The sequence below is a fragment of the Sitophilus oryzae genome, unplaced genomic scaffold (genome assembly GCF_002938485.1).
Source record: "Sitophilus oryzae breed Bouriz unplaced genomic scaffold, Soryzae_2.0 scaffold_1375_pilon_pilon, whole genome shotgun sequence".
Taxonomy (NCBI): Eukaryota; Metazoa; Arthropoda; class Insecta; order Coleoptera; family Curculionidae; genus Sitophilus; species Sitophilus oryzae.
The window spans coordinates 101,531-245,709 of record NW_022146032.1 but is presented as its reverse complement, the minus strand read 5'-3'; the positions used below and the strand labels follow the sequence as shown (position 1 = coordinate 245,709).

At 33.1% G+C, this 144,179-nt stretch overlaps 2 protein-coding genes and 1 non-coding gene across 7 annotated transcripts; 1 reads left to right on the top strand and 2 right to left on the bottom strand.

Moving 5' to 3' along the window:
* The first annotated feature begins 35,140 nt into the window (after positions 1 to 35,140).
* On the top strand, positions 35,141 to 38,678 carry LOC115875351 (cytochrome P450 18a1). The gene is made up of 5 exons (XM_030890778.1): positions 35,141 to 35,601; positions 36,232 to 36,620; positions 36,830 to 36,992; positions 37,110 to 37,374; positions 37,736 to 38,678. The coding sequence occupies exons 1-5, from the start codon at positions 35,238 to 35,240 to the stop codon at positions 38,139 to 38,141; spliced, it is 1,587 nt and encodes a 528-aa protein (XP_030746638.1). The 5' UTR covers positions 35,141 to 35,237; the 3' UTR covers positions 38,142 to 38,678.
* A 2,659-nt stretch (positions 38,679 to 41,337) lies between these two features.
* Positions 41,338 to 111,529, bottom strand: LOC115875350 (cytochrome P450 306a1). 5 transcript variants are annotated; one of them, XM_030890776.1, is made up of 8 exons: positions 111,395 to 111,529; positions 73,983 to 74,292; positions 52,450 to 52,592; positions 49,801 to 50,003; positions 47,515 to 47,805; positions 41,883 to 42,052; positions 41,636 to 41,833; positions 41,338 to 41,578 (listed from the first exon to the last, which is right to left on the bottom strand). In XM_030890776.1, exons 2-8 carry the CDS (start codon positions 74,290 to 74,292, stop codon positions 41,394 to 41,396), a joined length of 1,500 nt encoding a protein of 499 aa, XP_030746636.1. In that variant the 5' UTR covers positions 111,395 to 111,529; the 3' UTR covers positions 41,338 to 41,393. The 5 variants fall into 5 exon arrangements, with proteins under 5 accessions (XP_030746636.1, XP_030746633.1, XP_030746637.1 ...); XM_030890773.1 differs by lacking the exon at positions 111,395 to 111,529 and adding an exon at positions 89,325 to 89,440; XM_030890777.1 differs by lacking the exon at positions 111,395 to 111,529 and adding an exon at positions 83,315 to 83,330.
* Positions 111,530 to 122,218: 10,689 nt separating this feature from the next.
* On the bottom strand, positions 122,219 to 122,291 carry Trnav-cac. The gene has a single exon. It is a non-coding gene; the product is annotated as a tRNA-Val (tRNA).
* Between the last annotated feature and the right edge of the window lie 21,888 nt (positions 122,292 to 144,179).

Sequence of the window (144,179 nt, the reverse complement as noted above, 5' to 3'; positions counted from 1 at the left end):
CTGTCATTGAAATTTTTACTAAATCAACGGACGCCTTTATAAATTAATCTTAGTGACATCAACCATAGTGACCCTGTCGTTAATCGGAGAATTCATTCTATGGCTATTGTGTTGCCAACTTCTTTTCTATATTTCGTTGATTGATGTCTTAGATCAGCCTAGACAATAAGGCCTTAAGGTAGAGGTTGTAGTTCTTTTGGATTGCCCACTTTCTTCATCGTTCAGATCAGACCATCTCCTTCTTCTTCCGATCCTAGATGCATTCTTGCACGTTTGAGATCATGTGCACACTCTTTTCAATTAAATGTATTGTCCTCTGTCCGACAGAACATGAATACCGCGTCTGGTATCCCGCTCCAATCCCTCATTTTCCGTGGCCATAAGTGCTGTTTTCTTCCTAGTCCTCCTCGGCCCTCCACCAGTATCGGAATGGCGTAGCAAGTTCCTGTCAATATGCGTGCCCCAAATATGACATTTTCCGGGACCCTCTACGATAGTAAAATATTAACATATATTGCAGTTGTTCCAGTTGCACCAGCTTTCCGTAGCTTTTCTTCGTTTGAAATGTGATCGGTATATGGAACCTTAAATAGTCTCCGGAAAATCCACATCTGAAACGATTCCATGCGATTTAGTGACTTTACATTGATTGCGCATGTTTCCCTGCACCATACAACAGGATAGGCCACACATAGCAGATAATCACTCTTAGTCGGAGGTCTAATGGTAAGCGTTGTTGTAAGAAGATATTCTGAAGCTCGAGGGCTTGTTGAAACATTGTTTTATTAATGCCGATTTGAATTTTAATTGCAACGACGCGCGTCGCAGTCCCATTTGTTATTAACAATAGAGCTGAGATACTAAAATCTATCTACTTGTTCAATGATATTGCCGCTTCCAGTGAGGTTTACAACTGAGGTTGGACTTTCCTACTACTATAATCACAACATCACAGTAATATGTAGCCCGTACTGTTTTCCACCACTATATTTATCTTATTTAATAGTTCTTGAAGATCTTCCACAGTGGGGGCAAATAAAACAGTATTGTCCGCATATCTGATGTTATTAATAAGCTTTCCATTGACCTCCATACCCCTAGACTCATTTTCAAGAGCAAACTGGAATATTTTTTAGGGGTGATAAAAAGCGCATCAGTGACAGAATGCATCCTTGTCGTGCTCCTTTGGTTACTTCCAAGGTTTTGGTCAAGACTGTGTCATTTATCTTCACTTTGGCTGTGTGGTCCAATATAGCTGTTTTATGATTTGGATGCCTTTCTCATCTACTCCGATTTCTCATAGTCTTGCCGCAGAAATAAATCATCTTTGACATTATCGAATGCTCTTTGGTAATCAATAAAACAAATAAAGGCATCCTCATTGGCAAGGTCGTTGGCTATAAAACTTCTGCACCAACGCTTTTCTTGTTCCTAGTCCCCTAATAAATCTAAACTCCCTTATTTCTTCATAGTATTCATATTATTGAAGTGGTACTTCTTTACAAGCGATGGAAGTAAAAATTCAAGGCCGCGACACACGAGCTAACGTTACACCAAGGTCGACAAGCGTCACAAAAATGGTATCGATCTTAGAGCATCGTAACTCGTGCCCTATGTGAGTTAAGGGCCAAAACTCGGAATGTAGATGGGGCTCTTAGAGCCATTTTCGTGATATTTTGACAACGTTTCGTGCACTATGATACACCATCATCAATGAATTAAATCAAAAAATCGTCCGATTTAAATGAAATTTGGTATGTTGATAGACCAAGGCCAACTTGACCGTGTACGACACGTGTCACTGTGACAGTTAGTTTTGACGTAAGAAACGTCAAAAGTTGATGTCCGATCGCGATCAAATTTGGAGGGTAGGCAATGTGAAGGTGCAGGTGCACACGGTCCAACCCTGCGCAAAGTTGGATACGACGTTTCGTTTACAAGTCTGTTCTCAGAAGAATCCCTGACTAGTCATCACGTTTCTCATTGGTTAAAATGCGTAGAAACCTGATTGTTAGTCTGGTTTCTACACATTTCAACCAATAAGAAACGCGCTGACTAGTCAGTGATTCTTCTGAGAACATGGCCTACATCTTCATCAGGGTGGGACCGACGAAAATTTTTACAAAACTCGGCACGTGGATAGAGGTACACGAATGGGGTTCTCAGAAGTGTGCACAAACAATTTTTTTTATATTATAGATCCTTCGAAGAATTATTCTGATTGAACGCTTTACTAAGTCTTTATATTTATTCTTCTTAATGCCACAGCAGTCCATTGGGAGATCTACTCATAATTAAAACATAAAACTACAAATAATTAGGTTAATTCTTAACCAACCTAAGTCTTGTTGATTAATGTTAAGAAATGATAGGAATCAAAAACAGAAAAATATATATTCGTATAAATAAAACGAGATGTTCATTGCGCTGGTACTAAAGAACCTGACCTACACCATATCTCAGGCCAAACCCAAAATATTTATCAACAAATGGTCGGTCGGTTTACACTAAAAATTACTATAGATTACTTTTTTTACTGTTACGTAACCGAGTTGATTCGAACCGAAGGCCGCGTGCTGGCAGCTGGCCGCGGCGCAGGGGGAGGGCACCCGTGCCACGGAATTCGCAATCAGCAAATTTTGAATCGATCTTGCATAAATAAACTTGCCAAAAAATGTTTTGCAACTACGCAAAATCCTTCGTACGCGGACCGCGACACGGATTGCTTCACTTGGCGACAGTGTATCAAAGAAGACAATGATCTCAATATTTATTTATTTATTTGACCACCTATTAGATTGAAAGACATAAAGACAAAAATGATTAAATAAGGCAAAAATGAAAATCTACTAACACAACTATCTATTATTGGTAGGTTTGAAGGTCTAGATGATGTTTTTTTTTCAGAGAAAACTCCTAAGTCGAACTCTCACATCCTCCGAACTCTCAAACTACTAAGTCGAACTCTCACATCCGAATATCAAATCCTCATATTAAATCGGGTTCAACTTATACCCAATTTGTAGCTTTAATTCACTCAACCTTGAAACGTAAAAAGAAATAATATCTCCAAACTCCTTAGCTTGGAAAGATAATTTAATAATACACACAACCAAACTTATATGGAATCTCTCTTTATTTCTGAGCAAATTTTTTGCAAGTTAAAAAATTGGTATACAACTTTAAGATAAGGTTTTTTTGTTGTAAATAAACATGATGATAATGAAAAAACGACTGCTGCGATTTATTTTCTTGCGAATTTTGTGTTCAGTAGTAAAATCACCCGGTAATTTTCATTCGTTCCAAGAAAATAAAAAATGCCTTATGTTGTAGGAAGACTTATTGATCTCATTGAACAAGGGATGCTCCAAAGAGACGTAGCAGAAAGAGTAGTACCCAGGGTGTTATCAAAAACATATGCAAGGGATTTGGAACTAGGAACTCTCAAGAACAGGCCCAGACAAAGTCGTCAAACAGTCACAACTGAATAACCTAACAACAAGACGTCTTTGTGTGCCAAAATTGCTAGAAGAAATCCCAAATTTTCTAATCCAGAGCTACAAAGACAACTTCTGGCAGCTACAGGTATGAGCGTTTCACTTGAAACCATAAGATATAAGCTTCATACTCGAGAGTTGTACAGTAGGAGAGAGTCCGAGAGTTATCTCGGCAAAATAAAATTGACCGGCTAAATTGGTGCCTTCAACATCAAAACTGGACAACAATTGATAAAATGTTCTTTTTTCGAATAAGACCAGAATGGTATAAGAAAAAAAAGAGCCTAAGATCAGATGACCATCGAATTCGGGTTCTCAGAGCCACAGCTTACAGAATAATTTTTACTTAAGCTGTGTCAGAGCCCTAGGAAGACGAGCGGGGCTCTTGGAGCTCTGAGCTGCCAAATCTCAACCAAGTGGTATTTCTGCTGTAATGCTGGGAGCAAAAACTCCATTGTTGCCACTTCAACAAACTTTAACAGGTCGGAGGAATGTTGATTTAGTACTAGAACCAATACTTAGGATTTGGGGAGCTGCAATTGGGGATAATTTAACTTCATGCACGATACTGCATCTCCCCATACCAGCAGAGGGGCTAGAGAAAGTCTTGAAACCGAAGGTGTTGCATGTTCACGTTCATGTTTGTTGATAATTTAATAAGAAGCATGCCAGTGCGGATAGAAGATGGCCACACGGATTATTAGAATTATCAATTTTCTTCTTGTTTTTGCTTTTTGGCCATTAAAAATTTAAATCTCAATTCGTTTCAGAAACCAAAAAATACCATTGTTTATATTGGGAACTTCATTATTATGGGGATCGATTATTTTTTTTATTACTATATGGATTATTTTTCATTAAAAGTCTTTGGTAAGGACTGAGTTTTGTTCATAAACACAAAATGTTCCAAAGTCTCAAAAATTCTGAAAAATAAAATATGATTCCATCCTGACTTTGATTGTGTTTATTGTAAAAGTATACGAGTATTATAAAATTAAATATTTAGGGACAATTATTACGTATACATTTCAAATCGTTTGACTGGAAATAACTGTTCTAAATTGTCTTTATGTACATGCATGTATTTGACACATAAGGTACCATTAAGACGTGCATAGAAAATAAAATGTCATGTGAAAAACCTGCTTTTGCCTTCTTTCAATTAAAAAATTGCACGTAATTGAAGTAATACAAAATAAGAATACAAATTTAGTATAATAAAATGTAATGAAACAATTATTTTTGTGATATTTAGATAATACCAGTACCAATACCAATGAATTTTTATGTGTTCTACAGGAAAAATCAACTAAATGGATACATCCAATTGTTAAACATTACCTAGTTTTTCATTCAGATTTAAATTTTCTACAATTTTTAAACTTTCTAATTAATCAATAATCATATTTTGTTTTTTTCCTATATCATCTAGATTTAGACCACATATTGTAATATTTTAATATATTCTTCTTCTTGTAGTACCTACATCTTCTAATGAAAGTTGGCAACAATCGCGGCGAAACACTGTCTGTCCTGTGCAGCTCGAAACAGATCGTGTGAGTTCAGTGCAGTCTGGACTGAACTGGATCTCGTAAGTTTTTCAACCAAGAGTGCTTGCGTCTCCCAAGTCCTCTTCTGCCTTCTACCTTTCCTTCTATAATCAACTTCAGAAGCTTTGCTCTGCTACTGCGCATGACATGGCCCAGGTATGCTGTCTTTCGTTTTTTTTATATTTGCAATTAATTCCCTTTCCCTGTTAAGCCTCCCATGAACCTCTTCATTGCTACATGAGCTGTCCTGGGTATTTTCAAGGATCTTCTGTAGAATAATATATTTAATATATTAACCAACAAAATAACATTTTACGTTTCAAGAGGCATATTACCTTTCATTAGTAAAATGTAGAATATAGAATAAGTAAGAGGGGGTAGGGGTTAATCACTGACTTTAAAGGTCTATTGTGTCCCCCTTTCTTGAGTTTTAGCTCATCATACAATCTATGAGTCTATAACTCATCATACATGAGGATCTTCCTGTTGTAGGGGGAACATGTTTTTACCATCCTCCTCTAACAACAGATGTTCATCCTCCGAGGAGTAGGCATCTACCCCTTACGAGGGTATACACTCTTCCATGGTTGGAGTTTAGCGTGCCCTGCATAGTCGAGGAGCTTGTCTCTGGCTGAGGTACCCGTACCCGTGAAGTAGAGGTTGGAGAATCTCTCTCCATTTTCTCCACTTCTTTAACTTGGTCTCTCCCTAGACCTGATACCGGTGTTGTCCCGAATCTATATTAAAGGATATATTCCTCTTTCTCTATTGCCTACTTTGACCTGGTCCCGCCATCATAGGATTCAGGTTTTTGGTGACGTTGTCTCCTTATGGTCCGGGCGGTTAAGCTAAGACCCCTCCGCACCCTTTGCACCCCCAATTCCCTGGCCACGACAGTACAGCCAGCAGCCTGGGAAAAGACAATGAGATGCCCGTTAGATCAAGCCAAAGTGCTGTTATACAATCAACGACAAGGTCTCGCATCTCCTAGATTTCCTAGATTTAAGAAATGAGTAGGTACTAAGACTATATATATACTACTAACTAACCTAACAAATACTCATAACCTAACTTGCTAATGAGTAAAAATTAGTACTTACTAATGAGGGGTTTCCCTCATTAGTAGGTACCAGAAAGAGAAGTTCAAGAATGGTTAAATACATAGTATCTTCTTCGGATGGTTTAGTCCATTCTCAATGACTTCCACTTCCTCTGATGACCTTTTTCTAAACATTCCTTTATGTTTTATGATAACATTGACGATCTTTTCTAATTTTGTAATAGTTATTCCAAATAGTCAGCATTAGAAATGCTAAATTATGCACTAAATAACTTTAGACAAAAAAATAGATATATTAACTGCAATGATAGCTTGTATTCTTCCATTGCAATTATAATATTTGGTCATAACAAATATAGAAGAAAATAAACAACAAATTAGTACAATGTCACATTGACAATATGATTTCATTGCCTCTTCATGATAAATATTATGTGTCATAATTTTTAATAAATATTAAATAATGACTAATACGTAAAAAAAAAATAAAAAAAATGATTAAATATTCGAAAGAGGAGTAATAAAAAAGTCAGCATTAGTAGAATGAATTTTGTTAAATAATAAAGACTCACAAGATAATCGTGTTATCATGTAATAATTTTTTTTTAATATTTCTGTATATAATATGATTTTATCTTTGGTCCTGCAAAGACATATATTTCCTTTTTATAGTTAAAGTTAGAATTATGTTAGGATAATAAAATTGTCAACAGACAGCCTATTCATTAGAGAGCAAGATATGAAACATGTCGGATTGTGATTGTTTTTGATTCATTTTGTGTTTATATAAACTATTGAGACTCGTGTCCACTAGATAGCCAGACGACTTCCCTATTTTTTCTCGTAAATCACAGTGATATTATTAAATATTAGGTACTTAAATAGACTTACTTTGACAAAAAAAGAACATAGATAGAATACAGGTCATGCAACGGAAAATGGAAATGTTGGGAGTTACACTCAGAGATAAAATGCCCAATCATACAATACGAAATCAAACAGGAGTAAGACATGCGGTGATATCTGCCTTATATCTTAAATGGAATTGGGCAGGACATGTGGTTAGGATGACAGATGGACGGTGGACAAAGAGACTTGTGGAATGGACCCGAGACACGAGGCCTATAGAAGCAAAGGACGACCTCTAGTCGATGGACAGATGATATTAAGAGGGTTGCTAGAAACTGGGTTCAAGTATTATTATTCAAGTGGCACAAAATAGAAAGTAATGGCTAGAGTTAAGGGAGGTTTTTGTTCAGCAGTGGACGGTATAAGCTAAATGATGATGATGATGATGACTTAAATAGAAAGTATACTAAAATTAATAGGGACATCGAGACTACTGCACGGTCTCTACACTGAGTGTTAGTACCAACATATTCATACGATTTTCAATAAAATAATCTGCTGCTTCACCTTTGCTCTGATTTAGCCACCCAAAATAAACCGTTGTTGCTTGCACACAGAAGTTCAGCAGCTCCGTCATGTGAAATTTAAACTGCGCGCCATTATTTTTCAACCACTTATGGAATCTGGGACTACATTTTCGACATATCAATACTAAATAACTTTACATTCGTGGATTTTCATCTTAATATTATCATGTGGAAGAATTGTGTCAGATTTCGACATATTATATTTTACTTCTTCCATGTTAATGCGTTCTGAAATGGCTGTCTAATGAAGAGGTTATGCCAAACTGTTATTGCTAATAGCAAAGTTAAGAATTAAAAGTAATAATTCTGTAAACTTTGCTTCTAGTATTGATTATATACTGGTCGTTTGTAATTTTAAAATAGTTCGACAAATTAAACAATTATTATGTTTTTCAAACCCGATAGATACACAACAAATATAATATATCCAATTTAGACGTATTAAATTGTTACGTAACTTATTATATCCAATTAAAGGTTAAGAAAAAAACATATTTATATTTACGTATTGTATATTTTTAAAAGGACGCACGCAAACCCATAATACATGATTTCATTGCGATTTTTAATTAGATCACGACCTATTATTTTTTTCTTGTAGCCCGTCTCCAGATATGCTTGTAAATATTTGTGTTTTAATCGACACGCGTTCTTGGCCAATGTTAAAATGTCATAATGTTAAATTGTAATTAAAAAGAAATTATCCATCTATGTAATTATCGAAAATAATTATAGAGATATTTTTCTGGTACTAGACTATGATTCATTTGAAGTAAACTATTATGTCGAATTGCATTCTTCTTTATTTTCTAATTTATAAAAGGATTCCGTATAATTATATTCATATTGTTTGTACATAACTCTGTACAGGGTTTTCAGAGATATATAGTGACAACACCGGTGACTCACCTATTAGAGGAAGTAAACTTTAAACATAACAGATAGTTGTAAGGTTTTACCTTTAGCTCCGCTTTAAGTTGGTTTCCACTTGGGAAGATGGTTAGGTTAGGTTATGTTTGTTTCTAGTTAGCTATATAGAAAAAAGAACAAACTCCACCAACTGGACCAGAACCGTTCTGCTTCCTAAGTAGAAACCAACTTAAAGCGGAACTCAAAAACCAAATTTTGGATTGCCACGGGTTTTTAAAGACATTGTCTACTCAATAAACACCTCAGTAGATTGAAGCTAAGAAACAATTGTGAATTAAGATTCTGTGGGAATCAGATACTGGTTTATGTCAAAGCCCTGAGCTACATATATACGATAGATCTATAATGCCGCTATAATTAATTTTCTCCCTCCCAATATCTACAAGGTTTTAAATAAACCGCCAGAAACTAAAATAAAAACAAAAAAGACTGGAAAAGACACTGCCGAATATTATGCCGGGTCCAATCGGTTAAATCACTGCAAAGCTATTGAATAAACGTGTAAAAAGTGAGTGATAATCGTTTACGATTATATGTTATCGATACAGTAGCATTTAATTCGATAATACACACTTACTCAGATACTAAGTGTAAGTAGGTACTTTTTCCAATTACAGGTTATTGATCTTTGCAAAAAATCGGTACCACGACATTATGCAAATCAAATAATCTTAATTCGAGAAAATCAGTACATGTCATTGACCGACAAAATACTTTTATTAATATATTATATTTATAAACTCATTGAACGATAACTTTACAAAAAAATGTACTGTTAATAATATGTTTTTAGACTATAATATCTTGATTTAAAAATAATAAAAATTGTGGTTGCGTATAGAGCAACGTGTTATTGAAGTATTGGAAATGTTTGTTTAAAAGTGATATATTTTATGATGTACTAATTAATAGTTAAATTGATTTTATTACTGCTCTTTGGTACGTTTTTTGGCCAAAATTTATGCTGTGCTTGTTGGATTTTTTTATAATATTTACATAAATTTTTAAAATGGAACAAATGAAATAATAGATTATTACAAAATGGCTCTAAAGTTGCATTTTGTATAATTATTTATTTTTATTTCGCATTTTGATATTTATTTAATATCAGTATATTTTCTCTAATAGTGCAGTATACAGCATGGCATGCTGAAGTATCCCTTTACATCAGATCTTAGAGATCCATATTATTTTTATTGCAGAACAACATAACACCGAGAAAATAAATAGCATTATTAAAAAGCTTTACAAAATTAAGCTTGATTTGTATAATCACATATACATCTATTGAAGGAAATGGTATTAGAATTCCCTTAACTTCAGTAAATACAGAGCATGCATGCATGATCATCAATTTTTTTTATTATGGTATGATCTCTATACCGGTTGTTTCTCAAAAGTAAAAACCCCCATAATTTTTTTATTTTTTTAGTTAAAAAACGAGATTTAGTACATACGGTCACTTCCTGTTTCACCGGTATTTTTTTACAAATGACACTCTGAATAGAGATATCACTCATATGTCAATTTTTTACTTTTTTGTATATGGTTTATTTGAAATTGTAACATGCGGTTCATAACGACAATTTAACTCGAAATACCACGTGTGTGGTATCAAATTATTCGTTTTTTTTCCAAATATTCTAATGAGCCACCCTCGTTCCGTTTGAAAAAATTGAGATATGATTATTGATATTGATGATTCGATTTGGGTATCTTTTAAACGGCCAGGACAAGACAGGAAAAACATTAGACGATCAAATCTATTTTTCCAAAGCTCCTTAATTTTTATGTTTTTTACTCTAGATTGAAATTTAAAACATGATTTTTTAAGGGAAAAGGTCCTTATAATATGTCATTCTAATCAGACTGCCATTTTCTATCAAATAAAGTAAAAAATACCCAGGGTGTCATTTAAAAATTAAAAGTTGTAGTAATTTTCGGCGAAACTAAAGTCGGAAAACAGGCTGTAATTCTTTTTAAGTACTTATATATGAAATAAACACAATACTTAATACTGCAAACTAATTTTAGTGCGATTTATATAGAAAGTTTGGTAAATAATTAGTTAATTGCCCTTAGCCGTGAAATAAATAAAAATGACTACGTGCTTTTTAAAAAGATAGGTATAATTTCGAGAACTGACCCATAGAAGGTAAAAACAAGTAAAAGGCAATGATATTTGTGTGCATTTTAAAGCACCATGGCCACGTAAACAACAATATTTATTCCGTATGCACTTTGATTCTTTATCGTTATAGGATACAAATCGTTTCCGTTATTACGAAGATGCATAATAGTATTTTCTAAAGTTTACAGGAGTTTACACGAGGTAAATAAAACATGTTAGTAAGTTTGTTTAGCATATATCATGCAACTTCGTAAGACCAAACAGTTACATGAGAATATTTCAACCGTAAAATATAGGTAGTTAGGTGTCTTCGTTAATAAGTTCAACAAAAATTTCTAAATGTTGGGAGATAAATATCTACATGAATCTAATTTTGGAAGTCAAAAAACAAAAATTAAAAATAGAAAGAATAGAGGCTTTAAGTAATGTCAATTTTGTAGCAAATATGATGAATTATAAGTTGCTTGGTCAACGATTGAACAATATTAAGAACCAGCTCCCAGTTTTGTGTTATTTGTATTGCTCTAACTACTCAACTATTAACAATCAGGTCATTTCCAAGATTTGTATTTGAGACATTCTTTTTCCAAACACATTACCATAAACATGTTAGAAGATATACTTCTACCATGCATACAGATTAATAAAATGTACAGATTAATAAAATGTAAAGGAAACTGTATGGCTTATAATTATTATATTATTTATTAACTGTCATCTGTCATTTATTCTTCTGCTGGACAGAATATAATTTTAATTCCACTATGGTAAATATAACAGAATCTAAAATATGGGTTTCAGATTTGCAATGGATATAAAGATCGCTTTCGCTTTATATACTTCCAAGTAGTGATAAGCAAATGCAAGACCAAGACCAAGACTCACCTTGGTCTGGGTCTTGGTCTAGTCGGTGTTGGTCCAGCAGCAAGACTTCTTGCAGGTCTTGCACTTTTGTATATATTTCTACTGAAGGTAATTTCTAAGTAGAAAATATAGTCGCGAGGTTTATGTCTAATCAATGTCTACTCAATGAACATCACTGTCTACTCAATGAATGGCCACTAGATTGAAACTAAAAAACAACGGCGAATACAGATTCTGTGGAGAAAATGGAAAAATATCAGAACACCTTATCACTGAATGCGCCGAGACGACAACCATTCGTGACATAATCTTTGGAACGACTGATATCAGAGATAGAGAAGTAGACTCTGTGACGCCGTTTCAAATACTGGCTTTTGTCAAAGCCCTGAGACTGTATTATGAATTATAATTCATTATAGCTCAAGAAAGGGGGACACACAATAGATCTGTAAGGCCATGGTGATTATACTTTTCTAAATGTACCGTTTTAGAGAAAATAAAAAAAACATGAAAATATAGTTTTCATTCTTGGATAGAGTTTTAATTAACGTCATATTTTTTGCTGTTTTAAAATATTAAAGAAGACAGACAGGGGACATACTGTATAATTTTGTAGCAAATTCATTTCTTCAAAAAAGACTTCTCATTTAAACAAAAAATAACTATTTTATTTTGTAGATTTTCTTCTAGTGGCGAAATACCCAGAAGTATTTTTTGAAAAACAACAAGTTATTTAACACCATTAGTTAGTCAACTAACCCTATTAGAATGTAGAATGTTTAGGAGAGGAGTTAATCACCGCGACCTTACAGATCTATTTTGTGGTCCCCTTTCTTGAGTTATAACGTGTTTAACTCATCATAGAGTCCCAGGGTTTTAACAAAACCTAGTATCTGAGACGGCTCCACAGAGGCCAGCTCTCCATCCTCGACCTATAATATTTTTTGGCCGTACCAAAGTTCATGACACGAACGGTCGTCGTCTAGGCCCACTCAGTAATAAGGTGTTCTAGTGTTTCCCCATTTTTTCCACAGAATCTGCATTCACCGTTGTCCCGCAGCTTCAGCCTACTGAGGTGTTCATTGAGGAGACAGTGTCCTGTTAGAAACCCCGTGACAATTCGAAGATTGTTTTTACTTAAATCAACTAACTAACTAACCGTATTAGTTAAAATAAATAAGAATGACTACGTTTTTTTTAAAAGGTAAATTCGAGAACTGACCCATGGAAGGTAAAAGGCAATGATATTTGTGTGTATTATAAAGCGCCATGGTCACGTAAACAACGATGTTTATTCCGTATGCACTTTGATTCGTTAAGTTACACGCGACGAAGGCGATATTCGATGTTTTGATCCCGCCAGTTGTTTTCCCAGACGTTCTAAAGTGAATTTGATACGTAAACGCATGCTTTTCTCAGAAGGAAATAAACATGTTTGTTTGTTTGTTTGTTGATTTGTTTTTTACAAATATTTTTTAGTGTGTTCGGATAAACAGAATTGTCTTCGCATGAAAAAAATACCTTTATCGATGAGTAATAAAGAAGATTGAAAGATTGAATTCGAAAATATTTTCGAATGTAATCTGACAAGTTGTTTTTAAATTGTAAATATAATTGTAATTTATGTTGCATTTTCCTGCTCTTATTTGCAACTAAATACTTTGAATTAAATACAGCCAGCAATAAAGTAGGTATCAAAATTAATTTAACAAAAACTAAAGTAATGTACAACGAACTAGTAGACGGAAAAGTTATTTTAATAAATAACACAAAACTGCAAATATTAGAAGAATACATATATTTGGGACAACTAATACACAGCTCGGGATCTCTACTACAAGATATCAACCAAAAAATTAAATTAGCATGGAGTACTTATGGAAGAAACTCAATCATATTCAAATCTAGAATGCCACTTTATCTAAAGAAGAAAACTTTCGACCAAAGTGTACTATCTACCAGTCATGATCACTTCACGATCATGGTCACACAATGATCAATGGAACAGAATATGCTGGGAATAACCAAAAAAGACCGTAAAAGAATAGAGTGGATACGACAAAAACCCAGGTAATAGATGTCATCCACAAAATCAAATTCCATAACTTTTTTATATATACCTAAAATTAATAGTTTTTGTAATATGTATTTCAATTTGTTTAAACAAATGTTAGATTGCAGTGTGATAAAAAATTATCAGTGATGGCATTGTTTTTGAAGTTGGAGAACTAAAATTTGGTAAGAGAACTTTATAGAGATATAGAAAAAGACCTATGTAAAGATATTTTAGTTAGATGCTACAGGGACTTCAAAATATATTTATAAATTTCAACTACTTAAAATTAAGAAATTTCAAATTTTTAAATAGGACACCCTATATATTATCATTTTTTCTGATAGATTTTACAAAACTCTTCAACTTTTATAAAGTATGTCATATACCTATTTTTAATAGTTTGCAATTTATTCCAATTTTTTCTATTTTTATCCATATTTTTAATACAATTACGCTATAACATCATAGTTACCATGACAAAAAGTAATAATTATCAAAATTTCTTGTCTGTTAAGCAAGTTAAGAACAAAATTTGAATTTTAGTTTAATTTGTTGGAATAAGTATAAGTTATATACAGGGTGTTTCAAAACAAATGCGAAAAACTTCAGGGGGTGATTCCTTGTTCAAAATAAAGGGTAGTTTGCTTTATAAACGTTGGATCAAAAGTCAACTAAAGTATGTACCAGGATGTATTACCGGAAAATATTTTAACATCTATAGGGTGGCTTAAAAAAGTGTGAGTGTACCTGGATGATTTTTTTAAACGGATATGAATAAATATATTTCGATAGTTTCAGAGATATTAAAAAATAAATCAAAAATATATATTTTTCAGCCTTTCTTAAAAAAAATATTAAAAATACAGGAACTGTTCTGAAATCAAAACTCTATTAGGTATTTACTTTAGAAAGTATGTTCTTACTTTGCTATAAATATGGTAATCGAAAATCATACAGGATGTTCAATATTCTACGCCAAACTTTCTAAAATATAAAATATTTTTTCTTTGTTTTTTAAATGGAACACCCTATATATTATTTTTTTTTATTAGATGGAGAGTTAAAAAATGAACATTTTTTGTATTTAGAGTATTTCAAAATTTTTAACGGTTTCGCAGATACACGCAGTATTATTTCATATGGCGCTTTTAATGGTAAAATACCAGAGAAAAATCGTTGGGTGGCTTTGATAAAAATTTACTGTGGAAAATGCCATATGAAATATAAAACCGCAAATATCTGCGAAACCGTTAAAAATTTTGACATACTCTAAATACAAAAAACGTTCATTTTTTAATTCTCCGTCTATTGAAAAAATAATATATGGGGTGTTCCATTTAAAAAAAAACAACAAAAATTATTTTATATTTTAGAAAGTTTGGCGTAGAATTTTGAACATCCTGTATGATTTACGATTTTCATATTTATAGCAAAGTAAGGTACAGACTATCTAAAGTAAATACCTAATATAGTTTTGATTTCAGAACAGTTCTTGTATTTTTAATAATTTTTTTAAGAAGGGCTGAAAAATATATATTTTTTGATTTATTTTTTAATATCTCTGAAACTATTGAAATATATTTATTCATATTTTAGGGTTATGTAAAGTGATCTGAAAGGAAGCCAAAAATGCAATAATATACAGGGTGTTCCATTTGAAAAAAATCATCCAGGTCCACTCACACTTTTTTGAGCCACCCTATAGAAGTTAAAATATTTTCCTGAAATACATCCTGGTACATACTTTAGGTTTGCACTTAAACAAAATTCTCAAGTTTTTTATACTAGGAGCTACAGATGCCCGACGCACTATTGCCGGACCCTGTATATTATAGAGTACATTGCTAAGTAGTATAAGAATAGATGTAGATTATCTAGAAAACATCTTCAGTGTGTTTTGGGACGGTTTCGCAGCAGTAGTAACATAACATTGGCTTTACTTAATGAATTATAAACCAGAATTACGACTAGAAAAAAAAATACTGGCTGTACTTTACTGTTATAAGGTGCTGACTTTACTCTATCGTTGACTCACCCTGTACACATATAGCCTAGACAATTTTGCTATCGAGAGAAAAAAAGTTACATGTTTTTTTATAAAAGTATTCCAGTGATTAAAATATGTAACACGTATAGTATCTTAAACCCTCAAAATTTCATGAGAATCACTAAAAGCTTTTGGAAGAAAATTATAATAAATCGAAAAAAAATGAAGACTTTAACTTCTTATAGCTACGAAACAAAGCACTTTTCAGACCTGGATAGGTATGAAAAATAAATCTTATTTTTACGTGAGGAATTTCCCCACGACAGATGGCACATGTTTTTTGAAACACTCTGTATATCTACTCCTCAATGAATTGGATTTTATTATGGACCTATATTATTATTTCTAATTTAAATTAATTTATTAGAAACATAAAAGTTTATCATTATTAGGCCCAATTAAATTTATCAAAAATATTGTATCTCTAGAGTCCCATATTTGATGTATCTATGGATTCTTTAGCTGTTTTTCAAGACCTTTTTAAAATGGATTTGCTAATAAAATAAACAATTTTATTGGCGGATGTATTTTTTACAAATATTGTATTAAATTTTATTTGGAATAAACAGATTTTTATCCGCATGATACAGTTATCATAAGTACTTTTTGGGGTTCAAACAAGTTCATATTATGATTTATATTTTATATGTATATCATCATAATTTTCAGCTTATTCTTTGTATAGTTGTGCTTTCCTAATATCATGGTCCCATCTCAGGTTCGGCCTTCTTCTAGGTCTCCTAATTCCTCGTGGGCACCATGCTGTAATGTTATGGTCCATCTGTTATCCGTTCTTCTTGCCAGGTGACCTGCCTTTTGCCATTTGACCGATTTGACTCCGTGGATAACATGTATTACCTGGCTTTTTTGTCGTATCCACTCTATTCTTTTACTGTCCCTCCTGGTTATTTCCAGCATATTTCGTTCCATTGAACGTTGATGCCAAAAAAAGATAAAACATATCTAACAAAATAAAATTAACAGAACAACTTAATATTTTAACAAATAACTTACTATTATTATATGTAGGTTAAATGACTGACTAACACCTGTTTATTACGTAAGACAATATTAATTTATATAAAGAAGAAAATTAATTAACTAATAACTACACTTCAAAAAAATTTTCATCATAGGGAATTTCCACAAAATTATAAAAAAGGTGATACATTTTATCAGCATTAAAAATCGATGAAGTATATAATGAGACGTTAAGTTCTACGCTAATTGGAAACAACTAATTTATTCGACTTACTTCAGGTTCTGAATGAAACTTTAAAGATGAAAGGAAATTAATTGTAATACAAAATCTCTATTATAAAACGACCTCTAAATTACTTGCGAAGTAAGCCGAAGTAAGTTAAAGTAGAATAGTGAAGAGGGGTATTTCGTGTTTCCTTGTCTAGCTTTGTCTCGTCGCGGCTTATTTTCATTTTGTAAACGCCTCTACACTTCTCATGAAATTGCAGAGAAAGGCGTGGGGGGAGTGACTTTCGATTATCTCCTGTTGATTCGGACAATTGCATTTCATCTCGAACGACTTCTATGTCGTGGCGGTTTTAGAGCCCGAGCCAAAGGACTTTTTTTCCATAAGGCTCATTGAAATAAGTAAACCTACAAATTTCTGAAATATCTGTTGATACAATGCTATTTTTTTAATTACATCTTGTTATGTTGATATACAGGGCGAGTCTGAAATAAGTGCTAATATTTTTAGGGGTAGTATATTTCAACCTCAAAAACACGTCCACGAAATTTTTTAATTTTAAGTTAAAAATGATAATATCTTCATAACATGGCAACATAGGTGTGGTAGATTAAATTTACGAGGAAGAAAACCCAGAAAAGATACAGTGGTTTTCAATATTTAACCAAAAAATCAAAGTAAAATAACTTGGTTTTAATTATTACTTATTTTGGAGTTATTTGAAAAACGGTACAGGGAAAATATGTTTCTTTTATCGAGATCTACCAACCCTGAAACCTGCCCTGACTCACCCTATATATTCCACAGGGTGAGAATATGACGTGGTAAAAGACGCAATCTACCGTTTTGACAGAGAACGTCATGTTCATCACACTGTCGGCATTATGGTTTGGCGTGTTAGTGCATATGGTAGCAGGAAACTATAGCACCCCTTATGTATGAAGTGGAATCAGCCTATAATGGAACACAACAGGACATCGACCACCTTATTAGCCAACGTTGCCCAACAATGCCCAAACTTTTCAACAGGTAGGTCAGAAATTGGAGGTCAGCAACACACTAAAAATTGACTCAGAATTTATCGTTAAGTTTTCTGATAGAGCTCAAATCCTAATCGATTGCTCGTCAGAAGCTGCCATCATGTACACCAAGAATTAAAATCTTAAGAATACCTAGGTGTCCTATTTTTTTGTCCCTCAATATACAGGGTGAGTCTTAACCGAGATATTTTACTTTGAAAACTTGCAAAAAAATTGTCCTTTGCTTAAATTTTGAGAAATTGTTGTGTTATATTATGTAGATATGATGTTTTTTAACTAAAAATTAAAAAAAATACAAAAAATAGACGTGTTTCTGACATATATATTACCCCTAAAAATATTTGCACTTATTTAAGACTTACCCTAACTAATAATAAAACTTTTTTATTATTTGTATTTTATAAATTAATAGAATATTCTGACACATGTATTAAACATAGATATTTTTAAATTTTCAGACATGATAATCAGATATTCTGGCACTGGAATTTTTTCTTAAAACTGGACTTCTCATTAGTACTTACTCATATGAAGCATTATATGTATCTTAATATTCAAAATAAACAGAACAGAGAGATTGCTCAAATTTAAATGGACTCTCTGTTATATATGTTGAACTCTTAATTTTTCAACTGACTCTTTTTAAGCACACACGTGTATAGATGTCCCTATTTACTTGACATTAATGAAGCACCATGACGCTTAAAAAGATTTTAAAAGCTTTGCGTACTTTCTAAAAAGGATATTATATAATTATATTTAAAGGGTACATGGAAAAAACACCGTCATTGCATAAAAATTATTCTGAGAAAAATGCAAATTAAAGTTTATCAATTAAATTGGGAAGTAATTCTTAACTTAACTTTATATAACTTGAACTTTTGCTTGTATTTTATGTAAAGGTAAATTGATCAACGATCAAAGGGCATCAAATTGCCGACGCGACGTTCTGTGGTCTATTTACGCTACTTCAGGGCTCTGTTAGAAGAAAAAAAAGGTGGCTTGTTGGTCATAACAGAAATACTAAAACATATTGCGCATTCTTATTTATTGATACTGCCTTGAAAATGGAGTAAATAGACACTGAAATGTTATCAAAAAATTTATATTTCAGTTTCTTTGACTACAAATGCAACTCTCAAAAGTATAAAAAAAATTATTATTAAAATATTAATCAAAATATTTTAGGAAATTAAAATAAATCTATACTAATATATAAAATCCTTAAGTGACTGACTCACTGATTAATCACGATCCTGCTCAAACCACTCAACGTAAGAAGCTCAATTTAGCATACAGGTCGATTATAGGGTGTAGAGGTTCCATAAGAAGGGATTTTTCGAAATTCTAGTTCCAAGGGGTGAAACCACCCCTCAAATATTACAATATTTTTTATTTAAAAAACAGTTAAGTTTTCGAATAAACGCTTAAACACGTATATTTTATTTTGTTTTTTTACATATATTGAAATTTTTTAAAAAATCTTAAAGGGTGTTCCAAAAAGTTGGGTAACTGATTAACCACGATTCTGCTTAAACTGCTTGACGTAAAAAGCTTATTTTCGGCAAACGGATTTTTCGAAAGTCAAAATCCAAAGTGATGAAACTACCCCTCAAATATTATCATGTTATATAATAATATAGCCATATTGTTTTTTCTCATTCTGACATAATATGTAAATGTGAGAAAATTTTATCCAGTTTGTACGTTAATGGAAATTCTTGCTTTGCTTTATCATCACCATTACAAATGATTAATTCGACGCGAACGAAGTCGCGGGTACACGCTAGTTAATTATAAATATATAAATAGTTATTATTTACATCAACAAAACTCACCTTCTTAACAGCCCTTAAGGAACATAAAGGGCTATTACTAATAAAGTTGCGATGGGTTTTTTACGGCTATTAAGATATCTTGTACCACTTCGCACTAAAATTGGTTCTAAAAAGAGCAATGTTCGACTGCAAAGTCTACTAGTGAACATTTTTAAGCTTAAAGTATCACAACACTATTTATTTAAAACAAAAACTCGTAATACAAAACTAAAGTGTCAAAACGAATGACAATGTCAAGAAATAAATAAATAAATGTGGCAACTTGACATTTTTTACAGCAGAACTACCACTTGAATCCCTAGCGGAAAATTTAAATTCCAATTAGTCAGCCCGCGCTGAATATGTCCATGGTTGGCAACATCGAATTTAAAAATCGCGCCCTCGATTACGTAACTAAAAGTTTAATTGGTATCAAATATAAGTATGTAGTTATCACGTTATCACCTTTATTTTTAGAAAGGCCATTTGAGGTTAGATTTTGTTAAAACACCTTTGCCTCTGAATTTTTCTCAAAATTGGTGAAACGAAGTAAGTCCCTGTGTTTTGCAGCATTTAAAGGCATTTCTCTGGTTGCTTTGCAATTGGAGAAGAATTGTGGGTAATCCCCAAAGCGAGAGGCGTATCACTATTGGAATTACATGTACATTTTCTTGGCAGTCGCTGGCAGTCATTGGCAGTCTTATGGCAGTCGCCTATAATAATTACATGGCAGTCATAGGCAGTCTTCTCATAATCACTGGCAGTCGCTTAGAAGTGGAAGGATATTTTGGCAGTACGTGTACATTTTTTACCCAAGTGAGACACCCCTCGCCCCAAAGTAAGGTTCAACGGACAATGCAATGAAGTTTTGTCTTCGATTCTTCTCCGGCATTGTGGATTTCCGGATGCGTGGCTAGATAGAAGACAAGCCTATACTCGACCTTGAGGCACCACATTGTATTCTCGTCTCCCTTACTTCTACATGCGAGACTCTGTAGAAGTGGACCGACTAACCTTTGCGGTGTAATTGACCTCAAACACAAGGAAGCAATAGAGAAAGAGGGATATGTCCTCTATTATAGATTCGGGATAACACCGTTATCAGGTATAAGAAGAGACCAAGTTAAAGAGGCGGAGAAAATGGAGACAGATCCTCCAGCCTCCACCTCACGGGCCTTAGACAAACTTCTCGACTGTGACGGGCACGGAGGGCTCAACCCCAAACGCGGAAAGGTGTATACCCTCGTAGGAGGTAGATGCCCACTCTTCGAAGAAAGAATATCTGTTGTCAGATGAGGATGGGCTATGTATGATGATCTATAATTCAAGAAAGGGAGACAAAAGTCATCGGTGATGGTCATCATATAATAAGATCGCCATGATTAACCCCCCTCTTACTCATTCGTCATTCTACCATTTACGTTGTAGACCTCAGTATTTCAGACAAATAGATATACAGTACAATACCTAAGATATACCTCTCCATTATAGTGGATAGCAAACTGTAGGAGAGAGGACTGGGCATTAGATACAGATATGACGGCGGTCTGTTCAACATAAAAAGCCTCAGGGCAAAAACATGTACAAAATTCATCACAGAACTTCATGGCGCTCTATTTGCAAACACGTTACAACAATTACAAGAAATATTGAACACATATACCTGGGCATACGAGGCTTTGGGCCTTGAGCTAAACATTGACAAAACCAAAATCATGTGCACTCCCCCGGAAGATAATAACAATGCTATAAAAATCGGAGAAGAACTATTGGAATATGTAGCGGAATTTAATTACCTCGGCAGTTTGATTTCGGAAACAGGATTAGCAGCTCCTCAAGAGCATTCTGGAAATTAAAAGGCAGGGTTTTCTCCAATCATGACTTGAGTACAAAAACGAAACTTGCAGTATACCGAGCAATTATAATCCCCACCATGTTATATGGGAGCGAAACCTGGGTGCCATACCGCCGACACATTACATACAAGTTGCAACAGAGACACCTTAGACAACTCTTAAGAATCCGGTGGTTCCACCATGTCTCAAACATATCGGTCCTTGAAAAAGCTAATTGCGAGAGAATTGAAGTCATGGTTACAAAATCCCGCTTAAGATGGGCTGGTCACGTATGCAGAATGCAAGAAATCCGCATACCAAAATATCTGCTTTACTGTGAGCTTGTAGACGGTAAGAGGAGGCCGGGTGGACAACTCAAAAGGTACAAGGACATTTTCCACGAAAACTTAAAGGGGATTAACATGCAGAATCATTGGGATGAAGCAGTTCACAATCACAATAGAACTCAATGGAGAAGAATTGTAAACTCAGTTAACAACGACAACCAAAAAGTAAAGAGGCAACAAAGCAATGATATTTTTGAATGTCCGGAGTGCGATAGGCAAATAACATCACGTATCGGGCTTTTCGAGTCACAGAAAAGCTCATGAAAGAAAACACCTTGCTTGACCACCTATTGATGCGTGTCGAATACTCGTCAGCGAGTAATGGCAATATAGATATACCTACAATCTAGATGTAAATGCTAGGTTGCCACTTATTTATTAAAAAAAGTATATTAACGAAGAATCAAATTTATTACGTCACATACTTGTACAAGTTAATAACCTGTTAAACATAACATTAAAATATTAACTTTGCGGTTGTGCAAGCGTATCATTACACGGAGATTTTGTTCTTATGTCAACGAGCGACCGCATTAATCTAAATAAATAACATAAATGACCGCAAAAGATTGTTTTACACTTAAGGTATCCTCGTTTTGTGCAAAATGATCAATGTTATGGTTACAGGTCGTTCACCTCGTCTCGAATACGTAACAACAATAATTATTATTACACCTCTCCACGACTGAAAAGCTCTTACGGAATCAATACTCGTTTTTTTTCGTTCTCTCCTTGTAAATATAAAAAAGTACTTTAGATAAATAAAACCTTCAAACTGCAGCTTTTCATATAATAATTAAAAAATACACTTTGTTATACAGGGTGAGTCTTAAATAAGTGCAAATATTTAAAACTGGTAAAGGATTAGTAGATCTCCAAAATAACCGAGTTATTTTACTTTGAAAAGTTCCAAAAATATTATTTTTTTTGGTTAAACTCTGAGAATTACTAGATCTTTTCTCTGGTTTCTTTCTTGTAAATTTAATCTACTACCTATGTTGCCATATTATCAAGAAATTATGTTTTTTAACTAAAAACTAAAAAAAAAAAAATTTTCAAAAAATTCCAAATTTTCAATTTTTTTGCGCGAAAAAAACTCATAATCGTGTTTCTGGAGTCGAAATATACTAGGCTTAGAAATATTTGCACTTATTTAAGACTCACTCTGTATAGGTTCTGCCATAATAATAATGTAGAATATTTAGGAGGGCCTGATAATCCTGTGTACAGTCACAGGATTTTTCAGGCAATTTGTTCATTAAATATTTTTTTAGAACTAATCTACAAATTTGAATGTTTCTTGTTAATAAAACGATGTACTTAAACAGGCGTTAAACGGTAGCCTACTAAAATGCCGTTAGTAGATATTGTGACGTCGTTCATGTCGGCGGAAAGTAATGCCTAGCCATAAGCATTTTGCAAGAACACATGTGGCTCCGTGGCTAAGGCTATCGCTTCGTGGGCGAATGATCCGGGGTTCAAATCTCACGCCGACCAAGACTTTTTTATATTTTTTTGCTTATAGCGTGATCTTATTGCATTGGTTTCACTCTTTTTTGTTGGATTGGTTTAGTTATTTGGCGGGTTGGTTAGCGTGGTTATTTGGAGGGTGTTAATTCATTGGTTAGTTGGTTATTTGGTGGGGTTGGTTGGTTTTTACTAATTTATATTTGTTTTTTAATTTTTTTTTAATAGTGTCGAGGTTAGTTGCGTTGGTTAAGTTGGTTATTTGGTGGGGTGGATAGCGTTGGTTAGTCCTTATAAAATTCCTATATTTCATAAAGCCGTCAAGTGCGTCACATCAACGACGTCATACCTATTAACGGCATTTTAGTAAGCTACCGTTTAACGGCAGTTTAAGTACAGCCTTAATAAAACTCCCAAAAAAAATTATGATAAAGTTTTATATCATATTTTTCTTGGGGACACCCGGTATACAAAAAAATATTTTTAGGATATACCCTAGGATAATGCCGCTTTTTAAACCATGCAACAACTGTATAAAACTTTATTTATATCTTTGTCAACAACGACGATATTGGACTTCCTCGCACTAATGGGCCACCCTGCATAAATCTATAAGAAAGTGTATATTAAAAACTGGATTTTGTATTACACTCTGTATGTTTTAAACCAACTACCAAACCGTTAAGTTGAGATAACAATATTTTTAGATTGCCAAATATTTCGGTCTTTCGGCAGATTTGGGGACAATACTACTGTCAACGTCCTAACTGTTGAATTAGCTAATGACACTTTTTTTCTAGTTAGACATATCGTAAGTAAAAATATTAAATATTAATCGACCATGAAATATCTATTATAGGTGAAAAGCAAAAAAAATGAGATAAGTCAACATATAACCTGAAAACAAACTGGACTTAGCAATCGACGTTGCCACAGTGTTTATTTTTGTTACGCACTGCGACGACAGTTTTCTAGTAGAGTTACGAAAATACGTTTTGGTTTTTAACAAATAAATCAACAATTATAACTTATTTTTTGTTTAAAAAAAGTTATATTTTAGTTTGATATAGGAAAAATTCATGGAAAATTGGTAGATAATTTTTTATTACTTCCCCTAGATTTTATTGAACTTAAAATATTTTATTTGAATTAAGCTTTCACCAAACAATTACTTGTTTAAATCACTCGTTCCCAACTGTTATCATAGAATAATAAAAGGGGAGGGAGGGGGGGAGGTTGAAATTTTACCTTTTGGTATTCTATGTTCAGTTCGATGATGCGCACTGTATAAGCCTTGAACAGAGATGGACGAACACCCGGTATATTGAAATATGGGTAAATACCCAAGGTCTTGCACTCGGTATATACCAATTAGTAAAACCATATACATATAACTATATATACTCAGTGTTCCCTATTTAACCCCGTGTGCTGTTTCCGTGCCGTAAGAAAAAGACAACATAACTCAGCTCCATATTTAATGCTGCATAAGACTATTTCACCCGGATATCGATTGAACTGCGATTGCGCCAAACTCCGATTGATTGTTGTTTTAGTTCTGTTTGGATTACTTTTTATTTGTGCGCGTAAAAGAGTGATTTTGTTTAGTTTATTGTTTCCAACTATTTTTTGATATTTTTCCAACTCCATGATAATGTATTATAAATAATAAAAATATAAATAAATTGAAGGTTAGGTGAAATGTCAGTCTACCACTTCCCTTTAAAAACACGGACCAATGAAAACTTCTTCAGGTAAGGCATGTGCAATTAAGTGACTATCCGGGTGAAATAGACTTATGCAGAATTCCATATTTCTCTTTCACTGTTTGGGCTTCACTTTTTAGAGATTAGGCTGAGTATATAAAGTTATATGTATATGGTAAATACCTGGTATATTTAATTTGGGTAAATGACATTATACCCGGTATACAGGGTATGCCAGGCTAACTCTGCATCAGAAGTTTCTAGAGAACTACTATATTTAGATCAGAGATTTTGCACATCGATGTTTTACAACGAGATCTATCGATTAAAAATAGTTTCAATATGGCCGCACTTCCAAAAATACCGGAAGTTGACAGTTGACATCAACTTTTTTATTTTAAATGGGTATACTATTTTTTTATTACATAGTTAAATTATCTGTTAAATTTTATGAATTGTAATATCAAACATCTATATAGCTGACAGATGGACCACAAAAATTACAGCATGGTACCCACGAAGAATTAATATACCTAGAAGAAGACCAAACCTGAGAATATAAAGAATTTATTAAGGGCTCTCAAAATAAAACAAAAGACAGATATCAGTATACTTTTAAACATTATTTTTTTGTTTCTTTTATTATTAAAAAATCACGGCCTACTAATAAAAATGATGAAAACTTTTAAATAGTGCACTCAATGGTGAAAATAAATATACAGGGTGTCATTGAAATGGTGTAAAAAAATAGGGGGGTGATAGTACTCCAAAAAATAGTAAAAAAAACTTCCTATAAGTATAGGGCGGAAAATGCATATTATTGGAGGCACTGAAAGGGTGAATTTAAAAAACGGTTGTTTTGAAATTGTAGGCTTATTAAAAACGAGATAAAATTTCGAAAAAAAAATCCTCTGTCATAAATTTTGACCCTAAATCAAATGGTGATACTTAAAAATTATTTGGAAAAGCGGAAAGGGTAGTTTTTGCAAGGGTGGGGGTTGTTTCGTGAATAACTTTTTTGAGGTTATTTTTTTTGCAACGTGGGTTCATTTTTTGAAAACTACATACTTTTTTCTATAAAAAAAGGTACTCTTGTTGCACATCGTCCAGAGCGATGGTTTTCGAGAAAATTGAAGGCAAAGAGTTTGCTCTGATGGGTTGCTAACTGGTTAATCAACATAAACTTATGAAAGTTATGGCGGTTCAAAAGTAACCAAGTAGTTATCAAATAATTAATTGAAAAATCAAAATTTAATAATTTTTAAAACATCTTATTGCTTTAAAAAACGGAATAATCCAATTACCAAAATTCCTTATTAAAATAACGCATTCCTTAATTCATTCATAGTAAATGTTCAAAGTGACCACCATTCATTTGAATGCAGACATCTGATCTTCTTCTCCACGATCTGCGTACCCTGTGGAATATCCTTGGTGTTGTCCGAATTTGATTGGAACAGTCAATACTGCGTTGCCGTAGTTACTCTTCAGTGTTAATCGGCACTGAGTAAACCAAATTTTTTTAAAAACAAAAAAGTGTATTTTTTACACCATTTCAATGACACCCTGTAGAGAGATATATATTTTTGAGAAGCTCATGGGGCAAGCCGGATCATATGATTTATAAATTTACAGGGTGTTCTATTTAAGATAACTTAACTTTAGTTCATATTTACAAAAATTAATTTTTTGTAGAATAACAGACGTGACGGAGTCTTTATATTCTACGTAAAAATTTCTACAATAAACAGTTTCCACCTTCTCTATTTCTTTCACAATAATAGAGAGAAGGGGGTGTCTCTAATTGCTTAATTTTCAAAAAGGTCTGTAGCTCAGAAGCGAAGAGGGCTATGAAAATGTTGCCTACAGCATCATCCGTTTGACGAAAATATGGGGCATATTATTAATATCTGCACTATTAACGGAGAAACCGTATGATTCAACCAAAATGCGACAACCTGTACACTATACGTTTAACAGCAGGTATCTTTCTGATATAGGTATATCTTACTTGATATAAGATAGGGTATTTAATTGGTATACTTGCAAGGTTCGATGACCTGACGAAATTGTTTAAAAGCTATTTAATTGATTGTTTATAAGGCGCTTAAATGTTTCGGGTCTTGTTGCGATTTTAATGTGTGCAAGTAGCAGTGTAGGATGTGTAGAAGTACTCCTTATCATTCGAGGGAGAAACTGGAGTAGCATTATTCAGATAAAGAGAGGACACAGAAAAGTACTTACTGTTTTTTTAAGAAAATATGTTTATGATTATTTAGAGAAGCATGCAATGTAATTATATTTTTTGATTTAAAAATATAATATTAGTCGGCATTTAAAAATGTATTTTTTCATAGATATACAGGGCGATTTAAACAAATTTCCATACTAAAGTAGTAGGGTGAATATGCCAGTAGTCGGACAAAACATACTATTTATTGGGAAATAAGTTAAAAATATGGCTTAATATTGCTTCAGATAATTAAAAACCCAATTCTGCCATTTGGTTCTATAACATTTTCTTTCCCTAAATTGTCACCCTGAAACCGTTAAAAATTCGGGAATGACCTCATGCTTGTGCTTCCTAATTTTTGTTTGTCAGATAAATTAAAAATTTTGTATCTAATTTATGAAGTACTTATAACTTTACGTGTACGTAGAATGGTCTAAACTTTTATTTCAAATTTCTTGATAATTGATATGTAATATTTACTGTCTTTATCGTTTGAAATATAATGAAACATGAGTTTTTGGTAATGTTTAGTGGTCGGACAGCAAAAACTCAACACAAACGCAGCTCAAAGAAAATAAAAGTTGTCCGACCACTGGTCAAGCTAAATTTAATATATTTGAGAGGCCGGACAGTAGCCCCTTTTCGCCGTCATATTGCAGAGTTTAGACTGAGTTTTTGTGATATTTTGGTTATTTTCAAGCATGAAGCCTAAAGTAAAAAGTAGTTTTCATCAATATAATATTAGAAAAAACAGTCCAAACTGTCTGAGAAGAGGGAAAATCGCGTAAAACATGCAGTCAGTACATAACTGTATTAAAGACAAATAAGCAACGTTTGCAAACGAATGGAACCAGAACTCGTTTTAACCAGAGAAACTGAAAAAAATGGTTACCTGGATTGAAAACTTAGCTGTTTGCGGATTTCCAATAAAAAATTGTATCTAGAAGAAGAAAAATTGAAAACGCTGTTTACTAATGGAAGCATGGTTTTACGAACTGCGTTGGTATCGTTTAAAGATGATTTTTCATACAATAACATACAACAAAAAACGGTATATAATGTTCAAGATTAAATTTGCTTTAAAATTACACATATATTAAATACGGGACTGTGCAGAATCAGCCAATAACAAAGAGTCCGACTTCTGGTAACTACCCGGCCGGACACTAGCAAGCACTGTCCGACTACTGACAAAACTGACAATAATTAAAATCATTGGTAGGTTTATGAAAAAAACTGTTGTATTTAACGCGAAGTCCAATAACCACACTATCTATTTCATAAAATTTCAATTCCATGCCAGAGGCGGATACAGGAATTTATTTTAGGGGGGGGGGGCCAAAATAAAAAGCAATGTAGAATACTATTTTTAGGGCGCCGTTTTTATCACAAATGCCTAATATTTTACACAATTTACAGATTTTAGGGGGGGGCGGGCCCCATGGACCCCCCTCTGTATCCGCCACTGTTCCATGCCATGAATAAAGAAAATTTAATCAATAATTTAAAATCAACTTTTTGTAAACTGTTCGACCACTGGCTAATTCACCGTATGTTTTTATTTAAATGATATTTGGAATAAAATTTTTTAAGCACTTAGTAATACCAGAACGAAAGTGTGTAGTACATAATAAAATGTTCAAAGTTTTCTATTAAAAAAAGATAACCCAATTCTGATATCATTTATAACGATGCAGTACAAATCTTAGTACTGTTCACAAAATATAAAGAGGATACTTAACATTTTTTCAAGTGCCTTTAATTTCCCCTTAAAAGTAAAATATGTCCAACGTGTCAGAGAACCATCGTCGTCAGATGACATCCAAACAATGAAATTTTATACAGGATGTCCCAGAAATAAGTGCAAGTATTTTAACTGGTAGTATAGTTCAACCCCAGAAACACGCCTATATGGTTTTTAGGTAAAAAAACATAATTTCTTGATAATATGGCAACATAGGTATTAGATTAAATATACAAGAAAGAAAATCCAGAAAAGATCCAGTGGTTCACAACCCAATCAAAATTTTAGCAAAAAATCGTTTTTATTTTGGACTTTTATCTAGATCTACCACCCCTTAAAATACTTGCACTTATTTCTGGGACACCCGGTATTAGACGGAATTATTCAACCATGAAATTATTCGTCTTAACATTAAATTTTGACATTCTAGCACCCGAATGACAAAAAATGATGTCAGTGGAAATTAAAAAAAAACTGTTAAGATGCCTACAGACTATTCCACTATAGTTGTTAAGTGTAGTAGGTTTATATTCTACTAATGGAAAGAGCAATAACCTCTCGACTGGCAGCTTACATATTTCGCTTGGAAAAACTGACAATTAGCGAACGTTTAATTTTTTATCGAAACGGGAAATCTCAATAGAGGATAATGAGAAAAAAAATAGATACAATTGTTTTAAATTAAATGCGAATAAACAAGAAACGCATATTAAAAACAAGGCTGTTAAGGTGACTGAGTACTTGAGTACTTGATGAAGATTTATTTTTCCGCCTATTTAATTCTTTAAGCTGAATCGCGATTGTGAGAAAATAATTATTATACAGTGAAATAAAGAAATAAACCGTTGTGTTGATGCCAAATTTCGTAATATTTTTTTTTATTATTTCTAGGTGTTTTAGGCGTATTGAGCAGTGTGGAGCAGTCAAACATATTGGAGCCTATACTATTGGGGGTTCTTTTGAGGAAACAAAAATGTAATTAAAAGCAATAATGGAATCACACAAGTTCGAGATATCTATGGCATAATACTACCCAGCCTAAGGTTAGTTGTTATAGATAGATGAAAAGTGACTCATACCTATAACTTTTTTATTTTCACAGAAAAAAAAACGAGATTTGGTATGTTAGTAGCTAGATGGCATAAATTAGATTGATTACGTATATAGTATATAGTCACTTCCTGTTTCGTCGGAAATTACTAAAAAAAAATTTTTTAACCCTCGGTATTTTTTTACTTTATTCGATTGAAAATGACACTCTGAATAGAATGACATATTATATGTCACTCTTAATTTGTAATTAACTATATAAATGTATATCAAGACCAAGACCAGCGTTTGACATGGAAGGCCAAGACTGGGCCCTGCAAGACCAAGACCAAAACTAATTATTAATTGCATTAACAAGACCAAGACCAAGGAAGTCTTTGTCTTGGTCTCGCATTTGCTCATGACTTACGTTAAATGTCAAATTAATTACTCAAAATGTCAGTACTTATTTATAGCACATACCGGATGTGTTTAATAATTAATATAGTACATACAAAGAGTAGAGCTATGTTTTGGCACATATTTCATAGCTGTTATCAACAAGAATAACAAATATTTATTAGAGAATAAACATATATTTTACATAAATAAAATTAAATCAATAAATAATTATTATTACTGTAATGGCGTCATCTAAAAATTATACCAGATCGGTCATGGCCGACTTCAAAATTTCTATTAATTTATGTACAGTTACAGACTGTTCAAGTACTTTTATTTTGGCCAATAGCAATGAAAAAGGTTTTAGAAATAGGTCTAAATTACGAAAATCCTAGGGGTTTCTCTCTGTCATCGCTAAATAATGTTCGAAAAGGCAAAGAATCTCCAGCGCTGTCAAATATTGACAATAACTAGATAGCAAAAGAAGCAAAAAAAAAACATTAGTTCGCCACAATACACAACTGTTTTCAGTTTTAACCACCAATTGACGATGCTCTAACATTGGATAGTGAAACGTGCGTCCGGTTTTAAAAGTAGTGTTTTGGTGTTTACTAGTGTTTAGGTGTAAGTAGTGTTGATGTTGTAACACTAAAGGTTCTATCTCCAACTGCATTCAAAACTTGTTTGTTTTAAAATAATATGTATGTACATCTATAATGTACATACAACAAACAATATAACGTGCATATTCAAAAATATAAAGGTTTGAGACATTTTCTTTAGTAGTTGCCTATACAAGGTTAGTCTAAAGTAAGTACAAATATTTTCTTGACTAGATATGGATAACAGAAACATATTTTTCTTTGCCTTCAACAAAGTCCAAAATAACCGAGTAATTGAAGTTTGAATATTAAAAAAAATTGACATTTTTAAAAAACTCTGAGAGCCACCGGATTTTTGCTGCATTTGCATCGCTTTTAGTGCCGTAACCATAAACTAAATCCGTAATATCAGAGATTAAGGCTTTTTAGGATTAAAAAATTATACCATGGAAAAATTTGCGATGAACAGACAGTTCTAAAAAGTTTTCTAAAATATACAGAAAAATGTAAAAGAGAATGCATGATTTTGAACATCTTTTATTACAAAAAAACTTCACCGTCCCGGAGTTGAAATATACCACTCCTAAAAATATGTTTGCGCTTATTCAAAACTCACCCTATAGAGATAAATAAAATAAACGATATTTGATAACAAATTCTAAGGTGGCTATGGATGGATGAATACACGCAATGCTTTATAAGACTTTTTTGTCCAGATAATATTTAAGTCGACCAGCTAGCCAGCCGGATCTAAACGTATCTAAACTGAGAGTCAAGGATATTTATTGAAAATTGGTACAATATTTGCTCTTGATTTACTCGAAACGAATTTGTTAAATGGCGCATAATACGTGAAATTTTCTGGCCAAATTAATTATTGAACATGTACCTACCTACTATCTCAGGAAATTCTTGAATATACAAGATGAGTTTTAAATAAGTGCAAATATTTTCATGCCTGGTGGATCCCGATAAACGAAACATACATATTTGCTCTTTACCGTTTTTCAAATTAGTCCAAAATAACCAAGTTATTTTTGGAAATTAAAAAAATAAAAAAAAATTTCTTATGTTTTGAGACCTACTAATTTTTCCTCAGTTTTCTTTCTTATAAATTTAATCTATTAATTATTTTGCCATATTATCAAGATATGTTTTTTAAATTAAAATTAAAAAAAAATATTATTTTTTCAAAAAATTCCAAATTTTCAAAAATAAATTCCGAGTCGAAATATACATCAAAAAATATTTGCACTTATTTAAGAGTTACCCTGTATAGCCCTATATAAGAAAATAGGAGGAAAACGGAGAATAAGAAACTTGTCTCACTTCGTACAGAGTAGATCTAGATGTCATTCGAGATGTGTTCGATTTTTCAGAATTTTTTTTTATTTTTTCGAGAAGAGAAATTTGCGATTACTCGGTACATATCTTCAAATGGTTATGTTATGCTGTGCCAAAGATAAGTCTAACTATTCTGATTTTTTTTTAATTTCTTGGGATTTAGGTTCGGGAAAACTCTGATTAAGTTTTCATTATCTTTATTTGGTTTTTAAAGGAAAAACAAACGTTTCGGCTAACGTTATAGCCTTCATTAGTGTAGTGTTGAAGGCTATAATGTTAGTTTGAAGATTAGTTAGTTAGTTTGTTGGCTTAAAAACCAAATAAAGATAATGAAAAACCAAATGAAAACTTAATAAGAGTTTTCCCGAACCTAAATCACAAAAAAATCAAAAAAATTCAGAATATTTGGAAACAAAGTTCAAGACTATCAAATTTTCCAAGGATAAGTCTAACTATAACTTTCTTTGCCTGAACTTAGAAGAATTGTAAGATAAAAGTTGTTTCCTGTAGCAGCATAACTTATTTCATTAGTCAGTCGACTTACGATGAATTTTAAGAAACTCTTGAAAAAGGCCTAAAAAGCCGAATCTTATGTAAAGGTGATCACCGATTGGCGTTTCCCAGCCATCTTTGACACCGTTTTTTTTATATACGGTACTTTGTAATAACTATGACATATTTTGCTCGTGGCAGAAAATTTGATATCCTAATAAGTGGAGGATAATAATTTTACCTTTACCTTAACTGGTTTTGTAAAAAATATAAAAAATGAATTATTATAAAAGCGTTATAATAAAAGTAGATTAAATCTCATTACTGTAATATTGACATAAATGAAACAAAACTCAATGACATCAATATTTAATATATGTTTTTTTTATAATAAAGTTCTGATGTTCTTAAGTTTTTAATAATTTCTTTAAAAAGTTTCTAACTATATTTCTGCATCTACTATGTTACATCACCATTAAAAATAAAGTTACTTAATAATTTTGATAACAGTAAAATTAATTTAATCGACAAATTAATTAGATTAGTATTTTTTTGCGATAAAACCATAAATATATGTATATAGATCGTGCTCCAATGATAATTTTGTTATGATTTAAGTTTAATGATCTTTAGATATAGGAAATAATAATGTCATTTCCTAGTACGACCAGCTTACTTCGTAACAAGCAAATGAGTAGGTATTCAGATTTCACAAAACACACAAAATTTTATTTAAAGATATTGTGAATTAACGTGTTAACGTATTTAGTGTTTTGTAAATATTTGTCTCTTAATGGTAATCATAATCATATTATTTTAGAGATACAACTAATTTACAGAGCTAAGAGCTAATAAATAAAACAAATTTTCATTATATAAAAATATTTTATTTCTTAATTTGTATTAATATTTTATAGATAAAAATTAATTAAATTAAAAGTATTAGTAAATGAAAGAAGCGATTTCAAAATTTATCTCTATTCCATCATTAAATGCAATGAAAAAAGTTAAGACAATTTTATTGTTAGACTTTTAGATTGGGGACATCACAGGAAATAAATATTAAAAATTATGAGACTGTTATTGTAACTAAGAAATATTAAACTAGTGTATATACAGGGTGAATCTTAAATAAGTGCCAATATTTTTATGGGTAGTAGGTATATTTCGAGCCCCGAAACACGTCTATGAGGTTTTTTCGATGACAAAAAAAATTCAAAATTTAGAATTTTTTAAAATGTTTAGTTAAAAAATATAATATATTCATAATATGGTAACATAGATAGTACTTTAAATTTACAAGCAAGAAAGACCAGAAAAAATCCAGTGGTTCTCAAAATTTAAGCAAAAAATTAATTTTCCTTGAAATTTTCAAAGTAAAATATCCCGTTCGTTTGAAAAACGCTGAAGAGAAAATATGTTTCTTTTATCTAGATTTACCACCCCTGAAAATATTTGCACTTATTTAAGACTCGCCCTGTATAGTTATTTAAATCTAGTACCTATAGTTTAAAATCAATAAAATTGAAATATATACATTGCAAAAGAATATTTATTTAATTTTTATCTCGATATGGTACCTTAACTTTAAATACTAAAAATACAGATCTAATAAATAAAACAAATTATCATTATTTTTAAACGAAAATATTTTATTTCTTCATTTATTTAAATGTTGAATACAAAAAAATAAGTAATACAAAATATAAAGTGATTTCAAAAATTATCCCCATTCCATCATTAATTTGAGCGTTAAAATACATCAAATTTTGAATGTGTATTTTTCAGTTGGAAATATGAGGCAAAAATGTAGAAAATAAATATTAAAACATAAGAAACAGTTTAACTAAAAATAAAAAAAACGAATAAAAGAATTTGGAATAGAGATAAAAATGAAATACACACCTTATAAGTAGTAAATCAACACAAAACACTTTGAAGAAACAAACACAAAACGTCGGCTCGGCTAGCCCGAAGGTCACCGCGGGAAAACGAAATGAAAAGCAAAACACCAGGCACCGGAAAACTCGTCCAAGGCTCTCATAGTACGGCTTTGACCTTGATCTTGATACTGGCGAGTCCCCGTCGAAAGAGGCACACAAACACACGAAATGCGACGATACTCTCAGGTCCCCCTAACAGCGCGGATTGAATGAATGAATCGGGTACCACTACGAGCATTGGTAGAATTACCGGTACGACCGTTGATTGGTGCGGGGTTCGCTCCTCCTAACCGACACAACGCGGTCTCTCCCCCACCTGCGCATTCGCCTCAGTAGTAGATTGATGTATAAAAGCAGAATTACTACAAATATCACATCAATAGATATATCTCGTGCACACTCGAACACTGTTGAAAAAATCGCGCGCAGTGCACCCGCAAAAAATCACTTAACCAAACATGTTCGTGTACAGTGCCTCGATGCTGTGGAACGCGTTGAACGAAGGCGCCACCAGAAAAATTCTCATAGTGTTCATCGCGGTCCTGCTCCTGGTACGATCCCTGCAATCGTGGCTGGAGAGCAGGAGTCTGCCTCCGGGACCGTGGGGACTGCCGGTGCTCGGATCCCTGCTCAAAATTAAGGGGGACCTGCATCTGTTCTACAGAGACTTAACGCACAAATACGGCTCGCTGATCTCCACTAGGCTCGGGTCGCAGTTGATCGTGGTTCTGAGTGATTACAAGATGATCAGAGATGCTTTCCGCAAAGAGGAATTCACCGGCAGGCCGAACACAGAGTTCACCAACATCTTGGAAGGTTACGGTAAGTCCTTAGATTATATAAATAAATGCATACGATTGACACACTTTGACGGCCTTCGATGGACATCTCGTATTGTACGTTGAGTAAAAGTGATCAGCTATAAATTTGATAACGCTATCAGTACTAACCCAGTTTTCGTTTCTCAACTGCGAGATAAAAAATAATGCGTATACGACCACAGCTTTGCGGATTTCAGTTGGGCTTGATTTTTTCTTCCATTAAAAAATTAAATACAATAAAGTATCACTTGAGAATACTTTAAAAGTAGTACGTTATATTATTTACTCAGTTAAAACGCTTTGTTTATTTATGCTAAAAAGATTCATTACAGCCTCGTTAGCACCAAACTTTTTAAAGAATATACTCACAAAAAACACCTCTTTTTGTGTCATACTAATCTACTTGAAAAAAAATCTTTCCAAAGAATACTAAATACCAAAACATTCAATCACTGTTAGCCATTATGCTTTTGTATCTTCACTAGTACAGAACTTTTTTTCATACTAATCTACTTGAATTAAAACAAAATAACAGTAAAAAGTACTTACTTTTTAAAAGTGATCAATAATTGACCAACTAATCTATTTGAAGTAAAACATACATACTAAATAAAGTACTTATTATTTGTAGGTGTAATCAATACCCAAGGTAAACTCTGGAAAGACCAACGAAGATTTCTTCACGATGGTCTTCGTCATTTCGGCATGTCGTACCTGGGCTCGCGAAAAGCCCAAATGGAGCGCAGGATCGTGAGCGAAGTGGACGATTTTCTCACCATTCTGAAAGCAAAAAAAGGTCAAGCCATCGATTTGAACCCCGTGCTGGCCGTTTCGATCTCGAACGTGATTTGCGACGTCCTCATGTCGGTGAAATTCTCCCATAATGATGCGAGGTTCATCAGATTTATGGAACTCATCGAAGAAGGATTTAGACTGTTCGGCTCCTTGGAATATGTATTTTTTATTCCGATTTTGAGATATTGGCCTGGACACAGCTATACTCGTCAGAAAATCACGAAGGTGAGCTTGAAAAATAATTCACTTTCGCTTTTGGCGCTGTAATTTTATCGTTTGTTGGAAATTATGTTAATCATCAAATGCAGTTAGCCTTGACCTTAAATCGCTGAAATTGTTATATAAATTCCATCTTTTTTCGTTATTATTCAAATATATCAGAAACTGAAAATATATTTTTTTCTACTTTACTTATTCGAATATGTTGTTTTCAGAATCGAGAGGAAATGGCTCAATTTTTTCAAGAAACAATTGACGAACACAGAAGGACATTCGACCCAAGCCATCTTCGCGATCTTTTAGATACTTACCTGTATGAAATCCAAAAAGCCAACGAAGACGGTGTAGGGGATCACCTTTTTGAAGGAAAAAATCACGGTAAGGAACAAATCGACAGTCAAATTTTATAAAAAGTTACTCATTTTATTCAAAAAAATGTTACCTACTTGTCAAAAATTGCAAATAATATAAAATATTTTTCTTTTTAAAATACAGATCGTCAAATGCAACAAATAATGGGAGATCTATTTTCTGCTGGTATGGAAACGATCAAAAGTTCCTTGCAATGGGCTGTTCTCTTTATGCTACACAATCCCGAGCATATGAAAGCCGTCCAAGAAGAATTGGACCAAGTTGTTGGTCGCCACAGGTTACCAAAGTTAGAAGATCTAGCTTATTTACCGGTTACCGAATCCACTATCTTGGAGGTGCTCAGAATTTCAAGCATAGTACCAATGGGAACTACTCATGCACCTATTAGGTTAGTAGTTTTGATTTTAAAAATTCCGTATGTTTTTTTTGATGATTTAAATTCGGTTGGAATAGAGACCATTATTTTTTATAAGTGGTTATAGCTGTAATAAATAATTTAAATTCACACCTGCGAAAAAAGTGAAAGTCCTTGTAAGCCTAAAATTCATTTATATATATTTTTCGGTCGATGAACCTACACTGCGGCACTCTGTCAGACGATTTCTTAAACAAATTTCGTAACAATACGCAAAAAGACTCGTTAATATTGTATATACCAGTTTAATGTACGCAACAGCAAGGGTTTTGACCTGCCAAAAGAGCGTTTATGTAACCATCACCGTATTTAACTCCATATTTACTTGTTTCAGGGATATCAAATTAAACGGGTTCCTATTACCGCGCCACGCGCAGGTGGTGCCGCTATTGCACGCCGTCCACATGGATCCCACTCTCTGGAAAGAGCCAGAGAAATTTGATCCATCCAGATTCATCAACGGAGAAGGAAAAGTACACCGACCCGAATTCTTCTTGCCTTTCGGAGTAGGTAGAAGAATGTGCCTGGGAGAAGTACTGGCCAGGATGGAAATCTTTCTGTTCCTGTCATCGTTGCTCCACTCGTTCGACGTGTGTGTACCCGAAGGTGATACCTTGCCCAGCCTAAAGGGTATCGTGGGTGTCACCATCAGCCCTACTCCATACAAAGTATGTTTGAAGCCCAGAACGATAGGATGGGACAGTGATGACGCAAACTTACGGCCAGCTGGAAGTCACTAACTTCTTGAACGGCGTTCAAGAGCACGGTCATAGAGTGGTTCCTAAGCGAGGCACAGTACTTAAATCAGAATCAAACATAAACTTTTTATTTTCGAAACGATCTCCGATGCAGGTCGGCTGTGCGTTTAAAGTGTGTTCATTTTCACCGCCCTTAGTATTAGATATATCTTAGTACAATTGCTAGTCAGGCATGTTCATCATATTTTTACCTTGTTTACAATTCCATACAAGCCATAGGTTTTACCATTTTGACTTGATCGTTATTAGAATATTATGTATATTTTGTTTTTATTCATATATAAAAATTGAGTGGGGTTGTGAGTGCTACTTTGTTACCGAATTTAAACCATATTTTTAGTTGTAGACTTTATTTATTGTAAAGTAATAAGGATGGGTTGGTTTCTTATAGAAATCACTATTATTCTCCACACAAATCATTTCACCCGTATTCATCTTCATATATTTGTTAATGTTCGCAATTGTGCTTAAAACAATTCCATTTTTTAGAGAGCAAGACTTTATTTAAATTTTTGTTATTTTAATGAGTTTTAATAAAATATAAGTTAAAATAAATTAATTTATTATATTCGTATTTGTTTTATTTTTAATCCTAAAATTGATTAATTTTCATATATTTTTAATATCGATACCAAGGTGAACATCATAATATAATATTATTATTGTTAGCTTGAGCAATATAATATACATCAGAAAGAAAATACTTTTTTAGCAACTATACATGGTGATCTAGTGTTCCTACAAAGCTCTATATCGGGTTTCCTATTTGGGATTTTAACTTCAATCCTGTTTGTTAAATTGAGAGCAAAAGTTGCATTTCGAAGATGTTTTCATAGATATACAAGATGAATAAAATATACCTATTTTCACTATTATTACCATTGTCGTAAACATTATCGTTTGTTTTTTGAAATAAGGGCTCTTATAATTAAAAATCGCAAATAATTTGATGCTTTTCACCTGAAAATATTTTCTGATAGTGCCTACTTCAAAACTAATCATATTAAAATAGATTAAATGCATGATATATACAGAGTAAGACAAAAGTAGATATAATGTTATTCTCCGCTATTTCTAATGGACAAATACACTGTGTTTGATATCATAAAACAAAACTGCTTTTGTCCAACTTTACAGCAATAAAAAATAAAATTATTAATATAAATGGATAATGAACGTAATGATTAAAATTGTATTATTGTTAATTATTACATAAACAGATAAAACAACATGTATAGACTATCAAGCTAGAGGATCCATGACAGTGACAGTTGTGCCTGCTATTTTAATTCACAGGCAACAAATTATACACTCACCGGCACGAAAAATGGGCACCTTAAAATTTTGATGTTTTTAAAGTTTTATATATTTTATTCTAGTGGACCGATTTTAATGATTTTTTAGCAATATGTAGCCAAATTATTTGGCTTTTTAAAAAAGTTCCCGACATTATACGAGGGAAATTAAAATGTTGATATTTTGATGAAGGTTAGAAACACCCTGTGGAATATGTTAACAAAGCAAGGCATTTAAAAATTTTATTATGCCATGCGTTTGCTTTTAGTCCTAGTCAACAGTAAGTTGTGGTCTCAAAGGGGACCTTCTTGACATAACCTTCTTACATGTACAGCTGGTTCCAATAAAATTGAATACGATTTAAAACATATTTTTATTATTTCGAGCAGTATATTCTATGATACCAGTCCCCCATTTCTCTACTCATGTCATACTGACATTCTGAAAAATTTATTTGCCACTTTGTCAAAAGCAAAGTTGTTTTATTCAATGTCACAATAACCTTAACATGTCAAAATACTTGACACATATATAATACTTGATACACTGCTCAAATATTCGAAAAAAATGTGTAAAGAGTCGTATTCATTTTTTTTGGAACCAGCTGTACGTTCCTTAGGTTCAATTTATTATAAATTTGAAAGCTGACAAACGGCGGTATTTTAGCGATAAACTTAAATTAGTTGATGGTCTCGATTCGAAGTTATCATAGGAAGGTTCCTGGACGTCTACCATATGAACTTGTCTCGAGAAAGCGAGTGCACTATACGTCGTGCACACCTAAATCTATTAGCGACATAATTTTGATTTCCTCCATCTTTAATAATTGAAGATGGCTTTAATTATTTATTAAAGCAACTATAGCGAATAAAATTCGTGGACTTAAAACTATATCTGCTAGAGTAACTGCCCAACGGCCAACAGACCATAATAATATTATTTTTCAGTAACAGTGACATTACATAAATCATAAAAACTATTTCATAGATCTGTTGACTGGGACCAAAAACAAAGATACGGTTTTAATAAAAAAAACTACGAAAAAATGTTAGTGTCTTCTTCAAAAGCGAATATCTCCAAAAAAAAATAAAGCTAATTGAGATGAACCAAACAATAAACTATCGAGAAAAGATACACCTAGATGATTTTTTAACATATTTCAGGGGGTATTGCAAACTTTCACCAAAAAAAAAGCATTTTGTTTTCCCTCGTATAATTGACTGATAGGAACTTTTATTTTTAATTTAGAAAGAGATATTGAAAAGTCAAATAATTTTGCTACAAATTGAATCTATCTAAAGAATCATCAAAATCGGTCCACTAGAACACAATATACAGGGTGAGTCTTAAACAAGTGCAATTTTTTTAGGGGTAGTATATTTTGACCCCAGATATACGATTATGATGTTTTTCGCGAAAAAAAAATATCAAAATTTGGATTTTTTTGAAAATGTTTTTAGTTTTTAGTTAAAAAAACATAATTTGTTGATAATGTGGCAACATAGGCAGTAGATTAAATTTACAAGAAAGAAAATCCAGAAAAGATCCAGTGCTTCTCATAATTTTAAAAATCATTTTTTTTTCGAAATTTTCAAAGTAAAAGAACTCGGTTATTTTGGATTTATTCGAAAAACGGTAAAGAGAAAATATGTTTCTTTTATCGAGGTCTACCAGCCCTGAAAATATTTGTACTTATTTAAGACACACTGTATAAAACTCTAAAATACATCAAAATTAAAGGCGCCCGTTTTTCGTGCCAGTATTTTCTGTAATTTTTTGAATTTCGTTTATAGAAATATCCTGGCTCCTTGGAGAGAATTTTTTGTATATTACAGAAAAAATAGGGTAAGCTCAGTGTCAATTTATTGAAATAATAGAAACATATTATCAAAAATGCAAAAATTTATTTTAATAAAATAATTAAAAGGTACAATTATATTAGTTCATTTCCGAATCTAAAAAATAAAGCTTATACGATTTTGGTGTTAAGGTAATTCCCGCCTCACCCTCCATACTGACATTATCTTTATCACCTAATTTCAACTTGAACGACTGCAAGATTATTGCAGACGAAAAGAACAGGATCATTCTTGCTAATTCATCTCCAACGCACATTCTTTTACCTAAAATATATCTGCAATAAATAGAATGAATCTTTGAAACAAGTTTGAAATACTTTCCATTCTGAAAAGGAATAAAATGATCCGGTTTATAAAACTTTCCTTCATCGTTTATAAAATTATTGGGATTAAAAACTTCGGGATCGTGATACTGTTCTTCATTTTGATGAACTGCCCACTGTAGTGCTACAATCATTGAACCTTTTGGAATTATGTAGTTGTTAATTTCAATGTCCTCCAAAGCACCATGCGGCATACCTAAGACATTCATTTTAGACAGTAGAAAATATATATTAGTTGTATTTACCTAAAGGCACTACAGGCCGAATTCTTTGAGTTTCGGCAATACAAGCTTCAACAAATGGCATAGAAGATATATCATCAATAGAAGGAAAGCGACCATTTAAAACAGTATTGAGTTCTATTCGGAACTGAGTTTGTGTGTTTTCATTTTTTGCCATATATAGTAAAAACCATCTAAAACGTTAAAATCTGATAATGAAAAAGAAAAGAAATTCTTTTTAAATGATGCGATTCATCTTAAAGCGGATATCCACCAAACGGACAAAAACGCAACAAAACAGACATTCTGTTTGGTGAACAGCAACGACTGGTGTTTCCAAAATAATGAATATTTTGGATATTTCGCCGTCTACTGTTTCGGTCAAAATAAAAAAAATACACTAAGCTCCGTCCCAGGGTTTCTGTATTTTGTCTATGTTTTTGTAATCAGAAGAAGGATAGAAACAGTGGAAACAAAGAGTGGAAAGAGCACTGAGCTATCCAGTAAGTTTCTTTTATCTATATTCTGTGCGTCATCATCAGTTCCAAAATACATCGTAAATTCATCACGGTTTTACTAGTTTTTTAAACAGCCGCCAGTGACCCGAAATCTCAATAATGTTCTTCGTTTTGGAAACTCCATTTGCTATTTTGTTGAAAACGACAGAATATATATTTTCTCGCGTGACGATGGCTGTTAAACGTGAACAGTTTATTTTAAGGTTGGGTACAAAATTTATTATTTATACACAAACTATACAGGGTGTCCCAAAAATAAGTGCAAGTATTTTAACTGCTAGTATAGTTCAACCCCAGAAACACGCCTATGAGGTTTTTTTCGCGAAATTTTTTTTTTGAAAATTCGCAATTTTTGAAAATTTTTTTGGAAATTTTTTTAGCTTTTATTTAAAAAAAATAATTTCTTGATGAAATGGCAACATATGTAGCAGATTAAATTTACAAGAAAGAAAATCGAGAAAAGATCCAGTGGTTCTCAAAATTTTATCAAAAAATCATTTTTTGGGAAATTTTCAAAGTAAAATAACTCCGTTATTTTGGACTTATTTGAAAAACGATAAAGAGAAAATTTATTTTTATTTTTTATTTTTTGGAGGGACCAGTACCCTTGTATTCCTACGTATCGTATCTTCTCTATCGTATATTGTATCCCTGTGTATTATCTTAGTATGTTTACCCACAATGTTAACTTCATAATATGTTTCTTTTATCGAGCTCTACCACCCCTTAAAATACTTACACTTATTTCTGGGATACCCTGTATATTTGTGACAACTAATACACAGGATCTCTACTACCAGAAATCAACAGAAGAATTAAGTTAGCATGGAGTACTTAAGGAAGAAACTCAATCATATTTAAATCTAGAATGCCACTCTATCTAAAGAAGATAACGTTCGACCAATATGTACTACCAGTCATGACCTATGCATGCGAAACCTGGAATCTTAAAACGGGCATCATAAGGAAACTGTAGGTTGTACAATGCTCAATGGAACGAAATATGCTGGGAATAACCAAGAGAGACTAATTCTAAAAGAATAGAATGAATACGACAAAAGATACGGGTAGGTAATAGATGTCATCCATAGAATCAATTTGCACTGCGAACCGATTCTTACAAGCGTTTGTAGGTTTTGCTGATCCATGAGTGTAAGCTTAGATATTTTTATTCTAATGCTATATAGAATACTAGTGCATTTTTCTTCGCCGGGCACTGCTTAATGGTGATCACCAATAAAACATTGATGACGCTGACTCTTTTTGATTTTGTGTTGACTATCTACTAACGGTAAAATTTCGAACTTGAAAATAATCTACAGCATTTTATCTTGGCTTATTTACCTACAAATATTTTGTCTATACGTTCTATAATTAACGGTTCCAGATTCATAACCGACGTCCTTTCTTATTGGACTACCCTGTACATAATATTTCTAATTGCATGCTTTCGTTAAAATTTATTATTAGAGAATTAAATATTTAATTCCATTGAAAAATATATTTTATTCTTTCGTATCTCTGACTGTTTGACCTAAAATTTACAAAATTGATACATGTGTGATTTGGATAACATGTATAACATGTATATTACAGGTTTGGGATAAGAATAATAAAATTATTATTACAAAAATCATTAATACATTTATTATGAAATTAAATGGAAAACAAGAAATATCACGGATTACCAAAACGGAAACAATTACGTTTACAACAGGTCGTTAAAAGATAATATTTTGACAAAACAACGATTCATATAAAGAAATGATAAAATGTGTTAATATCATTAAGTAAACACTCTATCGAGAACACTCTATCGAGCAACGCTTTTAAATATTGATTACAAGAGAGTACCTCAATAATGTTTTTGGTTAAACACAGCTTATTAAATATTCAGCAGAATATATAATCTGTTTATTTTCTAGGATTAACATGTCACTCGTACTCGACGTGTATTAGAAACCATCTGATTCGGGTGCCTAGCATTCTCACATGTTATCAATCACAATGTGGATTCTAACTTCATTTTGGGTTAGCTCGAAACAACAAATTCTGAGTTTTTCTCAGATAATAATTCCAGATTCCTCAGCCATACATCTAGTTTTTCTTCTGCCAATTCCTCCTTTTATTCAGAGAGACCGATACTGTGTATACCTATTCCAGCTTCCTTTCATTAAAACTTCTAATGAAAGGAAGCTGCAGGTTGTCTTGTGTACTTTTCTTGCTACAAATGGAAAATAACGTAACCTTTATTAAATTGCGGTATTTTGAACAAGGCGTTTAGAATCCTACAGGAACGGATATTTTTCATATAAACTAATAGGTAAACTTTGAAATTTGTTGAAATTTGCGCATCCATCTGGCTATGATTTTTAGTGTTTCTTCCATAGTCTGCGTTAAGTCGAAATCGTTTATTTTTTTGATCCATTTAGTTTGTTCTTGTTCATCGCTTGTATCCCACCTGGTATAGGACGTTCTACAGAGTTAGCCCTGGGGACCACCACCAAATACCTTCCTTTCATCCTCTCTGTTCTCTGAAATATATATCTATGTAATGTAGAATGTAGAATGTTTAGAAGGGGAGTTAATCACCGCGACCTTACAGATCTATTGTGTGTTCCCCTTTCTTGAGTTATAACGAGTTATAACTCATCATACAGTCTCAGGGCTTTGAGAAAAGCCAGTATCTGAGACGGCTCCACAGAGGCCAGCTCTCCATCCTCGACATCAGACGTGCCAAAGTTCATGGCACGAATGGTTGTCGTCTCGCGCACTCAGTGATAAGGTGTTCTGGTGTTTCCCATTTTCCCCACAAAATCTGCATTCGCCGTTGTTTCTCAGTTTCAGCCTACTGAGGTGTTCGTTGAGGAGACAGTGTCCTGTTAGAAACCCCGTGACAATCCGAAGATTGTTTTTACTTAAATCAAGGAAAACCTTTGATTTTTCTCGGTCATAAGTTCTAAGGAACTTTTTCGAGTGTCTTAGACCGTTGGAGGACACCCATTCCAAGTTACGGATGGAGTCTTCCAGATTCTTCAGTTCCGCTTTCAGTTGGTTCCCGTTTGGAAAACAGAACGGTTCTGGTCCAGTTAGTGGAGTGTTCGCTCCTTTCCTAGCTAGATCATTTGCTTTTTCATTGCCTTCTATCCCTTGGTGAGCAGGCACCCAGAGTAGGAGGACTTTATTTTCTTTGCCTAATTTGTTGAGCTTCTCTAGGCATTCTTTGACCAACTTCGAATTGATGGTTACTGAGTTGATCGCGTTAAGTGCTGCTTGACTATCGGATAGGATGGCAATTTCCTGTTTTCGATAGTTCCTATCCAAGATAAATTGTACGCATCTTTCGATAGCGCAAATTTCTGCCTGAAGGATACTGGGGTAGGTGCCCATTGGTTCGGAGTATTCAGTTTTCGGCCCAAATACTCCTATCCCTGTCCCTGCTTTGGTTTTGGAAGCATCAGTATACCACGTGATGGTATGGTCTTTTATATGCTGAGTAAGCGTTTCTTTCTTCCAATCCTTTTTATTACTCAATACTACAGTGAGGTGTTTCTCAAAGTTGTAAATTCTTGGTATGTCATCCACTGGGAGTTGGAGAAGTGGAATTTTCTTTTTGAGGGTGTTCCAAGCCCCTGACCTGAAAATTCTCCCAGTACTGTTTCCGTCAATGACCATTCTAATCATTGTCGCATTGGCATAACTACCGACGACAATATGCAGTGGTGTTAGGTCTAGAATGACCTCCATTGCTGCTGTTGGACATGTTCTCATGGCACCTGTGATGCAGATACATGCCAGTCTCTGTACTTTGCACAGGGTTTGCCTTGCTGTACGTTGCTCTAGTTTTGTATACCAAGCAACTGCTCCATAAGTAATCATGGGTCTTACTATCATGGTATACATCCAGCGCAAAATGTTAGGGGCGCAGCCCCACCTATTTCCCGCCAGTCTTCTGCATATCATGAGAGCCTTTGTGGCTTTGCTGGTAATGTTCTTAATATGCCTGTTCCAGAGAAGTTTACTATCCAGGGTTATTCCCAGATATTTCACTTCCTGTGATGGCAGTATTTCCTTTCCATCTAGATGGATTCTTTTCAAGTTTTTCAAACTTCGCTTTCTGGTGAATGGCACTACTGCGGTTTTATCTGAGTTAATACTCAGCCCGACAGTCCTGCACCATCTCTCAGCGATGCGGAATCCTCTTTGGATAATATCACACAGGGTGCCTTCATGTTTCCCCTGTGCAATGATGACTATGTCATCTGCGTACCCTATGCAGTGTATTCCCGCTAGAGTTAATTCTTCCAGTAGTTCATCCACTACCAGCTCCACAGTAGGGGGGAGGTCACTCCACCTTGTGGAGTTCCTTGCGTTGTTTTAACAACTACAGTTTTGGTACCTATCTCAGCCTCTGCTGTTCGTGTTGAGAGCATTTCCCAAAACCAGCGAATTATGGTACTGTTCGCCCCTCTTGTTTCAAGAGATCGCTTGACCACCTTGTGAGGTATATTGTCAAACGCCCCTGCATATATATATATATCTATGTAAACTAAAATATCTATATACACTCTGGTCCGAACGTCATCCAGTGTCAACGTTGAAAGCTCAACAGCCCGAATTTGCCAATTTTTATACCAATGCCTTTTGTTTAAAACCCTGAAAATCAGTTCCGCGAGTAACCACAAGTTTTTGTAGTGCAAATTCCTTTTGAAATTCATAATATAATAAGATAAAAATTGGAAATTAGCGTTAGAAGAAAAATATTGAATGGATATAAATAAACACAGCCACATAAAATCTGTCTCAGAGATGACGTAATGCGCCCATTTCACGCAATTTGAATGTAGCGTACGAGTTAAGTGTATACTGGCTTCATTTAAAGTTAGTGCACTAAGTATATTATAATTACTAGAATTATCGATTTGCAGGTAACTAACAAGTCTTAGTATATTATAGACAATGGGGAATTATCTAAAATAAAATATCTTTTTGGTCTGAAGATTGTCTTAAATATTAAAGGCTTTAACTTGTCGAATTGTCACTAGTCTTTATTAAGTAAAAACCCAGATTCTTAGAGTATTCAGTTTAAGACAGTATCAGTCCAAGAAGATATCTCATTTCAAGCATTAGTAAATTACCTTAAAGTAGTCAGAGTAGTGTCTAGTCCAGCCCCGAACATATCGGCGAGTAAATAATGAAGTTGTTCGTCAGTGTAGTATCTCAGACCAGCATCGTTCGTGTCTCGTCTTTTTTCTCTCTCAATAAGAAAACCTTGCATTAAGTTGGTGTAGTTATTGGTGTCAAGGTCCTCGGATCTACTTTTGTTCAACAATGCGTATTCCTCGTCGATCAGTTTTTGGTAAATGCGGTGCGTTTTACCCACGCCTTCGGTTAAGAAAGACAGCGTTCGCTTAAACATCGGCAGAAACCTGCGAAAAGTGAAAGTCAAACTTATCGATTATAGCCAAAAATCGAACAAAATTTTGATGAAAATTGGTCCAAATCATCCAAAATTTTTTTGATTGAAAATAGGTATAGTAAAAAATCAGAATGAATCTTTTTAAATTAAAGCTATAGAAGAAAGGAAAAGAGTTTTGCTAGTTTTACTCTTTGACATCGTGTCTATAAACTAGAGATGAGCAAAACTGCGATTCTCCAATCGCAATTGAAACTGCAATTGCGATTTTTGACTCTAACCTGCGATTGGGATTTTAATATTTAAATATTGTAATAGGTAAATAATTGTCTGTGTATGTACCTAGAGCTTAACAGTTAAAAAAGTTAATAAAAATCAGGTGTTAGGTTAGGTTAGGTTAGGTTAGGTTAGTTAGTTAGTTTTTAAGATTTTTTAATATCTGCACCACATAGCATTAAAACTTTATATGTTGCAACTGCTGCAACTTCACATACCTACTCTTTCTACGGTTCTCAGTTATCTAATTTTTTATCCAATTCTTAAAAGATCTTAAAGAATTATTTTTTTAAGGTGGCTGGCTCACCTCTATATTTTTTTTTCGGATAAAGAAACGAGATTTGGTACGTTGGTATGACATAAATCAGGAATTTTTGATTTTTTAACAACACCCTCGGTATTTTTATTACTTTATTCGATAGAACTTAAGCTTCATTCAGAACCTCGAAATCAGTGGAATAAATTAGTAGTTTCAATTAGCGTAGAAGTTTGTTCACCTAATTTTAATGTAAGCATTCAGAACGTCATAATTAGTGGTAGTAATTTTCAATTAGTGGAAAAAGTTAACAAACTTTTGACTTTTCCACTAATTATACTTTTTGCGAGGAATGTCATTTTGGCCTTTGATTATCACCCGTCAAGAAAAATTTTGGTTAGAAATCAAAAGTTTATTGTTTTATAAGCTAAACATTATGTTTTCTCTATGGATACAACAGACTACTGCAAGCGGTTGATAGGATATTTTATTAATTTTAATTGTGTTTTTTCAAAGTGTTTTTTAGACATTGTGAATGATCGTAAACTAAAAACTATAAAGTGTAATTGAAACCACTAATTTATTCCACTAATTGGGAGGTTCTGAATGAAGCTTTACACTCTGAACAGAATGACATATCATATATCAACTTTTGACATTTTCGCATATGGTTTAAGTGGAAATTGTAACATGCGGTTCATAACGACAATTTGACTCGAAATACGAAATGTGTGGTACCAAATTATTCGTAAAAAAATGTTTTTTCTAAATATGCTAATGAGCCACCCTCGTTCCATTTGAAAACATTGAGATATGATTAAAAATACGATTTGGGCATATTTTAATCGACCAGGATAACACACGAAAAACAATAGACAATAAATTTTCCCAGGAATCCTTGATTAATAAATTACTGTTTTTAAGACAGCCATGGCACTCTATATTGAAATTTAAAATACGCTTTTTCAGCGTAAATGTCACTAGTTGACATACGATATGCCATTCTATTCAGAGTGTCATTTTCTATCAAATAGCTCTAGGATATAAATAAATTAAATCAGAGAAAAAATTCAAATCGCAAATCGCAACTCCTTAAAATTCAAACTCGCAGATAGAAAGATCCTAATATCACGGTCCTAGGGGTTCTAGAAAATCGCAATAGCAGCAAAATCGCAACTATAATAATATTGGTTGCCTAAATTGAAACTCGCAAATAGCAGAAATCGCAGTCGCAGAGCCAATCGCAGGTTGCGATTTGTTGCTCATTTCTACTATAAACAGTGATAAGATAGGTTCAACTTTCTGTTAAATCGGAAATTATATTCCTAATTAATACTTAATTAACACCTGATTTTTGTGTTTAAGTATTTTAGTTACAAGAATAAAATAAATTTTGTTCATCCATAAATAAACAATTGTGACTCGCCGACCGTGTTTTGTAGTGGAAGAACGATACATAAGAAAAAGTATAGGTACCTTAAAAATGGTAAGAAATTTAAAGGACCAGCTACGCCTATATGCTTAACACCCTCTTCTTGAAGATGCTGAAGCCATACCCATGTTTCGTCGTCTTTATCCCAATATCTGCCAAATACGATTTCGTTAATAAAGGACCCGATAGAATGACGTAAAGGTTCCAGAGGATCTATTGGTTGGTTTCTGTCTAAGCCTTTAATGTACTGTAAAATTATAATGTGATGTCAAAATAAAATTTTAAATAAATTATGAACATACAGGGTCATTCATTATCAATGGTAGGCTAGATGTTTATGGAGAACTCATGATAAAAAAAATCATGAGAAATATAGAAATATCTGCCTCAGTTAAAATGTAGTACATTTCATTTCTTATTAAAAATGGAACACTCGATATTTATTATATTACAAAAAGTACCTACAGTATGTCCTGAGCTACAGGTTCTTTTTGAAAATTTTGCATTTTGGGACACCCCTTGTATCTCTGTTATTGTTAAAGGTACCGAGACGGTGAAAACTGTTTATTGTAGAACTTTTTATGTAGAATACAGTGGCGTAGTATGTAATTCTACAAAAAGAATATTTTTGAAGATATGAACTAAAGTTAAGTTTTCTTAAATGGAACACCTTGTATATTTATAAATTATATAATCTGGCTTGCCATAAGCTTTTCAAAAATATATATCACTCTACATTTATTTTCACTATTTACTGCAATATTTTAAAAAAATATATTAAAGGATCATATTTAAGAAACTAAATAAATTATATAAAGAAACTAATAAATTATTAAAAGTATACTGCTATCTGTCTCTTCTTTTATTTTGAGAACCACTAATAAATTGAAAAAGACTTACCTAACTCTCTACCGCTATTTGTAAATCCTGGAAGCTATCGTATCGGAATTTCTAAATATTCCTTGAGCTAATTTACGTAAAATATACTTTCAGCAAAAGGGGGCTTCCCTTCACAACTTAACTTGCAACGAAAATATTAGAATTTTGTTAAATTATTATTTCTCAAATCAAAGAATTGGAACCAATGGACAAAGATGATGGCCTCCCTGATTCTCGGATTTGTCTAATACTAAACAATGATACTAATACAATATGAACTAATACTATGAATTAATACAATGTCGAACACCTGGAAAATGCTTTAATAATGCAAGCTTTTAAATATTTGCAAACCAATCCCGTTATAAAAAAAAAGAAAAATATATTCAGAGATTCAGTGGTAACAGTTGAAAAGTAAAATATATCAATTCCAAATAAAAATTTAATATGTGAATGACTATTTTAGTAAATACCATTTTGATTTTTTGTTATTTATCACGGCCTACTAATATGAAAATGAAATATTTTAAATATTGCAGTAAATAGTGAAAATAAATATAGAGTGGGTATATATTTTTGAGAAGCTCAAAGCAAAGCGGATTATATAATTTATAAATATACAGGTTGTTTCATTTGAAAAAACATAACTTCAGCTCATTTTATGTAGAATTAAGTGCCGCAATCTGTTTTCCGATATCTCTAACAGATTTCGAGTTATTTGAGAAAATCTACAAAAGAAATATTTTTTTCTATTTTCCGAAACATTTAACACCAAATATCTCTGGAACAAAATTTGTGAATCTCAAAAAGGATACCGTTTCTGTAAAGTACAGATTCAGCGCTACAACATATTACGAAATAAGCAAAATCGATTTTCCAAAAATTTTCGAGAAAATTCCTCGGCATCCTGGTCGATTTTGTCAAAATCCGAAATCGTTCAGATCGCAACTAAAATATGCTCTGATAGCTCATTTTATGTAGAATTGTGCAGAAAACCGTTTTCCGATATCTCTAACAGATTTCGAGTTATTTGAGAAAATCTACAAAAGAAATATTTTTTTCTGTTTTCCGAAACACTTAACACTAAATATCTCTGGAACAAAAGGTGTGAATCTCAAAACAATACCGTTTTTGTAAAGTACACATTCAGCGCTACAACATATTACGAAATAAGCAAAATCGATTTTCCAAAATTTTTTGAGAAAATTCCTCGACACCCTGGTCGATTTTGTCAAAAACAAAAATCTTTCAGATCGCAACTAAAATATGCTCACTGATAGCTCATTTTATGTAGATCTGAATGCCGAAAACCGTTTTCCGATATCTCTAACAGATTTCGAGTTATTTGAGAAAATTTACAAGAGAGATCTTTTTCTGTTTTCCGAAACATTTAACACCAAATATCTCTAGAACAAAAGGTGTGAATCTCAAAAAGTATACCGTTTTGGTAAAGTACACATTCAGTACACTATATTCTACGTAAAAAGTTCTAGAAGAATCAGTTTTCACCTTCTCGACATCATCCGTAATAACGGAGATACGAGGGCTGTTCCAAATTGCAAAATTTTTGAAAAGACTCTGTAGCTCAGGAACGAAGAGGGCTATGAAAAGTTTGTTGACAGCATATTCCGTTTGACAAAAAAATGGCACAGGTTTGTGCAAACCGCACCCTTCTATCTTCACGAATATATACGATACCGTATGATTGCAACCAAAAAGGGACACCCTGTACTTAATGTAGAAATTAACACACTTGTAGAGGTTAAGGCCTTTTTATGCTTCTGTATACTATGTATATTTTATAGATCACTTACTTTTACAAATTCATTTAGATGTTTAATGATAAGTTGTTCCATATTCTTTCTAGGTCCAGTCTTCGACCCACCCATATTCCTTAAACAATTGTGCACAAACCGTCTCTGATCCTTCCATAAGGCGCCTTCGGCACATATCAATCCTGTAACCAATTAAATTTTCAAAATATACCTTTTCTGACCTTCCCCGTATAATTTCGCAGTAAGCAATATCAATGGTGTGGTCGTTTAAAGATTTTTTTCTGCGAAAAACACACACAAAATTGGTACTGAGAAAAGATGGGTCGACTTCTCGGAAAGTTAAATTAATGTTCAGTAGGGCACTAAGTCGAAAAGCTTTTTAAAAGCTCTTCTGAGAACGACGTCGAGGTTTACGGATTGAATTAGTGCCAAATTTGTGGCTGGACCGGAATAGAGGAATTTTTAAATTTTGTCTCTAGACCAGATCGAATATTTTAAATATTCCAGCTATATAGGGGTTGTATATTTCGCTATGAGGGTAGTATATTTCGACCCTAGAAACACGATTATAAGGTTTTTTTCGCGAAAAAAAATTGATATGGAATTTTTTTTAAAAAAATTTGGATTTTTTTTTATTTTTTAGTTAAAAACAATAATTTTCTGATAATATGACAACATAAATTGAAGAAATTAAAAGAAAGAAAACCTCGAAATATCTCGATTATTTTGGACTATTTTGGAAAACGGTAAAGAGAAAATATGTTTCTTTTGTCGAGATCTACCAGCCTGAAAATATTTGCACTTATTTAAGACTCACCCTGTATTAAACGGACTGAAACATTAAATTTTATTATTTCTATGTCATAGCAAAAGAAAACACTAATTTATCAGAATACACCAACAACTTTACTTTTAAAGGACGCGCGTTTTGCTAACCGTGGTTAGCATCATCAGCAGATCATTAAAATTAAACTATTTTTTTTTATTTTAGATTTAATCATCTGCTGATCATGGTATATCTTTTGGTATATTAGGCCAGACAATCTGGAGGTTGAGGTGGAAAAAATTAGTAGCCAACCGATCTCACTGGGAATGAGTAGATAATGATCTCCTATTTAACCCCTCAAAAGTTCCATTCGGTTTCAGTGGGGGAAGTTTGAAAAAAAATCGCCGCCAGGATTTTTTCATTTTTTTCAAATATCTCCGTTTGCATAACTTTTTTCGAAAAAACTAAAGATATGTTTTTTTTGTGGAGAATTTAATTTAGAATATTTTACCTTCAATCATTTTTTTTTCTAAAATTAATAGTAATAGAGATAGAGCAATTTTTTACTATACGTTTTATAAATTTTCCAGTTTTTTAAACCAATCAGCTATATTTTTTGCGTTAACAGTATAGTGTTAATATAGATAAACCAAGTATAAATTTAAGCATTAAAGCAATTAAAAATAACGTTGAAATACTATTTATTAAATTAAATAATTGTTAATAAATTATTATTAAATTAAAGTTATTAAATAAAATCTGCTATGGCGTCATCCTGAGCGTCATTTTCCACTTCAACTAAAATACAAAAGTTTGTGCAACTGATTCCGTTGCACTGACAACACTTTGCAGAACGTTTAAGACCCAGTTTTCTACAAGAGCAATTTTTAGAGCACTGACTCTCTTTGCAATTGCAAAAAAATATTTTAGTAGGTCAGGAAGCGCCATGTTGATTGAATAGGTGTCAGATTGCCTTTTGATTTTTCTTCCATCCATATTGTAAAAGATCTTACTTGTTACCAATCCCTTCTTGAATCTCAAAAATATAACTTACAACATTTCCTATAATAGATATATCTGTACAGTTACCTGATGTCCCGAGTAAATGGAGTTTTGCAGAGTTCTCAGTTGGAGGCTAATTAGCTAAATTAAAGGTAGTCTTAAGGGCTTGTCCTGATGTAACCCTATTGTATAGAGTGTATCTCAGATGATTAAAATGTTTAATATAGCTTGGGCAGTGGTTTAGCTTTAAAAGATAATTTAATCCTGACTGAAACAAGTCATCTTTGTTAGCATTTTTTTCTAAAAATACGTCGAGGTATTGATAAAGATCGTCATCTTTTTTCATTATCGACAGGCACATTTTTGACTTGTTCCAGTCAGGATTAAATGATTTTTTAAAGCTATATCACTGCCCAAGCTATATCAAACGTATTAACCATCTGAGATACACTCTATACAATAGGATTACATCAAGACAAGCCCTTAAGACTACCTTTAATTTAGCTAATTTTCCTCCAACTGAGAACTCTGCAAAACTCCATTTACTCAGGACATACTATCAGGTAACTGTAAAGATATTACAGTTGAGGGTTGGAACCTTTGGTGTTACACAGCAAAATAAAAACACTAAATCACCACAATACACCAAAACACTTTTACTTTTACACTCGACGCGCGTTTCGCTAACCATGTTAGCATCATCAGCAGATGATTATAAACTTTTTGATAAACTAAATAAATTAAATAAAATAAAATGTGTTACATGTGTTGATTCCGTTGACGTCGACTTGCAATGAATTTTTAAAAATTAGTTGCGATGGATACAGTAGTTCTGATTCTTAAGAGAGAAAATGGTACACAATTTGTACATTACTGATGATATTTTCCAAGCTTTGGATAACGGAGACTGTGCTGCTCTAGTAATGCTTGCCGTTAGTAAAACTGTCGATGCTATTGATCATAAACAATGCTATTGATCTTGAGATCTTATGGTGTCTTTAAGGAGTCTGTTGATTTGGTTCAGTCATATTTATGCAACCGTACTCAAAAAGTGAAATTAAATGGGAAAACGTCTCATACAGGCGTACTTTCCAGGGGTGTTCCGCAGGGATCAGTCTTTGGACCATTATTGCTTGGTTTACATACAAGTCAGTTACATAGGTTTGTAAAGTTCTACTTAGAAAAAAGCTTGGGTATTTTTTCAAGAAGTGAACCCGCGGTTCAGTATGTGTCAGTTGGCTCTCACTGGCGAATGATGAAACATGCATGGAGAACTAATATCAGTTTCTCAAACCTGTATCATTGGCATCGCAGAATATGATTCAAAAGCATCGGCATTATTTTACTAAAAGAGTTTAAGATAGATGGTTATTCTGATATGCAATTTTTTTCTGTATAAATGGTAAATGTTTTATTTTTATTTTTATTATATACATATATATAATAGGTCTAAAAACCTAAAAGGCTCATGGCTTGATTGGTTATCTTTCTCCATTTGTTTCTGTTTTTCGCCTTTATTCTCCACCCATCCACTCTTAGCCTTATCAAGTCCTCTTCTACATCCTTTTTCCATCTGATTCTCGGTCTACCCCTCCTTCTCTTTTCCACCTATTTCACGTTTCATTATCATACTAGGAATCCTTGCTTCGGCCATTCTTTCAATGTGTCCCAGCCATCTCAGTCTTTGTGCTCTTGCTACTACCGTTATACTCGGTGCCCGATATAGTTGCTTTAATTATTCATTTGTTCTTCTGGTCCATATGTTGTCTATCTTCTTTCCTCCAAAAATCTTTCTCAGTATTTTTCTTTCCCAAATCTCTAGCCTCGAACTTTCCGTTGCATTGAACGTCCACGTTTCACATGCAAACAGCACTATATTATTAGCCTTATCATTGTTTGGCACATTCTGATTTTTAAACTTCTAGAAATGTTGACACATCTATTTCCTGCCATTATTCTTGCCATAATTTCTTGAGTTACATTTGGATTCCTTAGAACTAGAGCTCCTAGATATGTGAATATATATCTACTTCCTCAAACTTGTATCGTTTACCGCTCTCAGAATTCATTTGTAGACATCTTCCCTTCTCAAAATCCCTATCTGACCACTCCATAAATTTCGTTTTCTCCTCATTAAACACTAAGCCTACTTTTTAAGCTTGATTTTCTAGTCTTTTGGTCACCGATATCAGCTCTTTCCCATCTTTTGCTAAGATAACTAAATCATCGGCAAAGGCTAAGCATTGGTGTCTTTGTATACAGAACGCCCTCTCTGTTGATTCCCGCATCTTTTATAACTTTTTCTAATACTACACCAAACAGTACTGGAGATAGTGAATCCCCCTGTCTTAATACTTCTCTGATTATAAATTTTTTCGTTGTTTTCTTGTTTACTTTGACTTCATTTACTGTCTCTTGGATTGTCAATTTTATCATCTTGGTCCGTTTCTTGCTAACCCCAAATTCTGTTAATGCTCTAAACACCTCCGTCCTTTTAACTTTGCCATGTGCCTGCCGAAAGTCGATAAATAGAAGCTTTGTCTGTTTTCGGTATTCATAACCATATTTTTATATTTTACAAAATTCTCGAATAAACATGGACACTGGAATGAAATGACCCCGCGCTTAGATTTAATTTTGATCTAATGTTTCCGTGAGTAAAAGAGTGGTACATAATAATTATAAATCACTGCACGTGTTTTAATATACGTATACCGATTCGAGGTGAGTCACCGCCGAGAAAACCTCATCACGAACACGAACGCATGCCGAACGTCCAGAAATCAAAACAGAGCAAAGAACTCTTGGAGGACGACACGGCGGCACCGGCGAGCACGTGATCTTCAGGTGGTGCAAGCTCCATTTCACGTGGTCACCGCAAGCTCGTCTTCCTATTAAAGCGCCTCAATATTCTTAAACGATCATATACGTAGTTAAGTCTACGTAAAAAGCTTATACATTTTAATATTAAATATTAATGTGATGTTGAAAATATTATACGTTGTAAAATAAAAGAACTACGAGTAGACCATAAACTTATCTAATTTCTATATTTTTTTTTGGAAAACGTCAAGTAAAATTAAAGCTAACGATAGAGATATAAAAAGACGGTCTAATTTTGATTCTTATACAGGGTGTTCTAATGTTCTGTGGACATAGAACTACTATGTATTTTTGGATAAAATTATTACCTCTATACAAAAGTGCTTCATTTGTCCATTACCATCAAACTCTAAAAAAATAAACACATTTTTTAAGATATTTTTAGAATGTTTTGTGTCTTATAAAAACGTCATCGCGCATACTTTTGGAGAAAAACAAATGTTTTCCCGAAGCTGAGTTACAAAAAATGTTTCTGATCACATCAAGCTATGTAGGAGCATAAAATCTAATAAGCGCTAACAATCTAGATGGCTAAAATATGGAATTTTAAGTCAGCATCACAAATTATATTTGACAATAAGCTTCATGAATTTTAAATTAATTAACGTTCGGGTTTATTTTTGATTGATGCCCTCTAACGGACAAACAAAGCACTTTTGTATAGAGGCAACTTGTGTGCAATTAATTTATTTTGTACTATGCCCACGGAATATTGAAAGTCCATGTATATTTTGTAGGTCTGTTTTGGAAAAAACTTCTCCAATTTTTTTTTCTTTTAGACAAAAAATCTAATAAATACTAAGAGGACCATTTTTGTTGGTGGAGTTCGAAACTATATCTACTAAAATTTATGTATTGGTGGGGGTAATTTTCAATGGTTTTTGTGAAAGTCAAATGTTAATAATAATAATAATAGCGTTTATTTTCAACAGGCAATTAGAACCCACTTACAGGAAATAAAATCTTAAAAATAGGTTGTTACTAAACATTAAATATCAAATTAACAAAAATCAAAACCAAAAGAAAAAAACAAAACAAATTACAAAAAAAGAGAAAACTAAACCTAAATAAATTAATTATGATAATAACAAATTATTAATTATTAAATTATTATTATAAACCATTGTTATACACCAACGTTAACCATTCATGCCCCCCCATCGCCCACCCGTAAGATCAAACGACCCACAGAGCAGTCAAACACATCACAGTCAACGGAGACAGAGTTAAGGTTGCTACACATGGTGAAATGCACTTAGTGAAACATAGGCACCCCAAATCTCATTCAAATCGGAATATCGGTTCTTAAAATATCTTAAAAAATATGTTTATATTTTTAAAGTGTGATATCCTCTAACGGCAAAATAAAAACACTAAATCACCACAATACACCAAAACACTTTTACTTTTACACTGGACGCGCGTTTCGCTAACCATCAGCAGATGATTATAAACTAAAGTACAATCTACAAGTTGAGCGTTTATATACTCGCCCAGTGGGCACCGAGTGGGCGTGGCAAAAACTAGCCAACCGAGTCAGAGCGTAACAGTTAGATTTCCGCCACTAGAGTAGTAGGAACAAAGAACTTGAAGGAATTGGACCGTTGTCTCTGTTCATACTATCTTTACATTTATTAATTCTGATGCTTTCATATGCATCTAATTGCCTGTAATTTGAGACTTGTTTAATTAATTTTAAATTATTAAGATCTATACAATGTTCTTTATCAACAATATGTTCGGCAACGCAAGATTTATCCGCTCTACCATATCTTATCTGAGCTAAATGTTCTTTAAATCTAGTTAATATTGATCTTCTAGTTTGCCCAACATATTTCTGATTACAATCTTTACAAGAAATTTCATAAATACCCGACCTTTCCAGTGGAGATGTTTTATCCTTTGGATTACCTAATAATTGTTGTAATTTATTATTAGCACTATACACAAGTTTATAATTGACATTCTTAAAATTCCTTTTAGACCACGGGTTAACTCTCTATCAAACGGTATCGAAAAATATTTAGACGTATCTTTCTCCACTTGAAAAGTCGAATTTTCAGAAATCATTAACCTATACCTACGTTTTCTAATTAATTTATCAACTAGTGAAGGAGAATATCCATTACACTCAGCTACATTCCTAATGTAATCTCTTTCTATTTCATATCTTTCGTTGGAAAGTGGGAAACTAAGTAATCTATGAACTAAGAAATTTAAACTAGCCATTTTATGTTCAACACTATGATGTGATTCATTAGGAATATATCTGCGTGTGGTCGTATTTTTCCTATAGATATCAAATTCCAGGCAATTATTAGCATTTCTAATAACTAATACATCTAGAAATGGTAATCTGTCGTTGTTCTCAATTTCATGAGTAAATTTAATGGAAGGAAAACGATTATTTAACTTAGAAATAAAATTATCTATGGTGTCTGAATGTGTGTCAAAAACAGCAAAATATCATCCACATACCTAAACCAAACTCTTGGAAAATACTCAAACTGATTCTTAGCCTCCACTTCAAACCTGCTCATGAATAAATTAGCCAAAATGGAGACAATGGATTACCCATTGCTGTACCTTCCTGCTGTTCAAAAAGTTGTTATTAAATTGAAAACAATTTTGTTTCATACATAACGATGTAAGCTCAATATATTCAGTCACAGTTTTGTTGTCGAGACCATTTGCGTTCAGTAATTCCTTCAAGTAGCCTAAAGTATGTGGAATTGGAACACTTGGGAACAACGAAGATACATCAAAGGAGACCAAAATTTCACCTTCATGCAATGTTATATCTTTAATTTTGTTAATGAATTCAATATTATTTTTAACTGCGAAAGAAGGTTCCTGATCAGGTAAATTTTCGAACTCCCTTGATAACCATTTTGCCAAGTTATAAGTCGGAGAACCTACAGCCGATACAATTGGGCGCATAGACTTGTCCGGTTTATGAATTTTTGGCAAAGCATACAATTTTGGTAATGAGGGATTGGATACTTGCAATTTCCTCTTTAAAGAAAGATCAATAAGGGTGTTACATTCTTTTAGAGTTTTTTTAACGTCTGCTACCATTTTAGACAAAGGATTCTTTTTCAAATTTATGTAGGGGCCATTATCGATTAAGTTGTTAACCTTATCGTAATAGTCTTTTTTATCTAATATAACAACCTTATTTCCCTTATCAGCTTTTAGGTAGAAACAATCTTTGTTACGCAAACTCTTGACAATATTGTGCTCCTTGTTAGATTTTAATGATTTACTTGAAACGATATTTTTTGATAACTGATTTCTACAAGCCTCTCTTGCAAATACTTTAGAAGCCTCGGGCAAGTGCTGAATAGCAGTTTCAACAAAAACGACGATTTCCTCCAAAGCGCTACCAGAGTTGGGCAATGCAAACTTTAAACCTTTGTTTAATAAACTGAGCTCTTGTTTATCAAAAGTCTGCGAAGAAAGATTCTCTACTATGTTTATGTCTCTTTGGAAAACATGTTTGTTTTTAGAGCTTTTTAATTTTTTAAACTTACTATTCAAAATGGACATTTTTTTAACAAATTTTGAATTGATAACCACAAACATATTTCTCTGAAAGAGACACCAACATTCATACTCTACATTAGTTAGCTTATAATGACAGAGACAACGGTCCAATTCCTTCAAGTTCTTTGTTCCTACTACTCTAGTGGCGGAAATCTAACTGTTACGCTCAGTTGGCTCCGACTCGGTTGGCTAGTTTTTGCCACGCCCACTCGGTGCCCACTGGGCGAGTATATAAACGCTCAACTTGTAGATTGTACTTTAGTTTATAATCATCTGCTGATGATGCTAACATGGTTAGCGAAACGCGCGTCCAGTGTAAAAGTAAAAGTGTTTTGGTGTATTGTGGTGATTTAGTGTTTTTATTTTGCTGTTTAACACCAAAGGTTCCAACCCTCAACTGTAATCCTCTAACGGATAAACGAAGAACTTTTGTATAGAGGAAATTGTGTCCAATGAACTTATTTTGATTCCAAAAATACCTAGTAGTTCTATGTCCAAGGAACTGACACTGGCAGTTGTTACCATGTTGTTACATCAAAAAATTAGATACAAATCAAAACTCAGCTCGTCATAGTTGTCACCCAAGAACAGTTCGGTTGTCACCTCTTTGAGATATCACCCACACCAATAGATTCCGCACATTTAGCCTGAAGGGAACTTGAGGTCTGACTTTCCAATAAAGTGCCTCGGATTATTTGTTCTCCAAATGTGTTCATTATTTCTATTGAACTCATTAGTCTAAATATTTTGTAAAAAATCGGAAAATTCAGTAGTTTTGTGTGTAAACCAATCGCAATATTCAGGCCTTCTCTCAGGATCTCCGGGTGTAGTCTTTGTGAAATATATATTTTATAACATTTCTACAGTCTATTCATGAAAATTTCCTCCAAATACCCGTCTGCTGAACATTAACCTCTGGAGAAAATTGATATATTGATTTTGATGGGTATACTTGTATCCTTATATAAACAAGGCTTGTATCTAAAAAAAGATTTATTTATTTATATTTAATTGAATTATAAAATCTCTTTACTTTTTATGGCCTGTGTCTCATAAAGAATGACATTTTTATCTTTATTAGATATTAACAATAGAATAAACCCCCTTCAAAAATGTTATAGTAATGTCATAGTAGAAAGATTGATGAAATTGGTCATGACAATTAAAATTTTAAAAAATTATCAGTTTACATACCCATTTTAAAAATTATTTAGATAAGGCGTATGTATCAGATGAAGATCATGAATGCAAATCGAAAACAAATCGGTAAATCATAGCTACTGCATGGTACGTTCCAGTAACGGACAATGCCCTTGTGGAGACTTGAACATTAAAAGCCCTCTTCGTCGACAGGTTGTCGACCAGCCAGCCAAAGCCTCGCTGGGTATTTGCCCTTTTACTATGAGAACAAGGGCGGTCATTGAACAGTAGCGTTGCTCTTCTTCATTTAGAGCGCGTTGAACTTGTCTTGGCTGCAGACTAATAGAGTATTTTATAGAAATCAGTCAAAAGAAATATGTGTATATATATATATAACGGGCTCATAGTTATTAACGGCTTAGATATTACATAATATAATTAAATTTTATGTAAATAAACTTATAACCAAAGAGGCTCTAAAATATTATAATAAAGTAATTCGGACATATCATTATTTTTATTAAAAACTGTCTACTCACGAACGTCTATCTGGAGACTGCGGAAATATATGATTCTCGAATCTCAATCTAGCTATGAATTACAAAAATCAAAAATAGAGAATTTTACGTATGAGACTGATAATTTAGATTAATTTAGATTGTAGAAATAGAATTATGTTACCCACTTGATTATATTTACGTAGATTTTTTTATTTTAATTTCAAACTTCTAATTGCTGAACTTAAGGCTGTAAATGATAATGTGGCATTGAAAAGCGATGCATTTATCCCATTACCTAAAAAACCAAACGCAATATGATGACCACAGGATAAATAATTAGCCTGATGTCGCACGTCCTCAAAGTATCCCTCCGCATAATTCATATCCGTATATTTAACAGATGCGAGGGACAGGTTGGCGATATACAGTTTGGATTTAGGAATGGAATTAGCACGCGCGAGGCTCTTTTTACACTGAAAGTTATTACATAGCGATGCAGGACATTACTGACTGCTTTATTGATTATAAAACGGCTTTTGACTATGTGTCGCACCAAAATCTTGCCGAGATTTAGAGCCACCGGTGTAGATGAGAGGGACCTTCGCATTACCGCCCAATTATATTGGGGCCAGACTGCAAAGAACTGGGGGGATGGCGAAACATCTGATGAAGTTGAGATTCGGAAGGGCGTCAGGCAGGGGTATGTATTACCGCACTCCTTGTCGACATCTACTGCGAAGCGGTAAGACACTAGTGACCGTGAGGCACTAGAGAATTAGAGAGCGTTGAGGATGGCATTAAAATCAATGGTATCTTAATTAACAATATCCGTTTTGGAGGATGATACGGTCATGCTAGCTAGAAACATTCGACACTTTCAGAACATGATGGATTACATCGTGAGCATAGCATGAAGTGGGGATTGTACATCAATCTCAACAGAATAAATTTGTTATATTTTTCAAAACACCGGAAAAGGCAGTTTTCAAAATTAACAACAAGGTGGTAGAACAAGTATCGTCCATAAAATATCTAGGAGCTCTCGTTAACGACGCTTGCGACACCAAAAGAAATTTTGGCGAAGATCGGACAGGGCAGACGTGCTTTTGCTTCCATGAAAACCCTCTTCTCCAGCCGTAATCTAAGTCACGAACTGCGCATACGTATGCTGCGTTGCTACATCTTTCCTTTTTCAAGTTAAGGAAGCTACAGTATGTCGGCCACAACATAAGGGAAGTCTGAATACGAAGTATTCAGACTGGTCATTGAAGGTAAAGTTGACGGCAGGAGATCAGTGGGAAGAAGGCAAAATTCCCGGCTTAAGGATCTGCGTCGTTGGTTCGGAAGAACATCTACTGAAACTTTCAGAGGTGCAGTTTGACGCACCATTATAGCCAGATGGATCGCCAACCTCGGAAGGGGGACGGCGATCTAAGAAGAAGAAGAAAGTAGTGAGTTTTTATGTGTGCATATAGATATATGTAGGTAGAAGAAGTACAATAAAGTTTTAAGTATTTGGCATTTTGGTTTAAATAAAAATGTGTTTAAATTTTGAGTTTGGGTTAGAAACAATAAAAGAATGAAACGATAACATTATAAAATATAACTTCAGCAATCCGGATACATCATTAATACGGTTAGGTTAGCTGTTTATCGAAGTTCTACTGTACTGCAAAGTGTCGTTCCGGTGAGCAGAAACAAATATTAAATTACTAAAATTGGATAAAAGCTCTCTCAAAAAACCACGAAGAAGCTCGTGTAACCGCAGTCACGGCATTGATGGCGGGGGAGAAGAGGTTTTGGTAAGAGACTGTTTTGGGCACCCATGAGTGACGCCGGACGTCGGCAGCATCGTCTCCTCAACGCGCAGTAGGTTAGTATGCCAATCTTCAGCGACGGCAAAATACACAGTTGCCAGACCACAGAAGAAATCCTTACGTTTTATTATTACTTATAATAAGCTAATGTAAATAATAATTTAAATAATATTTTTTTGTTACATTTTTTTATTGCATTATTAAGGTCTATTGATGCTCTATATGACATCAAAATATTCAAACAGAATAATTATATTACAATATAATAACTACAACCAGAATAATTATATTATACTTTTTTATTTAGCGATATTGAAAACACTAACTACAGACATAATACATGCAATTAACAAAAATACATATTAAGCACAACTAACAATTTTATTTTCTTTCATTTTTTCCCTACTTTTATCATTTTTCAATAAAGAAAGCTCACGTCATGCACGCTACCTTTCTGCTTCCCAAGCGGAAACCAACTTACAGCAAGACTCGAAAACGTGGAAGATGCCATCCGTATATCCGGAATCATCTAACGATCTAAGACACTCGAAGAAATTTGGCAGAACGTACGACCGAGAAAAATCAAGGATCTTCCTTGATTTAAGTAAGAAAAATATTCGAAATTGTTACACGGTTTTTAACGAGACACTGTCTCCTCAATGAAAACCACTGTAGCAAGTATTGACGCTAAGAAGCAACAGCAAATAGAGATTCTGTGGAGAAAATGAGGAAACACCAGAACATCTCATCATTGAGTGCACCGAGACGACAACCATTCATGTTATAAACATTGGATACGACTGATATCGGAGATGGAGAACTAACCTTTGCAAATCCCTCTCAGATACTGGCCTTTGCAGATACTTTGTCTTGGACAGCATGGTCTTCTTCTTCTTCTTACAGTGCCATACTCTATATAGGCGTCGGCTACTTCTCGCATGTACTTGTGATGTGTATCATCAGTGTTTCACAAGCACACGGGACCTACCATAGACTTAAAATAAAATATAGACTGAGCATCTCATTCATAAATAGCTGGAACATGCGGTCAGACACTGTCTTGTTATTGTTGTGTTATTGTTTTAGGTTATAACGAGTGCGACACGAGCGATAGATAGGTTGTCTCTGTCGTAACGGTCGTTCCCTGACGACTCTGCCGAGAAACACAACACTGTCTTTCGTTTCTCAAGTACACCTGAACTCTCCGTATCATAGCCGGGTAATTTTTTTATTTTAATGAAGCTATAAGTAAATTAAAAATATATCGTATTTAAACGTTTTTATATTTTATTAAGATTTAGGACAGGTTTTTTACATAAAAGTTTAGAAAAAACGTCTTAGAGTCCGAAAAGGATAAACATAATAAAATACACGTTATAGAAGAAATTTTATAATCGAAATTACGTAATTTTTGAAATTAATAATAAATTATTAATTTTAGTCAAACATTTACAACCCCTAATATTAATCAAAACCGGATCTATTCCACAGATATAATAGAATCGGCGACAGGGAGAGAAAAAAAAATGATTGTTGTAATTTTTTTTCTAGTTAAGTGATGTCTTATTATGTAAATTAGAGAAAACATAAATCTGTTCCATTAAAGCAAGGAAGGTGATAGGAAGTGGATAAAATAAAAACTACATTTATTTAACTCGGTACTGTCTTTATTATACCGGGTGCGGCTCAAAAGTGGCTCATCCCCATAATTTTTTTATATTTTCAAATAAAAAAACAAGATTTAGTATGTTAGTATATGAAATAAATTAGGATTGATTGACGCATTCAATTGTTTTTGGTCACTTCCTGTGTCACCGGAAATGACTATAACTTTTAATTTTTAAACGGCACCCTCGGTATATTTCTACTTTATTCGATAGAAAATGACACTCTGAATAGAATGAAATATCATATGTCAACTTTTGACATTTTCGCATATGGTTTAATTGTAATTGTAACACGCGGTTCATAACGACAATTTGACTCGAAATACCAAGTGTGTGGTATCAATATATTCATAAAAAAATGCTTTTTCCAAATATGCTAATGAGTCACCCTTGTTCCATTTGAAAAATTGACATATGTATGATTAAAAATACGATTTGTACATCTTTTAACCGGCCTAGACAAGACACGAAACCTATTAGACGATCAAAACTATTTTTCCAAGGCTCCTTGATTAAAACTTAGTGGATTGAAAAAAAAAACTGGATTGAAATTTAAAATAGGATATGTTTTTAAGCGACAATGTCAAAAGTTGACATATGATATGTCATTCTATTCAGAGTGTCATTTTTTATCGAATAAAGTAGCAATATACCGAGGGTGCCTTTAAAAATCAACAGATGTAATCATTTCGGTGAAACAGGAAGAGACCAAAAACAATTGAATACGTCAATAAATCCTAATTTATATCTTATACCTACTAATATACAAATCTGTTTTTTTATCTGAAAAAATAAAAAAAGTTATAGGGGTGAGCCACTTTTGAGACGACCCGGTATATTAAAAAATATTGTTTCATAATGTAATATCATTTTAAAATTCTTGTATGTTATTTTAGATTCTGAAGATAATTTTAGAATAAACCGGAATATATTTTTAATAAAAACATTATTAATTATTAACAGGGTTATAATTATGATTTTGTTACAATGTAAGTAAGTAAATAATGTAATGTAAAAAGAAAAAATCAGATTTTACATTTTACTAAAATATTATCTAAATAAGCGCCTTTCTACAACAACGCCACTGACTCCCAATGGGTAAATTGAGAGTTGCCTACCGGTCAAAAGTCGTTTCAAGACTTAAATGGATTATTTAAGTCAAATTTCTTGCAAATTTGGCACTGGCGAACCATATTTTATAGTTTTTGAACAGAAAAAGTCAATAAAATAAACACTTAAGGACTACAAGCTAAGAAAATGCGTTAATACAGCCGGGGAGATAGCGGCAACAAAGCTTTACCGCACACGTGCGACGCGTACTACAAGGTAATAAATGAATGAATAGGCTCCCTCGCCTCTAATCGGTGTTGTCATATTGTAAAGAACTTATCCTTATTAAACAGTATCCGACTTATAATTTAGTAGTATAAGGACTATTTAATACATCTATGGAATATTAAAACCTACTTTATTAAACTGTAGTATTAATATCTCAATATATGTGTATAACAAGAAAAAAAATATTGATAATATTAAAGACGTGACAACATAGGCTGGATGAGGAAGGCTCGGTCGACTGTACCCAGAAGTAAACATGTGTACAAAAAAGGTTGTTTGTCCGCGTTGAGATGTAAATAGTGTAGTCTATATTTTATTTTAAGTCTATGGGACCTACAGTTTATCGCCGAATCCGAACGGCACTATTTGAGAGGCTGTACAAGGCAAATATACTCAAGGTGGTTTGCTATTGCCTTCTTTGAGGTGGCGGCTTGTTGGTCGCTCTATTTAGATAAATAAATATTTTTATTTAAATAAATAAAGCGACCGTACTGGCTGGGGATCGAACCCAGTACCTTCTGCTCCGCAGATCGACACACTAACGCTGGAGCTACGGCCTGCCAAGGCGTGGTAAGTTATAACTAATACATAATAGAACTATAATGTCGCGGTTATACTATTTAACTTCCCCCTCTCATACAATCTACATCTACAATAGCTTATTTGTAATAATAATTTATGTCCACTACAAATCAGTGACATACTAGATGTTATAAAAAAATATAATTCAAGGAAAAATAGGCATATTCAAATCAAGTCTATCAAATAAAATAAATATCAAAACTAAATCTAAAAATACTAAAATATATAGAAAATTTGCTTGAATCGATATGTACAGAGTGGGTCAAATTCGACGCTTTTAAATGGAAACAGCCTTTTCTATAGGAAATAGACGAAAACTAATATCAGTGTCTGGAGCTCAATTTTCATCAAAAACATGATGGTGAAAACCGCACATCAATATCTGTTACCGTTTCGGAGTTACGGGGTGTTTTTCAAAAATGTGCATTTTTAATAAATCCCCGTAACTTTTTTGCTATTGAACATTTTGTATTTCTATGAAAACATCTTCAAAGCACCTTTTTACATAGAATTTAATGGTTTAAGGATAATTTTCTTAAAATTAATAATTTAAGAGTTATCAACAGAAAAATTGATTTTTTATTTGGGACACCCTCTATATTTTTAATTAACAGAAAAGAATTTCCAACCAAACTTTTCCAAAAACATAGCACACTTGATATTTTCTTATAATCCCCTTCGAAATACAGAATTTTTAAAAGTTCGCCACTTTTAAAGTAGGCTTTGGACCCCTTATTGATGATATACCCTTAATAGAACTGGAAAACATATTTTTCCAGCAAGACGACGCTCTTGAACGCTGAAGTTATCAGCAAATTTTTGCAGCCAATTTCAAGAATAATTGAATAGCTAACCAAGATCCCAGCCGATGGCCGTCGAGGCCACCTGACTTAGTGCCCATACGTGATATATTTGCGGAAGAATAAAGGTTCCTTATTCTTCCGTATAATCTAGACAAGAACTACCTCGTCTGTCCATAACAGAAGACGGTCAATATGTCGAAAACCTGTAGCAAAATCTCATGTCTTGGTTTGCTGTTTATTTTTATTGTTATTAGATATAGTTTAAATGTGTTGATGTTGGTTAAATATATTTTTAATTGTTATAAAATTCTGCATATCTCATAGCAAATATCATTTTCGGTTTAATTGATGCTCACAGATAGAATTTTTTTGCATTACAGCCGGTGCGAATTTTTATATACTCTATATCTCGAAGAGCAATATCAAGTATTTTATATTTTTGGAAAGGCAATTTTAAATTCTTTTCAATAAATTAAAAATATACAGGGTGTCCCATATAAAAAATTAAATTTTCTGTTGATAATTCTTAAATTATTAATTTAAAAAAAATATACTTAAACCATTAAATTCTACGTAAAAAGATGCTTTGGAAATGTTTTCATAAAAATACAAAATTTTCCATAGCAAAAAAGTTACAGCTATTTGGTAAAAATGCATATTTTAAAAAAAAACCGTAACTCCGAAACGGTAACAGATATCGATATGAGGTTTTCACCGTCCTGTTTTTGACGCAAATTGAGCTCCAGACACCGATATTAGTTTTGTCTATCTCCTATAGAAAAGGGTGTTTTCATTTAAAAGCGTCGAATTTAACCCACCCTGTACACAAAAATGGAGATCATAAATGAGGACAACTGTCAAAACCATTGTTCTCTATCATTCCAGAACATTCAGTCATTCTGTCATCCGTACCACAGAATGTATTAAGAAGTCTCGGAACATTCCAGTGGCGCTACCTGACAGAATATGTATAAACTGTAAGTCGGGAAAGTGTATTTTTTCTGTTTCATCCTTGCTTGAAGGTATAAAGTTGTTCCTTCAAGGTTTTTTTGTCTGTTCATTCAAGCAACAGCTTCATATTGTCTGCAAACCATTCATCAAAATGTATAGTTTCAACAAAGCAAATGTCTAATATAAATTGCAAAACGAGTGAGTTAATATACTAGAGCAAATCATTCATCCGTGATGGACTGAGGTGCAGTGTATTAATTAATGATAATTTTTGTGAGTTAAAAATCAATTTATAACAATTTATAATATGTTAACAAGCTTTATGTAATTAATTTAATGTGTCATTAATTATTTATCGATTTGCAGTTATTCTATTACTCTTAATCCATCGTAATACATATTGATAAATAGAAAACAGTTTATACCACTGCAATATTTTAGCTTAAACTTCATTCAAAATTAATAGATTATCCTAGCAACAGCTTGCGGTAGGCAGTTTTATCCATAGAAAAAGCCTAATAATTAGCTTATAAAACAATAAACGTTTCATTTCAGGCCAAAATGACATTACTCGCAAATTTTGAGATATAATTAGTGGCAAAAGTTAGAAGTTTGTTAACTTTTTCTACTAATTAAAGCTTAATTCAGAACCTCGCAATTACTGGAACAAATTAGTGGTTTCAATTAGCGTAGAAGTTTGTTCCTTTAATTTCAATGTAAGGCATTCAGAACGGCCAAATTAGTGGTAGACATTTTCAGTTAGTAGAACAAGTTATCAAAATTTTAACTGTTCCACTAATTATATTTAAAAATTTGCGAGAAATGTCATTTTTGCCTTTGATTATCTTCCATCAAGAGAAATTGTGGTTAGAAATCAAAAGTTGGTTATTTTATAAGCTAAATATTAAGCTTTCTCTATGGATACAAATAACTAACACAAACTGTTCCTACGATATTCTATTAATTTTAATTGTGTTTTTTAAACATTGTGAATGATCGTAAACTAAAAAGTATAATTATAAGTGTAATTGAAACTACTAATTTATTTCACTAATTGCGAGGTTTTGAACGAAGCTTTAAAATAACTACCACTAATTTTATCATTCTGAATGCCTTTCATTGAAATTAGAGAAACAAACCATTAATGTCAAGTTGTGAATGACTAATTATATTACAAATATTACATTTTTTCTATTAATTTTTCCAGCCACTAAAAAATATAGCTTCTTATACGTAACAGAAAATACAAGAGAAAGAAATGTAGTTTAACGTTCATTTTGGTGGTTCCAAACGAATTCGGAAGTTTCACCGAAACAATGTCGAAATTCGTACGCAAAGGTCAATGCCCACCTCTGTCGCCCTGTCGGTGTCACCGTCACCAACAAAGCCAAAAAAAAAGAAGGGGTGAAAGGTCGAAAAACCCATAGCCGATATGCTAATGGGCAAATTTCTACTAGGACTTCTCTTTATCTGTGGTGACCCGAACTGTACGCACGCCGCGAAATACGAGACACACATTCAAGAGGAGAGCTTATATCGGTCACTAGTGCCACGCTTTTTTGCGTACGTACCTCGCGTGCGAGCCGTGGTTCTTTGATTCCTTGGTTCCTGTACAGGGCCGGGTCAGATCAGATATTCAACTTGGACCTGACGAACTGCTACTGTAATAACTTTCCATTCTAACTGTTCACCGGACTTCACTGTTTAAATTTCCAAATTAAAATCGTTAAAAATATTTTTAATTAATATGTTATTATAACATTATGAAATCAAAAAATAATTTTCATCAAATCTGTCTGGAAAGTTCATTAAAAGATTATTTAAGTTTTATAAGTTCGGGGTAATTTTTAGGTAGTAATTAATCTTGATATATCCTACCGATGTCTTCTTCATGGCTTGCAGTAAATGTATTATTATAATTATAGCGAATTGAAGGAACTATCAGTATTCTGCATATCCGAGAATCTCTCGTTCATTTAAGGCTCTATTCAGTGCAGGGAATTGTAAATCTAGGAATAATAAAGACGAGACCAGACGAGAAGAAAATATTAAATTTATTTTTTATTAATTTTTTATTTTTTTTAATTAAGAAAATATTATATGAAAAAAATACCAAATGAAAAGTATTGGATGTTTGTATTGAGTTTAAAACACGAGACGACATACGAGTTATTAATTATTAATAAAATTAAATATTTCAGTATTAATAATAATAATAATAATACTAGCTCCCGTATATAGCGTTTAACGCCTTGGGAGTAGCAAGGTACAGCTTGCTATACCAGAGCCGTTCGGTATACAAGGAAGGTAATGTGGCTAGCACTACGCTTCAACCGCCTATTATTACCTCAGGATTATTGTGAATCCCAAGAAACTCATTTAAGGCTGAGTCGATCTAGGTACCCAGATTATTTTTATTTTAATAAAAATAGACGGCTGATGAAATGCCGGGTGTGGGAATCGAACCCACACCTTGAGATTGGTAGACGAGAGCCTGTACCTCTACACCACCGGGTAGTACCTTATAGGTCACCTTTATAGTATTAATAATAACCAATTAAATCGATACAATTTATAAAGGAGATCGCACATTAGCAGATATGTAGCGAATCTGCACATTTCAAGGGCGCTAAATTTAAACTTGAATGTAGACTGGATTGAGATAACTACGCTTATCACTTCTGTTAACTAATACCCGTCTAAAACTCCAGAACCTATGTTTATAATGGTGTGCATACAGTCATTAAAGCAACATCCAGAAAGGAAAATGTAACTTCTCCAACTCCCAGTAGATGTCATACCAAGAATTTACAACTTTGAGAAACACCTCACTGTAGTATTCAGCAATAAAAAAGATTTGAAAAAGGAAATGTTTGCTCAGCAGGTGAAAGACCATGCCATAAACGTGATATACTGATGCTTCGAAAACCAAAGCAGGAACAGCGATAGGAGTATTTGTACAAACCCAACCAAACCAAACCAACAAAAATGGGTACCTACCCCAGCATCCTTCCAAAGATTGCCTAGAGAAGCTAAACAAATTAGGCAAAGAAAATAAAGTCCTCCTACTCTGGGTGCCCGCTCACCAAAGGATAGAAATCAATGAAAAAGCAATCAATCTAGCTAGAAAAGGAGCAAATGGACTAACTAACTCCACTAATTGGACTATAACCGTTCTGCTTTCCAAGCGGAAACCAGCTTAAAGCAGAACTGGAGAACCTGAAGGACTCCATCCGTAACCTGAAATGGGAATCCTCCAACGGTCTAAGACACTCAGGCTCCTTAGAACTTACGACCGAGAAAAATCAAAGATTTTCCTTGATTTGAGTAAGAACAATCTTCGGACTGTCACGGGGTTTCTAACAGAACACTGTCTCCTCAACGAACACCTCAGTAGAATGAAGCTGAGAAACAACGGCGAATTCAGATTCTGTGGAGAAAATGGGGAAACACCAGAACACATTATCAGTGAATGCGCCGAAACGACAACCGTTCGTGCCATAAACTGTGGTACGGCTGATGTCGAAGATGGAGAGTTGGCCTCTGTGGAGCCGTCTCAGATGCTGGCTTTTGTCAAAGCCCTGAGATTTTATGATGAGTTATAACCCTCTATAACTCAAGAAAGGGAAACACACAATAGATCTGTAAGCTTGCAGTGATTAAACACCCTCCTAAACATTCTACATTCTACCCTGCACTCGGGTGCTTTACCTCTAACCCAACAGAGCTGCCAATGATTTAATTATTCCGAAAAAACTGAATTCTATAGGTTTCCTCGTGCAGTCTTATCTGATACAAAACTGTTCCCGCAAGCCTTCCTTATTAACATACGTATTAGATAAATAAACGTTTAATTTAAAGTTTCATTTAAATACAATCCTGTCGTTTTCATATCAAAGCATCTAAATCAAATCAATAAACTAGGTGCTTACATTCTCTCTCGTATACTTAGATTAATAGCGCTCGTGATATCTGCCATCAGACTATCTTGACGCGCCAGATACAGCAGGAGATTTAAGTGAAATATGTTTAAGAGAAATTTGAATTGACTGCTTTGGTGAATATTCCCTATTACTTACATGTCAATATTCGGCTTATCTTAATGTTTATAAACTTTATATAAAAATTATATAAGGATTCTTGCCACTTAACTGCTGATATAGAAATTTAATTATATGCTGTGTTTGTTATAATGTGGATCAACCTGCTCTCACTACCGGTTTCGGAGCCCTACTCCATCATCAGGTGAGCCTGGGCAGATCCACAAAATGACAACCACAGAGCAGTGATAGTTAATTCCGACTTGTCAGAAAGTATCGGTTAGATATTATTCCGGACTTAATATCTAGTGAGAGCAGGTTGATCCACATTATGACAAACACAGCATATAATTAAATTTCTATATCAGCACTTAAGTGGCAAGAATCCTTATATAATTTTATTATATACCTATACTGCAAGAAATTTGTTTTCTATCTTTATATAAAGTGAGACTCTATCATTCTATTGCTATAAAAAGATCCATTATATATATATACCATTAATTGAATATATACCATTAATTGAATTAAACTTACCATATCCGTGCATAATACCATGAGTGACGTAAAGGGGGGCTCTCCCAATGGTGGCGTCTTTCGTGAATAGCGTTTTGATCTGTTTAGGATCAGTTAGTACAACTGTTGTAACGTTGCCCAGAGATAAACTGTAAATGGAGCCATATTTCTTGCTTAAATCCGTTAAAGTTAAATGTGGTGCTTTGGGATTTAACCATGGGAGATATCCGACTATGGGTAAACCCCATGGACCTGGAGGTAGATTTCTCACTTTCCATATAATGTGTGTAATGATCAATAAAAATATTGTTAGGAAGATGTATAAGCACATCTGAAAAAAAAAAGAAAAATTACACTTAATATTAGTGCAAAATGCAAAATACACAAAAGTTAATCAAAAATTTAAGGAAAAATTTTTATTATTTAACATTCATAAATTTTGAACTCAAAAATAACGATATCAATGATGAAAATGGGGAGCTTTTTACTAAATCTATAAATTTTATTGCTAGTAAACGTAAATATTCCGTAAATTTATTAATTGATGATGAAAAACACACACAAAAATATAGATGTAATATAAAATCAGCAAAAATATACCATACAATGAAAAAAAATAGCGCCAAAGGGAGCTGGGGAATGAAAATCGATAATAATTTTGGCGAGGTTAAGCCTTATACTCGGCCCTAGACGTCATTTATTTGGCTTGTACGCTTCTTTATTTCTTAATGGCGCTTACTGTCAGTTGGCCTTAAGAAGGTTGTAATTTGTTTTTATTTGAGTAAAAATGATATTTAAATGGTGTAGTTTAAAATTCGAGAAAAAATATTTTTTTAGAAATACATTTGTGTGTCTGATAACGTACTTCTTTTTCTATAGTTAGTGTTAAGTTCTAACAAGTTCTATGTCAATTTTTAGTAAATGACGTATAGGGAATGACCTAGCTAAAATTATCATCAGGTGTCATTCCCAGCCGTCTTTGACGCCGTTTTTTTCGATCATACGGTCTACTAACTACTAACAGTATTATATCGTTCTAATGTTCCGTTTATTTATCGTTTTTGTGCTGCAAGAATAATGAATCTATTTAATTTATTGGTTAACATTTTTATATTCGTGAGCATCTGTACTGATACTTGTAATTAAATTTGTATAGTGTTAGTACCTCATTATTAGTAATATTATTAGTACCTTCCCTATTAGTAACTAGTCTGAACAATAAAAAGCTCTAAACAACTATTCGCCAACAGCTTACTAGTTTACTTAAATAACTGTATGAAAATTTGGCTGTAAATATTTTATATTCTCTGGTTGATTACTTAAAAGGGCAAGTGATATATGTAATATATCAATAATCGACAACTTCGCACGAGTTGCACATACTATTTTTTATTACGTTGCTTTTTAGCATGTGTCTTTTGTTACATTTCATCATGTAAACAAAAGAGACTTATTAAAAAGCAAAAAATACTTTAAAAATCTCGTGACAAGAAAAACAACTATTGGAACACCCCATAGATAAATGCAAAAGATGACATTCAAAATTTCAAATTTTAAATCGAATTTTAGAGTAGAAAATGAAGGAATTTTAACGTTGCTTCTTCATAATGGTGTTTAATAATTTGTTTACATGATGAAATATAATAAAAGAAACATATTAAAAAGCAACGTAATAAAATAAACAAAAAATAAAAAAATATTTAAATGTCAACCTCACTTCTTTAATATTGACACTTCGAGACTGTCTTTTTTGCTTGTCAATTTACGTGTGCCAATGAAAATTTGGGTGCGAGAAGTTTACTTGTCGCACTCAAATCGACATTAAATTTGCTCAAAACTAGTGTGGTAATTGTGAAGTGGGCAATTAGCGTCTTTTCGACTCCAAAAGAATGCGAAAGGGTACTACTTTCCCCGCATGAGTAATAAAATAAAATGTAATAACATCAACTTGTAAAACAGATAAAGTAGCGATGGCTATGTTAACTTTGGATCATTATATCTTTTCAAATAAGGACAGAAAAAATTATGACGTCTATTTAATAGAATTTAGAATTTAGAATGAGTGGGAGGGGGGTTAATCACTGCGACCTTACAGATCTATTGTGTCCCCCTTTCTAGAGTTATAACTCATCATACAGTCCCAGGGCTTTGACAAAAGCCAGTATCTGAGACGGTTTTATAGAGGGTAGTTCCCCATCTCCAATATCAGTCGTACCAAAATTCATGGCACGAATGGTTGTCGTCTCGGCGCACTCAGTGATGAGGTGTACTGGTGTTTCCCCATCCTCCCCACAGAATCTGCATTCGCCGTTTCTTCTTAGTTTCAATCTACTGAGGTGTTCATTGAGGAGACAGTGTCCTGTTAAAAACCCCGTGACAATCCGAAGATTGTTCTTACTTAAACCCAGGAAGATCTGTGATTTTTCTTAATCATAAGCCCTCAGAAACTTCTTCGAATGTCTTAGACCGTTGCAAGATTTCCATTCCAGGTTGCGGATGGAATCTTCCAAGTTCTTGAGTTCCGCCTTGAGTTGGTCACCACTAGGAAAGCAGAACGGTTCTGGTCCAGTTAGTGGAGTGTTCGCTCCTTTTCTAGCTAGATTATTTGCTTTTTCATTGCCTTCTATCCCTTGGTGTGCAGGCACCTAGAGTAGGAGGATTTTGTTTTCTTTGCCTAATTTATTCAGCTTCTCTATGCATTCTTTGACCAATTTCGAATTGATTGATACTGAGTTGATCGCTTTTAACGCTGCTTGACTACCAGACAAGATGGCTATTTCTTGTTTCCGATAGTTCCTATCTAAGATAAGTTGTACGCATCTTTCGATAGCGTAGATTTCTGCCTGTAGGATACTAGGGTAAGTGCCCATTGGTTCGGAGTATTTAACTCTCGACCCAAATACTCCGATCCCTGTTCCCGTATTGGTTTTGGAAGCATCAGTATACCAAGTTATGGTATGGTCTTTTAACTGCTTGGCAAGCGTTTCGCTCTTCCAATCCTTTTTATTGCTCAAAACTACATTGAGATGTTTCTCAAATGTGTTCGCATAACAAACGTTCTTGGCATATCGTCCACTGGGAGTTGCAGCAGTGGTATTTCCTTTTTGAGAGTGTTCCAAGCCCCTGATCTGACAATTCTCCCAGTACTAATTCCGTTAGTAACCATTCTAATCATTGTCGTATTGGCATATCTACCAATGACAATGTGCAGTGGTGTTAGATCTAGAATGACCTCCATTGCTGCTGTTGGACAGGTTCTCATGGCTCCTGTGATGCAAACGCATGCTAGTCTCTGGACTTTGCACAGGTTTAGCCTTGCCGTCCGTTGCTCTAGTTTTGTGTACCAGGCAACTGCTCCATAAGTAATCATGGGTCTTACTATCATGGTATACATCCAGCGCAAAATGTTAGGGGAGCAGCCCCATCTATTTCCGGCCAGTCTTCTGCATATCATGAGAGCCTTTGTGGCTTTGCTGGTAGTGTTCTTAATATGCCTGTTCCACAGGAGTTTACTGTCCAGGGTTATTCCCAGATATTTAACTTCCTGTGTTGGCAGTATTTCCTTTCCATCTAGTTGGATTCTTTTCAAGTTTTTCAGACTTCGCTTTCTGGTGAATGGCACTATCGCGGTTTTGTCTGAGTTGATACTCAGCCCGACAGTCCTACACCATCTCTCAGTGTCTATTTAATATCTCTTCATTAATTTAATATATATTCTAAAGTCAATAATGTACGTGATTTCTTACATAGACATTACAGTTACAAGGTATAAAATGAGCAAGTGTTTATTATGCATCAGGCTGGTCAAATCGTGACCTTCGGTGCTGAAGAAAAAAATAGATCCACAGGCAAAAAAATACGAGCCATGCAAAATTACTAATTTTTTCATTTTCCAAAATCTTATGTCTAGTAAATAGAAAAAATAACATCAATAATTTATTACCACCGTAATACAGGACACCAACAATAACAATACAGGACAGTAGAACAAAAGAAGGGACAGTCCATGTCACCTTACCTAAAGAGATTATTTAGAAGTAGGGATTCTAAACCGGGATCCCGGTGTATTTTTATCTCCGAAATATCTGTATTAAATCCCGGCATCCCGAAAATCTCGAAAAATTTATATGCCGAATCTAAAATGATTCAACTTTATACACTTTAGTCTTTCAAAGATCATATTTTATTTATACTAAGTAGAACCTCAATATTTAACATTTATATTTCCGTGTTTACTATATTTAATTTTTTTTTGGAATAAGAGTTGATTTTTTTTTACTTACTAAATATGAATGTTTATTTTGTTTTTTCTCTTTTAATAAACCTCTATTCTCCTTTTTATTTTGATATATATAGCTGCATTTTTATTAAGTATTTCTTTAGATTAAATTTCTCATTCTGATAGTCAATCTCGGGATCCCATACCCGTGATTACAGATTCTAATCCCGGGATTTCAAAACGGGATCCCGATCCTGAAAATTGGAAACCCTATTTAGAAGCAATAATAAATATATCAGGATAAATATATCAGAACTTTATAGACGTTTTAATCACGAGTTATAATGAAAAAAACTGCATTAGTTCAAATCTTTTCTCTACTAATAAAGAACCATGAATAAAATCTTCAATTTCCGTTGATTGACTATTTATTTTTTAATATTTTTAGGAACACTAGACTATCGTGTGTAGGCAAATAATTGAAATTCACACCTAATTTAATGATCTTTCTTTGTTTTAAATAATATCATTCCAACGAACATTTCAATCTCAACTTTGACTTTTTTAAATCTCATTCAGATAAAAAGACATTGTATTTTGCAAAATGTAGGTGGCCTCATTTTGGACTGAGCCATATTTTTATCATTTAAATGTCGCCAAGGTCGATACACTGGTCCAAATAATCGGTGAAATAATTTGGTAGTAGACAAAAATATATTTACAACTTTATATTAAATTGCGATAAGTGGTAATGCACTTAGAGCCACTGACACTTTATCAGAAGAAGAATGTACGTGAAATATTGTTGAACTTTACAAAACAATTTCAGTCGATTTAGGAGATCCGTGTTATTTCTAATTTAATATTGATCAAATAAAAGAACAAATAACAACTTATAGATTATGATAAGCCTAAAGAAAAAAAAATCTAACTGTGATTTTGTTTTTCCAAAGGTAATATTAAACAATAAAAAGAAATATTAAATAAAAAAAACAATAAGTAAATACAAAATTTGTTTTGATATGGTCAAGTTTATGACTCCTTAAAGAGGTAATCCCCCAACTTTTTTTTTAAATTGTACATTTTATTTGTCTTAAAAGTCTCCAATAAACATAGGGAATACAAAAAGAAAATGTTGATATTTTCATGATAATATTTTGTGGAAATTATCCATTACTAATGGTCATCCCTGATAAAAATACCAAAAATTATGCAAAACATTAATAATAACAATTGATTCTTTGTTAGGTTTGTTTGCTTATTTGTGTTTGTGATTTTTAGTCATTGAATATCCAAAAAACATTTTGATATCCAGTATCTAAAATGTCATATCGCTTTTTGTAAATAATATAAATCAAAAACAACGATAATAACTACGTTTGAAATAATAATTTTATTCTACTCAAAATTCAGTGTAAAAAATAATAAAATTATTCTTACTAAAAAATCTAAAAATATCTCTCTACTGAACCTTAAATATTTCATTTTAATGATATTTTTATTTTTTAAATGTAGTAGAGTTTGTGTTTTCTTAGTAGACACAATAACAACTTTACAATTTAGCACTTTGTGCCTGCTTTTTCCAATAAATAAAAAATCATACAAGGTCGTAGTTTAAAATTTAGTTAGGGAAACATCTAATCTAATAAGTATTTTTGTCTTGGTCTTGCAGGGTCGAGTCTTCGTATTGGTCTTAGTCCAAGACTTGTATTTTTTGATAGTTTTTTTACTGGATTGCAGTGTCTGCCTAGAAGATCTTTAAAAAAAAATTAAGAAATAGTTTTTAATAAAGCAAATAAGATTTTAGAGAAAGAAAAAATATCTGTACAATAATTGTACAGCAAGTAATGTAAATAAGATTAATTTATACAGGATGTTTCAAAAGTATGTCTATACATATAATTTCAACATATAAGAAACATTAAATAGTTGAATTTAAAGTGTTTAATAATTCAGATTCATAAATTACAATAATTAATATTTATTAGAAATTATTATAAACAATACGTGTTGCCAGATAAAAAAAACTGTTTACAATCCTTTCAGATGCTACTTCATTTAATTTTGTCTCAAAAATTATGAGTTCATTTACTAAAATAGACAGAAACGCAGAAAAATAATTTACTAATTTCTGGTAACTGTTACCCTAATGACTGATTTTTATGTATCATTTATCACAATATATTTCAAATTAAAAGGGTTTTTATTAGCTTAATTATCGATAATCTAACATTTCGCGCATATAATAACCGATTTGTGGAAAAATTTTATCGTACCAATAACAAATCCTTGACATTGTAGCTCGCAGCTCTTCGGTTGTCGTTATTATTATCATGTCTGCACAAACTTGGCGAATTTAATTCTATTTTTAAAAATTTACTTACACTTTTACATCATTATTCTTATCCGAACCCAAACATAGTTGTTTTTAATTAATTCGTTGTTTCCTCTTCTAAAAATTAGATCTATAACTTGATGTTCTCTACCAAGTTCAATTAAAACAACAATAGCTGAACTTCTGGACTGAAAACCATCTCTGATAAAGTAAGCGCCAACAAACAGTAATAATATGACTTTTCTATGACAGATATTTGAAAAACAATAATAGTTCAGTCATTGGGGATTTTTGCTTGGAAAAATGTCCGGAAGTTTTGAAATTTTGCAGGTTTATAGGTTTTGGGGACCCAGAAAAAGTACGGGAAGGGTGAAAACCACCTCCACCCGTACATAAATTTTAGTAGAAACATTTTCAAACTCCACGGAGGACTAATTTTTGTTTCGTAAAATGGTTCTCCTATTCTCCTTTAATTAATATTTACTACTTTACAAACTATATTACTACATTTTTACTATATTGTACTACATCGCATAGTTTTAGAGAAAAACATTTCTGGAGAATTTTTTTTCCAAAACAGACATAAAAAATATACAGGGAGTTCCAATATTCCGTAAACATAGAACAACTGTGTATTTCTTGAATCAAAATAAGTTAATTGCACACAATTTACCTCTATACAAAAGTGCTTCGTTTGTCCGTTAGAGAGCATCAAATCAAAAATAAACCCGATTGTTAATTAATTTAAAAGTCATTTATTTTTTAAGCATTTTATGAAGCTTATTGTCAAATATCATTTGTGATACTAACATAAAATGTCATATTTTCACCAACTAGATTATTAACGCATAATAGATTTTATGCACCTACATAGCTTGACGTGACATTAAACATTTTCGGAAAAATATTTTTTTCCTCAAAAAGTATACGCAGTGGCATTTTTTTACAGGAGACAAAGAATTTAGTAAATACTAGAAGGACCATTTTACGACAAAAAAATCGGCCGTTGGTGGGGTTGGAAAATATTTATACTAAAATTTATGTTGGAGTGGGAACAGTTTACACTCTTTCCGTAATTTTTCCTGATTTTTGTGAATGGCAAATGATAAAGCACTTACCAAAACATAGGCACCCCAAATCTCATTCAAATCGAAATAACGGCTTTTAAAATATCTTAAAAAATGTGTTTATTTTTTGGAAGTTTGGTGCCCTCTAAACGGACAAACGAAGAACTTTTCTATAAAGGTAAATTATGTCCAATGAACTTATTTTGATTCCAAAAATAGGTAGTAGTTCTATGTCCATGGAATATTGGGACATCCTGTATATTAAAACTAAAACTACATAAAAATTTAAAAGTATCCATTTTTCGTGCCGGACAGTGTATATTCAATCATTTTTTTTTTAATCAAAATTAATAAAAAAAATATTTAAAAACGATAATATTGGAACAAAAACAGTATCTTAGCTGTTTCTTAAAATGATGTAGTTATGTTTGACCTATGTACAAACAAAATGTTTCGGGTGTCAACGATCGCTATTTACCAGTATTTGATTACTAAATGAAAGATAATGGTAATGGGGTGAGGTGCACTGACTCAATATCTCTTAACATTGAACCTCGTACCCTTGAAATTCCCGGAAGGTGTAGAAACTATGCAAACTATGAAAACAACATATAAGATTACTGGGAAAGGCATTAACTTCTTGTAAACAATTACGCTCAATTGTGCTCAAAATTGAAATGAGCTTAATATCTTTCTAATATAATAATTGACGTCAAACTCTTATATATTCAATTTTAGTTTATTATTTTTGTTATTCTCTATATCCATACCTTACAATAACTTTTTAAGATGATACGTTAACGTTCTAGGATCCGTTAATGTTCTAAGGTCTACCTATGCTGAATACACATGCCAAATTTGAACAATTTTGAACAAACCGATTTTAAGTAATTTAAGAAAAATTGCATATTTCTTTTAATTAAACCTGAACAGGTAACAATGGAAAACCAGTTAAATGTCAACATACCTTAAGTTGTCAACCTATGATTTTATCATTGTCAAATATAATTTTGTTATGCTCTCTACACTACTACGTTCTTTATAGTACCTACGGTTATTGTCCCTGAAATGTATATTTGTAATTTAAAACTGGTTCGAATAGTGGAGTGCTTTAAGCCCTTATGGGATACAAACCTCGGAATTCATTTACTGTGAACGAATTTTTATAAAACTTTTTGCATTGTATTTTTGATAAAATATATTACAAAGTTTACCCATTTAAATTCGTTGCTTTCACTTTAGTATTTAAATAAACACACATAATATACATATGCATACATACAAGATGGCTCCGTATTCCGCAAAAGCTCTGTATCAGGATTCTTATTTGATATTTTTACTCCAAACCTTTTACAATATATGTATTTAGTGGTAGTTCACATTTTAAAAATATTTTTATAGATATACAGGGTGAGTCAAATATATAAAATAGAAAAACTAATTTCTTGCAGTATAGGTATATAATAAAATTATATAAGGATTCTTGCCACTTAACTGTCAAATATATATTTATATTTGTTTAGTTCAGTGAATTTGCTATAAAATTCCGGTTCCAAAAATATCTTAATACCACTAAGTGGTTTATGAATTATGGCGACAAAAATGAGGACGTCAATCTAGACGTCCAGGAACCTTCGTATGAGAACTTCTAATCGAGACGATCGACTTATTGTATATATTGTATATTTGCCAGCTTTTCAAATTGATAATGAATTGCACTTAAGAAACGTACATATTAACTAACGGACTATAAAAAGAAGATTCATCATCATCATCATCATCATCACGCAGTCCCCTTTCACGTCCATAGTTGAACATAGGCCTCCTCCAAACGTCAATCCAGTTAGTTGTTATTCATTTCAGGTCGTCGGTCCATCGGGTGGGAGGTCTGCCTTGGCTACGCTTGTCGGCTCTTGGTCTCCACTCTATAAGTCTTTCGGTCCATGCCTTTGCTTTTGGGCCTAGTCCTACCTTTTGGGCCTGGTCTTTTGGTCTTTTGGCCAAAAAAAAAAAAGATTAAATGAAGCAAATCTTATGCTTCGGGACCAGAAATAACTAGATGTGTTGACTAGGCCCAAAAGCAAAGGCATGGTCGTAATGTAAAAATTATGAAAACGTGTTAGTGTCTTCCTCAAAAGCGAATATTTCCAACAAAAATAAAGCTAATGAGATGAACCAAAAAAACAAACATTCGAGAAAGGATGTATCTAGATGATATATAATAATTATTAAATTTCTTGCAGTTTTACTATATACCACAGAGTTTTTCAAACTTTCACCAAAATATCAACATTTTGTTTTCCCTAGTATAATTAACAGATGGGGAGTTTCATTTTTAATTTAGAAAAAGATACTAAAAAGCCAAATAATTTGGCTAGACACTGCTTAAAAATCATCAAAATCGGCCGATTAAAACAAAATATATTAACTTTTAAAATACATCAAAGTTTTAAGGTGCCCATTATTCGTTCCGGTGAATATATTTCAAAAACTATACATTTTTTTTAGTCATATACTTTTCTAATCAGACAAACCTTTATTTTTTTACTAGAATCCAAAAATCAATTAATATATAGGGTGTTCCATTACAAAAAACATAACTTTGATGTGTAACTTTTTTTGGGGACACCCTGTAGAACTCTACATAATTTTCGAAAATTCTATAAATTGACTTACATAAGCTCACAAAAATTCACTTTAATACAAACTTTTGTTCTCCTTGCATAAACCGCGTCGTATATGTCGCGCCACCCTGTATAATTCGATTTCAATCAAAATTTCAATGATTAGAATATAAGCAAAATAGGTATAGCTTATGCATTAGATTTATTTACTTCAATAAATTTACTTAGAAAAAGAATTAAAAAAATCAAAAAATTAAGAAGGAAATAATTAAGAATTTACTAAAATTACTAAAATAAAAAATTAAAAGCAACGAAAAAAAATGGGAACACATTTTAGTATTTTATCTATAAAACACAATACAGAAGGTTTTACATTAATACATTCACAGCAATTGAATTCCGAGGTAAAAGTCTCTGGGCACTCCAATAGAATGAGGCAAAAGCCTAACGTTTAGAAAATACAGTTTGACATTGACAAAATTATAGGATGACAACTTAAGGTACGTTGGCATTTGCCTGGTTTTGCATTGTTACCGGTTCAGTTTCAATTTAAAAATCGATGCAGTTTTCCTTAAATTACTTGAAATCGGTTTATTCAAAATTGTTAAAATTTGGCATGTGTATTCAGCAAATCAGCATACACACTACGCAGACCTTTAAAAAATCTACTTTCAAGTTCTATGTAAAATTGACAGGGGAGCCAATCTGGGCAGTTTAAATTTGCATTCGCTTTCCTATGTTTCCAACGACGATGCACCACCCGGTAGACTAAAATATAAAATTATCCACTGTAGAGAATGAATTAATCCACTGAAATTTACAATACATTTAATCATCTCTAAAGAAGTTATACATATTTTAACATAATAGATTTAAATATAGTAAATGCAGGTTATTGAGGAATATACGATATAACTGCTACAACGAGCAAAGATAATTAAAAAATTAGCAATATTTTCATTCAGCAAACCTCCGAAAAACTTGCAACTTTGCATGGAATTGCATCACTGCAATGAAATTAATTATATATTTCTCCGTATATCTTTCCATTATAATTCTTGAAATTGTTATTAATCACTAATCACTGCTATTGCTATTGATCACTGATCACTATTCAACTTCACTTAGTGAACACAATATTTATTTATTTTTTAATTTTCTATGTCTGATTGAATCAGTCATAGTAATAGTGGGCGAATAATGAACATGAGAATACATTTGCAGTAAAAATGATCAGTATATATTCATACTTTCAGTGAAAGTAAAAGCTAGTTCTTTTTGTTCATTGAATACAAAATGCGACAAAGTATATTTTTCGATGTTTTCCAAGTTTTCACGAAATTTAGCCAGAATTGCCTTTCATTCGTGAAGATCATCAAGTTCCTAACGGACTGCCAAACTTTAACGAGGGTTGCTTCATGCAAAACAAAATTTATAGTTAATTTAAAATTAAAGGTTATAATGATATAGATCCAGCATAACTGGAACCTGGATGTAGGTTCATGAAGCTTGATGTAACACCAAACTCGATTCTCTTAAAATCTACCCATCTCTAGTTGAATACATTCAGTTGGTCTAGACATCTATAGTTGATATCGCAAACATAAAATATCTACAAAATTACAACCAGTATGAAGAAGTATGATTATAATTAGCATATTATAAGAAATATTCTAATATTAGACAGTGAGTATTAGGTACGCAGAAATAAAAATGACATGCTAGTGAAAATATATCAAAAGAATTGATTGGTTTTGGAAGTATTGATTGTTGAGCCAAAATAAACATAAGTATAACTAGTTCACTCTCACTAAAATATGAATATAGGTACTGATAATTTTCACAGAAAATATGATCTCACCTTCAAATCGTTCAGTAACACTGAATCAGTCAGGCAAATTCAGCGAGACTGACATGTGAAAAGCCACCTTTGGGAACTTAAGAAACAATTAAATTTTGACAGGAAACAACAATAAAACAAGGAATACAGTTATGTATTTAAAAGAATTTTAAAGGTTATCATCAGTCACCAGTTACAATCTGAAAGGTTTTTTTTAATTGACAATTACTATACTTACGAAAATATAAATTAATAATGAATAACACTTCAAATATTTGTATTTGTTTAAATAAACATATACCTTTAAAATGCACTGGCTGGTGTCCGACAATAACAAGAATGATACATCATGCCACACATGAATCTGAAATTATTTTATCGATACAAGATGAGTGACCGCAGGGGCATTGATTCCGCCACAGCAGATTTTTTTGTGGAATAATGTACACGATGGACCTCCAGACATTTTCCAGTAGGGTAAACAACACTTTATCAAAGAAAAAAGATCCTTCGGTTGTCTCGGGAAAAATAATATGCTATTTATACAGGGTGGTCCGACTTTATACGACAAACAGAATATGAATTAATCAGATTTAAAATTATATTCAACGATGAAATAACTACTAATAATTTCAATGATGAAATTTCCATACTTGGATTGCCAAAGATTTTATTATTGCTAGAAATGAATTATATTATTATTAATATTAATATTAATACTATTTGCGCGTTTAATACTATTTGCGCGTTTGCTAATGGCGTTCTTTGTGGAAAACCCGGGCTTCCGACCATTTTATGTTGTGGTGCTTGGACCATACATGATCTGCAATGCCCGACTTCATTGTTTCACTTCTTTGTGCATGTTTTTTAAGTTCGTCAAGTCGTACATCTAGAGGACGTTTTGTCTCTCCAATATATCACCGACTCACCGCACCCGCACGGTACCTGGTAGATGCACTCTTTCTCTTGATTTGATGATTCAGGTATTGATTTTGTCAGAGACACCTTCTACCGCACTGCACACGTTAGGAACTACTCTAAGAACTCTTGTACATCTAGAGAACGTTTTGTCTCTCCAATATACGACTCACTGCACTCGCAAGGTGTCTGGTAGATGCACTCTTTCGCTTGGTTTGATGATTCAGGTTTTGTTTTTTGTTAGGACACTTCTTCCCGATAGTCCCTAACGTGTGCAGTGCGTTAAGAAGTGTCCTAACAAAAACAAAACCTGAATCATCCAACCAAGAGAAAGAGTGCATCAACCAGGTACCTTGCAAGTCCTCTAGATGTACAACTTGACGAAAATAAAAAACATATGGAAAAAGGTGAAACAATGAAGTCGGGCATTGCAGATCATGTAAGCACCACAACATAAAATGGTTGGAAGCCCGGGTTGAAGAACCCCATGGAAAAAGCGCAAATTTAAAGAGGCCGTATTCATTTCTAACAATAATAAAATCTTTAACAATGCAAGTATGGAAATTTCAACAATATGACAACCACTCAAAACGCTCCAATGCAGGTGTCCTTAGTGAAAAACCTCATGCTTGACTGCACCCAACAAATTCACGGGTGAATGCTCGGCTCTAGTATCTCAGTAGTTTTAGGATTTAGTTTTGTTCACACTTGATAATGATCAGTGATACTTCTGACCGAAACGTTGTGTAAGCAAAATAAATAAAGCAAATGGAAGTCCCAAACTCTTTTAATTTTTTAGAGTTTAATATTTCAGGTGCATGAGTTTTTTGAACACCCTATGACACCAAAATATCTGTTCTATAACTAAAACATGAATTGATTTTTGACATACCTACCTACACTGTGTTAACTTTTTAAGGTTCAAGCTCTGAAAAAATAATTGAAAACAGTCGATAATGCAGTTTTGTTTCTATATGTAGAAGAAAAGTTATTTTGGAGGACAAGCTAAATTAAAAAAATTATATAATATAACGCCTTTTTTAAATAATTACCTTCTGACTATTTTCGCATTTATTTATTGACACCCTGTATATTAAATATGTTTTGAAACACTGTTGAAACAACTCACTATTGTTGCTGCATTTATAATTATTACAATATATTAATATTAATTTCAAATATACCGGGTGCGTCTCAAAAGTGACTCACCCCCTATAACTTTTTTATTTTTTCAGATAAAAAAACGAGATTTGGTATGTTAGTATATGACATAAATTAGGAATGATTGGGGTATTCAATTATTTTTGGTCACTTCCTGTTTCATCGGAAATGACTACAACTTTTGATTTTTAAATGGCACCCTCGGTATTTTTTCCTTTATTCGATAGAAAATTACATTCTAAATAGAATGACATATCATATGTCAACTTTTGACATTCTCGCTTAATAAAAAATCGTTTTTTAAAACACAATCTAGAGTGCCATGGCTATGTTAAAAACACTAAATCTTAATCAAGGAGCCTTGGAAAAATAGATTTGATCGTCTAATGTTTTTAGTGTCTTGTCCTGACCAGTTAGAAAATGCTCAAATCGTATTTTTAATCATATCTCGATTTTTTCGAATGGATCGAGGGTGGCTCATTAGGATATTTGGAAAAAGCATTTTTTTACGAATAATTTGATACCACACAAATTTTCATTACGAGCCGCAAGTTATAATGTCAAATAAATCATATGTGAAAATGTCAAGAGTTGACATATGATATGACATTCTATTCAGAGTGTTATTTTCTATCGAATAAAGTAAAAAAATAGCGAAAGTGTCATTTAAAAATCAAAAGTTGCAGTCATTTCCGGTGAAATAGGAAGTAACCAAAAACAATTGAATACGTCGATCAATCCTAATTTATGTCATATACTAACATACCAAATCTCGTTTTTTTAACTGAAAAAATAAGAAAGTTATAGGGGTGAGCCAATTTTGAGACGCACCCGGTATATCTAATATCATACCCTATTATTATTGTTCTTTATTTATAATTTTTGTCGTTTGACGAAATTAAAAAAATATATATTATTATATTATTATTTACAGTTTTGCTATAAATATAGAACCTCATATTATGCTAACAAAAAGTGCTATAAATAATTTCTTACATTATCACAAATCTGCACATTCCGCTGGATTAAATAGAAAAATACTGTATATCAATAAAAATTGAAGTATGTTTCCATGATAATTTAACTCTTATATAGTATAGCATTTAAAATATTGGTTATTTGAGTTAAATACTATTATTCTAATCCTTATAGTATATTTTTCATTTTCCATACAATTATACATATGTACGTTTACTTACTGTTATAAAAGATGGTCCTTTCACAACGCACTTATCTTACAACACTAAAAAGAACCAATATACTCCTGCTCACGTAGAAACATTAGCATTTTTTGTTCTTCATAAATATTTAGCCTGAATACTGAGTGATGATTTGCTAGAGACACGAGGACGGGAATCAAGGTTAATAATAAAAATGTTTATAAATTTAGCAATTAAAACATAAACAATAATAGTAAAAGTTGTAGGTAACATCACAGTTGCATGTTATACATATTTTTACACCAATTTGAATGAGAGCAAAAAATATTTTTTTCATTAAAATGCACGTTCACCAATATGTCAAGAAACTGTTATATACAGAGCGATTAACCATAATTGATATAGTTTGCGATACTGTGTTAGAAAATATTAGTATTAATGATTGGTAGTGATGCTAAAACAAGTTATCCATCGAAAATTTTTAGCAAATTATGCCAATTCACTGACGTCGATTTTTTTGGTTTTTTTTTAACTTCTTGGAAATTTAGGTTTTGACTTTGTTATTTGTGAAATCGACATATTTTTTTCAATGTAAAAAATTATTCTTTTACAGTACATGTATAGTGTCCAACATGGAAAAGCCGTGCATACATAATCACAGTATATTTTCAACCCAGTGTTCCAAATGAATCAAAACAAGATTAGAAATTGAACGTAATCAGCGAAACAGACTCGCAATTTTGAGGTAGATTCGCTTTTATTCATTTAATATCGCTTTATTCGTTAAATTATTCTTTATTCATTATAATCGCTTTAGATTAACATACTCGCTATTATTCATTAAATATCAAAAACGTATAGATGGTCAATTTCAAAATCCTCTTAACCAGAAAGTAACAAAAAATTAAGATGGAGCAATATAATATAAGCCTTTTTAATTTAAAAAAATATGTAGCAATTTTTATTACTAATTTAAAATGTATTTTATTGTACAGGGTCCGGCAATAGTGCATCGGGCATCTGTAGTTTCTTCAATAAAAAACATAGGAATTTTGTTTAAGTAAAAACCTAAAGTATGTTATTAGGATGTATTTCAGGAAAATATTTTAATTTCTACAGGGTGGCTCAAAAAAGTGTGAGTGGCTCGGGATATTTTTTTAAATGGAACACCCTGTATATTATTGCATTTTTGGATTCCTTTCTGATCATTTTACATAATCCTAAGATGTTATTAAATATGTTTTGATAGTTTCAGAGATATTAATAAATTATTTTTAAAATCAAAATCAAAAATTGAAATTGAAAATCCAGACCACTCCAAGTTTATTTTTTTCCACAGTCATAATACCTTTAAAAAAAATTGATCTAAATCTTTAGTACTTCATACAAATAATTGCCACTAACCCTGCCAGACTCAATTTCTAGATGCGCCACTGAATATAATATAACATAAAAATATACAGGGTGAGTCTTAAATAAGTTCAAAATTAGGGGTGGTATAGTTCGACCACAGGAACACTACTTATTTATGAGTTTTTTTCGCAAAAAAATATGTTGAAAATCGTTGAAAATTTTCTTGTAAATTTTCCAGTATATTTTAGAAAACTTTTTAGAAGTCTGTACACCGCAATATAATTTACGCCAATTAATTTATTTTTTTTTAAATTTTATATTAATAAATTCCCACGTTATAATTTATTAATAGCCGATATTACCATGGTTACGGCTTTACTGTATACAGGGTGGCCCGAACTGTATTCCGGAAACTTCGGCAGCGTATTCTGCAGATAAAAATATGTAAAAAAGTTCGTATAAATATATCTCCTAAAATGCTTAGTTTCGGTGATACAGGGTGTAGAAGTTTCATTTCTGTTTCGATTTTTTCCAAATAACTTCTGAAGTAACGTCAATATTTGGATGAAAATTGGTGTCTGGGAGTTTTTTGACATGAGAAATTTGATTTTGATATGACTCCTTCTTGTAGAGGGCGCCACTTACATATTTTATAACTGGTTTGAAGAGTAATAACTTTTCGTCCATACCTGTATAAAACTACTGAGTGAAAAAATATACATTAACGACTTTTTTAACATATAAAAGGTCTCTTGGTAAAAATCGCTACGAGTAATGGTTCTCGAGATATTTGGAATCAAAATTATCAATACCTGTCATCATTGACATAAATTAAATATGTTGACTAATAGTTATTAGACTGAAATCATAAATTTGAAACTTTTTGTGCCAAAAGTTCAACAGAAACTGTATAATCATCATTTTTTCGCAGAAAAATTTAGGATCAACTTAAAAAATAAAAATTGATTATTTCAGTCAAATAACTATACTCAACGTGTGCTTATTTTTTGTCAATAATGACATGTATTGACTATTTCCATTTTAAATATCTTGAGAACGGTTGCTGGTAGCGATTTTTACCAAGAGACATTTTTTTGTAGAAAGTCATGGAAATGTATATTTTTCAGTCAGTAGTTTTATACAGGTACAGACGAAAAGTTATTACTCTTCAAAACAGTTAAAACGCATGTAGGTGGTGCCCTCTACAAATAGGAGTCATTTTGACATCAAAATCAAATTTCTCGTGTCACAAAACCCACTGACATCAATTTTCATCCAAATATTGACGTTACTTCAGAAATTATTTGGAAAAAATAGAAATTAAAATGAACTTTCTACACCCTATATCACCGAAACTAACCATTTTAGGACATACATTTATACGAACTTTTTTACTTATTTTTATCTGCAGAATATGCTACCGAAGTTTCCGGAATACAGTTCGGACCACCCTGTATATTGGTTACGACACTAAAAGGGAAGCAAATACAGAAATCACCCCATGACTTTCAACAATTTTTAAAAACAAATCAATTTTTTTAATTTCCAATACGAATAACTCAGTTATTTTGAACTAATTTGAAAAACAGTAAAGAGAAAATATATTATTTTTATCGAGATCTACCAGCCCTGAAAATATTTGCACTTATTTAAGACTCACTCTGTATATCTACGGATGTCTACTATCATACCTACCCATAAATCTTGCTTTGGTTCTATAGTGATAACATCAATGAGAACACTTAAATAATTTTGACTAAAACACAAACATAAAAATCCCATGGCCAAAAAATCAGGGCTAATTTTAAATATGAAATTATTCTTAGATTTAAATCTACAATAAATAACCTTTAACTGTAATGGTATAATACTTAATTTTTTCCACAGCTTCTGAAAACGTTGAACTTTAAAGTAGTTGTCCTTAGATTTTCATAAAAATTAAGGTAATTCACCTGTCGGTAACTGACCCTTGCCAGCTAAATACGTCTTGCTACTTTTCTTCAGCATCAATAAATCATGATAATCAATAACCACGTTGTTAAATAATTGTATTTATTCATAAATAATTCCGATATAAATGTTCGAGAATATGTAGAAGATTTTTTTTAATTGATTTTTTTTAAATTCTTAGAAACGTGATAAATTTACATATATTTTAACAAATAAATAAATAATTTATATATTTTATTAAACAACATTGTATGGTGTTGCATTAGAATTTATGCAAAATATTATATATTCTGTTTAACAGAACGTCAACGGTTTTTATAGAATTATCTAATGAAAAAAATTAAAGTATTCTAGAAATAGAGTTTTTCTCTATTCTTTGTTTCTTTTTGCTTCCGACGACGGGAAGAGATAATCCGGGACCCGGGATAATCCGGACAAGATAAGCCAACACTCGACGTGAATCCACGCGATGTCACGCTATCCCACGTGATGCGACGTGGGAATGGGTGTACACATTAGGTAACACGTGTTAACACGCCACTTCACAATCAACTTCATAATGCAACTTCACAATCTGCATTAACCTTCTTTCCATAATTTTTGATTATTAAAATTTTAAAATTAATAATAGAATTTGTATTCTTACTGATTGAAAAAACATTTTTGTTTTCTATTGCATTCGAAAATAACCGTTAGAAAAGTTATAACAATGTTTGATTCAAGCAGTTCTTCCAGTGACGAAGAATTTTTAGTAAAGTGTACAGGTGCTGCTATTGTATTAGAAAGTGCAAAAAAAAAGAAGATTTTGGGTACACAAAATAAACAAAAAACGCAATATATATGGTACCTTTTATACGCTAATTAAAGAACTCGAGGCAGATCCTAATCGGTACCATATGTACTTTTGTATGGACACCAGAACAATTTGAATATTTACATAATCTTGTGGAATGTAAAATTAAAAAAAAGGACATTAGATTTAGAAAAAGTATTGGAACAAGGGGACTAGAGAGGCAAGCGAGGAACAACACGCCGTAACACACATCGGTGAGATCTGGGACCGACGAATCGACCATCACACGTGTCATAGCGTGTTATAGCGTCGGATAGCGTGGCGTGTTGCCTAGTGTGTACGCAATACATGTAATTAAATGGAAAAACATACGCACTGATCTTCATGACATGTGTAGCATGACATCGCGTGGCATAGCGTGTTGGCTAATGGGGTCCGGGCAATATACCTCCCGAAACGTTAACTATTTTTTTCGCCGCTAGGCAAATTTGTTTATTAGTAAATCATTGCTGACAAGTTGGTCTCATTTGGATTAACGCAGCAGTGCTTACAAAAATAACTATCTTATTTTGTAGATTTTAATACAGAATACAGTGCAAGTAGCGAAATACTCATAGGGCTTTTTTGCAAGGATAATAATATTGCTACATTCTTTTCTAAATTAGGTTGATTCTTAAAAGAGGCGTCTTCCGGGAAGGATACAGGAGTCCCAAAGACCCAATGGAGCCTAAAGCCCATTTCAGACATAATATTTAACCTCACGTCATGACTGTTAAATCAACACGTAGGTATTAAGTAAAACATTGTGTATACAGAGTGTCAAAAAAATAATGTATCTAACTTTGGTGGATGATTCTACAGATCAAAATAAAACAAAGAATTCCTATGAACATATGCCCTAAAATACTTCCCGCAAAACTTACAGCCCTCAAAATAATATATTTTGTTTACTTTTAAGAATACTGGTAAAGCGTTTTTCACTAAAAAATGTGCTCTTCGTTTAGTTCGAAACGATGAACGGTTACAAGATATTTGTGTTTAAAGATTACGATTGGGTTACGATGCATCTATTTTAGTATTAGCGAAATCATCGAGATTAGTGCCAAATTATGATATTTTTGTTCATCAAAATCCTTTCATGAAATGTACTGAGTTAAGTTTTCTCGATTTATGTCAAAAGAAGTAGACAGAAATTCATAGCATTAGATAAAATAAGTCTTTCAATCGCTTAATCAAGATATGCAGTGAGACACACTGAAAAGTGTTAGAAAGAAGTTTAGTGAACGAATCTAAAAGGGTTACTACCCACCCAGTGGTCATCGACTTATTCATCGTACGACTTGTCCATTCAAATGGCAACGAACCTAGAAGACTGGCGACTGACCGCTGAAATGATTTTAATTCATTTACCTCGACAAGTAACCTTTAGAATATAAAAATTGAAACGACCACGCCGACCTTTCGTTTGAACTCAAATCGGATCCAATGGAACGGGTTCTGAGGTGACAAATAAGGATTTTTCATCGGTGATGATAGGCCGATATCGTCTGTGATATAGTAGCCAGACAAAACGGACACTAAACTTTCAATTTGTCTGCGGTCTGTCTCAAAATTAATCGTTTGCATATTTAACAAGTCAACTACACGAAATTCTGTCGAATCCCATAAATATATCGTATTATTGATGGTCGATGATAAGGGGAACTCATCGTTGAGACTCTAATCTAACGATTTGATTCTATCAGAATAAATAACTATATTAGTAGGAGAGCTTAAGGCAGAATAACATAAGGGAATAAATTGTATGTGAAATACTACTACCAGTTAACCAAATTTACCCAAGTACCTAGGTCCCTTCTCTTCCAAAGAAAACGTCAGTAAAGTAATCTAACTTCCTCTAGAAGATGCGAGACTTTGTCGTTGGTGGGGATATTCATAGTTAGATGCTAGGGGAAATCTTCTCTAACACTTTGGTTGGGTCTAAGGAGCATTGTCTTGTAGCGTAGTGGCTGTAGTGTGGTGGCCAAGGAATTGTACCAAGATATATAACGATACCGGATTTAATGCATGTCCGTCACTGTCTGTGGTAATGTATAATGTATATTGGACAGAGTGTGTGGGAGATCTTAGCTTAACCGTCAGAACCAAGAGGAGATAACCTCACCAACATGTCAATGAGATGAATGGCTAGATAGAAGACCAGCCTCTACTAGTCTCAATCTTGGGGCACCAGGAGGCAAACCCATTGTATTCTCGTCTCCCTTACTTCCATCTCTACTGCGATCCACTTCTACATGCGGGGCTCTGTAGAAGTGGATCGACTAACCCTTACGGTGTAACTGACCTCAAATCCAAATATGCAATAGAGAAAGAGGGATTATCCTCTATTATAGATTCGGGACAACACCGGACGGACAGATCCTCCAGCCTCCACCTCACGAGTCGAAGGCAAGCTCCTCGACTGTGAACGTAGGGCTAAATCCCAACCGTGGAAGGGTGTATACTCTCGTAGAAGGAGTAGATGCCCACTCCTCGGAGGATAAACATCTGTTGTCAGAGGAGGATGGGAAATACTGTTCCCCTACAACAAAACGGGAACTACCTACTCATTCTAGATTCTACGTAATTTACCGAAAGTGACGTAACCTAATGAGAGAAATAACGCAGTGAAGTAAGAGGCGAATTTTAGTTGCTGAGTTTTGATTTTTATAATGAATACGGTCTCTTAGACTCACGCAGTAGTGATGATAGCAGTAATTCTAAAAACACGAAACTAGTAATCACAAAATAAAATAATAACTCTAGTAGGAATCAATCCACTGAGAGTAGTGAGTGAAATCTAATCATTATAGCAATATCTGAGTCTGCATATACTCACAAGTTTTAAATAAATGCAAATATGTAATCTGTGATTTAGAACTCTCAAGTTGCATTATAATTCAAGGTTGATTAACTTTGACATTTTTGCTTTTTCAATGTTAAAATATACTAAAATCCAAACAAAATATAAAATGTATTTGTTAAGAATCTCCCGGTAAACGTTTTTTTTTTGTGGATGGTTCTTACAATTATATACATTTATTATCTATATCTGTTTCGTTTCTTGGTATTGCTGTAGTTTGGACGGAATGCACTAATTACACTTTAAATAAATCGGCACTTTATTTCCACATTAATGACAGTAAACTAATCATATTTGCATCATTCTTTCCCAATATATTTGAAGAAAAATCAACGATACTCTTTGGATGTTTACTTTGAATTCTAGATAACTGGCGATAATTTATTTCAATATAGATATTCTAGCGTGTGAGCAAATAAAAACCATTATAGTAGGCGTTGAACCCAAGCAATAAACTATGTAGTGTGATCGGCAATAACTTAGTATATCTACTACTGAATTATGGTAAAAATAATTATACAAATAAATTTAGCAATTTTTACAATTAATGGAGCATTGGAAAAATAGATCATCATGTTGTATGACAAATCCACCATTATAACAGGATTTCTGAGAGGTGTTATGACGGCACAATGTTGAAGAAAGGCCATTTACACATGTGAATAGGAATATTAGGTTAGATGACGATATGGGAACAGCAAAATAAAACACTAATTCACCACAATACACCAAAACACTTTACTTTCTCTGGACGCGCGTTTCGCTAACTATGTTAGCATCATCAGCAGATGATTAAAACTGACTGGCGATATGTCTAAAAATGTCAAACAGGAAAATTGTTCAGTATCTGGTTTTTAGGTGCGTCCATCGTAGGAGGTAGATAATTCCACTCCTGGGGGAACGAACAGCTGTTTTCAGAGGAGGATGGAAATACCCTCTCCCCCCTACAACAACAAGATCTCCATTTATGATGAGTTATAGAGTGTGTGGTGAGTCATGAGTTAGCTCTGCGCCGCTACGCACTGATCGTCTTCAGCGCAGCGGATAAAGAATACTGTATCGTAGTTCTTCTTTCATTCGATAGAGTGAGTGGTTGCCGGAGCCAGAACTACTGATTAATCCGTAGATTTACGGTTTTTGGGTACAGTCCGTTAATAATACGGATTTTCTATCACTAAACAATTTAACATAATATTATATGAATAAACAAAGAACGGTGTCAGAGTTGGCTTGGAAATGAAGATCGCTGTTATTTCATATGTAAAATATTATAGTAAATGTCAATAATTCGTCATTCCCAAGCCAACTAAACGACTTTTTTCGATCATACGACATATTCAGTATCTATAAAATAATTTTTATTTTTGCTGCTTATTCTATGTTTAACACGAACAAATTTTCAATATACAGGGTGGCGCACCTCATTCGCCTCGGTTGATTATACGAAAACGGAAAGATGTAGAAACAAAATATTTTATGGGTATATGTGGGTAGGAAATCTGCACAATTTAAAATTATTTTGAAATGTACAGGGTGTTTCAGAACTAAGATCCATACCAAAGTTATATTTTTTCTTATGCAACACCCAGTATTTTATTTCATTTTTGGATTCTTGTGCCCAAAAAAGGTATTTATTATATGGGTTAAATATGTTTAAAATCTTTGGTTTTTGAGATATTGAAAGATATTTAAATTTGCATGCTACAATGGAATAGATTATTAACACCCTGTCCATTACTTTTCAGAATTAGTTGTTGTGCTGAGTTTAAAGGTAGAGAAATAAACTTTACAGAAAAATGTTATTCCTTCCTTAAATTTATAGCGGGGGTATCAAAAATTGCTGGTTTTTATTTAAATATTTATTTTACCTAAAAACTTCGTTATTTCAAATGCAACACTATGTATTTTTTTAAATAAGTCGAAGCAGATTCAAATGCTCTTTCAAACTATATTAGGGTTTCCTATACCTATCTGGCTCAGATTTTGAATAAAACGCGATTTTTCAATAAAATCGTAATCAAGATGGCTAGTGTTTAGTGTTGTCATGGCAAGTTTCTAGTGACAGTTAGTAGCTATTTTCAAAATCGAAATTAGTTTATGGACTTATTTAAATTTATCCCAGTTTACTTTTATTTAATTTACCTACAATAGTTTAATAAATAATATTTATTAAATATGTGTTTATTATTCTATCAAGAAAAACGAAGAAGTAGTCTGAATTATTTTACGATGACTTGTAGATGCATGGATTTTCTATAAAAGAGCCAATTAGGGCAAATTTATCTTCTTCACTTCCAACGACAGGTTTCTGCCTAATAGGTTTTTTATAAACCACACTACCAGGCGAAATAGGACAAGAAGTTTTTCAAAGAAACTCTTATCAGGAAGATTCCTATTTGGATATCTTTGAGCATAAGCCCTTGAGGCCAAGAAGCAATTTTCCTCACAAAATAATATCACTAGTAACATATCTATTCGTTGCGCCAGCAGATACTGCTTTATTTTTCTTGATAAAATAATGAATACTTACTTATTAAACTATTGTAGGTAAATTTAAGTAAACTGTTATAAATTATAAATAATAATGTCCATAAACATGGCGACACCAGCCATCTTGATTACAATTTTATTTAAAAATCGCTTTTTATTCAAAATCTGAGCTAGATATATATATATATAGGAAACCCTAATATAGTTTGAAAGAGCATTTAAATGTGCTTCGATTTATTTAAAAAAATACAGGGTGTTATATTTGAAATAACAAAGTTTTTATATAAAATATATCCTTAAAATAGATCAGCAACTTTTGATAGCCCTGTATAAATTTAAGGAATTAATACCATTTTTCAGTAAAGTTTATTTCTCTACCTTTAAACTCAGCATAAGAATTAATTCTGAAAAGTAATGTAGAGGGTGTTAATAATACATTCTATTGTAGCATGCAAATTTAAATATCTTCAAATATTTCAAAAACCAAAGATTTTAAACATATTTAAGCATTATAATAAATACCTTTTTTGGGCCGAAGAATCCAAAAATGAAATAAAATACCGGGTGTTCCATAAGAAAAAATATAACTTTGGTATGGATCTTAGTTCTGAAACACCCTGTATATTTCAAAATAATATTAAATTGTGCACATTGTCTCCCCACATATACCCCTAAAATATTTTGTTTCTACATCTTTCCGTTTTTGTATAATCAACCGAGGCGAATGAGATGCGCCACCCTGTATAAACGCGGATTTTTCATCCGTGGATTCACGTTCATTCTAACGTTTGCAGATATTACATATTTTAACATGGCAACACTGTCGCTTTCAGATCCACATCACCTTCGATATGCCTTCGCTGGCCGAATTAGAGAAAATAAGTGTTTTATGCGATGGCCGCAGAATAATTGGTGTCTCCACCGTACAGCACGTGAGACGAAAGGAGAAATAAAAAATATCAGCCTTATCACGAATTCGCCCATTAGGTTGCGTATCTTCCCAATTCTTTCAATCAACGATAGTACACATTCTTTACATTCTCGTTTATAAAAAACAGATACAAATTTTATCTTTGAATTCACGATTCTTCATAATCGTCTATTATAGTATTTTTCACTTCTAGATACAAACATTTCATCTCTCATCTATAATAATAATAATAGCAAATAAAAAGTAGTAGCCGTGGGCCGAACTGATTTCTTCGTTATAAATAAATGTAACATATTTTTAACCTTGTCCTCAATATGAACATGGCACTATCTTGAAAATTGTAGGCTCGCGAAATGAAGTCATATTTCATGGAATTCAATTAAATTCATCGATGAAACGTACGTGCGGATTATCGGTCGAAAATGTTATCGAATTATTTTGTTTTGAATAAGAAAACGATAAAAAAAATAATGACAAATTTGTGATTCGGAACATACATTTATAACTTAAACAGTAAGACATTTTTATTTCAAAACTACTACTACATTGTGTTTTTCTTTTTAATTTATCCTAGATTTAGAACTACAAGCAACACCACAAGGTAAATTATGCGCAATTAACTTATTTTGATTCAAAAAATACGTAGTTGTTCTATGTCCGTGGAATATTGGAACTCTCTGTATATTTTGTAGATTTGCTTTGGAAAAATAAATTCTCCAAGAATTTGTTTCTCAAAAACTATGGGATGTGGCGTTTTTTACAAGAGGTGAAAAATGTAGTAGATAGATACTAGAGGGACCATTTTACAAAAAAGAAAATATGTCGTCGGGGGAATTAGAAAATATTTATACTAAAATTTATGTAGGGGTGGGGGTAGTTTTCACTCCCCCAGTACATTTTCTTGATTTTTGTAAAAGTTATGTTAAAGCATTTAGCAAAACATAGACATTCAAAATCTCATTCAAATCGGAATAATGGTTCTTAAAATATCTGAAACAAATGTGTTTATTTTTTTAAAGTTTGGTGCCCTCTAGCGGACAAACGAAGCACTTTTGTATAAGTAGAGGTAAATTGTGTCCAATGAACTTATTTCGATTCCACCCTGTATATTGCGTTTTGTTGAATAATCTATTTAGTACTGGATACTTTATTAACAATTCTAAATTTTTATAAGTATATGTTTAAATCAGATCAACTTATATACTATATTTGAATTACTTCGACAACACTAGAAATGAATGGGCATCGTAACAAAGAAGATTCTGCAATATTTTTCAGTGTTTATGAAATCAATCTCAATTATTCTACTTAACTTAAAAAGAACGGTAAAGTAAGAATCAGTTACAACAGTTTCAAAACTAAATTAATAAAAACTAAATTTAATAACTACGAAAAAGAGTTCAGAAAGAAATAATAGGGCCAGTCTGAAAATCGAAACTCGTTAAGAAAAATAGAGCACGCAGTATGTAACTTAAAAAACATATTTTTCTTTATATACTATTCTTAAGTGGTTTTGGCTTTTGGCCTTTCCAATTGATGGTAATTAGTTGTATATACAACTGCATTGCTTTGCTAAGGATCATCAAATAAAGAAAACCAAAGATGAATATAAACAAATAAACTACAAATAGTCGAGAGAAATGAAATCGGTGACGCAGCGAAGGCGAGATGATATCGCTAAGAAAGTGCAATGATATCTGCTAAGAACAGGGCGCCACTCTCTAAGAAAATGGGTCGTAACATACATTTCACTCTGCCGACTAAAAATATACACACGCCAGTGACGGCCGCTCAACCAAAGAACCTACAAGCTTACTACTCTAATAAATAAATTAAAAGTATAACCATTTCATTAAAAAGGATTCTATTAAAAAATGTCGTATAAAAAATAAAAAATGGAATTTTTATTGTCCATCAAAGAGAAGGTTGACTAAAAACTAATATTAGTTGACTAGTCTAAATTAAACCAAAAGGAAAATCAACAATGCGAAATACATGACGTAGTAAGATGACCAAGAAACAAGAGAAGAGAGTGGGGAGACCATGTGGACAGAATGCCAAATGACCCAGCAAAATGACCGAAAATTGCTAAAGAGAAAAGACCAAACATACCTCGACCGTCTGGACGACCCATAAGATGGTAGGAAGACTGGTGTCTTCATCATCCCAACTGTTCCTAGGAGACACGGTACCCAGTCCTAACGTACGAAGAAGAAGAAAGAAGAAATTTATAAGTTACTAGTTAATTGAAGTTCTTTTTCTGGCAGATCATAATACATCTTTACAATTAGTATGAGTGAATGTAATGAGAGAAAGTTCCAAGTGGAGGGTGACAAGAGATGACTTGGTCCCATCTAATTTAAATTGGATGATTTCTTAGCCAATCTGTTTTTGTTACCACTGCACATGCATGTGTTTTGACCTTGCCTAACTGGATCTTAGAATCATCAGAAATATCTCTTTGTGAATAATGCCATTCCAATAGAGTTTTTGGCCAAGTGGTTACTTTGGATCTTCATAGAGTTAAAAGTGAGTCCAAATTGGTCGCCAAGCCAGGATACTCTGTAACTAAATAGCGATCGGTAGCGATAAAGAATACTAACCTTGCCCGTACAAACTAAACGGCAAGCGACAGTATTCTTCATCGCTACCGATCGCTATTTCGTTACAGAGTTCCACCCCAGGATTTTGACTTCCCGTTATCTATTCCAGGATATTTCTTCAGATGACATAGCAAAGCAGTTACTTTTTACCATAATTCAAAATATTAAAACCTTAAAGTTGAATAAGAACAAGTCTAAGTTTAAGTCTACTATTAAGAAGCGTTTTAACAAAAACAAAATCGAAAACTTCGGAACAAGAGAAATAATACATCTGCGAGATACCCTGTGAATGCCGTGGCATACTGGAATAAAGTTTGGCTTTGTCCAATACAGTCTGGCATTGTCCAAGTCTAGCATTGCAGATCATATGAAATCCAAGCAACATAACATAAGCTGGTCGGAAATCAGTGTCTACACGGAAACTCATTAAAAACAGCGTTAAAGGAAAGAAGCCGTTTTGTAGCAAACAGTAATATAATACATCTTTAGCAATCCATCCATGGAAATATTCACAATATGGCAACTACTTATAAAACGTATCAAGCATATGAGCAGTCTCAGTGGCAGTGGATAAACTCACAATTACCTACACCCAATTTTTTTCACCGGTAAATGCCTTGCTTTGTACATGTATAAGCTCAGTAGTTTTAAGATTTAGTTAGTTAGTTTACACTTGATAACAGTCAGGATACATCTGACTGAAAAAAAATCGTAATTTAAAATAAAGACACTGGAATTCTGAAATTCGTTTAGTATCAATATTGGGTTACCTTCTTCTCAAGTTGCTATACTCTTATAGTGCCTTACAATAAAAGTATTATCATCATCATCATCATCACCAACATTTTAAGCTTATTCAACCATTTTCAATTATGGTGCAGCCTCCTTCACATACTCTCTTTGTAGTTGGGCCCATTGTTGTCTATTGTTGGCTATGCGGGCCCAAGTTATCCCTACTAATTTCCTAATATCATGGTTCCATCTTAGGTTTGATCTTCTTCTAATCCCCTTAATTCCTCGTGGGTACCATGCTCTAATTTTTGTGGTCCATCTGTTGTCCGTCCTTCTTGCCAGATTTCCTGCCCATTGCCACTTGAGGGATTTGATTCCGTGGATGTCATCTATTACCTGGGTCTTTTGTCGTATCCACTCTATTCTTTTACGATCTTTCTTGGTTATTCCTTGTATATTCCGTCTCCTTGAACATTGTGCGACCTGTTGTTCTAATCTTGTTGATAGCACAATATGTATATAATTGGGTGCAGGGATATGTATATGAATGTAATGGCTCTTGGAATCGAAGAAAATTAACAAATAAAACTAATTTTCTAATAGGATGTGAGTTCTCCCTATGATCCCGGCTTTTATATTATAACGAGCCGCCTCTGACCTACTCTTATGCACAAAGAAAAGAACTGAATGATGGACAACGACCGGCCTCAAGTTTCACCCGATTATAAATAGTAGATAAACGACGAATTAAAAGAACGGTATGGCGGAAAAGTGATCTACATTCGGTTTTTTCTTCTTTTTCCATCTCTATATTAGAAAACAATCGGTGCTGCTTCACTTTCCGCCAGAGAGCAATTAACGAACTTAATTAAAGATGAAATTTTTCGCTTTTGTTTCTTTATGTAACACCGGTCAGCAGATGTTATTAAGAAAAGAAATCAATTAAAAATTAACAAATTATACTAGTAATTAATAAAATCCATGTCTTCGTAAATAGTTCATTTTATGGTCATCATTGACTAGTTTTAAGTGAATAAGCAGTAATACAAATAATAAAGTATTATCTACAAATCATTACCAAGAAAAGCCGTATATAGCAAAATGAGTTTACTAGACTTTAACAACAAAAAAAATATTTCAAGTACAGTACGCCATGAGTATAAACTCTGCAACTGATCTAAATATGTATAAATAAGCATCAATATAGTTGTTGGAAAACCCGAATAATGCAAGTCTAATATGAGTGTCGTGGCACTATGGAATTAAGAAAAATAAGGTTTAATTTTTATTTATAAATTCAAAGTAATATATACCAAAAATTAAGATCCATAAATGTCTACATTGAATAGTAATAACAGCAAAATCTTAAAAATAATATCAATAATTAATCAACTATGTAACGTAATGGAGAAGAAAATGTCAAAACACTGTGGCAATCGATTATCATCTCAAATTTTCCAGTGGTATGTTTGCGACGTTTGCTATCAAAAAATTTTTGGTTTTGCTGTTTCTATATTACTTTTCATCACTACTTGATAATTTGAGCTCTCATCGAATATTGACGAAAACAATAAAGTAGCCAAAATTAGATTCTTTCTTTATTAAGAATAACAAAGATCAACAAGATCTTTTATTAAGAATAACAAACTGGCTGAATTATCGCCGGCAGTCGTTTTGTATCAATTGACGAAATAAAGACCGCCGCCAATATAAAATGGTTGGTAGCCCGGGTTGTCCAAAAGAACCCCAATGGAAAAAGCGCAAATTTAAAGGGGCCGGATCCATATCTAGCAATAATAAAATCTTTAACGATCCAAGTATGGAAATTTCAACAATATGGCAACCACTCATAAAATGCTCCAATGCAGGTATTCTCAGTGGACAACCTCATGCTTGACTGCACCCACTGTCTTTAAATTTTTAAATCGAATATTAGAGTGGTACATGATGGAACTTTAACGTTGTTTCTTCGTAATCGTGTTTAATAATCTCAAGAAATCAGTACCTACATGCATATTATTTCGTATATTTTTCATTTTATTGATTTTATGGAAAGCACTGTTCATTAAAATGTTGTATCCTTTGTTATAGGGCTTGTTTCTCTCTACAATTTCCTGTCTCACAATGTACCGTTTGTGTCGGGGAGGGATCATAGTTTCATAGTTGTCGATTTTCGAAAGAAATCAGTACATCCATATTATTTCGTATATTTTTCATTTTATTGATTTTAAGGAAAGCACTGTTCATTAAAATGTTGTATCCTATGTTATAGGGCTTGTTTCTCTCTACAATTTCCTGTCTCACAATGTACCGTTTGTGTCGGGGAAGGGATCATAGTTTCATAGTTGTCGATTTTCGAAAGAAATCAGTACATGCATATTATTTCGTATATTTTTCATTTTATTGATTTTATGGAAAGCACTGTTCATTAAAATGTTGTATCCTTTGTTATAGGACTTGTTTCTCTCTACAATTTCCTGTCTCACAATATACCGTTTGTGTCGGGGAAGGGATCATAGTTTCATAGTTGTCGATTTTCGAAACATGCGACATGCATATTATTTCGTATATTTTTCATTTTATTGATTTTATGGAAAGCACTGTTCATTAAAATGTTGTATCCTTTGTTATAGGGCTTGTTTCTCTCTACAATTTCCTGTCTCACAATGTACCGTTTGTGTCGGGGAGGGATCATAGTTTCATAGTTGTCGATTTTCGAAAGAAATCAGTACATCCATATTATTTCGTATATTTTTCATTTTATTGATTTTAAGGAAAGCACTGTTCATTAAAATGTTGTATCCTATGTTATACGGCTTGTTTCTCTCTACAATTTCCTGTCTCACAATATACCGTTTGTGTCGGGGAAGGGATCATAGTTTCATAGTTGTCGATTTTCGAAAGAAATCAGTACATGCATATTATTTCGTATATTTTTCATTTTATTGATTTTATGGAAAGCACTGTTCATTAAAATGTTGTATCCTTTGTTATAGGACTTGTTTCTCTCTACAATTTCCTGTCTCACAATATACCGTTTGTGTCGGGGAAGGGATCATAGTTTCATAGTTGTCGATTTTCGAAACATGCGACATGCATATTATTTCGTATATTTTTCATTTTATTGATTTTATGGAAAGCACTGTTCAATAAAATGTTGTATCCTTTGTTATAGGGCTTGTTTCTCTCTACAATTTCCTGTCTCACAATGTACCGTTTGTGTCGGGGAAGGGATCATAGTTTCATAGTTGTCGATTTTCGAAAGAAATCAGTACATGCATATTATTTCGTATATTTTTCATTTTATTGATTTTATGGAAAGCACTGTTCATTAAAATGTTGTATCCTTTGTTATAGGGCTTGTTTCTCTCTACAATTTCCTGTCTCACAATATAATGTTTGTGTCGGGGAAGGGATCATAGTTTCATAGTTGTCGATTTTCGAAACCTGCGACATGCATATTATGTCGTATATTTTTCATTTTATTGATTTTATGGAAAGCACTGTTCAATAAAATGTTGTATCCTTTGTTATAGGGCTTGTTATTCTCTACAATTTCCTGTCTCACAATGTACCGTTTGTGTCGGGGAAGGGATCATAGTTTCATAGTTGTCGATTTTCGAAAGAAATCAGTACATGCATATTATTTCGTATATTTTTCATTTTAGTGATTTTATGAAAAGCGCTGTTCAATAAAATGTTGTATCCTTTGTTATAGGGCTTGTTTCTCTCTACAATTTCCTGTCTCACAATGTACCGTTTGTCGCGGAAGGGATCATAGTTTCATAGTTGTCGATTTTCGAAAGAAATCAGTACATGCATATTACTTCGTATATTTTTAATTTTATTGATTTTATGGAAAGCACTGTTCATTAAAATGTTGTATCCTTTGTTATAGGGCTTGTTTCTCTCTACAATTTCCTGTCTCACAATGTACCGTTTGTGTCGGGGAGGGATCATAGTTTCATAGTTGTCGATTTTCGAAAGAAATCAGTACATGCATATTATTTCGTATATTTTTCATTTTATTGATTTTATGGAAAGCACTGTTCATTAAACTCGGCTCTAGGATATAAGCTCAGTAGTTTTAGGATTTAGATTAGTTCATACTTGATAACGGTCAGTGATCACCACATTCAAAGTAACATTATTAGTTGCCATTTAACTATATTTTAATTAGAAATACGTCGGATGAACCGGTGAAAACCGACAGCGGCATATTTTCGGCCCTGACCGGACTAGCGTTCACCCTTGACATCGGCGGCGTGACCGATAACTGCGGTGACCTCTGGCGGAGCGACCCAATTCGGGTGCGAAGTGGGTCGCGGCCGACCTAGATTCCGCACTCGGAAAAGAACTTTCTTAAGATCGCGACCGACGTCCGGTGCGCTGACCCCTTCGATTTCACTACCATCGCGACGCCACACACGACGCCGACCTTTCTCTCTAGGGAGCCGAGACACCAAGATTCCTCTTCGACGAGTTTAGATTTCAGTTTGACGCCATATTTCTATAGTGCCAGTTATTAGTCTAATCAAATTGTATTTGGTTGAAAAGTTTTGGAGTAATTCTGATTTATTTTGCTCTCTATGGTTTTTGGAACACTGAAGCCGAATCTGATGTTTGCTAACAAAATTTCGTTACTGAACATTTTGTTAGCGTTTTTTTTTGCTTATAACTCCAAAAATATAAATTTCATAAAATTGCAAAAAAACGCAGCAGAATTTTTCTTCAAGTTTAAAATGTTATATTTCTCTTACTTTTAGCCCTATTTTCATGATTTTTTTAGCAAATATTACATAAATCTATCAACTTTAAGTCATAAGCTCAATTTTTTATAAGCTTTAGTATTTGGTATTATACAGGTTTAATTGAAGGGTTGTTTTTTTTACCTTAACATTAAAACACACCCTGTGCTGTAATTTCGTGAGTAACTCTTCCTGAAACATTATTTTTCGATTAGACCCCCGTCTCCTGAGCATTTTCTTTTTTGACTCATGTCAACACATGTGATGATTAATTTTTAAGAGCGAAATGAACTTGCCACCAACAATTTGCAATTTTCCGAAAAAAAACTATATTCTATCTATCATACCATACTTTATGATGTTATTTTTTAATATCACGAGGTTGCTTTGGTGACTATTATTGTCGTAATGGCATATCGACACAGAATAACACTCTATATTAAAATTTAAAAAACGTTAAAAAGTAACGATACAGGCTTGGTGTGTTAATAAATATTAGTAACACGGACAGAACTAAGGATATTAAAAAATAAATAGCTGTAATAACTAAGTGTACAAACAAACAAAAACTTGTTAAAAATACTCTAATACTTTGTATTGCCTCCCCCGGCTGCTTTAACTGGCTGTAGATATCGGTTCATACTGTTACTGAGACTGCAAATATATTGTGTTATATTTTCCCATCCTTCTTCAGAGACCAAGCGAATATTCATAATTTCTGCCATCTTCAACAAGATCAATCACTTTCGCACAATCTTCGACACTAAGAACCATTATCATGATTATTGATGCAATCGTACACAATAATAATTTCCAAAGCCACTTCGTCATTATGAAGAATAACATAAAAAAGTAACGATAACTGAAAAAATTGCAAAATGTTAGTGGCAAATTAATTTTGCTCTTAAAAATTAACCAAGGCATGTGTTCACATGAGTCAAAAAACAACATATCCCGATATGGTTCTGGCCAAAAAATAGTGTTTTAGGAAAATTTGGTCACGAAATTATTGTACAGAGAGTTTTAAAGATAGGGTAAAAAACAACTCTTCGATTATATTATATATGTATTCAGTATACTTTTAAATTTTTTGGAATTGTATTGTTTTTATTGTGTATTTTTTGTTGTTTGTATTTTTTTGTGATTTTGTTGTTTGTGAGTGCTTTGTCGATGAAGCTGTTTTTTTCTGTTTTTTAAAGCGTTGTTTGTTTGTTTGTTTGTATTCACTCCCTTTTACCTAATATTTTTTGCTTTGTTTAATTTGTATATTAATATTTAAAAAAAGGTAAATAATCTATTTGAATAACCCTGTATGTACCTATAATAAGTAAAATACTAAAGTTTATAATAAACTGAGTTTACGAGTTAAAGTTGATATATTTATATACAATTTGCTAAAAAATCAAGGAAATAGGTCTAAAAATAAAACAAAAATAACATTTTAACAATAATTATTGTTAAATTAACATTTTGTTACATTAATTAATGGTAAAAATTAAATTAATTATTGACGGATTTCTAGTCATTATTTTTTTCTGTAAAATAAAAAAAAATTCCCCTGGATAAACGTCGCCGAAGTTATGTCATACCCATTTATTGCTTAAAAGATTAATACCGGGTGCGTCTCAAAAGTGGTTCATCCCTATAACTTCTTTTTTTTCAGATAAAAAAACGAAGTTTGGTATATTAGTATATGACATAAATTAGGATTGATTGACGTATTCAATTTTTTTTGGTCACTTCCTGTTTCACCGGAAATGACTACAACTTTTGATTTTTAAATGGCATTCTCGGTATTTTTTTACTTTATTCGATAGAAAATGACATTCTGAATAGAATGACATATCATATGCCAACTTTTGACGTTCTCGCTTAATAAAAAATCGTATTTTGAAATTCAATCTAGAGTGCCATGGCTAGGCTAAAAACACTAATTGTTAATCAAGGAGCTTTGGAAAAATAAATTTAATCTATCAAGTTAATATATCAATGCATCTAATGTTTTTAGTGTCTTGTCCTGGCCAGTTAGAAAATGCTCAAATCGTATTTTTAATTATATCTCAATTTTTCTAAATGGAAAGAGCTCATTAGCATATTTGGAAAAAGCATTTTTTACGAATAATTTGATACCACACACTTGGTATTTCGAGTCAAATTTTCGATACGAACCGCAAGTTATAATTTCAAATAAACCATATGCGAAAATGTCAAAAGTTGAGTGTCATTATCAATCAAATAAAATATAAATATATCGGGAATGCTATTTAAAAATCAAAAGTTGTAGTCACTTCCGGTGAAACAGGAAGTGACCGAAAACAATTGAATACGTCTATCAATCCTAATTTATGTCGTATACTAACATACCAAATCTCGTTTTTTTTAACTGGGAAAATAAAAAAGTTATAGGGGTAAGCCACTTTTGAGACGCACCCGGTATAGTATCAGGATACAGTTTTGTAGGATGTTTAAGATACATACCCTTTGTCTGATTTTAGAAAGAAGACATTCTTTATATATAGGCTTTGGATGAGATAATACCGTATGATCGAAAAAAAATGGCGTCCAGTTGGCTGGGAAATGACAATCGCTGACATTTCCTATATAATTTTACATATAAAATGACAGCGATCTTCATTTCATAGCCATCGCTGACGCCGTTTTTATTCGATCATACGGTATAATTTTATTATATTATCGAAAGCCTAAACAAATATCTAAGATAACCGTAATGTAAATCTATATAAAACTAATAGCACGTATTTCCACACCACTTTTTTATTCTCTTTACCATTCGACGTAGCATTTTTCCAGAATTATCCTAATCTTCAAGTTTTAAGTTCCATTCAACATTGTACGGCCAGCATGTTTTAACCAGGATAGATAACACGGCTTATACATAAGTGGCTTATGGAAGTGAAATAGTCTGAAGGACAAATAGCACGATTGTTAGAGGAATTACAACAATTTAATTGTACCATCCAACACAGTGCTGGAAAAGTTAATTGTAACGCACACGACTTATCTAGAAATAGAACGGCCAGAAGTAGTAGTTACAACAGCAAAATAAAACACCAAATCACCACAATACACCAAAATACTTTACTTTTAAACAATGGAACCGCATTGCGCTAACCAACTAAAAAACTATATTGAGTTTTAATCATCTCCTGATGATGCTAACATGGTTAGCGAAACACGCCTACAATGTTTAAAAGTAAAGTGTTTTGGTGTATGGTGGTGAAATAAGTGCTTTATTTTCCTTCTCAGTTCCTCTTGTTAATAAAACGAAAACCATCTTTAGAATAGATTTTGACATAAAATATAAATTATTTGGAAAAAATGGAATACCTACATTTGACTAGACAGTTATCTATTTCTACCTGTACAATGATCAGATAATCGATATTAACTTAAAAAGAAGTAAAATGCATGATAAGAAATGTGCGAAGTGAGAAATGTGTCTACATTCCCCAAAAAGGTTCACCGAAACCGGACAATAATCTAAAAGTTGTAGAGCTGACGCTAATCTCACTAAATTTATCCGGTATATATTGTCTGGGAGTGTAATAAAAATAAACTAAAAAGAAAATAAAAATAAGTTACCTACCGCCAAGTTCTATAATCACAGACGTATCGGACTTTTTGGGCAAATTTCGAAAACTTTCCGTCTGACCTTCCCTCGACGTGAAGAATGGTCAAGATACGAATCGGAAGGGGCGCATTGATCCCGGCGTACGTGCACAACTTTAGGTCGCCGCTGCAGGTCGTCTGCAAGGTTATTTCCCAGGACTATTTTTACCTCGACATCTTCGCGATGGTTCTAGAAGCGGAGGCGACATTGCCGTCCGTCGATGAAAGTCGGTAAAATTTCATCACGTTCGATTTTCAAATAGATACTTCTTTAAATCTTATTTAATAGCTCATAAAATAACAAAAGGCTTCCTGAAGAAATACAAGCACAAATTAACGTACTAAATACAGCCAGAAATAAAGTGTGTCTCAAAATGAATTTAGGAAAAACTAAAGTAATGTACAACAAACTAGTGGAAAGAAAATACATTTTAGGGTATAACACAACACTGGAAATAGTAGATTGGTGTTACTACAGGAGTGTCCGGTGGTGCCGCCCCCCCAGATACTGCTGGGCACCCCCCAGAGAAATCTTGAATTATGACTTTTGGCTACGTATTAATTTTTATTTCATTGTGATGTAGTAAAAATGACGTTTTCTAATTTTGTTTGGTTAATATTATTTTGTTGTGTTCAAAAAATGTGTTAATTTTTATTTTTTTTTAGAAAATTTGTAGATATTTAAGTAATCTACGGGAACACGGTTTGATAACCAAGTCTATGAAATTTATTGATAGAGAAATTCGTGTAAACGTTTTATTCAAAAAATGTGTTTTTTAAAATTATTCTTCATTTTTTAAAAAAAGAAGCTCAGACCCCTCTGGGCTCAACCCCAGGCCCTCTAGGATGAATTGCTAGTTACGCTAATGAGAAGAATATAAGAGTATATATTTATCAAAATAAAACACTAAATCACCAAAATACACCAAAACAATTTTACTTCTTACACTCACTGATAAAAAAGATAGACTTGAACTAAAGTCGTCATCGTTCTTGAAAAAAAAAATTAGTGGCAAGAGAATTTATTTTAGCATAGAAGAAAATATTTTGCCTGAAGAAAAACTCTCTTAACTCAAGAAAATTTGTTCTCTTGAAAAATTCGAAAATTTCTCTTGAATCTATTTTCATTCAACCAAGTGCAAGTTACTTTGTTTTAAGATAATAACAAAAATACGCTAGGAAGTACTTCATTCAAGAAACATGGCCATTTTTCCAATAGCTAAATACTCTTTTGATGAAAAATAATAACAAAACGCAAAGACGATGACGAAGGACGGTATATACAGTCAGCCGGCAGTCCGATCAGTCTCACGTCGCATTTCATAGGTTAGGAATTTTGCATAATTTGGTTTTTAAACGCATATCTTATAACAAATTAGTGATCGTTATTAACATGCATTTGTCATTTTTTTATGGAGAAATTTTAGGATATATGGATTTTTTAAAGGAGTTTCTAAAAAAATGGAAATTAGAGCATTTATTTGCTATATTTGAAGGTAAGAGACATTTACCTAATGCACCTGTTTAGATAATGCATGCGTGACTATAGATAGAATAAGAATATATAGGTATCGATTTTTTTATGCAAATAATTACAAAAATTTTAGAATTTCAAGTCGTCGTATTAAAAAATTCAAAATGTGACCAAAGCTTATAATTTTAATAATTTGTGTTTGCTTTACTTTGATTAATCGTGATGTAACATCTTTTTGTAATTTGTAGAGTGATGAACCACCCCAAAAAATACCAAGGAGTGAAGAAGCAGAAATAACTACTATCGAGGAAAATAATATCACTTTACTTATTACAGACCAGAAAAACCTAAATTTATCAGAAAATAATATACCTCGTAATATGCCTCAATATGCCTGTATATGATGTACCTATAGACTTAGATCAAAATAAATTTTAGTTGAGTCAATGGTATTAGTCTATTGGTTTAAGAAAAGTGTCTCTTTAATCAAGAAATGTCCCTTTTCAATCAAGAATTTTTGAATGAATCAAAGAGACTATTGTTCTTGTAGCAAGAACGTCTTTGCATATTAATTTTGGGCCAAGAGTGAAATACTTTCGATAGATAGATTCTTCTATTCTCTAAAGTAATTTTTTAAAGCTTATGAAAAGATAGTTAATGCTTTGGGCAAAGAAACGTCGCTCTTGGCCCTATTGAAAAGCGCCAATCTGTTGGGTCAAAGTCATATTCATTTCGACTGAGAGATCCTTTTTTCAATGATGGACGCGCGTTTCGCTAACTCCCGAGTTTATAATCATCTGCTGATGATGCTAACATGGTTAGCGAAACGTGCGTCCATTGTAAGAAGTAAAAGTGTTTTGGTGTATTGTGGTGATGTGATTTAGTGTTTTATTTTGCTGTGTAACACAAAAGGTTCCAACCCTCAACTGTAATCTAAGTATATATTTATGACATACACAGCCCGGGATCTTTACTACCAAAAATCAACAGAAGAATTAAGTTAGCATACGAAGTATACGCAAATCTAGAATACCAATCTATCTAAAGAAGAAAATATTCTACCAATGTGTACAACCAGTTATAACCTATGAATGCAAAACCTGGACACTTAAAACGGACATTATAAGGAAACTGCAGGTTGCACAACGCTCAGTGGAACCAAATTATGCTGGGAATAACCAAGAAATACCGTAAAAAATAGAGTAGATACGACTAAATACTCAGGTAATAGATGTCATCCACAGAATCAAATCCCTCAAGTAGCAATGCAGGACACCTGGCAAGAAGGACGGACAACAGATGGACCACAAAAATTACAGTATGATCCCTCGAGGAATTAAGAGACCTAGAAGAAGACAGAACCTGAGATGGGACCATGATGAAATTAGCAGGGATAACTTGGACCCGCATAGCCAACAATAAACAGCAATGGGCCTAACTACAAGATAGTATGTGAAGGAGGCTACACCATAATTGGAAATGGTTGAATAAGCTGAAAATGATGATGATGAAAATAAAAAATGTCTATACCTCTGTGGGAGATTCATCTCTTCAAAAAAGTTCTATGGGTATTTCACCACTTTCGCTCTAAGAAAACCTACAAAATAAAATAGTTGTTTTTTGTAAACACTTTTGAGTTAATCCAACAGAGACCAACTTGTTAGGAATGATTTACGTACTAATAAACAAATTTGTCTGTGTGCCTAACGGATCAAATAATGCTTAACATTTCGGTAATACAGTATGTCCCCCCGGTTGTCTATACAAGAGGAAAAACTTTTTTATTGTTGACATTTTGAGAAAAATGCATTCTTGCATTTCTTCTGCAATGCATCTTCTAAATATAGTAATATATAAACAAGAGTAATATTATTATCTCAAACTAACTAATTTATCAATCTTGATTACTTCGGAATCAAGCTTCGTTCAAAACCTTGCAATTAATGGAATAAATTAGTAGTTTCAATTACACTTTATACTTTTTAGTTTAAAGTATAAAGTTTTTTTTTAGTAAAATTATCAGCCCACAATCATTCACAATGTCTAAAAAAGACAATTAAAATTAATAGACTATCCTAGCAACAGCTTGCGGTAGTCAGTTGTATCCATAGAGAAAACCTAATATTCAGCTTATAAAACAGTCAACTCTTTACCACGATTTCTAACCACAATTTCTCTTGACGAATGATAATCAAAGGCCAAAATGACATTCCTCGCAAATTTTGAGGTATAATTAGTGGAAAAGTTAAAAATTTGTTAACTTTTTCTACTAATTGAAAATGACTTCCACTAATTTTAACATTCTGAATGCTTACATTAAGATTAGAAGAACAAACTTCTACGCTAATTGAAATCACTAATTTATTCCACTAATTGCGAGGTACTGAATGAAGCTAAAATCTATCAGTTTTGAAAATGGTTCTTTGATGACAATCCGACATAAGGTCAATAAAAAGTAATATGTGACAATTTATATACAAAGTGTCAGTATCTATACCTCAATATCAGGACCTTCAAAATTTTTAAATGCATATTAATTAAATTTGTATTGAAAGAAAATACCTCTGGTATCTGTAATACCATACCAAGTTCGCAACACTGTCCAACCAGAAACTAGGTAATAAGCATCGGACCCGAGCGACGATTTAAAAATAGACCCTGCCGTGGAAAGGGTTCTTGAACCTATTGTCCGTTCTCGTACTATCGCATCCCGTGGAATTTCTGTTCTAACGGTCGTAGAACCTGCCGAGAGAGCCCAAGAGGGTTCAACACCATCGACAAGAAGAGACCTTAGCCGACGCCGCAAGTCATTGTTCCTTAGGACGTTTCCTTTTTATAAAAACTGTCTACCTGCCCGATCGATATCGACTTCTATATATACCTATACAGAGTGTTACTGAATTGACTGAAACTGTAATTTAACCACTATTATTGTAGAAAAAATATGTTCTGCCTGTGATTGACTTTACATCCAATATTTTCTTTTTCGAGTATGTATTATTTCGGATATTAACTTCTGAGTCAAGATGCTTAGCAGTAATATTATATGAGAAGATATTTTGTATTTCTGATTATCTTTACTGGAAGATTATTTTGAAATTCCAAATAATAAAAAAGACGTGTTCTAAAATACTTTCGAGTTACACCAGGCACATTATTATTCTTACTCTTCTCTTAAGGATCTATCTATTAACAGGGCATTGTAAGCTGAATACAGAAAAAACACAGAAAAAAAGTAAGCTGAATACAGAAAAAAATACAGAAAGGTAATGGGATTGTTGGACAAAGTCATGCATACTATACGAAGGTTCTGCCAATTTGAAGAATAAACGAGAATTATATCGTTGCGACAGCATTGCATTGTTCTCGGTGACAGCCTTTAAACGGTAATGATAGGCCATTGCAAGGGAGCTATATGGAGGGTTCAATCTCCAAATTGCTAGATTTTGTAAAAATGATAGGACTGGAGAATGTACGCTAAGGATTAGAAGAGGACCACAATAGATCTGAAAAGCTCGCAGTAGATAAGGCCGATAATCACGTCTAATCTAATCTACTCTTCTCTTGAGAAGAGTAAGAATAAATTAAGTATATTATTATGTTAAATCACAATAAATTCTTTGGCAAAAGATAAGATATTTATAAGATACCTATGTAAATATAAATCTGCAGATTAATACATACAAGGTGGCCCATCGAAAACGTTCCGCAAGGCATAACGACCAGGGTAATTTTTTTTCAGAAAATTCAAAAACACGTCAGTTTTGTTTGTGAGGGGGACAACTTTTGCCCCAAAAATGATTGCAAAATCTTCAACCTTTTAAGCGGGGGCGTCATCCCTCAATTTTTTTCGAATGGGAAGGGGGGTCAAGTGGTACCGCAATGAAAAGGGCTTTCTATTCTCTATACTTTCCGGCTTCGTTTTTGAAAAGCGGTCGAGTTATTGACATAATATGAAGGATTGAAATTTGAAAAGTTTATTTAAACATTTATCAGAGTAAATCAGAAGGATAAATTTCTTCGACCAATTTGCTGTTTTTTCTTATTATTTCTAGATGTTTACGCATTTTTTCACTTGTCACAAGGTTGAACGATCAGATGCGGTAGTTGCTAGATAGCTGTTCTGTGACTTATGCGTTGAAGTTCTTCTCAATATCGTTAAATTTTTTAACAATTATTATGGTGTACTCACTTACAGAAAAAGTGGAAATAATCGAACTTTATTTTAAAAATAATGAATGTGGCAATCGGGTTGCGCAGATATTCAATGAACGCCATCCTGACAACCACCTTTATGGCAAAATTGTTCGCGAGTCAGTAGCAAAGTGTGTACAAAATTCAGTTGGTACAAGAACTCAACGAAGACGATTTTGATCCTCGCTTGCAATTTTGTGAAACAATGAGTGAACGAGTGGCGAATGATAATAATTTTCTATTTAATGTTGTGTTTTTTGGATGAGTGTACTTTCTTTTTGAACGGTGTAGTTAATCGGCACAACTGGTCGGTACTGGGCTGAAGACAACCCCGGGTTTTTTCACGAGGTGCACACACAAAACCCTCATAAATTGAACGGTTGGGCTGGTATTTTTGGAAATTCTATTGTGAGTCAGTTTAACGATATTGAGAAGAACTTCAACGCACAAGTCACAGAACAGCTATCTAGCAACTACCGCACCTGATCGTTCAACCTTGTGGGAAGTGAAAAATGCGTAAACATCTAGAAATAATAAGAAAAAACCTCAAATTGGTCGAAAGAATTTATCTTTATCCTTTACTCTGATAAATGTTTTAATAAACTTTTCAAATTTCAATCCTTCATATTTTCTCAATGACTCGACGGATTTTCAAAAACGAGGCGGGGAAATATAAAGAATAGAAAGGTCTTTTGCGGTGCCACTTGACCCCCCTTCCCATTTGAAAAAAGTTGGGGAATGACACCCCCGCTTAGAGGGTTGAAGATTTCGCAATCATTTTTGGGGCAAAAGTTGTCTCCCTCACAAACAAAATTGACGTGTTTTTGGATTTTTTGAAAAAAGAATACCCTAGCCGTTATGCCTTGCGGAACATTTTCGATGGGCCACCCTGTATATTCTTGATGTATGTAATAAAAGAGCATCAAATTTTCTTAAATTATGAAAGACTCAATTTGCAGACATATTGAATAAATTGCTAAGACAAAATCGCATTAATACAGGCATTGTAGCAAAAATAAATTGAAATAATAATTTACAATGCGCTAAGCAATTATATAATAATAGACTAAATTAGGAATATCGACCTGGAATAGCAAAGATAACCAGAAAATAATATCTGTGTGAAAATAATGCATATATGGCATTTCTATTTCTTGAAAAAAGCAAATATAAATAAATCTACTGCTCAGATATTTGTAGATATGTTATGTATCGCTTCTCTCGTATAACAAAACACCACATACCAAAAAAAAAAAAAAAAAAAACTATTTCATACTTCCAAACTTCAAAAACTTCTTGCATATATTATTATATTTATCAATATCAACCAAACTTATGATCAATATTTTTTTAATATATTAATATAAAACAAACTATTTTATTAATAATACCACTTACTAAATTTTATACCTTAAAAGCTGATTAACAACTGATTAATTAACATTAATCTTATTTTTTTTAAGCTAACTCTCTTTGGCGGGAACGCTACGCGCATGCCGTCGCGCACGCCGCCATTAGAGTTTCCATCCACAGAAAGTAACCAGTGTCGTAGTTTTTTCAGCGACAACACACAGTTACGGCAGATTCGAGTCAGTAGCGTGCGGCTTAATTTATATTTGGTTTTTCTAGTTTTATTTTCGTTTCTTATGTAATATAGTTGCCAATAGGTGCCCGGTGGCGTAGAGGTACAGGCTCTAGTCTACCAATCTCAAGGTAGTGGGTTCGAATCCCACACCCGGCATTTCATCGGCCGACGATTTTTATTAAAATAAAAATAGTTTGGGTACCTAGGTCGACTCAGCCTTAAATGAGTACTTGGGATTCACAATCCTGAGGTAATAATAGGCGGTTGAAGCGTAGTGCTAGCCACATTACCTTCCTTTGTATACCGAACGGCTCTAGTATGGCAAGCTGTACCTTGTTACTCCCAAGGCGTCAAACGCTATATACGGGAGCTATTATTATTATTATGTAATATAATTTGTTTTAGTAGTGTTATTTTTGTTGTTCAATAAAAGTTTCTTTCTGTTTCCTAGAGATCCTATTAGGTATGTATATATGTGATTAATTATTTTAACATATTTTAGTTGTGAAAAAAAAACAGTAGTATACATATTAGGACATTCAGCTAAATAGGAAGATCTAATTAAAAATCTTAACAAACTTTAATATTAGTAAGATTTAATGTTAAATATTTAGTAAAATAAAATTTAATGTTGTATCTAGGATCTAGACATTAAAAATTAAATTTAAAAATCATTATATTATTCATTTAAATATAATTATAAAAATAAATAAAATGAGTATATCGAAAATAAGTTAGCAATACATTTTTAGGGCAAGAACATGGGCAATTGCAGCTAACGGAGAAGACTTGATTGAAGATATAAATAAGGCCCACAAGTACAGGTTGTGTTCTGTTCACTTTGAATTTAAAATGTTTACCAATTCACTTTGTAACCGTATAAAATACAATGCGGTACCTATTTTGTTTCCTGCCATGAAAAAAAATAGAAGTTTCTCAAAAAATTGTGGATTTATTAATTTGTGAAATTTGAATATTAATAAAATTTGCTACGCCCATTGATGGGCATAATTTGTACGTAGCCTCTTTATATTGTTCAATAAATATTTTATTGGTATTTTTTAATTCTTGTTTGTAACTCCTGGCATGTTTTTGTTAGTTGCATGTTTTTTAATTTTAATTGTCTATTCTCTACAGTAAAATATTTAATTGATTTTTTCATTTTTACTTTTCGAGAAGTATGCGCGGTTAACGATTCATTTATTTGGACAAAAGTATTGTAAATAAAATTCAGTTTCAGTCAATTACAGTATTTTTTTAATACGACCCTGTCGTATTTTCTGAGAAATTTTTTAATACGTTTTAATCCGGCCCTGACTAGGAAACCATAATGGCGCCGACAAGGTCAAATTTTATAGAAATTTTAAACAATGGAATCTGAGTAGAGTTGGCGTGCCGATTGTTTTATGTGCCGTGCTAGTACCTTTTGACAATTGATTTGACTTTGACTTTTTTATCTTTTCGTGTCGTTATTTTATAGCTACTCCAGTTTTTAATATTATACGAGATATGGTATACAAACTCTATTGGTGGCTAATAAAATTCTGTGTCTGGGCACCGAATATTAACTATAAACTGTTCTCTGCGTCTACAGTCTACAGTTAATTTTCCCTCGATTGTTCCCCCACTTAACTTCAAAAAACACAAAACACATGTAATAACACGAACCAAAATGCAAAAGAAATTCGCAAATGTTTATTATTTTCCAAAATGCAGGATATATATGGGTAATTTAACATAATTTGACATATTTTTCCTATAATTTAGAAAGAGTTTCACAAACCTCAAAAATCTTAAGTCGAGTTCATTTGAATTTGCGTCCGTACATCGTTCATGAAATATGATCTGTCATTTTTGAAATAAACCAATAAAACTTTAACCAGTTTTAACAAAAACAAAGAGAAGACCCCACGACGGACTTATATACCGGGTGCGTCTCAAAAGTGGCTCAACCCTATAACTTTTTTATTTTTTCAGGTAAAACAACGATATTTGGTAGGTTAGTATATGACATAAATTTGGATTGATTGACATATTCAAATGTTTTCTGTGACTTCCGGTTTCACCGGAAATTACTACAACTTTTGATTTTTAAATGGCACCCTCGGTATTTTTTTTACTTTATTCCATAGAAAATGACACTCTGAATAGAATGACATATCACATTTCAACTTAACCGGTCAGGACAAGACACTAAAAACATTAGACGATCAAATCTATTTTTCCACAGCTTCTTGATTAAAAATTAGTGTTTTTAAGACAGCCATGGCACTCTAGATTGAAACTTAAAATACAATTTGTTTATAAGTGAATATGTCAAAAGTTGACATATGATATGTCACTCGATTCAGAGTGTCATTTTCTGTCGAATAAAGTAAAAAAATACCGACGCGACGGTGCCATTAAAAATTTAAAAATCAAAAGTTGTAGTCATTTCCGGTGAAAGAGGAAGTGACCGAAAACAATTAAATACGTCAATCAATCCTAATTTATGTCATATACTAACATAACAAATCTCGTTTTTTTTATCTGAAAAAATTAAAAAGTTATAGGGGTGAGCCACTTTTGAGACGCACCCGGTATAACCCATCCATAGTTAACTTAAAAAATATTAGAAACTTTTTTTAGCGAAATAAATAGATAAATAGATTATTTGGATGTTATCTGTTTTTTTTTTCTGTCGTCGTCTGTCGAAATCTTATCTGAGTAATAAAACAGAGTATATTTGCAAAGAAATCTAAATTTTATATTCACTTTGATATACTATATAATGGGTTAAGTCTTAGTCTTACTCTGAGGGTTAAGTTATATTACACATTTATATGTTGAATTTACAGTAGCCTTTACGCTCAGATTTTCCTCATACTTCGTCTGATACAAATGATTCATGATCACCCTGTATAAATCGTCCAGACGATTCTTATGCCCCTTTTTTGATCTTCTGGGGAATTTCAATATTTGAATTGTAAATTAGCTTTGGCAATGGAAGATGATACATTCTAATGGTATTCGATTGGCAGGCATCTTTTCGCATCTTAGTTTTTTTTTTCTTTTTGTTTAGTATCGAAATAAAAAAGTTAAGTCGTATTCCAGGAATATTCGACGACAGATTGCAAATATTGAAGAAACCAAACATATTGAATTCATATCAAATTGCGGCATCTTGATTTGAATTTTAAATGTGGGAGAATATTTTGCCAGGTTCTCTTAAGATTTCTGTAGACAGGGTATCTTTGTGACAACTAATGTCGTTGGATTTAATTTAAACGGCTTGAAATCACAATTATATTTTTTCTATAACAGAAGTAATTATAAAGATAATACAAAAATGTTAAAAATAAATAGCTGCAAAATTAAAAATATACGTGGTTTTTCTAATTTGGACAGTGTTATTTCTGACTAACTTATTATAATACACAAAGCGTTATTTCTTTGTTTATTCTAATAAAGTAATGTTATTAAAAAATATTAAAAATTACAAAATCACTACAAAAAAATTGTTCGCCCCACTAGAGGTTATTTTTTAAAACATAAAAAATAAAAAAGTGTGTTTCCGCCCGGGATCGAACCGGGGACCTTGTGCGTGTGAAGCACACGTGATAACCACTACACTACGGAAACTTGTTGAAAGAGTTGCTATTACTTGGTTATCAAAACGCATTCAGACATTTCGCAAACAAGTCATTTTAATAAAAAAAAAAATAAACAAATATAACTTACACAGATTGTTTAGATTCATTCGTTTCTCTATCAAATTATATTACGGGTATCACCAGTGTCCCAAAAATACAACGCTATTGTGAACTTTCAAAAACAGTTTATAAGAAATAATTTGGCATAGGTTATTATTAACCCATTAATGCTCAAGTAGGTAGATTTTTTTTGAATTCTACACAAAATCATAAGAAAATACCCCAAAATTGTTTTCCTGTTAGTTTTCTTTATACAGTATGTCCCCGGATTGCCTTTATAAGAGAAAACGCTTTTTTATTATTGACATTTTGAGAAAAATTCATTCTTCATAAAAACATTTGCTTGTTCTAATATGTATGGTTAATCCGTTAATTCCGTTTACACAGTTTCAAACTTCCATACCCGTTTTAAAGAAAATTAAAAAAAAAAACATGAAAATATATGCTTAAGTCCTAAAAATCAAAAGGCGTTTCTATGTCATTTATATAATTTCGATTTCATTCTTTGATAGATTATTATTGATAGAATTTTAATTAATGTTATATTTTGCTATTTAAAATGTTAAAAAATCACAAAGTTTATTTAGTTCAATACTACGGAAAGGATGATACTTAATAGTTATCAGAAAATTTAACAACAGCAAAAAATCAAAATTAATAATAACCAACCTATCAAAGAATGAAATCAAAATGATGTTACCATAGAAACGCTTTTTATTTTATTTTTAGGACTTTTTTTATTTTTATTTAATTATATTACTTGATTCAAACATATTTGCATGTTTTTTTAATGTTCTCTAAAGCAGTGGAAATTTGAAAATAAACTAAAAAAAATTGTAAAAACGGAATTATAGCCAATTTAGAACAAGCAAAAATTATTATGAAGAATGCATTTTTCTCAAAATTTCAATATTAAATAAGCGTTTCCTCTTGTAAAGACAACCCGTGGACATCCTGTATGTGTATATGTCTCAGAGATATCTTCCAAAAAGTTGGTAATCCTGGCAGCATCCATAATATGATTGGTTATATTGGAATAAAATTTCAATATGTAACAACCCAGTGGCGGCTCGTGAGTTTTAAAGGAAAGAGGGCACAGCCTTCACAAAAAATATAGCTACTATTTTTAAAACAACATCTAAAGTCTAACCTTCGTTTTCATTGTATTATTATATTTGATCTTATAAAATGTAACGTCAAATTATCATCGTGCACTCAATAATTATATAGGTACTTAGTTTTTTTTAGGACGAGCTACTAGTAGTGATGGGCATTACGATTCTTTTTAGTGAATCAAATCACAATAATAAATCGACTCTTACGATTCGTTCATTTGAACAAACTACAAACACATTTTGCGTATATAACAGTACAAATAGATATTTTTTTTTTGTATATAACTTTCACATCTCTTAGATATAAAAATATAGATAGTAATTACCTATCTATATTTTTATTATTTATATTACAAATGTTTGGGTTCCCAAGCTCATAATATATAATTATAATATTAAGTTTTTTAATTCTCACGATTCTTTGAAGGAACGAGCCGTAGAAACGAACGAGTCGAATCAGTCGTACCAAAATTTACAAATGTTTGGGTTCCCAAGCTCATAATATATAATTATAATATTAAGTTTTTTAATTCTCACGATTCTTTGAACGAACGAGCCGTAGAAACGAACGAGTTGCAATGTGATTCAATTCTTACGACTCTTTTTTACAACTCATTCATTCAAATTTTATGGATCCGTGCTGGCCACGATTCAATTGAACGAACCGCATTCAGAGTTAAATCGAATCTCACGATTCAGTTTTAATAGTCGTTCAGAAGAACGATTCGTTCAAGCTTAGCCCACTAGCTACTTCTAATATGTATGTACTATAACCAATTTTTCATTATTTATTCTCCCATTTTCCATATTGAAGGAAATATATTACATATAACATGACTAAAAAAATATAGTATCTTCTTTTTATCGAAATAAAACAAAATTTATGTAGATATCAAAATAAATAAAACGACAGCGTTTAATTAAGATCAACTGACTTATTAATCAGTAAAACTTGAATGTTTATATCTGACCTACATAAACGAAGTTATCATCGACTTAACCCTGAGAAAAATCGTATAATTTAACAAATTTTTTGCCCTTGAACGGCTTCGTGTCCGAGAACGAGCAAACGATTTGCGATCGACACGCTACAGAAAAACTTTTAAGTTTGTTTTTCTCCCCATTTTTGGGAGAAGGCCTTCAACAAAACGATTTTGCATATTAAATACACTTAATTTTAATATTACATGAATATATTATGAATTTTTTATCGCTTACAAATCATTAATTTAATGCTATTGTCAATAAACGAGATATACAATATATACGAGGGTGGTTTGGAAAGTTTCCAACATCAGAAAGATGTAGAATGGTATAATGTAAAATGTAGAATGGTTTGGGAGGGGGTTAACCACTGCGACCTTACAGATCTATTGTATCCCCTTTTGAGTTATATCTCATCAAACAGTCACACAGGGCTTTGACAAAAGCCAGTATCTAAGACTATTTTACAGAGGTTAGTTCTCCATTTCCGATATCAGTCGTACCAAAGTACATGGTACGAATGATTGTCGTCTCGGCGCACTCAATGATGATGTTTCTAGTGTTTCCCCATTTTCCCCACAGACTCGGCATTCGCCGTTGTTTCATAGCGTCTACTGAGGTACTCGTTGAGGAGACAGTGTCCTGTTAAAATCCCATGACAATCCGAAGATTGTTCTTACTTAAATCAAGGAAAATCTTTGATTTTTCTTGGTCGTAGGTTCTGACGATTTCCATTCCAGGTTAGGATGTCTTCCAGGTTCTTGACTTCCTCTTTAAGTTGGAACCGTTCTGGTCCAGTTAGTGAAGTGCTCGCTCCCTTTCTAGCTAAATCGTAGATTTCTAGCTAACCTTAGAAAGGTACTAAACGTTTTTATTATTTTATATTCTTGCAAGGCTATAAACTTGCCAACTTGTCCGAAAATTCACTCCTCATCAAAATGGTTTCACCGGAAATGACTACAAATTTTGATTTTTAAACGGCACCCTCGGTATTTTTTTTACCTACTTTATTCGATAAATAATAACAATCTGAATAAAATGACATATCATATGTCAACTTTTGACATTCCCACGTAAAAAAATCGTATTTTAAATTTCAATCTAGAGTACCATGGCTGTGTTAAAAACACTAATTTTTAATCAAAAAATCTTGGAAAAATAGACTTTATCGTCTAATGTTTTTCGTGTCTTGTCCTGGACGATTAAAACCAAAGATATTTAAACTCAAGAGATACAATTGTTTACCTTCATCGGCCGTTATTCTATCCTTATTTTCGCATCTCTCTTACACCGAAAACATTTGCCAGATTTACCTGTATATTGGTATTAGTATTCGATTAAATACCACAACCAATTATTAAGTAATAAATAATTTCGTTATATTTCTATAATATATCAAGTACATTAATTTGCTAACGTCAATTTTTTCATTTAATACTGTTGCGGGCCGGTGTGGACTCGACCTAACCTCACAATATGGCCCGCCCTCGGATGACCTTAACATCGCATAGACACCGCAATGATTCATTCGTTCGAAAAGAATCGAGTCCCACTGGAATGGACGAGTACATACGAGAACATTCGAAAACCTTCTCTACGCACCTAACGATCTATGGACAATTCTAGAGTTCTTTACCTGTCGGTATAAAAGCCGGCGGCGGTGGCCTACAGGGGGCAGTTATAAATATACAGTTGACGCGCTAAAATTCAAAATAACTTCTTAGTTATAAATCGTTTGTAAATAGTTCTATAAGTCTTTTATCGTTATTATTTTTGTTAATTAGTGTTAAATAAATAGTGTTTAAATAAATTGTGACTTTCTATCCACACGGAACCGACGAAAAACGTAACAATTGGTGTCAAGTGTGGCGTGTGTGATAGACAAGAAAAATAAAAAGACTGACCATGGCTCTGAAAAAATTGTTGAAAGACTTGAAAGTGTCGGAATTAAAATGCGTACTGGAAGAGAGGGAATGCGAAACAGATGGAAAGAAAAGCATTTTACAAGCCAGACTGAGAGACGTTTTGATTGAGGAAGGTGAGGATCCTGACACATATTGCTTTGAGATGGAAGGTGACCTTGACTCGTCATTGAAAAATTTACAAGACAATTTAAACGACAATTTGAATAGTTTAAATAGTAAAATAATTGACTTGGAAGTTAATTTAGAAGAGAAAATCAGTGATAAAATTATGGAAAATTCCCAGGATTTGCAAGAAACTTTAAATGATAAAATGAATATTTTAGAAGATAAGATCGCAGAAAATTCTAAAGACATACAGGCCAGCTTCAATAATAAAATATTGAATTTAGAACAAAGTTTATACAACAAGATAACAGAAAACTCAAGGAATTAGAAGAAAAGATAATAGATACACAAGACAAAATAGCACAGATTGAGGACGATGTTAACAGAAAAATCGAAATTTTAAAAGAAGAAATAGCGAAGTCAAATTCACCAAAATGTCAAGAAACATCGGAGGGACCGAAACTAGTCGAAACTAGGTATGCCTCAAAATCAGTTATAAAACCTCCACAGTTTGACGGAAAAACCGCTTGGGCCAATTATTTTTGCCAGTTTGAGGCCGCTGCGAGAGCGAACGGATGGACAATCGCTGAAAAGGCTACCGCTTTGACTGTCGCACTGCGAGGAGATGCGACTGATATCCTGCAGACACTGTCACCATCGGAACAGGGAGATTATCAGCAATTGGTACGACATTTAGAAATGAGGTACGGCCAAGCTCATTTGGAACATGTCTATCATTCCCAGCTAAAAAATCGCATTCAAAAGTCAAATGAGTCTCTGCAGGAGTTCGAAGCCGACGTAGCCCGCCTCGTTCGCCTTGCGTACCCTGCTACGCCCGAGAATGTAATGGAGCGATTGGCAGTACAGGCATTCTCCGACGGCTTACGTGACAACGAGACAAGACAAGCACTTCTCCTAGCCCACCCAACGCACTTGGTGGATGCTTTAGCACGTGCCCTAGAATTTGAGGCCGCGAAACAAAGTTCTCGGTCTTTAGGAAGAGTACGGGCCATCGACGAATGTTCCGACGAATCCGTGGAAGGGATTGTTCGGAAGGTAATGGACCAGTATATGGGCAAGAAGGGACCGATACGTTGCTGGAACTGCGGACAGGTAGGACACGTGCGAAGCCGTTGTAAGGAGAAGAACGAAGAACCGGCTCCGTCGAGGTCGGAAAACTACTAAGGGGTCGAAATGAAGGGGCACACGTCGACCTGTACCCAACATGCCCCAACGAAAACTGCTCAAGTCGCCTCGCTACAACACAAATTCAACAGCATTTTTGTGGATGGTTTTGTTGATGGAGAGTTCCGGACCATGCTGTTGGATACAGGTGCGACGAAAACTATCATCAGACCGGACATTCTTAAACATCGAAGAAGGTTAAAACAACACAATGGCGACTACGTACTGCTACGGGGGGCTCCGCTGCTGTCCATGGAGAAGTAAATCTTAATTTTGTTATTGGGAGCACCAGTTTTGAACATCCAGTGTTAGTAGCAGATATCGAAGATGAACTTATTCTCGGAATGAACATCATGACCACTAAAGGTTTTGACCTAAACTTCAAAGAGGGAATTTTGAAAATAAATGAGGAATAAGTGGTTCTACATCGAAAATGTGAGGAGACGCTTCGCGTGGTAGTAGCAGAAGATGTTTCGATCCCTGAGCGCTGTGAGGTATTTTTGGATGGTTGCCTGGAAGGTAAAATGAATAATGGGAGTATTATTCTGTTGGAGCCAAGGAACCATGACAGCGAAATAGGACGAGGGATCGCTGTTGGAAAAGCCCTGCTACGAGCGAAGAAAACTGTACCGGTGAGAGTAATGAATACGAATTATTATTCTGTATCCTTGAAGAAGGGAACCCTGTTAGGGTACTGTTGTTCGGTCTCCTCAGTCATTCGAAGCGTGGAAGCCTCCAAAGTTTCGACTTCAAAAATTCCGGACAAAATGGTGAAGGAGTTAGTAAACGTTAAGGGATTATCTCCCGAAAATAGTAGAAAATTGGGAAACCTGATAATCAAGTATCAAGATGTGTTTGATAAAGGAGAAGCAGGACACAGAGGTCGTACCAATTTAGTACAACATAAAATTGATACCGGAGAAGCACGACCAATCAAACAAAATCCGAGAAGACTTCCGCTCGCCAAACGTGAAGAAGCTGATAAAATCCTTCGAGAAATGAAAGAAGAGGGTGTCATCGAACCATCTAACAGCCCGTGGACATCGCCGGTAGTACTAGTAAAGAAGAAAGACGGTACCACCAGATTCTGTGTTGATTATCGGCAGCTCAATAATGGTACCAAGAAGGATAGCTATCCCCTGCCGAGGATAGACGATACTCTAGACACACTGGCGGGGTCAACGATATTCTCTACGTTAGATCTGAAGAGTGGATATTGGCAAGTCGACATGGCGCCGAAAGACAGAGAGAAGACAGCGTTCTCGGTGGGCTCCGGACTGTGGCAATTTACCGTCATGCCTTTTGATTGTGCAACGCGCCAGCTACCTTTGAGAGACTAATGGAGTCTGTGTTAAAGGGACTATCCTGGACTACCTGTTTAGTGTACCTGGATGACATCATAGTGGTTGGGAAATCCTTTGACGATCATCTGAAGAATTTGGAAGAAGTTTTCAAGCGACTAGGGAGCTCTGGTTTGAAACTTAGCCCCAAGAAATGTCATCTGTGTCAAGAAAAGGTACACTACTTGGGCCATGTAGTCTCCTCCCAAGGAGTTGCGGTAGATCCACAGAAGACCAAGACAGTGGAAGAGTGGCCGATACCTAAAGATAAACATGAACTACGAAGCTTTTGGGACTATGCACATACTATCGCCGCTATGTACAGGGTTTTGCCACCATCGCAAAACCATTGACCAGACTTACCGAAGGCGAGAGGCGTTTCTCTTGGGACTCAGATTCTGACGAGGCATTCCGAAAATTGAAGAAGGCCCTGACTAGTGCGCCCATACTTAGCTACCCTCTTGGCGACGGAAACTTTATATTGGATACCGACGCTAGCAATGTTGCGTTAGGCGCTGTTCTGTCTCAGATCCAGGATGGTCAAGAAAAAGTCATTGGTTATTTTAGTAAGACCTTGTCAAAACCGGAAAGGAACTACTGTGTAACCAGACGAGAATTACTAGCAGTAGTTAAAGCAGTGGAACACTTCTACAAGTATCTCTATGGAAGAAAGTTCTTGTTAAGAACAGACCATGCTGCTTTGAAATGGCTGTTGCAATTTAAGAATCCTGAAGGGCAGGTAGCTAGATGGATTGAACGATTACAAGAATTTGACTTCGACACAGAACATCGAGCTGGGGCAATCCATCGGAATGCCGACGCACTTTCCAGAAGACCTTGCGCTAAGGACTGTAAGCATTGTTCCCGAGCTGAAGAGAAAGAAGTGAAACTCCTAAGAACAACTGTGGTTAATGATAGTTGGCAACCCGAAGATCTTGCAAATGACCAAACCAGTGACCCAGAATTAGGTTTAGTAATTAACTGGAAAAACACAGGCCAAAGACCAACGTGGGAAGAAGTTTGCAGATATTCGCTGAACGTAAAGTCGTACTGGGCCCAGTGGAATTCCTTGGTAATAGATAACGGACTACTTCGCCGTGTGATCGAGAGACCGGAGGGACAAGAAGAGAGAAGGCAGATCGTCATTCCAAAGAAGAGGGTCCCAGAAGTCTTGGAGGAAGTTCACAATGGAACCAGCGGAGACATCTTGGTGTTACCAAGACACTTGGCAAGCTGCGTGAACGGTTCTACTGGGTGAACTGCAAAGAAGATGTGAGGGCCTGGTGTAAGAAATGTGACATTTGCGCAGCCATTAATGGGCCACAAAAGCGTGGTAAAGCCCCTATGCGCCAGTACAATGTTGGTAGTCCCTTCGAACGAATAGCGATCGACGTGGCTGGTCCTTTCCCGGAGACGAACGATGGCAACAAATACATTGTGGTAGTAATGGATTACTTCAGCAAATGGGTCGAGGCCTACGCGTTGCCAAATCAAGAAGCGTCCACGATTGCTGATGCCCTTGTTAAAGAATGGATCTGCAGGTTTGGTGTTCCCATGGAGCTTCATTCAGATCAGGGAAGAAACTTTGAGTCCAATCTGTTCCAAGGCGTCTGTGAAGTCCTGAACATCCGCAAGACCAGGACGACTGCTCTACATCCACAATCCGATGGGATGGTTGAACGCATGAACAGAACTATCAACCGTTATCTGGCCAAAGTAGTCTCTGACCACCAAAGAGACTGGGACAAATTTCTTCACCTGTTCCTGTTGGCCTACCGTTCATCCGTCCAAGAATCTACAGGGCAAACTCCAGCCAGCATCGTTATGGGACGGGAAGTGCGCCTACCCTGTGATCTGAAATTTGGTTGCCGACCGGGAGAAGAAGTCGCCGGAGAAGATTATGTCCACACACTACGTCAAAGGATGGACGACATTCATCAGAGAGTCCGCCTAAATATTCAAAGTGCTAGTGACCGAATGAAGGAACACTACGACATTCAAGCTGAGCATGGAGGATACCAACCAGGGAAGTTGGTGTGGCTATATAACCCGCAGAGACGTCGTGGGTTATCTCCGAAGCTACAATCCTCGTGGGAAGGGCCATACGAAGTCATGGATAGAATTAATGACGTCGTATACCGTATCAGAAAATTGCCAAAAGGAAAACCGAGGGTAGTCCATTTCAACCGTTTGAGCCCCTACCAAGGCGAAATAGAAGATCGTGCTGGGACCGTGAGAACCTGCAGCTTTGATCCCCCTGATTCGGAGATGTCCTTTGACGATTTCATGGCCCGATACAACAGCAGTGAGAAGGCTCGCTATGGTGTAACCAAAGAAGATCAACGAGACCTCTTTTCCGTGCCTCCTGATTATTCGCTCGCTCATTGTGTGGCTCGAGATTTGCGGATGTCCAGAGGAATCGCTGCGACGTTCAATGAGAAGTTTGGGCGTGTCGGAGAACTACGCCGACAGGATCCAGAGGTTGGAAGCGTCTTGAGGCTAACCGACAATGCACATGGTCAAGCAAGGCACATCTTCTACCTGGTCACCAAGGAATGGTCCCCGAGTAAGCCGACTTATCTCAATCTATGGAAGACCCTGATTGAACTGAGAGAAGCCCTGCTAAACAACAACATTGCACGATTAGCCATTCCGAAGCTGGCGTGTGGACTCGATGGTTTGAGTTGGCGTACAATCCGGAACATGATTGAAGTCTTGTTCAGATTTACGGGAATCGAGATCCTCGTTTGCTGCTACAACCCAAAGCTGAGATCGGGAGAGAAAACTGTAGACTGCTATTTCTACCAGACTTCGCAATGTACCAGGGGCCAGCTTTGCAAATACCTTCATTCACCGTATACATCTCGGGACGAGCATGTACCTAAGAAGGGGGCAGTGTTGCGGGCCGGTGTGGACTCGACCTAACCTCACAATATGGCCCGCCCTCGGATGACCTTAACATCGCATAGACACCGCAATGATTCATTCGTTCGAGAAGAATCGAGTCCCACTGGAATGGACGAGTACATACGAGAACATTCGAAAACCTTCTCTACGCACCTAACGATCTATGGACAATTCTAGAGTTCTTTACCTGCCGGTATAAAAGCCGGCGGCCGTGGCCTACAGGGAGCAGTTATAAATATACAGTTGACGCGCTAAAATTCAAAATAAATTCTTAGTCATAAATCTTTTGTAAATAGTTCTATAAGTCTTTTATCGTTATTATTTTTGTTCATTAGTGTTAAATAAATAGTGTTTAAATAAATTGTGACTTTCTATCCACACGGAACCGACGAAAAACGTAACAATACTTATCTGCTTAACTATTTTAAATTTTATAATGGAATAAAAATATCATGATTGTGTTTCTTTTAATAATAAAAAGCAGTTTGGCAACGTCAGTTTTAGAAATATGCCGGCGTAGTACAACGGATTTCGAGGATGAATGAAAATTCCTAGATTATCCTGTTGCGATGTTGCTATGCCGCCGATCAAGCTCCGTATTCTTTATTTGCAGTATTATAGTATTTTTGCGTTATTTTGTGGACTTCTGTGGACATTAATTTGAAAATATGGTGCATTCATGTATTGTGTACAAGAGAGTGTATCATTTAAATCCAAATTTAACTTTTCACCGGTAAATAAAAATAAGTAGGGTTAGGTATATTATTATATCCTCTTCTGTAGATCATAAGCGGACCTAGACATAAAAAATAGCAGATTTCTAAATTATATTTATTTTTAGGTTTATTTTCTAAATTGTATATTTATTATGTTTTTTAAATCATATATTTATTAATTAAATTATTTTTAGAAAAAAGGTACATGGTACGTACTAATTACTAATCATTTAATAACAATTTCTGTTTCCCTTTTAAGAAAGGGTATTGAATAAATATAATCTAGGTACCTACTTGGGTTTGACAAATCATTACCTACCTTTTGTGAAAATTTTATTGCGGTGTACCAAAAATGGAATTTTGCGGCCTTACTTTTTTTGTTGCCGTTACAATTTAATACTGCTTTTGTTTTAAATTTTGGTTGCTATAATGTAAATGGACATCTTTTGACATACATATAATTAATGTACTTATTACATGACTTTTATGACTACTACATTTTATTGTATTGAAATTCTTTGCACATGCACTTTTGATTAATTATAAACAATATGAATTTTCCTTTGCAAACAAGAGAAAAAAAACTAAATATTTTTTAAGACTAATGGAAGAACCGTTTACTAAACAATCACCATTTTATTTTATTTATGATTTTCTAAAATTATCGCTAGACTTTTCTGATGACTGTATTATAATATCAATCTATTTTCGTTTATTCTATCCTCCCCCAACTTATTTTTTCCTATTACTATCCTCCCTCAGCTTTTTACAATGCGACAAATATGTAAGTGATATTATTATTTTTTTAAATTTATTAAACAATTATTTTAATTTCCTTAAAATACTGTCGGTCGATCGGCACGCCACTGGAAATTGACCTCAACCGTCTAATCTTTGTAAACAACTACATTGTTGCCGTCGCGCCGATACCCTATTCTCTTCTTTGTCCATTCCCTCTCGCACTCGTTGATTTTCGCAAACCAATGTGTGATGAAGGTTTAGAGCGTTTTATGAACGGATCGTTGTATCTCCCGAGTTTAAATATCTTTGATTAAAACATGCCCCAATCGTATTTTTATCATATCTCAATTTTTTTCAAATGGAACGGGGGTGGTTCATTAGCCTATTTTGAAAAAAGTATTTTTTACGAATAATTTGGTATCAAACACTTGGTATTTCGAGTCCAATTTTCGTTACAATTATGACCATGACATTCTAAATTAAAATTTAAAATGCATTTTTTTTAATTGAAAATGTGAAAAGTTGACATATTATGCTATGTCATTCTATTCAAAATGCTATTTTCTATCAAATGAAGTAAAAAAATACCCAGGATGTTATTTAAAAATCAAAAGTTGTAGTCATTTCCGGTGCAATAGTAGATGGCCGAAAAGAATTGAATACGTCAATCAATCCTAATTTATGTTTATGTATATACTAACATATGAAATCCCGTTCTTTTATCTAAAAAAATTAAAAAGTTATACGAGGTAGCCCCACTTTCGAGACGCACCCGGTATACAGGAGCCTTTTTATAATTATAATGTTCTCGATAGACTTTTATTAGAAACATTTTTTAGTATACATTTATTAGAAATTAGCCACTTTAAATATTCTACACATATAATATACATTATGTAAATCAAATTCATTATTTTTAAATGATAAAACTCGAGTTTCTTGACACTATGGTGGAGGATATTATTTTTAAAAATTGTAAGCATTGTTTTTCAACATCTTTAAAATATATTTATGCGTTAATACTAATTTATCACTTGAGATTAAATATTACGGAAATTTGATAAACTAAATGCACATAAAGAATGTTCAAAACTATCTGGGGCTTCTAAAATTTTAAAACACTTTCAAGATTTTTTCGTTTGTTAACATGTTTTATCATTTCATTTCTTTCATTTTGTATAATTACGAAATTAATTATAAAAAAATAAGCACGTGTCTTCTAAGAAACGTTTTCTACTAGTAAATACTAAAAATAAAATTAATCGGCACCCAGCTCCTAAAAAAACTGTATTTAATGCATCAATTAACAGACAATGAACAGGCGTATATTTATATAATTGAAATAAGCGGAATACTGACCTTTCAAAAAAGTACTGTTTATAACGTCGAGTAAAAGTACTGTACACTTTATGTACGTACGGAAATAGGTATACAAATGGTATACAATATCTAATGGTCTTACGCGTTAGCTCTCATTTGTGTGCTTATTCCGAGTGACAACAAAATCATTGAAAAGAAAATTAGATTGTTTTTACCCAGTAAATTCATAACTTGAGTTTTCAAAATACAGTTGATCAAAAGGTATATTTTTTTTATTAAAAACAAACGAAAAATCTCTAAGCAAAGCAAATAATTTTAAAAATTGAAATTATACACGGTGGGTCTTAAATAAGTGCAAATATTTTGATATACAGGATCCGGCAATAGTGCCTCAGGCATCCAACTCTAGAATAAAACTTGGAAATTTTTAAGTGCAAACCGGAGGTATGTACTAGATTATTTCAGGAAAATATTTTAACTTATGGGTGGCTCAAAAAAAGTGAGAGTGGATCGGCATGATTTTTTTAAAATGAAAACACCCTGTATATTATTGCATTTTGGCTTCCTGTTAGATCACTTTATATAATCCTAAGACATGAGTAAATATATTTCGGTAATTTCAGAGATATTAATAAATAAATAAAAATTATATATTTTTAGCCTTTCTTAAAAATTATTAATAATACAAGAACTGTCCTGAAATCAAAACTATTAGATATTTACTTTAGATGGTCTGTAGTTACTTTGCTATAAATATGGAAATCGTAAATCATATAGGATGTTCAAAATTCTACGCCAAACTTTCTAAAATATAAAATAATTTTTCTTTGTTTTTTTAAATGGAACACCCTGTATATTATTTTTTTAATAGATGGAGAATTAAAAAATGAACATTTTTTGCATTTAGAGTATTTCAAAATTTTTAATAGTTTTCCGGATACACGCATTATTATTTCATATGGCGCTTTCAATGGTAAAATACGAGAGAAAAATTATTGGGTGGCTTTGATAAAAATTTACTGTGGAAAATGCCATATGAAATACAAAACCGAGAATATCTGCGAAATTGTTAAAAATTTTGAAATACTCTAAATGCAAAAATGTTCATTTTTAATTCTCCATCTATTAAAAAATAATATACAGGGTGTTCCATTTAAAAACAAAGAAAAAATTATTTTATATTTTAGAAAGTTTGGCGTAGAATTTTGAACATCCTATATGATTTACGATTTCCATATTTATAGCAAAGTAACTACAGACCATCTAAAGTAAATATCTAATATAGTTTTGATTTCAGGACAGTTCTTGTATTATTAATAATTTTTTTAAGAAAGGCTAAAAAATATATAATTTTTATTTATTTATTAATATCTCTGAAATTACCGAAATATATTTACTCATGTCTTAGGATTATGTAAAGTGATCTAACAGGAAGCCAAAAATGCAATAATATACAGGGTGTTTCATTTAAAAAAAATCATGCCGATCCACTCTCACTTTTTTGAGCCACCCTATAGAAGTTAAAATATTTTCCTGAAATACATCCTAGTACATACTTTAGGTTTGCACTTAAACAAAATTTCCAAGTTTTTTATTCTAGGAGTTACAGATGCCTGACGCACTATTGCCGGATCCTGTATAAGCTCTCAAAATATTTGCACTTATTTAAGACCCACCGTGTATAATTTCAATTTTTAAAATTATTTGCTTTGCTTAGAGATTTTTCGTTTGTTTTTAATAAAAAAAATATACCTTTTGATCAACTGTATTTTGAAAACTCAAGTTATGAATTTACTGGGTAAAAACAATCTAATTTTCTTTTCAATGATTTTGTTGTCACTCGGAATAAGCACACAAATGAGAGCTAACGCGTAAGACCATTAGATATTGTATACCATTTGTATACCGATATTAATAAATAAATAAAAATTATATATTTTTTAGCCTTTCTTAAAAAAATTATTAATAATACAAGAACTGTCCTGAAATCAAAACTATATTAGATATTTACTTTAGATGGTCTGTAGTTACTTTGCTATAAATATGGAAATCGTAAATCATATAGGATGTTCAAAATTCTACGCCAAACTTTCTAAAATATAAAATAATTTTTCTTTGTTTTTTTAAATGGAACACCCTGTATATTATTTTTTTAATAGATGGAGAATTAAAAAATGAACATTTTTTGCATTTAGAGTATTTCAAAATTTTTAACAATTTCGCAGATATTCTCGGTTTTGTATTTCATATGGCATTTTCCACAGTAAATTTTTATCAAAGCCACCCAATAATTTTTCTCTCGTATTTTACCATTGAAAGCGCCATATGAAATAATAATGCGTGTATCCGGAAAACTATTAAAATTTTTGAAATACTTTAAATACAAAAAATGTTCATTTTTTAATTCTCTATCAAATAAAAAAAGAATATACAGGGTGTTCCATTTAAAAAACGAACAAAAATTATTTTATATTTTGAAAGTTTGGCGTAAAATATTGAACATCTTGTATGATTTACGATCACCATATTTATAGCAAAGTAAGAACAGACCCTCTAAAGTAAATATCTAATATAGTTTTGATTTCAGAACAGTTCTTGTATTTTTAATATTTTTTTTAAGAAGTGTTGAAAAAAATATATTTTTGATTTATTTTTTAATATCTCTGAAACTATCGAAATAGATTTACTCATATCTTAGGATTATGTAAAGTGATCTGAAAGGAAGCCAAAAATGCAATAATATACAGGGTGTTCCATTTAAAAAAAATCATCCAGATCCACTCACACTTTTTTGAGCCACCCTATAGAAGTTAAAATATTTTCCGGAAATACATCCTCATACATACTTTAGGTTTATACTTAAACAAAATTCTCAAGTTTTTTATTCTAGGAGCTACAGATGCCCGACGCACTATTGCCGGACCCTGTAGATCTTGATAAAAAAAGCATATTTTCTCTTTACTGTTTTTCAAATAAATCCAAAATAACCGAGTTAGGTATTTTACTTTGAAAATTCCCAAAAATATGATTTATTGCTAAAATTCTGAGAACCACTAAATCTTTTCTTGATTTTCATTCTTGTCAATTTAATCTACTACCTCTGTTGCCATATTATCATCAAATTATATTTTTTAACTAAAAACTAAAAAAAAATCCAAAATCTTTTTCAAAAAATTCCAAATTTTCAATTTTTTTTGGCGAAAAAAACCTCATATCGTGTTTCTGAAAATATTTACATTTATTTAAGACACCCTGTATAATTATCTACACTAGATATACGGGGTGTTTCAGTATATAGAACTACTACTTATTTTTGGAATCAGAATAAGTTCATTGGATACAATTTACCTCTACACACAAGGGTTTTGTTTGTCCGTTAGAGGGCATCAAACTTTAAAAAATAAACACATTTTTTAAGATATTTTAAGAACCGTTACTCAGATTTGGGGAAACTATATTTTGCTGAGCGTTTTAACATTCAAGTATCACAAAAATCAAGGAAAAGTACGGGAAGGGTTAAAACTACATCACACCTACATTTTAGTAGAAGTATTTCCTACTCCACCAACAACTCTTTTTTTGTCCATTTTGCAAGGACCGTTTTGCAAAAAAACAGACATCTTGGCGCCCAACTAGAGGCTGGTGAAGTATTATATAGACAATAGAAGTACTACTGACTACGTGTATTTATCTGTGATGAATAACGGTGCCACCCCAAGGACTCACAGCTATAACCTTCGTGGTAAGGGCCAGAATCGACTTTTGGATCTACGAGGTCGACAATCTCTTTCGGATCCCATAACAACATCGCCCACAACGCCTCAGGGGCCGGTACCAACTACGACAGCCACGACGGTACCGAACACAAGCCCAACGATACAAGGTGGGATCTTTCCAAATTCTGTATTATCTGGACCGTTTATAAGAGGCAATAATAACGAGGGGAATCAGGGAGGCAACTTTATGTTTGTACCGCCACCGGCAGTTCATATGCCAACGGCAAATTTCATGCCACCGCCATTTTGTAATCCGACTACCTGTTCCATGCAGCAAGAAGATTTAAAAACGATAATTTCTAGTGTTATTAATGAAGTACATAAGTTAAATATAAATAATAATAATATCAATTCTAATCAGGGCCATTTTCAAAATATTTGTACTTTTAAACCAAACGCTGACGTTCCTATTTTTGATGATAAAGGGATATACACCCTGTAGATTTTTAAATCAAATAGAAACCATGTATAAGTCACAAAATGTTTCTGTAGATCAGTTTTTAGTGGATAGTATAACTAATTTATTCTTTAGAGGAAACGCAAAAATATGGATGAACGCTTTCTTATCAACTTTCACTAATTTTCAAGATTTTAAAAATCAATTCTTAGCTCAATATTGGAGTCAATCTCAGCAACTTAAGATTAGACTGAAATTAGATTCGGATATTTACCCTATAAATGGCAGCGCTACATTTACAGAATATTTTAATTCCTATGTAGTTTTGGCTAAACATTTAGAACCTGCCTATCCGCCACCGCAATTAATTCAAATTATTGCGCGACATTTTCCACCAAGTATTTCTTGTACTTTAATCGGCGCAGTTACATTTCAAGATGCCCTTCAGCGTCTTAGACAGGCCGAATATTATTTTTGTGCTAGTACGACGGATTCTTTTTCACATTCAACAAGACCGGGAAAAATTATTTTTATAAACAAAATAATTCTAGACATGGATCACAATCACAACAGATGTCGGGACAAAATCAGACAAAAAACTTAGCCATTATAGCAAAGAGTTACAAAAGAGAGAGAGAAATACACGAGGAACTTAAACTATAGCCTTTTACTTCATCAAACCGACCCTCAAATTTTCCCCCTGTTACATCTTGGCGGTGGAGTTGGAAAATTTTAATAATTCCCCTTCTAATAATTTTTCTTGGTTTTTGTGAGTCAATTATTATTATTATGGTTTTTGTGAGTCAAACATAGGCAACAACGGTTCTTAAAATACCTTAAAAAATATGTCTTTTTTAAGGTAAAGTGCATTTTTTTAAGTTTAATGTCCTCTAACGGATAAACAAAGCACTTTTGTATAGAGGTATTTTGATTTCAAAAATACGTATTAGTTCTATGTTCACGCAATGTTGGTACACCTTCGATATTATTGCTTTTATTCCTCTATTAGATAATAACTAGCCATGTCATGATGACTGATATTTTTTTTATTTAAAAGGAAGTAGCTACTAAAATAAGGAAGTTAGTTTCTCCTGAAAGTTAGATAAAAAAATAACACCAGTTGTCATGGGTAGTTATACAGGGTGGCCCATCGAAATCGTTCCGCGAGGCATAACAGCCAGGGTATTTTTTTTTTCGAAAAATCCAAAAACACTTCAATTTTGTTTGTGAGGGGGACAACTTTTGCCCCAAAAATGATTGCAAAATCTTCAACCCTCTAAGCGGGGGTGTCACCCCCAACGTTTTTCAAATGGGAAGGGGGATCAAGTGGCGTCGCAATGAAAAGGGCTTTCTATTCTCTATATTTCCCCGCTTCGTTTTTAAAAATCGGTCGAGTCATTTTAAAAATATGAAAGACTGAAATTTGAAAAGCACTTTTTTGCAAAAAACGCATAAATTGAATTAATTAAAAAAAAATTATCTTATTAATGAAGAAAATGCTGAAAATATTGCCCGTCAACCTCCATACAGTAATACAAATTATTTTCAACCCGAGTGGAGTGCTATACACTTTACTTTTTACGTGTCCCCATAGAAAAAAGTTTAAAGGAGTCAAGTCGGGTGACCGGGGAGGCCACTCAATTGCAACCCGTCGTCCTATCCACCGAACGGGAAAGTTATTGTTTAAATAATTACGCACATTTTGAGAATAATGTGGAGGTGCACCGTCTTGTTAAAATATTAGTTCCGCTTCAACGTATCCAGGATTATTCTCTATGATGTCAGTTAGGGCTGGGTTGATGGTATTTTCCAGTAAATCCAAGTACATATCACCTGTTAGATTTCCAGGAAGAAAAAAAGGACTCACAATAGAATTTCTAAAAATACCAGCCCACACGTTCAATTTCTTAGGGTTTGACACACACAAGCACCTCGTGAAAAACACTGGGGTTGTCCTCAGCCCAGTACCGACAGTTGTGCCGATTAACTACACCTTTCAAAAAGAAAGTACACTCTACCTAACTCGATCGTTCATCCTTGTGGGAAGTGAAAAAATGCGTAAACATCTAGAAATAATAAGAAAAAACAGCAAATTGGTCGAAGGAATTTATCCTTATCATTTACTCTGATAAATGTTTAAATAAACTTTTCAAATTTCAATCCTTCATATTTTCTCAATGGCTCGACCGATTTTCAAAAACGAAGCGGGAAAATATAGAGAATAGAAAGCTCTTTTCAATGCGGTACCACTTGACCCCCCTTCCCATTTGAAAAAAATTGGGGGATGACACCCCCGCTTAGAGGGTTGAAGATTTTGCAATCATTTTTGGGGCAAAAATTTTCCCCCTCACAAACAAAATTGACGTGTTTTTGAATTTTCTGAAAAAAAAATTACTCTGGCCGTTATGCCTTGCGGAACGTTTTCGATGGGCCACCCTGTAAAATCGAATAGAGAAAATCTTTTTACTAATAAAAAAATTGTTAAGTGGTGAAGATATTTTGACGTCTATGTTAATATATAAATAATACTAGTTAATATTTTTTTAATAATAAAAAATTAAACACTCTGTATAATAGATATACACAGGGTGAGTCCTAAATAAGTGCACATATTTTTAGGGGTGGGATGTAATTTTTGTATTTTTTGAAAAAAAATATGTTTTTAATTTTCATTTAAAAAACGTAATATTTTGATAATATAGCAATATTGGTAGTAAATTAAAAAATCAGAAAAAATCCAGTGGTGCTATAAAGTTTTTATTTTCAAAGTAAAATAACTGAGCTATTTTGGATTATTTGTTATAAAAAGGGTAAAGACAAAAAATCTGTTTCATTTATCGAGATCTACCAGTCCTAAAAATATATGTGGTTATTTAGAACTCGCCCTGTAGAAATTCTTATTGTAGAAATATAAATACATAATTATAAGTATTAAAATAATTTGTTTACAAACATTTTCTAAAAGTCAACCTACATAAATTCATGAAAAAAATCATGAATGCTGAAATTGCTGAATACCTAATATTTAATTATCTTTTACTTTGTTTACAGGGTGAGTCTTAAATAAGTGCAAATATTTTCAGGGTAGATCTTGATAAAAGAAACATAATTTGTATTTTCTCTTTACCGTTTTTTAAATAAATACAAAATAACCGAGTTATTTTACTTTGAAAATTAAAAAAAAATTGCTAAAATTTTGAGAACCACTGGATTTTTTTCCTGGATTTTCTCTCTTGTAAATTTAATCTACCAGCTATGTTGTATCAACAAATTGTGTCTTTAACAAAAAAAAAACTAAAAAAAAATCCAAAATTTTTTTCAAAACATTCCAAATTTTCAATTTTTTTTTCGCGAAAAAAACGTCATAGTCGTGTTTCTGAGGTCGAAATATACTATCACTAAAAATATTTGCACTTATTTAAGACTCACCCTGTATAAAATTCCATAAAATTGTGTTCTAAGTTAGGGTCTCCTTTTTACTGCCAGGACTGATCAGATTGGAAAGTACTTGGTTTTTGCGTATTAGGAACCACGGTCCCTATAGCCATATAATGGCTTTAACGAGTGTCTAAATCGACTCTTACTAACAAGAGTGCCGATCTCATCCAGCCTCTACCCGGCGTGAATCAGCAATACATCTCAATAGATTTTACCTTTTTGCCTTGGAACAACAGGACGACGAAGTCTTCCAAAGATTCAACCGTCCCTATGCCCACATCGTTCAATGTCGCTTAACACCGGTGATGGATTGAGAGCGGTATATTGCTTGACCGTTGTCAGCAAGGATAAAATATCTGTTCATATTCAACGTTTTTAACTTGTGGTAAAAGCAAGCGGTTTCTTTTCTACATCTACTTAATCAAATAGTTCATTAACCTTCGGAAAAAAGTCTTTCCTTTTGGCAAATTAAAAGCAGCACAATTTTTGCGATGAAATGCATTTCATCGATCCAAGTTCCGGATTTTTTCAAAACCGCCGTTTCTTTCTGTTGTCGTTGATGGTTGTCGAATGATCGAATCAGTACTACCAGTGGCGGATCACCATCAGCAGATGATTAACACAAATGTTCAAGCGATCAAAGAGTTTCATCATCATCAGTGTTTAGAAGTAAAGTGTTATTGTAGTGTGGTGAATTAGTATATTATTTTGTAATCAAAATTATGCTATTGATTTTTACTCCAATAATAATTACAATAGATAATAACAAGAGTCAGATAATGACAATTGAACTGCACTTACTTTATGGTAAAAAATTGTAATCGTCACTTGTACATCATGTTCAAAATTCAATGTTAAACTTGTTAAAAGAGAAAACAAATTCTTCAATTTATTAAATAGAACGCACTGTATACTATTTTTTAGGTCCAGTATTATTATTTTTTTCAATTTTTGAAAGGATCTTCCTTTGGAAGCACACTTTCTGGTGCACCCCTCCAATCTCAAACCCTATAACACGCCACTGGATACAACTGCGACCGTATTTCGGGAGAAAATATCGAGTACTGCTAATCTAAAGTGTATCGAGCGGAACAATGGCCGATTCGTTCCAGCTTCGTCTCTTATTTTCAAAGAAATGTGAAATGCTTTCTGTTTGGTAAAAGATGGAGGCTATTTAGCGAGAAATTTTAATTTCATAAACATATTGATATTTTCATGATTGTTTAATATTCCATGAATCATCATCATCACTATTAAAGTAGACTATTTATAGTCTACTCTGCTATTGCTGAGAATAATACTTACTAGAAAGTAATGAGATTTTTGAATATCCGGAGTGCGAAAGAGGGATAACATCACGTATCGGACTTTTCAGCCACAGAAAAGCTCATGAAAGACAACACCTTGCACAACCATCTGATGCGTGTCAAATACTCGTCAGCGAGTAATGGCTGTAACCAAACAATATACAAAAGCCGAATCATTTGATAAGCTTCGGGATCCAAAAATATTTTTGGGACTTGTTTAATAAAGACCCTGTCAACTGTACAGGGTGGCTCGAATTCGACGCTTATCATTGGAATTTCGGAAACCGTAAGAGATACAGGATCGGTTAAATGGAGGCAAAGTTGCGCAATTTGATGCTCAATAAAATGCCGTATTGCGTTTTTATTTTTTATTTTTTTTTTTGCATAAAATATTCTGGTGATAGAATTTTCTGTACGAAACGTCGGCAAAAATCAAAGTGACTATGTATAGTGTTTTAAGAGTGATGAAAGGATTTAATTAAATTGAAAAAAAAATCAGGTCCCTGACACCCTGTACAGCGGATTGATCTAATAAACCAAAAATAGTTAGACATGTTATCT

Coding starts and splice junctions, on each gene's coding strand:
- LOC115875351 (XM_030890778.1), top strand. CDS start 35,238: ATGTTCGTGTACAGTGCCTCGATGCTGTGGAACGCGTTGAACGAAGGC. Junction 36,993..37,109: donor TTTTGAAGGAAAAAATCACG/GTAAGGAACAAA, acceptor TTTAAAATACAG/ATCGTCAAATGCAACAAATA. Junction 37,375..37,735: donor ACTACTCATGCACCTATTAG/GTTAGTAGTTTT, acceptor TACTTGTTTCAG/GGATATCAAATTAAACGGGT.
- LOC115875350 (XM_030890776.1), bottom strand. CDS start 74,292: ATGTGCTTATACATCTTCCTAACAATATTTTTATTGATCATTACACAC. Junction 52,593..73,982: donor TGGTATTATGCACGGATATG/GTAAGTTTAATT, acceptor AATTGGTTACAG/GATTGATATGTGCCGAAGGC. Junction 41,834..41,882: donor TCGGCCTGTAGTGCCTTTAG/GTAAATACAACT, acceptor TGAATGTCTTAG/GTATGCCGCATGGTGCTTTG.